The sequence below is a fragment of the Loxodonta africana genome, chromosome 1 (assembly GCF_030014295.1).
Source record: "Loxodonta africana isolate mLoxAfr1 chromosome 1, mLoxAfr1.hap2, whole genome shotgun sequence".
Taxonomy (NCBI): Eukaryota; Metazoa; Chordata; class Mammalia; order Proboscidea; family Elephantidae; genus Loxodonta; species Loxodonta africana.
In genome coordinates, this window is record NC_087342.1 from 27335069 (window position 1) to 27479247 (window position 144179).

At 43.4% G+C, this 144179-nt stretch overlaps 3 protein-coding genes and 1 long non-coding RNA gene across 7 annotated transcripts; 2 read left to right on the forward strand and 2 right to left on the reverse strand.

The window, feature by feature from the left end:
- Positions 1 to 21123: 21123 nt before the first annotated feature.
- LOC104846140 (uncharacterized) lies at positions 21124 to 27123 on the reverse strand. Of its 2 annotated transcripts, none has more exons than XR_002786505.2 (3): positions 26585 to 27123; positions 22935 to 23019; positions 21124 to 21994 (listed from the first exon to the last, which is right to left on the reverse strand). It is a non-coding gene; the product is annotated as an uncharacterized LOC104846140 (long non-coding RNA). The 2 variants fall into 2 exon arrangements; XR_775797.3 differs by having other exon boundaries at positions 22935 to 23022; positions 26585 to 27121.
- BCL6 (BCL6 transcription repressor) lies at positions 27067 to 53960 on the forward strand. 3 transcript variants are annotated; one of them, XM_003412912.4, is made up of 10 exons: positions 27067 to 27150; positions 38277 to 38315; positions 39748 to 39919; positions 41943 to 42164; positions 44306 to 45277; positions 45812 to 45996; positions 47428 to 47595; positions 48692 to 48822; positions 48956 to 49093; positions 52731 to 53960. In XM_003412912.4, exons 3-10 carry the CDS (start codon positions 39759 to 39761, stop codon positions 52872 to 52874), a joined length of 2121 nt encoding a protein of 706 aa, XP_003412960.2. In that variant the 5' UTR covers positions 27067 to 27150; positions 38277 to 38315; positions 39748 to 39758; the 3' UTR covers positions 52875 to 53960. The 3 variants fall into 3 exon arrangements, with proteins under 3 accessions (XP_003412960.2, XP_003412961.2, XP_010591140.2); XM_010592838.3 differs by lacking the exon at positions 27067 to 27150 and adding an exon at positions 34957 to 36772; XM_003412913.4 differs by lacking the exon at positions 47428 to 47595.
- Positions 53961 to 76137: 22177 nt separating this feature from the next.
- RTP2 (receptor transporter protein 2) lies at positions 76138 to 80270 on the reverse strand. The gene is made up of 2 exons (XM_003412911.3): positions 79724 to 80270; positions 76138 to 76654 (listed from the first exon to the last, which is right to left on the reverse strand). The coding sequence occupies exons 1-2, from the start codon at positions 79885 to 79887 to the stop codon at positions 76138 to 76140; spliced, it is 681 nt and encodes a 226-aa protein (XP_003412959.2). The 5' UTR covers positions 79888 to 80270.
- Positions 80271 to 96812: 16542 nt separating this feature from the next.
- Positions 96813 to 98180, forward strand: SST (somatostatin). Its single transcript, XM_003412910.3, has 2 exons — positions 96813 to 96950; positions 97837 to 98180. The coding sequence occupies exons 1-2, from the start codon at positions 96813 to 96815 to the stop codon at positions 98047 to 98049; spliced, it is 351 nt and encodes a 116-aa protein (XP_003412958.1). The 3' UTR covers positions 98050 to 98180.
- The last annotated feature ends 45999 nt before the right edge of the window (positions 98181 to 144179 follow it).

Genomic DNA, 144179 nt, shown 5'->3' on the forward strand with positions numbered 1-144179 from the left:
AACGGGACAATCATATGGTCTATTATGCTGGGAACAACAACTTGAAGAGGAATGGTGTTGCATTCATCTTCAAAAAGAACATTTCAAGGTCTATCTTGTTGTACAATGCTGCCAATGATAGGATAATATCCATATGCCTACAAGGAAGAACAGTTAATACGACTATTATTTAAGTTTACACAGCAACCACTGAGGCCAAACATGAAGAAACTGAAGATTTTTACCAACTTCTGCAGTCTGAAATCGATCAAACATGCAATCAGGATGCATTGATAATTACTGGTGATTGCAGTGTGAAAGTTGGAAACAAAGAAGGACCGGCAGTTGGAAAATATAGTCTTGGTGATAGAAACGATGCCAGAGATCACATGATAGAATTTTGCAAGACCAATGACTTCTTCATTGCAATTACCTTTTTTCACCAACATAAATGGTGACTATTTTTTTTTATACACGTGGACCTCACCAGATGGAATATACAGGAATCAAATCGACTACATCTATGGCAAGAAACAATGGAAAAGCTCATCATCATCGGTTAGAACAAGGCTGGGGCAAACTGTGGAACAGACAATCAATTGCTCATATGCAAGTTTAAGCTGAAACTGAAGAAAATTAGAAGTCGATGAGAGCCAAAGTACAACCTTTGAGTATATCGTACTTGTATTTTGAGACCATCTCAAGAATAGACTTCACACTTTGAACACTAATAACCAAAGACCAGACAAGTTTTGGAATGACATCAAGGATATCGTACACGACAAAAGCAGGAGGTCATTAAACAGACACGGAAAGAAAGAAAAGACCAAAATGGACGTCAGAAGAGACTCTGAATGTCGAGTAGCTAAAGCAAAAGGAAGAAATGATGAAGTAAAAGAACTGGACAGAAGATTTCAAAGGGTGGCTCTAGAACACAAAGTACAGTATTCTAATGACATGTGCAAACAGTTGGAGATAGAAAACCATAAGGAAAGAACAAGCTCAGCATTTCTAAAGCTGAAAGAACTGAAGAAAAAATTCAAGCCTCAAGTTGCAATAGTGAATGTTTCCATGTGGAAAATATTAAACGACGCAGGAAACATCAAAAGAAGATGGAAGGAATACACAGAGTCATTATACCAAAAAGAATTGGTCGATGTTCAACCATTTCAGGAGATAGCATATGATCAGGAACTGATGGTGCTGAAGGAAGAAGTCCAAGCTGCACTGAAGGCATTGGTGAAAAACAAGGCTCCAGGAATTGACTGAATATCAATTGAGATGTTCCAGCAAACGGATGCAGCACTGGAAGTGCTCACTTGGTCTACGCCAAGAAATTTGGAAGACAGCTACCTGGCCAACAGACTGGAAGAGATCCATGTTTATGCCCATCTCAGAGAAAGGTGAGCCAACTGAATGCAGAAATTATAGAACAATATCATTAATATCACACTCAAGTAAAATTCTGCTGAAGATCATTCAAAAGCAACTGCAACATTATATCAACAGGGAACTGCCAGAAATTCAAACTGGATTCGGAAGAGAACTTGGAACCAGGGATATCATTGTTGATGGCAGATGGATCCTGGCTAAAAACAGAGAATACCAGAAAGATGTTTACCTGTGTTTTATTGACTATGCAAAGCATTTGACTGTGTTGATCATAGCAAATTATGGATAACATTACGAAGAATGGGAATTCCAGAACACTTAATTGTGCTCATGAGGAACCTATACACAGATGAAGAGGCAATCATTTGAACAGAACAAAGGAATACTGCATGGTTTAAAGTCAGGAAAGGTATGCCAGGGTTGTATCCTTTTACCATACCTATTCAATCTGTATTAAAAAAAAGTATGCTGAGCAAATAATCTGAGAAAATGGACTCTATGAAGTCTCAGGGGTTCCACCAGTCTCTGTCAGACTAGTAATTCTGGTCTTATGAGTTTGAATTTTGTTCTACACTTCTCTCCCACCCGCTCTGTCCATGACCTACTATTGTGGCCCCAGTCAGAGCAGTTGGTAGTGGTAGCCAGGCACCATCTAGTTCATCTGGTCTCAGGCTAGTGAAGTCCAGTTCATCTGGTCTCAGGCTAGTGAAGTCCGTGGTTCATGTGGCCCATTAGTCCTGTAGATTGCTTTGGGTAGTATTGTCATCTTCACAATGTTAGGTCTTCCTATCCATGAGCATGGTATATTTCCCCATTTAGGCAAGTCTCTTTTGGTTTCTTTCAGCAGTAGTTCTTTTTTTTTTTTTTTTTTTATGTTCCTAATTAGGTTTATTCCCCTGAGCCGGGTCTTGTTTTTGTTGGGAGTTTTTTTTTTTTTTTTAATGATCTCTTCAATTTCTTCTTTTCTTCTGGGTCTGTTTAGATTTCCAGTTCGGTTTGTGTTAGTTTAGGTAGGTAGTGTGTTTCTAGAAATTTGTCCATTTCTTCTAAGTTTTCAAATTTGTTGGAGTACAATTTTTCATAATATTCTGTTATGATCTTTTTTTTTAATCTCAGTTGGATCTGTTGTAATATCATCCATCTCATTTATTTTGATTATTTGCACATAGTCATTCTTTTCCTTTGTAATTTGGCCAATAAAATCAATTTTATTGATTTTCTCAAAGAGCCAACTTTTAGTCTTGTTGATTCTTTCTATTGTTTTTCTATTTCATTCATTTCTGTCCTAATCTTTGTTATTTCGTTTTTTTCCTGGTGCCTGTGGGCTTTTACAGCTCCTTTTCTATTTGCTTGAGTTGATTTTGGTCCTTTCTTTTTTTTTTTGATGTGTGTGTTTACTGCTATGAATTCTCCTCTAAGCACTGCTTTTGCTGTGTTCCACAGGTTTTGGTATGTGTGTTTTCATTCTCAGTTTAGTCTAGGAATTTTTTTTATTTCATTTTTAATTTCTTTTATTACCTTAGTGGTTTTTCAGTAAGGTGTTATTCAGTTTCCATGTATTTGATTTTTTTTTCCCCTGTTCTTCCTGTTGTTCATTTCTAGTTTTATATTGTTGTGGTCAGAGAAGATGCTTTGTATTTTTTTGATGTTTTTGAATTTACTGAGGCTTACTTTGTGGCCTAAGATATGGTATATTCTGAAGAACGGTCCACGTATATTGGAGAAGAATGTATACTGTGCTGCTCTTGGGTGGAATGTTCTGTGTATGTCTATGAGGTCAAGTTAGTTAATTGTGTTGTTTAGATCTTCTTTATCTTTGTTTAATTTCTTTCTACTTGTTCTGTCCTTCAACAAAAGTGGCATGTTAAAGTCTCCTACTATTATTGTGAAACTGTCAATTTCTCTTTTCTATGCTGTTGGAGTTTGTTTTATATATTTTGGAGCTCTGTCACTGGATGCATAGATATTTATTAGGGTTATGTCTTCTTGGTGGATTGTTCCTTTAATCATTATATAATGCCCCTCCTTGTCTCTTAGGATGAATTTTGACTTAAAGTCTACTTTTTCAGAGATTAATGTTGTCACTTCTGCTCTGTTTAGGTTATTGCTGGCTGATGTATTTTTTTCCATCCTTTGATTTTTAACCTATTTATGTCTTTGTGTCTAAGGTGTGTCTCTTATAGGCAACATATTGATGGGTCATTATTTTTTTTTAAATCCATTCTGCCACTCTCTGGTGATTATTGATAGGGATGAATTTACTGTTGTAATTTTGTTATGCTTTTTGTCATAGTGTTACCGTTTTCTTTGTTCTGCTTAATTTTCTGTGCTGAGTTCTTTTTGTTTATGTATTTTCATTTCCTTCGTTATTGTTGATTTTGTGTTTACAGAGTCCTTATGGTTTTCTTCTTTATTTTGGTGAGTAGGTTTATTAACTTTCTTGGTAATTACTCTGATATTTACCTTTATCTTCCTAAATTTAAAACAGCCTGTCATTTTCTGATATCACCATGACTTCCTCCCTGTATGGAAATTCTGCATAAAAAAATAGACACCATTTATTCCCCCTTTTTGTTTTGAGCCTGTTGTCACTTACATACTGACATCTCTGGTTCCCTATTTTTTGCTCTGTAGCTTTATTTTACTTTTGAGATTTCTCTATCTGGGTTGGCATCTTTGTGATGCTGTCTTGTGACTTACTCTCAGGTTGTTGTCTGATGTCATTGATTCTCTATCCAAAGGACTCCTTTAATATTGCTTGTAAGGATGGTCTAGTTGTTACAAATTTCCTTAATTTCTGTTTATCTGATAATGTCCTATTTTTGCCATCATATTTGAGTGACAATTTTGCTGGGTGTATGATTCTTGTTGGCAATTCTTTTCTTTCAGGGTTTTCTACATGTCATGTCATTGCCTTCTTGCCTACATGGTTTCTGCTGAGAAATCAGAGTTTAGCCTTACTGGAGTCCTTTTGTAGGTGATATTTCATTTTTCCTGAACTGCTCTCAGAATTCTCTCTTTATCTTTGAACTTGGAAAATTTGATTATTATATGCCTTGGTAACTTTCTTTTGGGATCTATCCTGTATGGGATTTGTTGAGCATCTTAGATGGAAATCTTTTTGTCTTTCATAATACTAGGGAAGCTTTCTTCAAACAGATCTTCAGAAATTCTCTGTGTGCTTTTTTTTTTTTTTTTTTTGTCTCTGACTGTTCTGGGATTCCAGTCACATGTAAATTATTCCTCTTCATAGTGTCCCACATAACTCTTAGGCTTTTTTCTTCTTCTTCTTCTTCTTTTTCATTCTTTTTTCTGATTGTTCCTAGAAAAAATTGATATCAAGAGACTTGTCATCTATTTCACTCATGCTTTCTTCCATTGTTTCAATTCTGTTTATATGTCCTTTAATTATCTACTTCTGATATTTTATTCTTAATCTTCTGGATTTCTAGTTGCTGTTTTTGTGTGATTTCTAATCGTCTATTTAATCTGTCACTTCGTTCTTGTATTGCTTTTCTGGATTCTTCTAGGGTTCTGTCTGTGTTTTTCTCGATCTCTCTGAGGACCCCATATATAAGCCTTTTGAATTCCTTGTTAGGCAGTTCCATTACCATCTCTTCCTCAGGAAGGTTTTCTGCCCTTTACTTTGGTCACTTGGTTGAGCCGTCTTGTCTTGTTTCTTTGTATGATTTGATATTGCCTGCTGTCTCTGAGGCATAAAGGTGTTATTTTATTTATTTGTGTTTTTTTTGTTTTGTTTTGACATATCAGAATGGGTACTCTCTCCAGTGGGAGAGGGGCAGGTGGATGGCTGCAGTCACACAGGCTCTCTCGCCAGTGGGGGAGGGGTGGGACAGGCAACTGGGTCCATGCAGGTGCTTTCTTCAGCTTGGGAGTAGTGAGGCAAGCAACCAGGGATCATATAGGTGGTCTCTCCAGTGGGGGAGGTGTGGGAGACCAGGGGTCATGCAGGCACTCAGTCTGGCAAGGGAGGGGGTAGGCATACTGCTGGGGGCTGTGCAGGTGCTCTCTCCAGTGGGGAGGGTCAAGGTGGTCAGCTGGGGAGAGGCACAGGCTGTTTCTCCGACCAGGGAGGAGTGACGCAGGTGGCCGAGAGGTGTGCAGGCACTCTCTCAGGCAGGGGAGGAGTGGAGTGGGTGGCCAGGATAGGGGAGAGAAAAAGAAAAAAACAAACAAAAAAGGGGGTGGGGCTGGTCTATCCCACTGTGTTCGCCACCTGCCCTGTTGGTCACTGGAGAGTCTCCCTGTCTCTGGGTCTTAACTTCCTCCCTGCTCTGTGTATGCCAAGATCCCTGAAGCTCTTGTCCTCCTTCCTGTACTTTCTCTCCTTAGCTCCAGCTCATGCCCTGTGTACCTTGCTTCATCCCAGGTATGTCTTTGCAGTTTCTCTGTCTCCTATGATGTTGTCTTCATATGTTGCCTTTGTCTCAAAACAGCCCTGCTATGCCGAACCAGCTGGCAGGGCACCTCCACTCCATATCTCTCCCTGTTTGGTGCTGTCATTTAGTTCCTTTCTCCAAATGGTGTTTGATCTAATTCTATACCCTTTCATTTGATGCTCAGGGTTCCAGAGTTGTCATCTGTATCTGTTACAATTTATTTCTTGGGTCTTTGCTATGGAGGGATGGCATGGTGCATCTGACTAGGCCGCCATCTTGAATAAAATCTTACCTTTCTTTCTTGTCGTCTCTTTTAAATGTTGCCATTTCAGGCTGAGGTCATGACTTTCTCACTAAGAGCTCTCATCAAATCCAGAAGGCAACGGGACTGAACAGAGAGTCTTCAGTACCTGGTTCCCAGACTAAGCATGCACAAACAAAGCTGATACTTGGGAATCCAGCCCTCAATGCCTGAGGCTGTGGGGCTGGCTGTGAATTTTAACTGGCTCCAGCCTGATTGTCTTTTTTTGGCGTTTGACATACTTGTCACTGGATTCTGGTAAAGCCAGTCTCCTTCTCTAGCACTGATTTCCATCCTCCCCCCTCCGCCCACCCACCCCACGGAAGTCCTAGAACTGTGGCCCAGGCAGTAGGTACACACTGAGCTGCTGATGTCACTGACTTCAGTGCAGTCCATCGAGTATTTTAGGAATGGCACTGAATCGCTGGCCAGCCTTGAGTGCAACATACGCTTTATTCCCAGCCGTTTCCAGCTAGATCCACAAAGCACAGTTTCCCCTAATTCTGAATAATGCAATTAAGTTTTTGGAAACTGAACCAGGCTTTCATATTTAAATGTTGACTTTCAACTCCCAGGAAAGGTTGGCCAAATGCTGGAGTAACTAGATGATTCTGGCAAAGACATTAATTGGGATTTTCCATTTCAGAGAAGCTGTATGGGCTAATACACAGGTAATAATCCATCCTTGGGGGTTCCCATGGACCAAAGAGTAGGCGCAGCCTGAAACTGAAATCAATATGCCTCATAGGGAATCACTAGCATTCTTTAAAAAAATGTCAAATAGAGGCAAAATTGAACTGTTTCTACTTTTGAAACACATCACCTACCTCTCAGGGCTATTGTGAGGATGAAACTAGATGGCATATGAAAAGGCTAGCAGAGGGTCTTGCTCAGAGGAGTGTGCAATGAGTGTATTTCAGTTGTTAGTACTATGATGAGGGAAAAGGCACTTGCCTGAAGTCAAACGACACGATATTGAACCTCACTCTGCAGCTAACTAGCCTAAATGGTGCCTGCCCCCTTCTGGGTACCAATGTCCTCATCTTTCAAATTGGAATAATAATCCCTACCTACTTCACAGGGTCACAATGAACAGCAAATTAAAGAATGGCTGAGAAAGTTTTTTGCAAACTAGAAAGCTTTCTGGGTAGAATAAAACATCATTAGTTGTTTGCCCAATCTCTGTCATTGTTTGTTTGTTTTTTAATAACTAATTTTTTGTTGCTGGAAATGTACACAGCAAAACTTACACCAATTCAACAATTTCTACATGTACAATTCAGTGACATTGATTATATCCTTCAAATTGTGCAACTGTTCTCAGCCTCTTTTCCAAGTTATTCCCCCACCCTTAACATAGACTCACTGCCCCTAAGTTTCTTCTCTAAACTTTCAAGTTGCTATTGTCAAATTGATCCCATATAGGTAGTTCTTTAAAAGAGCACAATGCTCAAGGTAGCATGTATCATTTTTTAACTCTTCTTTCTATCTGAAATGACGTCCTTCCCAGCACAACCTCTCCTACCCTGCCTAATGAAGTTCTACCCCACATTCATAAAGCAGTAGAGTGTAATGTTAACAGCAAAAACTTTAAAGCCAGATTAACCAACGAACCAACAAACCAGTTGCCATCAAGTTAGGTTCAAATCCTAGCTCTGTTAGCTGTTTGACCTTGGGTAATTTACCTAACCTTTCTTTGTTTTAGGTTTCTGTCTATAACATTGGAATAACAACAACACCTATTTTATCAGGTTGTGGTGAGGATTAAATAAGTTAATAAATGTAAAGTACAAAGAACAGTACATATCAAGTACCATATAAATGTTAGCTCTTATTATTTCAAGTATATGCTTATTGTTTTGGTGACTATTATTTCAAATACATGTTTGTTACTTGATATCATTTTCTTTTTATGTTCAAACCCCACCCCTCCAAGAAACTTTCCTAGGTTATGTTAGTCAGAAGCAATCATGTGTCCATATGCAACCAGTGTATGTTGGTTGTAGGTCAGTAATAGCTCTTGTCATTACTTGTGTGTCTGTTTATATCTCTTTCCAACATGGCTGCAGAGACCCTGAGTGACAGAGACTTCCCCTTTTATCTCTGTAGACATTGTCAGTGAACATTAAATATTTGTTGGATTGAAGGTATGCAAATCTATGCACATGAATAAACCTAAGTACGCTGGACAGTGGCTAATAAAGTTCTCTACATAATAACTGCATTCGAAAGAGTAGCTAATAACGTTCTCTACATAATAACTGTACTCTAAAGACTAAACAAAATTGCCACCGTTAGCACCATACTTGACACAATTGGATATGTTGAGTAAATGTGTTTGAGTGGAAAGATGGAAAGATAAAGAAAGGTGTATAAAATCTAATTAAAGGTCCCAGTCTATTCAGTTCCTCTCATTCAAAACATGTATTAGATGGGTAAGTTACTTTTCTTAGATGCTAGATTAAGATACCAAGGAGAAGAAAAAAGAGCTCCTGGCCTTCAGGCACTAACATTCAAGAGGATAGAGAGCCTTATTACTAAATAATTACGAGGGGACATGGGTGTGAAGCTGAGGAGGGTGGAGCTGCACAAGAATGGCCTCCAACAGCTCAGTAATCACTCTAAGACTTGGGCCTCCTTGGTATCAAATTGCCCAGGTGAATACAGGTGGGATACCTGCACCTTCTTTTCTAAAAGTAAGGAACCAGGGAGAATATTCCAAGTTGCCTAATAAAGAGGGGAGCAAGTAAGATATGAGGGTGTGGTGGTTTACATACAGCAGAGAAGAATATAAAGTAAGAGAGGTGACACCAGGAGCCACATCTATAGAATTATATCTCACACAGAGGACTTATCAGTCTCAGCCATTCTGATGTCAAATGTCGAAAAAATATTCTAAAATATAAAAAGTACTAACCCAGGAAAACGGAGACCTGGGTCAGAGACCCAGTCTCCCACCAACTCTACTTCCATTAATGACCTCAATTCTTCAGGTCCCAATTTCACTATCAGTTGAGAAATGAGTTTGTACTAGGGCATTTCAAAGGACCATTCCACATTTAATGTTTTACAATTCTATTTTCTAACACCTGGCCTGATACAAAAGTCAATTCTTCATCCTACCTTCAAATACTACCTCTATTTTGATGAATACCAATTTCTCTCTCCAAACCAGACAGCTCTTTTGAATTCAGGTCTTGGATCTCTAACTGCCTGCCTACTTTGATATCCACCTCAGAGACATCTCAAACTTACCGTGTTCAAACTGACCTCTCGATTGCTAACAATTGTGCCCTTTACCCCCAAGATTCCCCTTTGCAATGTTTCTAACTCAGTAAATGGAAATACATCCATCCAGGTGCTCAAACTAGGAACTTGGATTCATTCTTGATACCTCTCTCTCCTTCATCACCTTCTTCCTTCTCAATCCAATCTATCTTTAAATCCTGCCAATTATACTTCCAAAGTACAGCCATGTGCTGCATAATGTTCATTAGAGCAATGTCTGACTGCATATATGTCCACGTGTGCCATAAAGTAATAATACAGTTCAGAAATCCCAATTGGAGAATGGGACGGAGCAGACGCAACCAGACGTGAACACAACAGCTTCCTGATGGCTATTTAGTACACTACAGCATCCCATGTAGCTTTGCTAAGTACAGGCAGTTCTCGGGTTACAAACGTCTGACTTATGTATGACCCGTAGTTATGAACCTATTATATTAAAAATGTTAGGTACATACAATGGTACATAATAACAAACAGGTGCTACTTTGTGACACACATCAAAACATTATTACTGTATTATTATATTAAAATGTTTCTTTAATGTTTTTATGCACAGAAAGATACACTATATCCTATATATGAACACAAATATTTGACTAACTGACATTAAACACAAACTGTACCTAACTGTTCTGATTCACATATAAATTTGACTTAAAGATAGGATTAGGAATGGAACTCATTCGTAATCTGGAGACTGGTAGTATATAATACATATTTGCACAATGTCCAATTCACATAACATCATATTTCACAGGACATATCATGGACGTTAATCGACTCGTGGCTATATGTCTCAAACTTTTCCACATCTCCTCACTTACACCACCATCTCCCTAGTTTAAGCTACCACCAGATCTCCTACAACGGTCTCTTAAAGAATTTGCTATTGCCCCTTTCCAATTTATCATCCACAGGTGATTTTCTTTCCTTTCCTCCTCTTTGTCTTTGATTTTTTTTTTTACAGCTTTATTGAGGTGTAATTCACATACCATACAATTTACCCACTTAAAGTGTACAATTCAATGATTTTTAGTATATTCACAGAGGTATGTACGCAACCCTTACCACAGTCCATTTTATGACATTTTCATCACCTCAAAAATAAACCCCTGTCCTTTAGCTACCATCCCCCTATCTTCCCATCCCACCAGCCCTAAGCAACCGTTACTCTGTCTCTATCTATAGATTTGCCCATTCTGGACATTTCATATAAATGGAATCATACACTTTGTGATCTTTTGTGTCTAGCTTCTTTCACTTAGCGTAGTGTTTTCAAAGTGCATCCATGTTGTAGCATGTATCAGTATATCATACATTTCCATGGACAATTATTATTCCATTATATAGACATAACACATTTTGTTTACCCATTCATCAGTTGATGAACGCTTCGGTTGTTTCCAACTTTTGGCTATTGTAAATAGTCATGCTATGAACTGGGGTGGTTTTCTTAAAACTTAAATCTGACCATGTCACTGTTCTACCTAAAAACTTTCAATGACTCTTTCTGCACTTAGAATAAACTCTGAATTCCTGACCATAGTCTAGAAAGGCCTCCTTGATCCCTGACTAACTCTTGAACTTCATCTTCTGCCACCCTCACTCTCTGTGTTCACACAATGCTGGCCTCTTTCACGTCTTTGAACCTCATTTAGGCCATGGTTTTATCTCTCTAGGGTTGTTTGACTTGTGTTCTCTCTGCTTGGCACAATTCCCCCTTATTCTTGGTCTGGCTAACCCATTCTTCTTTTTAAGATTTCATCTTAATGTCTGCTTCACAAAGAACCTTGTACACTTAGGTAAATCATGTCATTCCCCTGTCTCATAAGATCTTACTTATTTCCTGTAGCTCAGTTATTCTAAGTTATAATATACACTTATTTGTCAATTTACTTGTGTAATGCTTGTCTCCTCAACTAGAGTATAAGCTCCCCAGGAACAAAGCTGTATTGTACTTTGCATATGCAAAGTCTGGTCAAGTGCTTAAGTATAGAGCAGATAGGTCATAATTGGTAGCTAAATTTATGACTTCTGTGACTGCACAGTGATAAGACCTGGAAAGATGAACACGTGTGTTTATTCCATGGTAAAAGAAGTGCAATGAAATAGGTGATAAAATAAGGATATACAGCTGACTTTGTCCTGCTTCTCCCCTTTTTTGGCCCATAATCTCTAGACTCTTACAGTACACCTCCATTCTCTTACTGAACCTCCCCAGTTTTGACTTGAAAAGTGAGGTGTCTTGGCATTATGTTTCCATTGTTTTGCTCCCCCCGATGCATTTAGTGTTGTGCAGGAATATGGCTTCTACAAATATGGTCAGGTAAGAGATGTTGGGAACAGGAGGGTGTGAAAGGGAGAAAAAGGGAACCATACGGGGAGGTGTCTGCCCTTGATCATCCTGGACATGACCCAGGGTTCCTGGTTCCAGTCCCAGTTCACCCACTTTGGACTACATTTAAGGTTTCAGTTTTTATGCCACATAAGTCCTGTATTCTCTCCCTACCACCTCTGTGGTTGTTGTTGTGTGCCAGAATCCCAAAATAAAGGAGATATCAATCATAGGCCTGGTGCTGGCAAAACCGGCAAGTATGAGCAGGTTCCTGATTCTAGGAATTCTCTGTTGCTGCCATCAGCTACCACTCTTGGCCCCTTTGGAGGTTCTTAGGCACCTATTCTTCTTGAGTCCACTGAGTATTTCATTCCATTTAGGTATCTATATTTATAGACCACAGGAAGCAGGGTATGGGCTTTTGAGTAGCTTTTTAACTCTAACAAAAGTCTGTTGCTTCATCTGCTTGCTTGTTGTATGTTATTGTTCGCCATTTTGTCATCTGATGTGATTTTCCTGTGCGTTGTAAATCCTGCCTTTATGATGTTAATGAGGTGGGATTAGTGACAGTTATGTTAATAAGGCAGGACTCAATCTACAAGATTAGGTTGCATTTTAAATCAACCTCTTTTGATTACTACATTACTACAGTGAAGCCCTTACTCTGCAGAATTCATATCCGTATTTTCTTCCTTCCTCCTTATCAAGACCAACTTCCCAATGATTCCTGCTTATATTCACCTTGACATCATGGGGTCCATTCTGCATTTGTTGCAGAGATAGGAGAGATAGATTAGGGATTCTTTTAGTAGGATGGAGTTGGCCAGGGACCTTACTGTCATATAAGCCTTTAGTGGCAAGTTATCCTAACTCCTTGTTTTGGTAACTGTCTAGTGGTGCTTGCTGTAACAGAAATACTTCAAGTGGATGGTTTTAACAGAGAAAAATTTATTCTCTCACAGCCTAAGAGGCTAGAAGTCTGAATTCAGGGTGCCAGCTCTATGGAAAGTCTTTCTCTCTCTGTTGGCTCTGGGGGAAGGTCCCTGTCATTAATCTGCCCCTGTTGAGGAGCTTCTCAGAACAGGGACCCCAGGTCCAAAGGACGCACTACTCTCCTGGCTCTTGTTTCTTGGTGGTGTGAGGTCCCCGTGTCTCCCTGCTCACTTCTTTCTTTTATATCTCAAAAGAGGTTGATTTAAAATGCAACCTAATCTTGTAGATTGAGTCCTGCCTTATTAACATAACTGTCGCTAATCCCACCTCATTAACATCATAAAGGTAGGATTTACAACACATAGGAAAATCACATCAGATGACAAAATGGTGAACAATAACATAATAATGGGCATAATAGACTCACCAAGTTTACACATGTTCTTGGAGGACACAACTCAATCCATAACAGTAACTCACCTAGCAATTCAATTGCTAATTGAATCTTTGAAAAAAAAAAAAAAATAGAGATATCCCCTTGTTGAACCTAGAAAACAATCCTGATAATTTTTTGCTTTCCTTTTATCTTTTTCTCAGACTGAAGTTAGTTCAAAACAACTGATTTTTTCCATTTGGGCGTAGGGGAAGACTGGGGAGGGGCTAAGGTAGAAAGAGGAGGAAGAAAGAGGAAGAAGGTACCAAAAAGGAGGATCTAATACTGGATTTCAGTTCCCACTACTGGGAAATGGTTCATTTCCAATTCTGCATTTCAAGAACAAAAAGACTTTCTGACAATCTTTTTTATTCTCTTTGGATCGCTATGAATCTTTAGCAGTGACTTATGTCTTCCTGTACTTCAAGGGTTAAAAGATTTTGGGAAGTGAAATAACCATATTTATGGATGATCACAAAGTCAGGTTAAACCAAAAAAAAAAAAATTGTAGAGTCGATTTGGACTCATAGCCACCCTATAGGACAGAGTAGAACTTCCCCATAGAGTTTCCAAGGAGCACCTGGCGGATTCGAACTGCCGACCCTTTGGTTAGCAGTTGCAGCACTTAACCACTACGCCACCAGGGTTTCCGAAGTTAGGTTAGGGTACTTCAAATACATTTTTCCCAGATGTAATCTGAGTCTCAGAATCTGTTACCTAATAACTTGATGTGATACCTAAATGTGATCATTCATTCATTGAACTTTCAACAAACATTTTGAACTACACCTTACACTTTTCAAAGGACTTTCAATCTCCATTGTCCTTGATTCTCGTAACAATTTGTGATGTAGGTCCTTAACGGAAATCACCATTTTAGAGAACAAGAAACTGAGACCCACAGAAGTTAGTCAGTTGTGGAGCTTTAACTGGAAGCCAGATTCTCAACTTTTACATCTAATTCTTTCGGTTCTACCTGACCTTAATTTAATCAATATTTTCTAAGTAAGCACTATGTGTTGGACACAATTCTAAGAAGACAAAAATGACCATCATTATCATCATCATCCAATCTTTGCAATGTTGTTGTTGTTAGATACCGTCGAGTCGGTTCCGACTCATAGCAACCCTATACACAACAGAACGAAACACTGCCCGGTCCTGAGCCACCCTTAAAATCACTGTTATAAAAAAACCCTTAAAACCCTTAAAATCGCTGTTATGCGTGAGCTTATTGTTGCAGCCACTGTGTCAATCCACCTTGTTGAGGGTCTTCCTCTTTTCCACTGACCCGGTACTCTGCCAAGCATGATGTGCTTCTCCAAGGACTGAGCCCTCCTGACAACATGTCCAAAGTATGTAAGACACAGTCTCGCCATCCTTGCTTCTAAGGAGCATTCAGGTTGTACTTCTCCCAAGACAGATTTGTTCGTTCTTCTGGCAGTCCACGGTATATTCAATATTCTTCACCAACACCACATTTCAAAGGCGTCAGTTCTTCTTCGGTCTTCCTTATTCATTGTCCAGCTTTGAAATATGCCTCCCCAAATTACAGTCTTTATTAATGTCATTATTAATCTTTTTCTGTCCCATTTTCTTTTGAGCATTTTGCTGGCATCTTAGTGACAGTGCTTCCAAAGGGTAAGGCTGGTCTTAACAACTTGATGTTTAAACGCTAAAAGCTGCTGGACTTCCAATTCATTGTAAGAGTGCTAAAATCTTGTCTAGTGGTATTATGCATGGGCCATTTTATCCAGGCTTCCTTGCCTGTCCACAGAAGGGAAGTGGTTATAACTCTCGGCAGATAGGGCCAACCCTGAGGCATTGGTGAGCATTGGTGACTAGGGTGCTGGGGGAATTGTACTGGATGCAGGGCTGGCACCTAGAGATATCACCTGACAGTTTATTACCCAAAGGGCTGGAGTACCCAAAGGGTTGGGGTGAACTTGGGCTTGGTTGAGCCAGCATCAAGATCTATGCCCAGTTCCTGTTAGGTATGCCGTTAGGTTCTGCTGCTCAGGTTGTGGGTATTACTTGAGGCTGTGTGCTTTGGAGTATCATGATGCTGGGTGATATCTTTGTTCATGGTAGAACCTGATGAATAGTAAGCAGAAAGATATCAAAATCAGGGTCCAGGGTCTCCAGGGAGGAGGCTGGAAAGAGCTAGACTTAGGACTGGAGACCAAGACGGAGCTCTAATATCACTGGAGGAATAGGCATGCTTAGCAGCTGTCCTAGTCATCTAGTGCTGCTATGACAGAAATAGCTTAAGTGGACAGGTTTAACAAAGAGAAGCTTATTCTCTCACAGTCCGCTAGCCTAGAAGTCCAAATTCAGGGCACTGGCTCTAGGAGAAGGCTTTCTCTCTCTGTTGGCTCTGAAGGAAGTTCTTGTAATGCAGTAGCCTTCCCTCGGTCTGGGAGCATCTCAGAGCAGGAACTTAGGTCCAAAGGACGCACTGTGCTCCTGCCGCTCCTTTCTTGGTGGTATGAAGTCCCCATGTCTCTCTGCTCACTTCTCTCTTTTATATCTCAGGAGAGATTGGCTTAAGACACTATCTAATCTTGTAGATCTCATGAATATAACTACTAACTACCGCTATTCCATCTTATTACACCATAGTGATAGGATTTACAACACATAAGGAAATCACATCAGATAATAAAATGGTAAACAATCATACAATACTGGGAATCATGACCTAGCCAAGTTGACAGATATTATGGGGGGATACGATTCAATCCATGACAGCAGCTGAGCTCTGGTCTACAGGCTGAGCCAACCTGGTGATGGTGGTGGTGAAGAAAGGTGAGGCTCTGTGTGTGCTTCAGGCTCTGTGGGTCTTCCTGCATGGGGTATTGGGTATTACTGGATGGTACATTGAGGTGGCTGGTGCTGGCAAATATTGGCAAGTATAAGTAGGTTCCCAATTCTAGGAGTTCTCTCTTGCTGCCATCACCAACCTCCCTTGGTCCGTTTGGAGGTGCTTATGTACCTATTCCTATCGAGTCCACTGGGTATTTTATTCCATTTGGTATCTCTACTTGCTCTACTCAAGACTAGATGAAAAACTCCAAGAGGCTGAATCTGCACAGTTAGGGAGTCAATGGCTCCCACTGATCCGGGAGTAGGGGGCTGGAGGCAGCATCTGAGAAGAAGCCATAGAGTTTTACTAGGCTCAGAACAAGGACATTTGTGTACCAGTTCTGGCTCAGGGGCTATTTTTTACATGACCTAAGGCAAGCTTCAGAACCTTTCTGGTTCTGGGCTTTTGTCTCCTCATTAGACTGTGAGCCTCCCAGATTCAGGGTCCCATGGTTTATTCATAATTGCTTCCCTAGCATCTGGCACAATGTCTTCCCTACAAGGGCAGTCAATGAAATGTGTGTTGTTTGGGTGAGTCAATGAGTGAGCGAATAGAATGAGGTAAGCATGAGGAATTACATCAGTGGTTTAAGGGAAGTGGGACTTATCAGAGCCATGGTCTTTACCCTCACCTCAATAGATTCTGACGCCCACCCCCATGCCCTTCTTTGAGAACCAGTGAAGCAAGTAATGGCATAGCTTTCAAAGTTCCTAACAGCTTTGTGGTTCTCTGATGAAAACCGTTGATATAGTTCATTTGTTTATTTTTTCCTCAGCACTTACTTAGCCATTCACATTATATGAATCAAAAACGTATCAGTTAAAGGATCAGAAGTATCCTGAAGAAGGTCTGTCTACCAAGAGAGCTCATGCATGCCCTCACAGAGTCAGCCTAGTAACCAGGAAACCCTTTGACATTTGCAAACGCTATTAAACAACAAACAAGATAATCGCATTAACACTAAGGGGGCGGGAGATAGATCAAAGACCTACAGGATCATCTTAATCTCGTTATGATCAATGTGCTCAGAATGGGTGGTGTTTTGTTAGAGTGGAGACAAAGCGTCTTCTAGAGTGAAGGGTCTTCTCTTGAAATGAGCGGGCAGGTCTCAGTTTTGCTGCAGACCCTAAAGGTGTAGGTGGCTCCAACTTTAAGAAAAATCCGTGTTCACAACGGAATTAGGGGATTAATTGTGTACATTAAAAAAGACTTTGCTTAGGGTTTTTCATGTCTTGAGTGTGTTTGTGAAAGAGATAGAAAGGAAGAAAGAGAAAAAAAAGAGGAAAGAAAGAAATCAAACTAATATGTGAACAAATCAAACTAATATATAAAAATATTATTTTTAAACATAGCTGTGAATATACTACGTATTCATATATAAAACATATATATGTGCATATGCTACATCTTTTTTTCTTTACATGTTAATATAGCAAGTATTTTCTAATTTTTTAAAATTAGTCGTATTATAATTTACCTAACTGATCTTCCCCTAACACCCACCCAGGCATGACAGGACATGTAGATTGTTGGAATTTTTTGTTGTTGGATATAATGCTAAAAAATCAGGGTTCATATATTCACTCAAAGGTTTTTGTTTTTTTTCCCTGTATGCTGAATTATGACTTGAGGGCAGATTCCTTGAAATGGAATTACTAGGTCAAAGGGCATGACTCTGTTATGATTCTTGATACATGTGACCAAAGAGATCTTTGAGAGTGTCATGCCAATCAGCTCTCTAGTATGAAAGGACTTAGTCTCATTGCATTTCTCCAAGAATTATTTAAGGTCAGCTTCTGTGGTGAATATAAGTATTGGTTCAAAGATCTTCCAGCTACTTGGCAGAGAGGATGATAGATGTGGGAAAAGGTGGAGGAGTGAGGGAAGGGACATTTAATACTCGCGTACAGCATTAGAACTAGAAGCCATTGACAAATGATTGGTTAGAAATTAATGAGGCATTTCTGAAACAATAATACAAATAAATGGGATAGCAGTCCTTGTTTTACTAAAGCAGAAACTGTAGCAAAATAAATGACTCAGGATGGACCGGTTGATGGGAAGCAACTCTACCACCAATTGTGGGGTGGTCTTTTGCAAGCCATTTCCCTCTCTGGACCTTTCTCAACTGTACTACTGATGGATTGAAAGGTGTGGAGGGAGGCTTTCAGAATTTAGATTGTGGGGTTATATCCAGATAATGAACACAAACTCATAGAGTTAAGAGGTCCTGTTCGTGGTTCTGCTCTAGAAACCCAGCATTCCAACCGTGGTGAGCTCAACAGTTCTATTGGGACTTGTGCAATAAAACAGCAGGTATTCCTGGGGCTTCTCTACCCTCATAGACAAATGCCCAATTTCTGTATGTTCTATACGGACTGATGGCAAGATCTTTTTTCCACATTGAGTTTCTACAGTAATGTGTTGAACGAGCGGATTGACGATGAGTCTCTTTATCACCATGATGACAATGGTCTTTTGTGTATCTCTAGTCTTCTCCTGGAAACCCTGGTGGCATAGCAGTTAAGAGCTACAGCTGCTAACCAGAAGGTCACAGTTCGAATCCACCAGGCATTCCATGGAAACCCTGTGGGGGCAGTTCTACTCTGTCCTGTAGGGTCACTATGAATAGGAATCAACTTGATGGCAGTGGGTTGTCTTCTCCTGACAGCTCTTTATCCAAATGGTGGCACCAGATATTAGCTAAATTGCTTTTAATTTAGTAAACTCAAAGAATAAATGCAGCTTCTGCCATTTCCCTGACTCTATTAGGGCAGGACTGAGTTGGAAACAGGATCTCCCAGATTTCAGGAGGCCTAGGTCCCTTTCATTTTTGGAGGTTTCTGGTGTTGGAAAAAATTAAGATATGCATATATGTATGTATAATTTTTATAACAATTATATATATGCATATAATTTAAGAATAATTATATATACTATCATTCAGATGGAAACCCTGGTGGCTTAGTGGTTAAGTACTATGGCTGCTAACCAAGAGGTCGGCAGTTCAGATCCACCAGGCACTCCCTGGAAACTCTATGGGGCAGTTCTACTCTGTCCTACAGGGTCGCTATGAGTTGGAATTGACTCGACGGCAACAGGTTTGGTTTTTGGCTTTTTAATCATACATATATATATAATTTTAGAATAATTTCAGATATACATAAAAATTGTAACTGTAGTACAGAGAGAATTCTCATATGCCACTAACCCAGTTTCCCTTATTAGTAGCCTTACATCAGTACGGTACATTTATAAAAATTAATGAAACAATATTGATGTATTATTATTAACTACAGTCTATATAGTTCTTTTAGATTTTCTTATTTTCCCTAATGTCCTTTTTCTGTCCTAGGACCCCACCCAGCATACTACATTATATTTAGTTGCCATGTCTCCTTAGGGCATCTTGGATGTGACTATTTCTCACACTTTCCTAGTTTTTAAGGACCTTGACAGTTTTGAGGAGTACTGGCCAAGTATTTTGTAGGAGGCTGCTGTATTGGAATTTGCCTGGTATTTTTCTCATGATTAGAGTGGGGTTATGGGGGGAAGATCACAGAGGTACAGTGACATTTCATCACATCCTATCAAGGGTACATGCTATCAACATGATTTATAAGTATTGATGTTAATCTCAATCACCTGCCTGAGTTAGTGTTGGGTTTCTCCACTGTAATTATTTTTTCCCCTTTTTTCCATACTATAAGGAGCCCTGGTGGTGCAGTGGTTAAATGCTCGCTTGCTTCTCTTTCCATTTATCTCTTGTAACATAAAAGGTGGTGCAGGCCACACCCCAGGGAAACTGCCTTTATATTGGATCAGGGATGTGACCTTAGTAAGGCTGTTACAATCCCACCATAATCCTCTTTAACATAATCTAATATTGCCTCATTAACCACAGGTGGAGGTTAGAATTTACAACACATAGGAAAATTACAATCACGAAATGGAGAACAACCACACTATACTGGGAATCACGGCCTAACCAAGTTGACACATATTTTTGGGGGGCATAATTCAATCCATGAAACCATTTAATTGTACTATTCATAAGACATCCTTTGTTGTCCCCGTGGCCATCCAGTCTGTAACAACTCATAGTGAGCTATCCTGTGGGAGAGAATAGAACTGCCCCACAGGGTTTCTAGGGCTGGAATCTTTACGGAAGCCGACTGTCATATCTTTCTCCTGTGGAGCAGCTGATGGGGTTGAACCACTAGAAGCCAAGCACTTAACCACTGCACCACTAGGGCTCCTTCATAAAACATAGATTTATTAATAAGATTAAATCACAATACCCTATGAGCCTGTGGACCTACACTGGAACTCACATGTAAAATTAGTGTGTGATGGTCGTCTTCTTTCAATCCTGTCAGTGTGCCTGTGGACTGATGTATATATCCTTAAAAAACAACAACAACAACAAAAAACCCGTTGTTGTCGATTCTGACTCGTAGTGACCCTATCGAACAGGGTAGAACCGCCTCTTAGGGTTTCCAGGGAGCACCCGGTGGATTCGAACTGCCGACTTGGTTAGCAGCCGTAGGTCTTAACCACTACACCACCAGGGTTTCCATATGTATCTTTAGTAGAGATAATGTCAGAAGTCTAAATCTGAGGCCTTCTCTGAATGAGGCCATAACAAATGGATCTTTCCCAGGGCTGCCCACCCCAACCCTCTTTCCATGATAAGCTGCAGAGAACGCATAGTGGACTTAGAACCACAGCATCAGAGTACGTGGCAGATGCATTCTCTCTGGGCCTCAGTTTCCAGGTACATAAAAGCAGGAGTGTTGGATTGGATAATTGTTACGGACCCTCCCAGTTCTAGCATACTATAACTTTACTTGATTTTACATTGAGGGAATACGGCTCCACCTATCTTTCTATGCAAGGCCTCAACATTCCAGAAAGTCAAAGCCCGTGGAGAGGTGATGGTGGCAGTGGGGAGACCACTGCTGACAAAGAGGAGCCGTGTTATTATTTCCTGAGGATGCCAAGATATATCATTTTGTCTTGACCATCAGGCCTGAGAAAATGTAGAACTTTCTTTTTTAAAAGAATGAAGATCAAAAAAGTGTAGGAAATATTGATGGAAAGTATTCTTTCATTGCTTTCAAGTTTGTTCTGGTAGAGCAAGGCTTTTTTTTTTTTTGTAGGAGCAAACTTCTCATTTGTTATTTCCTCTGACTTCAAGTAACTACCTATAATACAGTGATTGTGGAACCATCTCTAAGTTTCTTACCAGGAATCTCTCTCTAGGTTTTTTTTTTTCTTTCTTTCTTTGTGAGTGTTATGACATATTTTTCACATCCACATGGGGCCTAGTGGCTTAAAGCCTGCCTAGCATACAAGTGTCATCTCCTTCCTATCATTGACTGGGACGGTTTCCAAACAGGAAAAAAAAGAAACAACTATAGGGCAGAGAAACACTTGGGAACTGTCACATCCGATTATGCATGCTAGAGATCAAAGGTACAAGGTCTTAGAACCTGTCTCCTCCAACTCTAACACCGAAAATTTTCAATTGGCTTTTGGACTCACTCAGCATGATCCCAGACTTTGGTCTATAACTGGTTAAAAATTGATAGAAGTGAGGATTCCAGGGCAGCGGCTTTACTTACAAGTTTACATTTTAACCCCTTCCCTCACTCCGGCCACACATACACACAAGGCTTCTTTCCAAGCTCCCCCCACCTTCGAGTTAGGTAAATATGCATTAGGTAAAAAGGTACAGACTATAGAGCAGGTAGATATCCTGAGAATCATCTGGGTTATTTTTTTCACACAGTTGAGGAAATCAAGTCCTGACTAGGTCAAGGTCCCATAAGGAGTCCGAGGCAGGGCTGTAATTAGAAACCGCGGTTTTCTTGGCAACAAATCCAGTTTTTTTTTTTTCCCCCTTCTCCCTTACACGGTGCCCCGTGGAGTTACGTTTGCGTGTGCGTCTCCGCATGTACACGTTCCATAGACACTGACACGCAGGAAGCATGCACCCAGCATCTGTATTCTGACCTCGGGAACAGTTTCATGACTCGAATTTCAGGCAGCTGAAAGGTTTCTGCGGGTGGAGGTTGAAATAAATAAGAAAAGCCACTGAGGAGATGTGAATGGAAAAGTACCGAGAGCCCCCCCTCCCCCCCCCCCCCGCACATTCTTCCTCTCTCCAGCCTTTGCTGCCATCACGCCAGCTCCAGATAGGCTTCTGCGTGGTCAGGTGTGCAGAGGGCGGCGTGGAGAGGGAAGAAAAAATAATGCAGGCACAACACGCCAATCAAGTTTTTCCACTTTTAGCCTTAGGTAGTAAAGACAGCTAAACGCAGCAGTCAGGCCTTCGGGCGGGCGGGTGGGCCAGCCACCCTGAGTTTACAAACACTCAAGTACTTCTCTCAGCATTCTCTGTCAAGTCCAGCTGCTGCTTTCCCTCATACTAAAGGTTTCACAGGAAGTGAAAACCCTGCTATTCTGCTGTTCAAAACAGTGATCGAATGCAATCAACAAATGATGACGCCACTCCCCCAATCATCTCGTTATTTGATGCTCCCAAGATTTATTTCCATTTTAAATCAGCGAGAAAAGTGTAGAAAATCAGTGTTGCTTGGGAGGAGTGGGGGAGACTCTCCAGGCTGAAAGGGCTTCTAAAGAAAAAAAAAAGTCTCAAAATAATACAGGCTTTCAGCCACCTATGGATCGAAATGATACGTTGACACTTCTTCGGGACGTAGTGGCTGAAAATTATCTTCTATTTTTTTTTTTTTTAAGTCTCAAAACTTTCTGCTCAGTGTTTCGAAAACATGTCAAAAAAAAGTCTTCCCTTCTCCAAGGATAATACAAGGAACTTGTTCACAATAGTTCTAAATGATGGATTTGAGATAATACAACTACCTAAAACTTTACATGTCAGGTAGATAACATCACCCATATTCACCAAAAGTAGTGTCAAGTACTGCAAAGCGGGTGACAAACACAACTAAACCCCAATGACAAGCAAAATCAGATACCCATCATGACTTGCTTGGAGTTTGTTCTGAGACCCAGTTCAGAGTTTACACAGAGCTCCACGCAGTCTTGCTTTCTTCCTCAATTCTGCTGGAAAACAAGATACCCACCTTCAAACCTCTAAGAAGGCATGGGACCATACCATTAAATCTCACAGATCCATTTTCAGCTGTGTTCCTGCGGTCACACACACCACTTGTGAAAGGCTAGCCTGTCCTCTTAAAAGAGGGGAGCCTGGAGGAGTTGAGTGATTGATTGGCAAGGTTCCTTCCAGTTCTAAAATCGATAATCTGGTGATGTGATAGCTGAAAGGCCTACCATGGTACCAGAAGCTCCTGACGGGTGAAACCAACTTCCTGTTTTGAGCCCCCTTGGAAAGAGGACAGGACAGTGTTTATTCCAAGGACAGGTTCCTTTTCGGCTATGACTGAATCGTGGGGAAGATTTTGGGAGGGGAACTGGATATGAAATCTGCTCTTTCCTTAAATAGATGTAATATTAGGATCAGGCTATTTTATTTTGTAATAAAGCTTATATTTACCCAGCAGCTGTGATCAGGGACCCACTAATGTTGCAAGAAGGCTGGGCTGGTCATCTATTCTGAGTATTAACAGCCAGTAACTATTAAATCATGGGACTAGTGGATATACAGTCCTCCCAAATCTGCAGGAATCAATCATAAAATGACCCCAAACCTGGAATAACTCTTCAGAGCTTCTTAAGGATGATTTAAAAGATTTTGAGTATATTCAAGCCAGTCCTTTCTTTAATCCTATAAAATAGCATTGCTGGAGTGAAGGAGGACCACAATTAATGTCAACTAGCTACTGATGGGGAGAGAAAAAGAGTGAGAGAAGGAAGGATATTCTGGGAGAAATTCAATTGTCCTAAAATTTGGTAGCAGCCTTGATGGCACAGTGGTTAAGAGCTGGTTAATCAAAAGGTCAGCAGTTTGAATCCATTAGCTGCTCCTTGGAAACCCTATGGGGCAGTTCTACTCTGGAGTACAGGTCTCTGAGTCAAAGTCAACTTGAAGGCAATGGGTTCGGTTGTTTTTTTTTGTTTGTTTTTAATTTGTTAAGGCTACTTTCTTAGGAATTGAAAAAAGGTTGAGAGGTAGATATAGTTTTCCTTACATTCATTTAGTGGAGAGAAACGGACCCACCTAAAAGTAAGTCTCATATCTTTAGAATATTTCCAATAATTCCCTTTTTGTCCCCTAAAGGGCTCCTTCTGTTCTGATCAATTTCTTTCAATGTAAACACATTGATTTGGCAAAAAACAGTAGTAGAAATGAGAGACTTTGGCCCTTAGTCCTGGAAATAATGTGCTGAGATGGTCTGAGGTCCCTGGTGGTGGGGTTATTCATCTCTAAACCAGGCCTGGTGGGCTCTCACGCTCCAGGAGCTCTCTGCAGGGAACTCAGAGGGCTGAGGTAGAAAGGGTGAATTTCTTCCCAGCCCCCACCTAGGCTGGCTGTACTGTGAGTGGAAGACGATTTCCCTTTGCTCGGCAGCGCCCCCATGGGGCTCCGACTGGAGTGGCAAAGGGGAAGCAGGAGGAACAGGCTGTGTGTGTGCCTGCGCGGGGGGGGGGGGGGGGGGGGAGGAGATACTATGGCAGCTTTGACAACAACAGTGACCAAAAAATCACAGAAGAAAACACATTATAGGACCAGTTATAGGTCAGAGTCAAACAATTCACTTTCCAAACCATATGGATACACCTGAGAAAACCTAAAGTTCTTATTGCTCACATAAAAGAGAAAACACACACACACACATATCAATACACAACGGAAATCATTTCAGCAAAAAACCAGGGTGTCAGGCTGAACCTCTTGGGATTCACTTACAATTCTTTGAAAGTGAGGGGGAAGGGGACACTCCTGAAAAATCAGATAGCCGGCCTTCTGGCAAAATGGATCCCAGCATGACAATACCACCAGTCTTTGGGGGGTAAAATAAATGTTCATTTCAACAATAGTGGCAGGATTAGGCCTATGTATATTTTCCCAAAATCCTTCACCAGACAGGCTTTTCTGCAGAGGCTGCAGTAATCCATCTGTCAATAAGTATTACAATATTCAGATTTCACAGTGACAGACACTTAGGCGTATTTCCTAAGCTCCGGCCCTTGGCGGAAAATAATCAACCCCTTTGGATCGCCCCTGGTTCTCAAACTGGAAACACAGCCTTTTAAACAAGGGGCTGCACCAATAAAAGCATTTTCAGAAAGAGGTCTCAACTTCTTATGGGACTGTCATGAAACAGAGCCCAAATATTCCAGAAAAGAGCCAGTTGTCTGTCATAACTCTGTGCACTCCTCCATTACAACCCCAAATTTGGGGTTGGGGGAGGTCGATTATTTTAGGAGATATCTTTATTGGAAATTAACTTGAGCACAAATTTTGTGGAATCTTTCAGAACTCATTTGTAATTGAATGAGTCGCCTGAAGGACTCCCATAGCCAAGTCTCAGAACAGCCTGACCTTTGAAAGCTGCTTCTGGTCCAAACATTTTGGGTTAATTCTTGAGGAATCTGAAATATTATTTTCCCCTCACACCCTTCTTTTAAAAGAGAGACATAAAAGAAACAAGAGTCTCCCTCATTCAGGGATGAGTAGGAGGGGAAAAAACCCCAACCAACATTTAAATAGGGAAACTGGCAGATCTGAACAAACAAACCAGGGCCCACAGTGAAATGATTCTGCACTACATTTGCCTTTAAAAAGGAAAGAAGACAGAAAGGTCTCCCCTCTATTCCCCTTCCCCCAACTCAGCTAGAAAGCTAAGACGGTGCTGCGGGGCTAAGCGTTGTAGTTGTAGCCCAGTCCGTTCTAAATACACGCAGTATCTGTGATACGGGCACCACAGGCCTTTAGAATTCCCTCCAGCTGATCTCTTAAACACAAACGAAGAGATTTTTTACAACGACCTTGAAACGGGGGGGGGGGGGGGCGAAGCATGGACTCAAAACCTTAAGAAAAGGCAAAACACAAACATCTACTGGGCTCACATAATTTTGTAGAACACACGCGTACACACACTCAAATACACGTTTCTTGCAATAAGAAATATCCTAAGAGTCAATAATAACAGAAGGAGTAAACCCACCACTTGCTGTCCTGGACAGAAACAAACCAAAACAAATCCTTTGAATATTTTTTTCAAGGGCAGAAGAGCCTCCTTTCAGTAAAAGTCCAAGGGGAAAAAGAAAACTGCACCCACCCCTAAAAAAAAAAAGTGGGGGTTGGGATTGTTACATATGATTGAAAAAAACTGAAGCTTCTTTCAATACTATCAGTATTGAACTAACATATCTTCTTTAAGACGCTTCAGAGATTAGACAGGGAAAAAACGCAAAACAATCCAACGGACGCCGGATCCTATGATTTACATAACACCAGAAACTTGCAAAAGGAAGAATCAGAAGCAAAAATCCGAAAATCATGAAAAGACAACAAGAAGAAATCCCAGGTCACCACACCAAAGGGGGGGGGGGAACTACCCCAGATAAAAATACAGCAAATGAACCCACCGAAAACTGGCAAATATTTTGCTCGTGGAACTTAATATTCTAGCTGTAAAGAGCTGTTTATTGTCCGCCCCCCCTTACTCGCCTCTCTAGACCTACTATATAAATAACGTACTTTTTCCAGTGGTTCAAACCTCTTGTCTCCTTTTGTGCATTTAGCTCGAGGAGCTGATGGAGAAGAGGTTGAATTTGTGGGCAAGAGAGGAGGAATTAGCCCCAGACCCCGGGAAAGCAAAGCGCACTCCCCCTTCTTATGTCACCGAATAGCAAATTAGTTCTCAGAATTCCAGAGGCCGAGCTTCGCTACAGCAAAGATGCCGACGTCACAGAGGAGGGGCCCACGTGACGGTGGCGGAGCAGGCTGTACCATTATTCCAAGCTTGGGGAGGGAGGGCCAGTTTCTGGCCCCTCTAGCCTTGAAAAGAAACCTCCAAATTTGAGACACCTAGCTTATGAGGACCTCGAAATATACTGAAGTATAGGAAAACATTGTGGCTTTGAGGCCGTTTTAGGGGACAGAGCCGGCAAAAATCCCGGCGAGCTGACACCGAGTCCTCCCCTGCCACTCAGCAGTGGTAAAGTCCGCAGCTCAAATTCCGAGAATTGAGCTCTGTTGATTCTTAGAACTGGGGTTCTTAGAAGTGGTGATGCAAGAAGTTTCTAGGAAAGGCCGGACACCAGGTGATTATTGCTGTTGCTGTCGCCGCTGCTGCTGCTGCTGCTGCCGCCGCCGCTGCTGTTGCCGCTGGTGCCGCTGCCGCCGCCGCTGCTCATGATCATTATTTTACCTTTTAATTCTTTTTTTTTTCCTGCTCTTGCCAATTGCTTTGGCTCCAAGTTTCCTATGTGTATCTATTGATATAAATGTATATATTTATTTATTCTAGCTGTCAGGTGTTAAAATAAATGCCGAAGATTAGTCCCACGTCTCTCCCACTCTAGGATATAGATTTTTATATATTTATTATTTTGGGGGGTGGTTGTTGTTGTCTTTGAGTGAATCGGCCGGTTTGGGGAGGCTTTTGCCACCCTCCCTTGTGTTGTTTTGGTTTTTGAAAAGGAGGTGGAGGAGAGGAAGGAGGGGAATTAGGGGACGGCCGGAGGAGAGAGGACGAGACAGGGTTTGGGGGGTGATTCGGGAAAGTCTGGGAGCTGTCTAGCCCCAGACGGCGGAGAGGACGCGCGCTCGCGCTCTAGCTCTTTCTGCTGCTGCTTGCGTACGGCTTGTGATCTCGCTGGATTCGTGCGGCTGTCTTTTTTTTTTTTTCCTTTCCCTCTTTTCTCGCTTGCAAACTGCCTTTCCTGCTCCCTCGCTCCTTCCTTCCCTTCACTCCCTCCCTCCTCCCTTCCCTCGCCGCTCCTTCCTTCCCTCTTCTGTCCTTCTTGGTAACTCCGGGAGGCGAGGAGGGAGGCTGTCCGCTCGCTCGCCCCGCTGGCTCCCTTCCACCAGCCTCAGTCCTTTAGAATCTCTGCCTCTGAGCCGAGATTTGGGAGGAAAAATGCAAGCGAACTCCTCGGGTTTTTTTTGTTGTTGTTGTTAAGAACCTAGACAAAGTCTCGTGGCTACTATTTGCTTTCAGAGCTCTGCTCTACCTAACGAGGGACGAGTGTTTTGGTGCCCCGGTCCCCAGTGTTTTGGAGAGGTTTTAGCTTGCATGGGGGCGGAGATGTTGAACACTTAGAAAATTATTCTTTCTTGGTTGCAGTCGCGGGAGTCGGGAACCCCCGCGTGCTCCCTCTCCCCATCCTGAGAACGGCTGATGGCGGGACTGGGATATTGGGGGGTGGGGGGGGCGGCTTGTGGAAAGGGGTGCGCATTTGCACCTGCGGTGCCGATCAGCCTGTGGGGACTTAGAGAGCCTTGACAGGACAGCCCAGCCGAGCGGGAAGGTGGCGGGATTTCTGGCGGTTGCGGTGTTTGTATTTTGGGCGCTGCGTGACTCGGTGTTGGCTCCCTATGGCTGTTTTCTGCCTTTTCCTAAATTTTATTGTATTTTTTTCCCCCTGGTGCAAGGTCTGTAAAAAGGCAGTTGCGGGCCTGAGGGTAGTCAACGCTGGGCTTCAGATTCCCGAGCTTCTTACACTGGACGACCGGTGAAACAAACAGCCCCAGCCCGGGTTCCTTACGTGGAAGACCGGGGAGCAGAGAAGGGCACTGTGGAGCCCAGACTGGGGGATCGGGCGCGGGAGGAAGGGACGCGGGCGCGAACCGGAGATCTTTGTGAGTGATTTTGCAAAATGGATTGCGAGGTTGGTTGGATTTGCAACCTGTGGCTCTCCTCGAGGGAGTAGGAATGGGGAAGGCAGCGGCGGCGGCAGCCCGGGGCGGGAGTGGGTAGGGAGTTGGAGCCTCGGAAGTCGGCTGCGCTCGAAGGCAGCGGGAGCGAGGGGCCACCCGCTGCCGGATGTAGTGGATGGAGTGACCGTGGCCAGTGTCTTGAGAACTGTGAATTGCGTTGCTTTTATGATACCTTGTTATTGAAACCCTGGCGAAAAATGGAACTAGTGTTGCAGTAATGAGTTTTAAAGCTCCCCCGTAGAAAATAAGAACAGAGCCCAATCGATAATAAGAAAGAAAAAAGACCCTCTCTACTGTGCCCCTTCCTGAAATGGTTAGGACATGGTGTGTTGTGGCGATGTGAGGGTGGGGGTGGGGTAGGGGACAGTCCTGACGGCAGAGCCGGGGAGGGGTGATCCCAAACCCGGTGCTGAAAGCCCAGAGCTGTTGCTTGGTCCCTGACCGCCCCCGAAAGGCCATCATTCCCCCCCTAGGAAACTGATTGAATTTTTTTTACGGATTTTTAAAAATCAGTTTATGGTTTCCAAAAGAAAAATCTTTTAACGCTTTTCTTTTTTTTTTTTAAGTGTCAGTAGATGCATTTTCTACTATCCGGAAAAAAAAAAAAAAAAAAAGTGGGGCAGGAGAGAGGGAACCAGGGAAAGGGCTGTGTAGAAATACAGTTTGTGGCTCTGAGCCATGCCCGGGCTTCCTCTACGGAGATTGCCAGTTTCCCTTTTTCTTTGTAAGGTGTGTGTGTGGTTTTAATAAATAACTTAAAAAAATAAGAGGGGGGCCGGAAAGATCTATCAGGAGACAGGTATCTATTTTGCTCACTATTTACTACCAAGAGCCCTTGGCACTGGAACAAAACCTCATAAACCTGCAGCCCAAGTTGAAGTTCATCTGGCCCTAGTCCACACGCTATTCCTGGAGGTAGCAAACATGAGTTTAAAGGAGCAAGGTGAAGTCACATTCTAGCCTTTAAAAAAGTTTTTTTTTTTTTAAGAAGAAAAGGTATTTGTTTTGGGGGGAGGGGAGAGAGAGAGGGAGAAACACAGGGCATTCCCTTGCTAAAATGACAGAAGTTGAATCTTCAGGCCAAAATAGGAACCTGTAGATGGGAAATATCCCCCCCCCCCAAGTTTATAAATAGAAGTTTCTAATATCCTATTTGGAAAACTTTCCAATACTGCAGGTCCAAGCCTTGGCTGATTTTTAGATTTTTTTGTTGATAGTCGTGATAAGGCCAGATGCTATTTGTGAAGACTGGGTGGTTTGAAGGAGCAGAGACAGCCAGAAGAAATGGAAATTCTCCAATTGGCTATTTCCCCTCCTGCTCAGTTTTGAGGGGTTTTGCCCTATCATTTCTTGAAAAGACTCTCCGGGTTACCCTGGGTTTGATGGACTGGGATAGGACTCTGAACTCTTAGACTGTCGTTTGCTGAAGCCTTGAAGAGTTCCAGCTATTGATTGAGTAAAGAGTAGTCTTGACTAGATGTCAAAACCTTTCCTTCCCCCTGTCCCCTGACACACGCACAATCAACTTTGTTGTGAAAAACTTAAGAGAGTCAGAGGCGGTAGAGAAGCAGCGCCACCCCTCGGTGGGCGAAACTCTATCTGGTAAAGTCAAATATTTGAAAAATATTGTGAGATGACCTGATGAGACATTTTTTGGGGAGACATTTTTTGGGGAGGAGGGGCTTTAAGGAAAGGATTTTCTAGCTGATCTCTCAAATGGGAAGGAAAGAAGTTACTTTCCAACTAGGATGGTGTATGTCATACATAGGCAACGTGGTTCGAGTCATCTTACGGGGGAGGGGGGCAGGCAAGGGATGCCTGGTTGCCTTTAAGCAGGCGCTTTCTCCAAGCGAAGGTAGACCTCCTTCCCCTTCGACTTAACTTCTCAGGGCACCTGAATACCTCTGCCTGTCTGATGCTGAGATCGGAGGAATGTTTTAGTGTAAAAAAAAAAAAAAAAAAAAAAGTGGCTGCAAAGCTTCGTTTTAGCGGTGGTAGTGGTGTTTGTGGGGGGGGGGTGGAGAGGGTCTGGGGGAGTTTGGCAGATGGCGTGGGTTAGTGTTAGGCTGGTTTGTAGCTGGCTTTGGTGTCTTCTGGGAGTCCAAGTTGTGTGCCGCGTGCTGGTTTCCTGCACTGCGCAACAAGTGGGGCCGCCGCGAACCCAGCGAGGGTGCAGTGGGGTGGCAGAGCTGGCGGTTTCCCTTCGCGCCACTGGAAGCCAGGAACGGCTGCTCCCGACTCTCCCCGCCTCCCAAACCGAGACCAGTAGCCCCACCAAAAGACCCACACTTGTGCCTCGAGCCCCCGGCTTTGCTGAGCACAGTGAACCTGGGTGGTGCCTGGCCCCCAGGGCCGCTTTCTTCGTAGTGCGCGGGGATCAGGGGTTTATTTCCGACTCTATTTGCTGGCAGGCTAGTGTTGGCAGGAATCTCTGCTAATATTTCGAGTGCTCTTCTGCTTTTTGAAGACAAGTGCACCCTTTCTTTCCCTTCCCAATACTTCCAGACTTTTGGGCTGGAAAGATCAATGTATGAACGCAGTTCCAGATACCGCGCTGTGATTGCTAGCGGCGTGAGCAACGGGAAGAACGGAATCACATCCACTAAATTAAAAGTTTTCCAGCTTTGACTACGGAGGAACCTCCCCCCACCCCCCGCCTCCAGACAAAAAAGAGGGAGCCGGGTGGATAGCTGTGGTCTCGCTCACGGTGATTCTTGGAAGGGCTGAGTCCGCCACCTAGCGGTGGATTGTGGCCCAGTTCCTCGCTTTGGGCTGTGGGCCAACCTCGGGTCCTAGAGTATCCTGGCTGGTCGTTAAGGAAGCAATAAGTTAGATGCTAGGACTGGCAGAAGGAGGGCACCCTCCAGTAGGGATGCCATCCTACCTCTGAAGTTTTGCAAAACAGCTGCAAATTAGGAAGGCCTCGGATGCTCGCTCAGTCCGCGATTCCTTAGAGGTGTGTATCTGTCTCCACTAAGAGAGCCGTAATACAACCTGCTTTGAATACTGTATCTCCCTGTCGCTGTGGCCCTGCTACGGGGGAAGTCGTTAGTGGAAGGATGCCATCTAGGAGTTCAGAGGCTCCAGGACTTCCAACACCTTTTACAGTTGAGGAAAGAAGCCTGACGAAGGGGCCTGCAATGGAGAGTTAGCGGCGTAACCAACCGGATCATATTTTAAGCTTCCGAATTCCAGGTCAGCGATTTAAAGTCAAAGGAGAGTTTATCTCAGCTCCTTTGAAGTATCTAAGAGAAAGGTGAAGCAGACAGAGCCATGTTTTGACCTCCTTGGTCACCCTAGGGGCTGGATTGCCAGCGCACGTTGGAAAGGTTCCCAGCAGTCTTGGAGGAATTTGTTTATAAGTATGGACTAAGACTTTTGGTAACGGACTTTAAAAAGCTACTGTAGCGCAGGGGGTGGGGGAGGGGAGCATCCCAGAGCTCAAGGGTGTGCGTTTACGTTGGGAGGTGGCTAAGGCCTAGTCCCTAGACCTGCACCGGCTCGCTTCCTTGCAACCTGGGCTCACAGTTGAACCCCCAAATGACTCTCCCCCTCCTTCCATCTTTGCTTAGCGGCCTGCCTACTGGAAGTGGCTAAAGGCCTGGCGAGAGACCACGTGTGTGTGTGTACTGTATGGCTAGGCAGATTGTAATCCTTGCAGAGTTTGTGCCACACTAGCTTCTTAGCAAAGTTTTCTTTCCCTGAGCGCGTGACATAAGATGGCAAACGCGCGTCTGGCGAGCTGGCGGCCCCTAGCGGCGGCTGGCGCGCTCCAACCGCGGGCGACGCAGCCGTCTTCACCACCCAGGTCCGTGGAGATCGAGTTCAGCCTCTCCCACTGCAGGAGCGATCGGGGGCCGTGTCGGAGAAACGCGCCTCTGTTCTGGTTGGAAACGAATCTGGGGACGTGTTTGAAGCGCGGTCAAGTTTGACTCATCGCTTTCCAAGGACAGTTAGTGCCTTCCATCTTCATTAACGTGAATAAAGACCTTGGCTAACTTCTGTCCAGATCGGATTTTTAAAGGCATTGTTAGCTTGGGAGATCATGCCTCTCTCCTCCCCCGCCAGCCTTTTTGTGAAGGCCGAGCCCAGTCCAGCCAGGCTAACCCAGAGATCTCGGCCTGCAGACGTGGTTTGCTGGCATTGTCTGCGGCCCTTCTGGAAGGCTGTCGCGAGCCTGGCGCATGGGGAGCGTCCCTTCTGCAGATCCTCTTCAGATCTTGATGATAAAACACATCCCTCTATTTTATTGCATTTCCTAGAAGCTTGCAGGCTTAGAACAGCGCTGTTGGCAGGAAACGTGATAGAAACGAAAGTCAGGACATAATGTCCCCAAACACCTCGGTCACCCAGAGCGGCTGCTGCGGCCACCGCGTTATCAAATTCGCTTTCATCTACTGCCGTCTCCCCACCCTCCCGGCCCCCAGCCAAGAGCGCGAACAGTGTTCCTCCCCCTCCCCCCCCAGCCGCCCCAGAACAAAAACTACCCGCCGGTTTGACCCCCCACACCCACCCCCCAGTTCTAGAACCCGGGCGGCGAGAGCTGAGCGGCTCGTTTGCTGAGACGCCGCGGGAGCACGAGAGTGCTCTGGAAGGAGCCTTGTGCGGGTTTCACTGCGGCAGCTCCAGCCTTATTAAAATTCCTCCTCCCGGCCCCTAAGTAGTGCTTTACACTTTCAAATTCTCCCTTGGATATTTCAGCGAGTTATTAGATTACCAATAATCCTACAGCCGGCTGGGACCGGGCGGGGGGTGGATGGAGGAAGGAGCTTTCCAAATCGGGAGAATAGGTCCAAACTAGGTCAATGGGAAGGAGGGGAGTGGTGAGGAGAATCGGGCGGGGGGGGGGGTGGTGGGGGGGTGGTGGTGTCGGCTTCAAGCCTTGGTGGAGGGCTCTCTCTAGTGTCAGCCAGCGGTAAAAACATGACCAGGCTCGAGCTCCTGGAACAACTGACTCCTAGATTTCCAATAAATGCATTTACTTAATTTTAACTTCCCTTTCCAGATTCTCACCCCCGTCCCGTATTAAATTCCAGCCTGCGCCTCTACCTTTATTACACTGGCCGAAGGCGGCGAGGAAGCCTCAAAGTAGGATTTTAATAAGGCCAAAGAGGCCCAGTCTTCCGGAGCAGACCCCGACCCGGCCCAAAACGGCTGCGGGGCGCAGTGTGACACCAGCCGCCAGTTTTAGGATCAGAGTGCGCTCTTCCAGTTTGGGTCTTTTGCGGTCCCCTACCCCGCGAAAGCGCCTTCAGAAGCCCACTCCTGAGACTAATTAGGAGGAGGGCTCCCAGTGGTTTTAATTCGGTGGAAGGCCACGGGGAGGCGGGGCAACCTTGGAGCGCGCCAGTGTGCGCGCTGGGGTGGGCGCCCCGGCTTCGGCAGCTTCCAAACCACGTCTCTACGGTTTCGGAGAAATCGGATTCGGAAATCCCAAAACCGGGCCAGGTTCGGCCTGGCATCTCCTATTCTAAAGATCTTGGGCGGAAATCGAGCCGAGCTGGGTTCGCCTTCTTGCCAACGTAGGCGGAAGGGGCTTTCGGTTTAGTTTCCCTCCAGGTCGGCTGGGATGCGTAGGATGGAGACCCTTGACCTAGGGTCTTTATCGTGTTGATTTTCACACCTCTCCTAACCAGCCCCCCTTAAAAAAAAAAAAAAAAAGCAAGCAAAACGAAAAAAAAAAAAAAAATGACGCACCAGGCAAACAAACGTCGGAATTGGGCAACTTAAAGTCATGAAATGAGCCTCGGATTGGACCCGGACTCTTGGGTTCTACCCCCGGCTCTGCTATTAACTTGTCTGGCTTTCATATTTACATAATTGTGGTGCCGCAGGGGTTGGGTTAGGTGAACTCTGCAAGGCCTGGAGCTGGCGCGGACAAGGGATTTAGGGGAAAGGGTGCAGTATTCCCTGCGTGCCTCCCCCGCACCTCCCTCCCTCGGTGAATCCCCGTCGGCCCGCGCCGAGCACGCAGCGATCCTGGCGGCCGTCGGGGACCGGCAGCTTCCTGGAAAGTTACTTCTGGTTGGAGCCGGCGATAGGCAGGGAGTGTTCTGTGAAATCCGCTGAGCCGAGATCGACTGCGTTCCGGGAATGAGAGGGCTGTTCCATTCCCCTCGCTGCCCCCTGCCTTGACGGCGTAACAGGAAAAAAAAAAAAAAAATAGGCACACACACAATGTTAGCTACTGAGGTGCATGAAAAGTATTTGAATCTAAGCAAATTAAGGGCTACCACTACGGTCGTTCCCCCGGGCCTCCGCCGGGCCAGCGGGGGCTTGGAGGTGGATGGGCAGCGGTGCCCGCCGAACGCCCGGGTGTGGGCTGTCCCTGGCCGACAGGTACTGGGTCTGGGGGTGGGCGAATGTGCGCCGGCCTTGTCCCGGAACGCAGGGCTCCTGTTTGTGCTCTTATGTATAAGCGAGAGAACGGGGCTTCCTGGTGCCAGCAGAGTAGAAAAGAGGGAGGAGGAAAAGGATGGGGTCTTTGGTATTGGCTCGCTCTTTCTTAACCTCGCCTCTCTCTTTCTTCTTCTCTCCTGTCTCTTTCCCTCTCGCTTCTTCTGTCTTCTCTTCCTCCCTCTCCCTCTTGCTGTTGTTTTTGAGTCCCCCTTTTTTCTTCTCCAGTGCGAAGCTCCTGTAAAGGATTTGCCTTCTCCTCAAGGTGTCTACTTTAAAATACGCGGGGAAAGCGGCAAAGGAGAGTAAGGGTGTGGGCGTGGAGAAGATAACCTTTAACTCTTGCTTTGTAGTTACTGGAAACCTTGGTGGCGTAGTGGTTAAGAGTTTGGCTGTTAACCAAAAGATCAGCAGTTCGAATCCAGCAGCTGCTCCTTGGTAAACCCTATGGGGCCGTTCTGTTCTGGCTAATAGGATTGCTATGAGTCACAATTGGCTTGGTAGCAACGGATATAATTTTGGTAGTTACTGCTGCGGGGGGAGGGTAGGGAGAAGAAGGAAGAGGGCCCTCCAGGTCTGGGCTTGAGTTGTTAGTTTCTGGTTGATGGTCCTGCCCTCTTGGTGGTGTTTTGTGTGTGGAATGCATCTTGCATGTGGCATTGGTGGTATGGCCAGAGCTAGAAGACCGGGTTTGTCCAGGACTTTGCAAGGGAGTAGCTTTGCAATCTTGGGCAAGGTTTATCTCCTGGAGCCTCAGTGTCCTCTCTGGTAAAGCCAATGGTTGTGAGGATCAAATACAATAATGGATGGGAAGAAAGGGCTGTATGGCCCATAAAAAAAACAAAACTAAACTAAAACAAATACTGGTGCTCCTTCCATCCGTACTGTATCTAGACGGATGGCAAGGTTACCTCAACCACCTTAACCCACCCCGTCACCACTTGTGAGGGCTGTTAGATTAAAAGGGAGTGGACTGAATAAGGACCTGGGTATCAGTGTGTATAGCATTGTTTTTGGCCTGGCCAGGACAGGCCAGACAGAGGCTTAAGGTAAAAAGTGCCCAGCCCAGGGCCTGGCCCATAGTGGACACAGGGGCGTTGTTTTGTTTGTTTGTTTCGATCTGTATCTGGAGTGAGTCACTGCCACTTGTCAATGTGAAATGGCAAATCTGGGCTTCCTGTGGTTGGAAATCCACAAGTGAGCTGGTGGTTGGAGCTGATCAAAGGACAGCCCAGGTGTTCTAGAAGTGTTTGGGAATCCCTTTCATGATGGAGAGGAGACAATTTATGGATAGATCTCACACGTGCCTTCAGCATTCTTTTTCGAAGGAGGCAATCGTTAAATTTTGAATAGGACCAGTTATAGTCCATCTTATCTCTCTTTAGCCATCTTGAGTTAGGACCTGGAAGAGGAGGAGATAGGTCCTTTCAGCTTTTTATGTCCTCTCCCTTTCCCTGGTTTCCTTCTCCCTGACCCCCCCTTCACTCACATGCATACACTAACCTTGAAGCTGATGAGATTGGGTGACTGGCACTTGAGACCACAGAGAAATGTCAGAGTGTTTGGTTACAGACTCGAGGAAAGCTCTCATTTTAGAGTGCTCATTTGGTAAGACTCAGCTGCCTGGAATGGAGCAAAGTGTTTGTGTGGGAGAAGGAACTTAAAAATGAGATTCACCTACATTAGGGTGCAGTCCTTCGTGTTTTTCAGCACGTAGGCTAATTTGGAGAGGGGGCAGGAATTTAAACCAGAAGACCTGGGGCTGGGCCGCCAACCATCTACGTGGCCCAACGTGACCTCACTGGCTTCAGTTCCTTTACTAGAAAAGTGGCTGTAAAGGGCTATGCGTTTAAAGAAGGGGAAGAAGGAGTTCAAATACTGTGTTGCTTTGCAGCCCACATACCATCATAAATGAGAGTCTTACACCGTTGCTTTTAATTATTTTGCTTTAGAGAGATCAATTCGAAGAGGGTACCTATTTCTTTAAATCTTCTTCCAAGTTGCCTGCTCTCTAGCCAGTTTTCAGCTAAACCACGCAGTTAAATCTTTCACCAGCAGGGGGAGACACAAACTTAGACGTTCTAGATGCCTCGGAAACCCTGGTGGCTTAGTAGTTCAGAGCTACGGCTGCTAACTAAAAGGACAGCAATTCGAATCCACTAGGCGCTCCTTGGAAACTGTGAGGCAGTTCTACTCTGTCCTGTAGGGTTGCTTGGAGTCAGAATCGACTCGATGGCAACAGGTTTGTTTTTGTTCATCTTAAACCCAGAACCCTAGTGGTGTAGTGGTTAAGAGCTAGGGCTGCCAACAAAAGGTCGGCAGTTCGAATCCACCAGCGACTCCCTGAAAGCCCTATGGGACAGCCCTACTTTGCCCTGTAGGGTTACTATGAGTTGGAATTGACTCCGTGGCAATGGGTTTGGATTTTATTTTTGGTCTTAAACTCAGGAGGGGAACGGAAGGGAATGGAGAAGAAACTTTGAAAAAGGCAAAACTTCTCAAGGACAGTTTGTCCAGGTTGTATTCTGTAGATTCCATATTCAGTCTTAAGTATTTCACACAGTCAGGAAATACTGTCTAACTTTGTTTTGAGCAAACCACTTGAACTGCTGAGTCTCAGTTTCGTCACCGGTGAAACAGGCATAATACTGACCTTGTTGGCCTTGCAGAATCATTCTAAAACTTGAAAGATAATATTTTAGCAGGTTTTAAAAAGTGTCCAGTGTTTTTAGGAACCACAGGGTCATTCTCATTAATATCGAAAGAACCACTTTTCTTATTTTTTCTTTCCCATAAACTCAAGTGGCCTTTGGATTGTGTAATATTTTTAGTGGGAGAAAGGAAATACGTGTGTTTCTGTATGTGACATTAACATATACAGTTGTGTACCCAATACTCAGGGGGCAAACTATTATGGCATAACTTCTGGTGCCTGTTGTTTCCGTAAGAGCAGAGCTGGAAAATGTCTGCTCGCGTGTGGTAAAACCGCACCAGCTGGCAGGCTGCAGCTATCAAAGCAGAACTAAATATGTGTGTCCTAAAAATAAGACTATAGTGGACAATCTTACATTCATTCAATCAATGTCTGTTTGCTCTCCTCTCTTCCCTGCAGGTTTTAAGCAAAATTTTGGACCGTGAATCAAGGTACTGGGTAAGTAAATTGAATTATATGTTTTAAAATTTTTGTGGACAAACTTTCTTTCGAATTTGCCAGTGTGTGGGTTTTGGTGAACTCATCACCATTCATTAGGTGAGACAGAGGATAACCCCGTCTTGTATACCTCCACCAGACTATCTGTTGGATAGTCATTCATGCCGCTACTCATTTATTGGCTCAAAACTAGTTTAGCTGCCTACTAAGCACCAGTAATGGGCTTGAAAGTGCTTGAAATACAAAGGGAAACAACTGTGAGGCCCAATAGAGGAAAGAGGTCATGTGGTGGCTGTGATAATGAGATGAGATGCTGATGACAATAGCTCCTGCTTTTAAGAACCTATTTTGGGTCAGGCACTGGCATGGGTTGTGTTCTCTAGAGAACAAAACTGGTGAGGTAGGTTTATCTCAAAGAAATGGCTCATGTGGTTGTGGAGGCTGAAAAGTCCCAAAGTCCGTGGGTCAGGTGTGTGGTGGAGGCTTCTCCTGACTCATGTGGCTACAGGCCAGATAGCAGGTCGCTGGTCCACAGGGCTTCGGAAGCTGGCAAATCCCAGAGTTGGCAGATCAGACAATAAGCTGCTGGTTCAGCTCCCAAGGACCGGAGGTCAGATGATAACGAACCAGAAACAAGATCCAGAGCAAGCAATCGAGCTTTGCCAGAATGTCCATGTGTGTGTGTATGTATATATATATATATATATATTTATTGAGTGTAGGCCATACCCCCAAGGAAACTCCCCTCACAACTGATTGACTGATCACATCAGATCACACTGTGGATGTGATTACATTATATTACTTATAAACTTATTACTTATGGAGATCACAAAATGGAGGATAAACATATCAGATCACAAAGTGGAGGATATTTACATCGGATCATGAAATGGAGGGTAATTACGTAATACTGAGAATCATGGCTTAGCCAGTTGTCACATAACATCAACCATGACTCGCACATATCTCTAATTTTTGCAGCCATGTAAGTATTACTACTCCCATTTTACAGATGGGAAACCAAGGCCTAGAAACAGGAAACAACCTGTTCCAAGTCACACACTTGGCAAATGGCAAAGCTAGCCTGTTTAACCTTCAAAGCATGGCTTCTCTCCCTTGCAACACACTGCACCTTAGCACTTGACACAGTATTTGGTATTTGGTAAAAATACCCAAAAAACATTTATCCTGTTTCTTTTCCCCCTAAAGGGCTTTCTATCCCAACTTGGGTAAAGATTGTTCTCCCCGTTTTACGGATGTAAAGAGCAAGACCCAGAGATGGGTCACGAATTATTCAGAAACCAAACATAGAGACCTGAGTTTGCATCTCATGCCTCAGCAGGCTGAGCCACCTGTCTGGTGTAGCTGGCAAGCAGGAAACAGATTCTGGAGAACTAATGGAATTTTGCCCTCTCCCTTTTTTTTTCAGGTGAAGACAAAATGGCCTCGCCGGCGGACAGTTGTATCCAGTTCACCCGCCATGCCAGTGATGTTCTTCTCAACCTTAACCGCCTCCGGAGCCGTGACATCTTGACTGATGTTGTCATTGTGGTGAGCCGTGAGCAGTTCAGAGCCCATAAGACAGTCCTGATGGCCTGCAGGTGAGGGGTCTGGAAGGGAAGAGTGGATGAATAAAACGGGGTCGGTGCAGCCAGCAAGGTGGAACATGAGGGTCTCTTGCTGTGTTTGGGATCATCTCTCATTTGTCCCCAGGTCTCCGGCACATGGCCTGACGGTGTAGGTTTCCAGGAAGTGAATAAATAAATGCACTTTTAGAAAAGAAAAAGTTTCTGCTTTGTGGGCATTATGGGGGAAGAAATCACTGACTGCTCTGGGAAAGGATGTGTTTGGAGCAAATGCGGAAAATAATTTCAGTTAACCCATGAAACGAGGAAGAGTGAGGGAGTCTTTGTTTTAAGCAAATTAGTTTGAAATCTTTTGGCTCTATTATACTGTAACTGTATTTATTGTTTACTTGTAACTGTACTTCCATGGGTGTTTCAGGGTATATGTAAGTGTTCATGAGAGTAAGCCAGCTAATTCTTCATATTTGTCAAGTGTGTCAAGTTTTCACGATAATTTTACATTATATCATCTCTCTTAATTGTCATAATAGCATTCTGGGTTATATGGATGATGCTTTTACTTCCATTTTGTAGATGCAAAAGGAAGACATAGATAGGTGAGATGATGTAGAATCATAGATAGGTGAGATGATGTAGAATCAGGGATCTCTGTTGCTAGTGCAAGCCTGATTTAACATCTACTACAAGTACTTTTTTTTTTTTTTTTTAGTGGCGAGAACAGAGTTTCCTATAGATATAAAAATAATAGATAATGCTTATTGAGTGCTTACTGTATGCCAGGCATCATTCTATACCCTTTCCATTTTCATTCTTATACCAACTCTGTGAGGTAGGTACTATTGTCCCCCCGCCACCCCCCTACTTTACAGATGAAGAAACCAAGGCACAGAGAAGTATCTTACCCAAGGTTATATAGCAAGTGAGTGGTGGAGCTAGGATTCAAACCCAGGAATTCTGGCTCACTTCTGGTGACTCACTCAAAGTAGCGTCAAGACAACAGCCCAGAATTCTGGCCTCCACTTGAATATTCTTTTCACCACCAGACAAGATGGTACCTGGAGGCATGGCTTGAGGTTTGACTTGGGTCTTCTAAGAGTAATTGACCTTCTAATAGTCTGTGGACTTTTAGAGAAACAGCAGATTATAGATGTAGGCATATTTTTATTTACTTATCATCCATACCCAGACTGACTTTAAAAAAATACAATAGAATTTTTTTTTTTAAGGATAAGGTGATGAAACAAGAGGGGAAATGCTTATCCTGAAGATACAGACTAAGAAGAGTTACTGCAAATGAGTGCTAAATTTAACTCTGGTAATATATGCGGGTGGAGTCCTGGTGGTGCAACTGTTAAGCATTCAGCTGGTAACCAAAAGGTTGGCAGTTTGAACCCACCCAGTGGCTCTATGGGAGAAAGACCTGGCAGTCTGCTTCCGTAAAGATTATAGCCAAGAAAACCCTATGGAGCAGTTCTGCTCTGTCGCGTGGGGACACTATGAGTTGAAATCACTCGATGGCACCCAACAACAACGACAATGCATGCAGTTAAGACTAACAGGAAAACAGCAATTTTGAGAAAAATCACTTAACCTTTCTGGTCTTAGTTGTCCCGTTTGTAAAAGGGGGCAAATAATAGGACTACCTTGCAAGGTTATGAAGAACACATGATAATAAATACAAAGTGCTTAATGACTTTCTGGCATTTAGTAAGCTCTCTATAAATGGCAGCTATTGTTAATTGCGGAGGAAACCCTGGTGGCGTAGTGGTTAAGTGCTACAGCTGCTAGCCAAGGGGTTGGAAGTTCGAATCCACCAGGCACTCCTTGGAAACTCTATGGGGCAGTTCTACTCTGTTCTATAGGGTCGCTATGAGTCGGAACCGACTCGACGGCACTGGGTTTGGTTTTGGGTTTATTGTTAATTGCCATGGAAATTCTGGAGCTAGGCCCAGGGAAGAGGGGCAGGTCGTTGATGTTGAATATAACGGCCCACAGATTTTTGATGTCTGCTCAAGCGAGGCATTCGTTTGTTTTACAGTGGCCTCTTCTACAGCATCTTCACAGACCAGTTGAAATGCAACCTTAGTGTGATCAACCTGGATCCTGAGATCAACCCTGAGGGGTTCTGCATCCTCTTGGACTTCATGTACACATCTCGGCTTAATCTACGGGAGGGCAACATCATGGCTGTGATGGCCACGGCCATGTACCTGCAGATGGAACATGTGGTGGACACTTGCCGAAAGTTTATCAAGGCCAGGTGAGCTTGGAAGCCTTGGAGCCAGAAGGGGTGGTCTCTGCAGAAACCATTGATATCTGCCATGGGTACAGAAAACATAGTTCTCCATGATCTGCCCAACCCACTTTTCCACCGTTGTTCACGCTTCTCCCCCTCTTGCTTTCACTGCAGCCAGACTTGACTCCACACTGCCACCCAGGTGCTCCTCTTCCTTTCTCCCACTCACGTGATATGCCCTTTCTTCTCACTCTTCTGCATAGCCCAGCTCTTTCAGGAAGCATTTTTGATTACCACTCTTCCTCCCTCAGCTTTCCTCTGTGTCCCAAAGCTTTTTGCCCTTTTTTTTTTTCAGACCTTCCTTCTATTTTAACTATTTGCATATATGTTTTAGTTCTCCTTTAGACTTCTATTGTAACTATTTACATATGGGCCTTAGTTCCGTTACCAGACTGTGGGCTGCTCAGGGTTATCGGGGCTGCCTTACCCATCATATATTACATGGCTCCTACTGGAGAGGTTGTTTGTTGAATTGTGTTCATTGGGTCTAACTCCCTGCCTGAGGGCTGTGAGACATGACCATCACTTAAAAGTGAGGAACCTGAGCTCCAGAGAAGGGAAGAGTTTTGCCTAAGTAGGAGAAGAAGGGCTTCACCTCTCTAATCACCTCTCTAGGACTCTTTAATTCAACTGCTCCAGGGGGCTGGATTCCCTTCTCAAACAGAAGGAGTTTCCAGTATCTGTTTGAACATCTCCAGGGGCCAAGAACTCACTGTTCCCAGAGTCACCCCATCTACCTTGTACAGTCAGAAAGCTCACCTTTATGGTGAGTTGAAATCTGCCTTCTTTAACTTTCACTCATTGATTCTGGCTCTGTTAACTGGGCTCCTGTGGAGCTGGCCTATTTTTTCGCCCACATAATGTTCCTTCAAGTGTATGCATCCAGAGCTCTTTGTCTCCTGTGGGTGATAATGGTGGCAAGATCATCACTGCTTTCATTTAAGAATGCCTTCTGTGGTTCAGGCCTTGTGCTCGGAGCAGCTAAATAACTTGCTTTGGGTCACAGCTGCTGAGTGGCACAGCTGGGCTTGGCAAGCAGGTCTGGCTGCTCCGGGCCCCGGCTTCTCACACTGCCCTAAGCTGCCTGTTCTCTGAAGTGAGATTCCCAGCAACTCCAGTCAGCATACGGAGCAAGTCCTCGCCCCATCCTCATTGCTCTTTGATAGAGCACCAGTTTGTCTATGACCATCTGAAAGTGGTACTATATACATTCTTGGTGCTGGTACTATATACATTCTTATCTTCCAGAGCCTGAGTTTCTACTTCTGTAAAATGGAAACATAAATGCCTGCCTTTCTCTTCCTTGTAGGATTATGCATGGGCACCATGAGATAAGGGCTCTGAAAGCTTTGTGTGAACTATAACATCATAAGAATATATGTTGCTGTTAGGTGCCATCGAGCCGATTCCGACTCGTAGTGACCCTGTGTACAACAGAACGAAGCAATGCCCAGTCCTGCGCCATCCTCACAATTGTTGCTGTGTTTGAGCCCATTGTTGTAGCCACTGTCAATCCATCTCGTTGAGGGTCTTCCTGTTTTTCGCTGACCCCCTACTTTACCAAGCATGAGGACCTTCTCCAGGGAATGGTCCCTCCTGATAACATGTCCAAAGTACGTGAGACAAAGCCTTGCCATCTTCGCTTCTCAGGAGCATTCTGGCTGTACTTCTTCCAAGACAGATTTGTTCATTCTTCTGGCAGTCCATAGTGTGTTCAGTATTCTTCACCAACACCACAATTCAAAGACTGTGATTCTTCTTCCATCTTTCTTATTCATTGTCCAGCTTTCATATGCATATGAGGCAATTGAAAACACCATGGGTCGGGTCAGGCATAAGAATATATATATGTCTTAAAAAGGCAAGATTGTGTCTAACCAGGCACAGATTGTGTGGATAACTCACTTTGCTTCTCTGGGTCTCAGTTTCCCATCTGTGAGTTAGGTTGCTAAACTTTACCATGAATGCCTGGTAATTGTAAACATTTCCCCACTCCAGAGCCACATCCCCTTTGTCTAGCTGACCCAGCACAGATGACATACGACAGTATCATCTGTTTAACAGCACTAATTTGGGGTCATCATCTTCTCCTCTTGCTCCCACAGTGAAGCAGAGATGGTTCCTGCCATTAAGCCTCCCCGTGAGGACTTCCTTAGCAGCCGGATGCTGATGCCCCAAGATATCATGGCCTATCGAGGTCGTGAGGTGGTGGACAACAATTTGTCACTGAGGAATGCCCCTGGGTGTGAGAGCAGAGCCTTTGCCCCCAGTCTGTACAGTGGCCTGTCCACCCCACCAGCCTCCTATCCCATGTACAGCCACCTCCCGGTCAGCAGCTTCCTCTTCTCCGACGAGGAGCTGCGAGATGCCCGCATGCCCATGGCCAACCCCTTCCCTAAGGAGCGGGCCCTGCCCTGTGACAGTGCCAGGCCAGTTCCCAGCGAGTACAGCCGGCCGGCCATGGAGATGTCCCTCAATGTGTGCCATAGCAACATCTACTCGCCCAAGGAGGCAGTTCCTGAGGACACACGGAGTGACATGCACTACAGTGTGGCTGAGGGCCCCAAGCCTGCTGCCCCCTCGGCCCGGAACCCCCCGTACTTCCCGTGTGACAAGGCCAGCAAGGAGGAAGAGAGGCCCTCCTCAGAGGACGAGATTGCCCTGCATTTCGAGCCCCCCAATGCGCCCCTGAACCGGAAGGGTCTGGTGAGTCCGCAGAGCCCACAGAAGTCTGACTGCCAGCCCAACTCGCCCACAGAGTCCTGCAGCAGCAAGAATGCCTGCATCCTTCAGACCTCTGGCTCCCCTCCAGCCAAGAGCCCCACTGACCCCAAAGCCTGCAACTGGAAGAAATACAAGTTCATTGTGCTCAACAGCCTGAACCAGAATGCCAAACCCGAGGGCCCTGAGCAGGGGGAGCTGGGCCGCCTTTCCCCTCGAGCCTACACTGCACCCCCTGCTTGCCAGCCACCCATGGAGCCCGACAGCCTTGACCTCCAGTCTCCCACCAAGCTCAGCATTGGCGGGGAGGACTCCACCATCCCACAGGCCAGCCGGCTCAATAACATTGTCAACAGGTAATTTCAGAGGCATCCTAGTCCCAGGTTCAGAGTCACCTGGGTAGGACTCTGGGGTCATTTCTCCTTCCTACCCCTTCAGGTGCAGGGGCCGTGTTCTTCCCCTGCTTGAAATGCCGAGCATAGGAGCAAAACCCATGGCCATCAAGTCAATTCTGACTCATAGCGACCCTATAGAAAAGAGTAGAACTGCCGAATTAGGTTTCCAAGGAGCGCCTGGTGGATTCCAACTGCTGACCTTTTGGTTAGCACCCGTAGCTGTTAACGACTATGCCACCAGGGTTTCCATCTGAGCATAGGAGAGGTGTGGAATCAGTGCTTGGTGACTGGATTAGCTTAAGTCAGGAAGTCGACGCTTGAGTGTATTTTTTAACAAGAGAGGTGATTCCCCTTTGTGGTAGGACAGCCTTCCGTGAATCCCAAAGGCAACTCTTGTCTTAGTGTGGTGGAGGATCCTCATACTTCCCTTGGATTGAGTGAGGATGTGGGTCACCCTGGTCCAGGTGCTAAGGTTCTTGTTACCTCTACCCACAGGTCCCTGACCGGCTCCCCCCGAAGCAGCAGCGATAGCCACTCACCGCTGTACACGCACCCGCCCAAGTGTACCTCCTGCGGCTCTCAGTCCCCGCAGCATGCGGAGATGTGCCTCCACACCGCCGGCCCCACATTCCCAGAGGAGCTGGGGGAGACCCAGTCTGAGTACTCGGATTCCAGCTGTGGTGAGTCCTTTGGCTGTCCTTCAGTTGCCAGGAAGAAGGAAGCTTCCTGCCTCTGGTCTACAGGCTTGGAGTTGCCATTTTATTGATGCTGTTGTCTCTGGTTGGGAGAAGCCCCCCACTGGAAGTCTGCCCATGGGCACTTATAATCACAGCCAGTCACTCTGTTCTTGACTTTTTAGGGAGCAGGGTCTACCAAAGCAAGGGATGGGGTGTTGGGGTTAGTCTGGAATCATCAGGACTGAGCAAACAGCCTTTCAGCTCCATTCCAGCAGAGGTGGTTTGCAGAGCTGACTATGGCTCCCCGAGCTTTCTGGCTCCCTGCGCTCCAGAACTACTGGAGCTGATCTGTGTGCATTATTTCCCCCGTGTTGGACTGTGGTAGATGTTCTAGGGAGAAGCCTCTGACCTTATCCATACTGCATCCCCTACGGGTCCTAGCAAGTACCTATCATGGAGTTGGCATTCAGTAGATGCCGGCTGAATTAAATTAGCTGAGCGGGATCATTAAATTTGAAGTCTCTGGGAGTCTGTGATTTTACCAGATAATAAAGTGGAACTGTACACTCAGCTTTGGCTGTGAAACTATAGCCCAGTGATCCCTAATCAGGGTTAAACTACAACAGCATGGCCTTTTCAGATGGTTATAACAGAAGGAAAAAAAAAATTAGTTGCTTACATTGTGAGGCTTGGCACAGGCCTTGGACCTATATAGTTGAGAGAGCTGGGACTGTCCCCTCCTGTCCCCCTGGCCATTCACCTTTGCTCTGCGCTCCAAGTTCCTTCTCCCTGAGCCTCTGTTTCCACTTTCGCCGTTGTCTTTGCCCCCCTTCCCCCCTAAGCTGACAGAAGCACTTGGGAGACATGACATCCAGAGAGGCGCAGAGACAACCACAGACTGCCCCCATTGTCAATAATTCTTCCCTCATTGACCTCCAAGTATAATTGAACTTGATTTATGCCTCACATTCCTGTAATGCTTTGTGTTTCATTGTGTGTTATCCATATGCCCTTGTGAGGTTGGGGCTTATTACTGTGATTTTGGAGATAGATAGAGACACAAAGGGAGGGTCAGAGAGAGATGAAGAGTCTTGCCTGAGGGCTTCTGTGTGTGAATGTCAATAAAACTATCAACCAATTAGAAAAGTCAGCCCTCAGAGCTCTTGAGCGAGGACGGAAAAGCTCTGCTGAGCCTTCCTCATGCCGGTGCAGCAGTACGGGTACTGTTGGTTTGAGCTTCCCTTCTGTGCCTGTCTTCTTTCTCTTCCATGGCTGAGACTCTAAATGCTAAGAAAAGTAAAATCCCCCAGGTCCTTTGCTCTGGGCCCCCACATGTTGGGTGGGCAGGGGGCTTGGAGCCCTTCAGTTTGGCCTTGGTGCCCTCCTCCTTCCCCCCGTATGCTGACTTCGGTGTCCCTCTCCTGTCCCTGACAGAGAATGGGGCCTTCTTCTGCAATGAGTGTGACTGCCGCTTCTCTGAGGAGGCCTCGCTCAAGAGGCACACCCTGCAGACCCACAGTGACAAACCCTACAAGTGTGACCGCTGCCAGGCCTCCTTCCGCTACAAGGGCAACCTTGCCAGCCACAAGACCGTCCATACGGGTATGGCCCTGCCCTACCCCACCTACGCTGTCCAGGATTATTGGGGTGGGACAGGGAGAGGATCCTGGAGACAGCTGTGTGGGTTCTTGGTCCTTGTCCTGGCCTGAGTGAGGGGTATCATCCCGTCTTGTCCTTGCTTAGTGACTGGTTCTCCTCCTGTATCCTTTGTCTTTTCTCTGAGATATCTGTCCTGCTTCTCTGCCTTTGCTTGGGTCAGAAGTACATTTCCCATTGTACAGGTGAGGAAACTGAGGCTGATAAAGGCAAAGTGGTTTAGGTTTTCATAGCTTCAGAAAAAATTAAAGGCCTCTTGATTTCCCCTAAGGACTTGCTCTTGTCAACTCACATTCGTTTATCGGGCAGTTTCTCATAACCTGATTGTTCTCCAAAGTTTACTCTCTCTCAGTACTTTAAATACTCTTTTATCCCAAAAACTTTCCATGAGGGAAGGCTTTCAGTCCTTCTATTGGTTTCTTCCAGCTGAGAATCTCCTCAAAGTCAGGCCCCACCCCTCTTGCAAATAGAATCCAGCTGTAGTTGCCACAAGCAGGAAAAGTGTGTTTGTTCTAAAAGAAAGAAACTGGAGCAGACTGATTGTATCTCCCTGATGTGTGGGTTGATTATTGAATCAGTCTTATCCAAGAGAACAGCTAGAACAGCCTTCCTAGACCATCAACATTAGCTCCTCAAGTTCCAGAGAGGGGAAACTGAGGCCCAGAGGAGGAGAGTGACTTGTCCAAATCCCCCAACCAGATCATCATAATGACAAAGCTGGTTCCAACTCCAGGCTTCCTGGAACCCCTCTTCCTTCCTGCCCCAATCCCGGCATTGTTACCCGTGTCACGTGCCACTGCTTGCTTCTTGACCCTGGTCTCCTGCAAGACGTGCGTGCGTGTGTGTGTGTGTGTGTGTGTGTGTGTGTGTGTGAAAGGGACAGTGGACCAGGTGGCAGGTCTGGATTCTCTGACATCATCTAAGGGCAAGGAAGGTGGAAGCAGCCCCATGGAGGAGCTTTGAAATCCAGGGGCCAGCGACTGTGGAAACCTTCCCATTGAATATGGCTTTTCTCTCCTTTTTCTGTTTCTCTTGGCAATAGGTGAGAAGCCCTATCGTTGCAACATCTGTGGGGCCCAGTTCAACCGGCCAGCCAACCTGAAAACCCATACTCGAATTCACTCTGGAGAGAAGCCCTACAAATGCGAAACCTGTGGAGCCAGATTTGTACAGGTGAGCAGGGTTGGCATGGCGTAACAAATGCCCTCAGCCTGTGTGTCCTGATGCGGCGGGAGGGGGGAGGGGGTACCAGGAAGCTCTGCAGCCCAGCCCAACAGAGCCTCTCACACTTTGCTTCTGCATCCAGGTGGCCCATCTCCGTGCCCATGTGCTTATCCACACTGGCGAGAAGCCCTATCCCTGTGAAATCTGTGGCACTCGTTTCCGGCACCTCCAGACTCTGAAGAGCCACCTGCGAATTCACACGGGGGAGAAACCTTACCATGTACGTGAGCCTCTTGGGGCACTGGCTGGCCTGGGAGGGGTGGGGAGATGAATGGTGGGATGGCAGAAGTGTTTGCTCCAGCCTCAAGCACATAGTGGGATGACCACTGAACTAACGGTTGGAAGACGTGGATCTAGGCCTGACTGTCAAAGACACCCTGCTTGAACTTGGCCTGGGCCTGTTTGCACATCTTTAAAATGGAGGTATTGGGCTACGTGATCTGAGCCTTAGGAAGAAAGGTCTGGACAATGGATACATAGATTCTAGAGTCATTCATTTATTCCACAGATACTTATTGCAAACCTACAACATGCCCCTACTGGCCTAGATGTACATTTAAAAAGGGCTAAGGTGTTTGAGAAGGAGCCGTTAAAGAAGTAGGAAGAGAACTAGAATGTAGTATTATGAGAAAAAGATATTTCAAGGTGGAGGAGGTGGCCAGCTGTGTAGCACATTGCCAAGAATGTTGTTGTGTATGCCATTGAGTCAATTCCAACTCCTGGCCACCCGATATGACAGAGTAGATTTGCCCCATAGGGTTTCCAAGGAGTGGCTGGTGGATTCGAACTGCCGACCTTTTGGTTAGCAGCTGTAGCTCCTAACCACTGCACCACCAGGGCTCCATTGCCATGAATAGGCCACTGCAGTTGTATTGTTCTAGAGCAGGGCCTGGTGGTGCAATGATTAAGAGCTCGTCTGCTAACCAAAAGGTCGGTAATTCGAATCTACCAGCCACTCCTTGGAAACTCTATAGGGCAGTTCTAGTCTGTCATATGTAGGCTCGCTGTGAGTTGGAATTGACTCAATGGCAGTGGGTTTGGTTTTTTTTTAGAGCAGGGCTTGGTGAACTATGGCCTAGAGGCCAATTTTTATATGGTCTGTGAGCTAAAAACTTTTATTTTTAAATGGTTGAAAAACTCAAAAGAAGAATAATATTTTGTGACATGTGCAGATTATAGGAAAACCAGATTTCTGAGTCCATAAATAAAATTTTTATTAGACTACAGCCACACTCACTTGTTTATGTCTCTGGCTGCATTCACGCTGCAAGGGCGAAGTTGAGTAGTTGTGATCAATAACGTATGGTTCACAAAGCCTATTATTTACTGTCTAGTCCTTCACAGAAAAAGCTTGCCAACCTCTGCTTTAGAGGGGAAAGATATTGGCCGGGCAGCTGAGATTTTTGAGTCTATATTCTGACTCTGACAACAACCCTTTTTGGATCCTTGGGCAAGCCCTTTCCTGTACGGGCCCTAAGCCTCCTGCCCCCGTGGCCCATCTCTTTTTTTCTAAAATGACGGGGTTGCTCTGGATGAGCAGTTTTCAAACTCTTTCAATCATAGAGGTTCTGCAACCCTGTAGGACCGTTCTGGACTGGGACTAGAGCCTCTTTTACCTTTCAGATTTCCACACGAGTTTTCATCTGAGTCGTGTGGCCTGCAAGTGTGAATCACTGTTAAAGGTGATGCCCTGGCCTCTGGTTTGACTTTAATGCATCCAGGTGGTGATGGGCACAAGAGCTGGAAACTGTCAGTGAACAGTTAACCCATATCACAAGTATTAACCCGCAAAATGTGGTGGTTTTCATTCACTCATTTATCAAGCCTTGAGTGAATATCTTCTTACTTGTAGTTTCTTCTTGGGCAGATTAGTTATCTTCTCAGCACCTTAATTTCCTTATCTGCAAAATAAGCTTGATAGTACGTCAAGTAATTCATTACAGTGTCCAGAAGAGTAATTGGGACATGGTAAGCGCACAATAAATTACTCGATGTTATTATTATTTGCTAGAATTTTAGATGCATAGGATATCAGAATTGAAAGAGACTGTCAAAATACATTGACTCAGCCCCTGACAGAAGGGGGAGCCAAGGCACAGAGAGAGAAACGACTTGCTGAGGACCCACAGCAGTAGGAAGCTTAGATATGGTGGACCCCGTGTCTCATTTCCAGCCAGGGCTCTTTCTACCCACTGTCCTACCCACTTTACTTATTTTTTATAAATCAATTTCTGCTGTTAAAACATATTCTGTCTATAAGGATTTTTTAAAAAAACTTTTTATTCTAAAATAGTTTTAGATTTATAGAAAAGTTGCAAAGATAATACAGAAAGTTCCTATATACTACCTTGCCTAGTTTCCCATATTGTTAATGTCTTACATTAGTATGATACATTTTCCACAACTTATGAACCAATCCTGATACATTATTATCAATTCAAGCCTATCCTTTATTTGGATTTCCTTAGTTTTTAACCTAATGTCCTTGTTTGTCCCAGGATCTCATCCAGGTTACCACCTTACATTTAGTTATCAATTTTACTTTTAAGTAACTTTTTGCACTAAAATTATTAGCATCCATTCATTAATCAGAGCAAGACTCATAGCAACTCTATAGGACAAAGTAGAACTACCCCATAGAGTTTCTGAGGAGTGCCTGGTGGATTTGAACTGCTGACCTTTGGGTTAGCAGCCGTAGCTCTAACTACTATACCACCAGGGTTTCCAAGAAAGAATATAACTGCATTAAAAAAAAAAAAATGTATCCCAGAATCGAGAATTTCCATTGATCTAGTCTGTTTGTCCAGATGTGTCCAGATGCTTGTATGATTGCCTAAAAGGTATATTCTGCTAGGCACTAGGAGGATTGTAAAGTTGAGTAGGAAGTAGTCATTGCCCTCCAAGAGTTCCCCACTTGACGAGGGCGCTAAAGCACAAGAATGGCTATGTGGCAGGAGACTCAAAGGAACGGTGCGTTATTTTCATCCTGGAAAGTTTCAGGAAAAACCTTATTAATTAAGGGAACTAAAAATTAAAAAAAAATTTTTTTTTTTTTTTTTTTTTTATATAGAGTCTCTATGAGTCGGAATTGACTCGACGGCACTGGGTTTGGTTTTTTGGTTTTTATACCTGAGCTGCATTTTTGGACAAGATTTGGGCTTGTGAAATTTAGGCAGGGGAAGGCATATCAAGAAGGGGAAAAGCATTGAGCAACATTTTAGAAATCAGGGAAGGGACATTTGTATAACATGGATGTTCCAGTCCACCCAGAGGTGCCTCGGAAGAAAGACCTGGTGATCTACTTGCAAAAAATCAGCCGTTGAAAACCCTTTGGGGAGTTTGCCCTTCAGCCAAAGATTGGACAGGCCCATAAAACACAACGAGACTAGAGGGGTGCACCAGCCGGGGGGCAAGGACTAGAAGGCAGGAGGGGACAGGAGAGCTGGTCATAGGGAACCCAAGGTTGAGAAGGGAGAGTGCTGACATGTCATGGGGTTGTTAACCAGTGTCATAAAACAATGTGTGTACTAACTGTTTAATGAGGAGGTAGTTTGTTCTGTAAACCTTCATCTAAAGTACAATTAAAAAAAAAAAAGGTTAAAAAAAATAAAACCCTGTGGAGCACTGCTGAACTCTGGCACACATGGGGTCGCCATGAGTCAAGAGGCAACTCAATGGCAACTGGTTTTATTTACCTGTCCCTTAGCAGAAGCCAGGGTTCATCTGGGTTCTTGGCCTTTGAGAGGGAACGGCTGCCCCAGTCCCTCCTAGGGAGAATCGCCTTCTCTGAGTCTTTGAGCAATGCCAAGCTTCTTAGGTTGATGACAGCTAACCATTTGCCTTTGGTTTTCCCCCAGTGTGAGAAGTGTAACCTGCATTTCCGTCATAAAAGCCAGCTGCGTCTTCACTTGCGTCAGAAGCATGGCGCCATCACCAACACCAAGGTGCAGTACCGCGTGTCCGCCACTGACCTGCCTCCGGAGCTCCCCAAAGCCTGCTGAAGCATGGAGTGTTGATGCTTTCCTCTTGAGCCCCTTCTCAGAATCTACCCAAAGGATACTGTAACACTTTACAATGTTCATCCCATGACGTAGTGCCTCTTTCATCCACTAGTGCAAATCATAGCTGGGGGGAGGGGGAGGGCCGGGGTAGGGGCAGGAGGGGCTGGGAGCAAAGATAGCTCCCCTTCCCCCATTGCCGTAAAACATTAAGAAAATAATATTGCTTCTTCTCCTATGTGTAAGGCAAACCATGTCAGCAAAAAGCAAACTGATTTTCTCTATCAAAGTGGGGGAGTATGCAAGAGTTCTGACTTGACCTAGTCTGCAAAATGAGGAATGTATATGTTTGTGGGAACAGATTTTTTTTTTTTTGTATGTAAATGTGCATTCTTTTAAAAGACGAGACTTCAGTATGTTATCAAAGAGAGGGCTTTAATTTTTTTAACCAAAGGTGAAGGAATATATGGCAGAGTTGTAAATATATAAATATATATATATATAAAATAAATATATATAAACCTAAAAAAAAGATATATTAAAAATATAAAGTTGCGTTAAAGGCTCGATTTTGTATCTGCAGGCAGACACGGATCTGAGAATCTTTATTGAGAAAGAGCACTTAAGAGAATATTTTAAGTATTGCATCTGTATAAGTAAGAAAATATTTTGTCTAAAATGCCTCAGTGTATTTGTATTTTTTTGCAAGTGAAGGTTTACAATTTACAAAGTGTGTATGAAAAAGAAAAAGAACAACAACAAAAAAAGCTCCAGAAGGAAAAAAAATGTGTAATTTTGTTCTAGTTTTCAGTTTGTATATACCTGTACAACGTGTCCTCATGGTGCCTTTTTTCATGGAAGTTTTCGATGATGGATGAACGCACGCCATCCCTTTTTGAAGTGTAGGCAGACACAGGAACTTGAAGTTGTCACTGACTAAGCTCTCTTTGGGAACGTTTGTCTCATCACATCCTTCGTCATGCTTGTGTTATAACTACTCCGGAGACAGGGTTTGGCTGCGTCTAAACTGCATTACTGCGTTGTAAAATATAGCTGTACAAATACAAGAATAAAATATTGAAAAGTCAAGTTGGCTTCTTCCAGAGGTCTTGTGTTTGAGTCAAGATTTGCGTGGGTGGGTGGATGGTTCCCTTGGGGGTCCCTGGGTAGTGTAAATGGTTAACGCACTCAGCTGCTAACAGAAAGGTTGGAAGCTGGAGTCTACCCAGAGGCCCCTCAGAAGAAATGCCTTGCAATCCACTTCTGAAAGATCACAGCCATTGAAAACCCTATGGAGCACAGTTCTATTCTGACACACATAGGGTCACCATGAGTTACGATCGATTCCATGGCAACTGGCTTTTTGGTAAGGTTCTCTCGGCTCTTAACCTAGACACACATAGGGTCGCCATGAGTCACAACTGACTCGACAGCAACTGACTTTTTGGTATGGTTCTCTCAGCAATTAACCCAATGGGAGGAGCTCACAGAGAGGGCTCTTTGGACCTCATCCTTCTGCAATTACTGTTGTAAGGACTATTGCAACAGGAAGAATGCACAACAGAAGGAAACACTGCCCGGTCTTTCGCCATCCCTGTGTCAGCTGAGGCTTGGACTGTAGTGGTCTGCAGGGTTTTCATTGGCTGATTTTCTGAATTGGCTGAGGATTGAACCTGGGTCTCCTACATGGCGGGTGAGAATTCTACCACCGAGCAACCACTGACCCACCACCTCTGCCTTTTGTATCTTGAGCCGTCTACTTCTCCCGCTAGGGCCCATTCCCAACCTGTAGAAGAGAGGATTGGCTTAACCAGATCATTTATGATTTCATAATTCAGACATAAATTCAATCTCATTGACTTTGGCACTAAGCTTTCACTGACCTCAAAAACCCCAAGGATGAAGTTTTGGTTGACGGGAGTTAAGAATGCTGAGGACAACTGTGGTTCTGGCCATTGGCCCTAGGGAGGAAGTCGGCCCCCCTTCCTCTTTTCCTGTTCCTGGGTGGCAGGGGGCGGGGCGTGAAGTCGAGCCTTTTCCTTGACTGGCAGACAGACCCCTGGCTGGCCGGTGGCGGGCCTTGGCAGTGCCTCTGGAGCAGGCTCTGAGCACGTGCTGGGAAGCCTACGGGAGCTGACCACCCAAAGCCCCAGGGACAGCGTCTGAAAGTCACACCGCCCTCTGCCAGCTGCATGGCTTTTCAGCTCAGATTTCCTTTGAAAATGACTTTAAAGGATCTGCCAGCTCGAGGCCTCAACTCACCCTTCTCTTTGAAAAGGGAGAAAATGATCCCTTGCTCTCATGGAAACTTGGCTGAAGAACTTACAAAACAGATGGGTTCAGGAATGCCAATTCGCAGGCCCCAGGGGGGCTGGCTGCTGGGCCCTTTGCTCCCCAAGAACCCCAGAGTTTGCTTACCTATCATTACTGTTTCTTGACGGCACTGGGCTGGGTTTACTGTTTAATAGAGAGAATAGGGTGGGGGGAGGGGAGGGGAGGGGACAGGGAGACAGGGTGGGTGGCATTCAAATAAAAGGGAAGATCAAAGAGTGAGCAACTACAGCCAACTGAGGATCAATAATAAGTAAAAAGAAAAGTCTCTTAACAGATAGGGCAAAGGGAATACAGAATTTTTTATTACAAAAGAAAAACTTTCTGGAGATGCGTATCTTATAAAAGAGACGGTGTGTGTTGCTCTTTATACTGTGAGATTTTTAGAGGAAAGGTTTTGGAGGACCAAGTGGATGGGGATAGGGGAGTCAGTCCAGAGAGGCTGGGAGTTTAGAATCAAATAGAGTTATTTAGGAAGTTGGAAAGGACAGGACGGTAGAGGTGACCTAGTTCTAATCCCTCATCCAACCCATGGAGGGTCTGGAGCACAAGGGGTGAAAAAACTTGTCTGATGTCACCCAGCTCACCGGGGTGGAGAGAGGAGAGCAAGGCTCCTGCTCCTTACCCCTGCTCCAAGGGAAGGAAAACCAGATAAAAATGTTCCCATTTTAGAGACGAGAAAACTGAGACAGGGTCACAGCTGTGAAGGTGGTCGACTAGTCTGAGTTCACAAAACTTGTTGATTGCACTTCAATTTGTTCGGTTCAAGCATTAAGCCTCAGATTTCTTAGGAGAGACCGGCTATTCCCTTTGGAATCTGGGTTCGCACTCTCTCTGTGTCACTCATAGTAAAAATTTTATTAGACAGTGAAAATAATCTTACATTTGTGTGGAACCTAAGATTTTTGAAGTACTTTTGTGTCAGTGATCACATTCGATTCTCACAGCCACCCCTCAGGGCAGAGGTTACTCTCCACATTTTACATGAGATGAGGGTCACAGGGTTTGGAAACCATGAGTCTATCTCAGAAATTCCAGGATAGTGGTAGTGCCGCAGGAGTTCCAAAGGAACCAGGGACCTGTAATAACATGTCCAATTGTACCGGCCCACAGAATTTTCTTGGAGAAACTGCTTTGGGTCAGACCTTCAGCAATCATATTCTATATCACGTACCCTACCTCTCCGGTCACTGATTTGTCCAGGGATTTGTATTGGACCCAAGGGCAAGCAATCCACAGGTAGCCTATTATGGTGTATGAAACCCTGCCTAAATAGGGAGATGGTAATGAGAGTCGGGTCACTAATATTCTATATCCTGGGAATTTGACAGTGAAATGCCAGTACAGTGTTTCTCAATCTTCAGTCGTCTGCGATTCACCTTCACAATTTTTGCTGTATATTTACTTACTGGAAACCCTGGTGGCGTAGCGGTTAAGTGCTATGGCTGGTAACCAAAGAGTCGGCAGTTCGAATCCGCCAGGCGCTCCTTGGAAACCCTACGGGGCAGTTCTACTCTGTCCTAGAGGGTCGCTATGAGTCGGAATCGACTCGACAGCAATGGGTTTGTTTTGGTTTTTGGTTTCATTTACTTACTATTTTTCTGTAAGTCAACTCACTTTCAGATATGTGTTTTTACCAAATATATATTAAAATAAATACTTAGCATTCAGAATAAAAATGCTCCTTCATGTATCTTCTAAAAGTTGTCTCATGTTCTACCAGAGACATGCTTTGGAAAGCCCTAAGAGAATTAGAACAGAGAAGAGAAGCAGAGCGAGGTAGAGAGAAGAAGACTCATGAAGCATAGCTGGATTGCATTAATGGTGGAGCACCAGGCGAGATTCCAGAGGAAACATGGAGACTTCCAGTACCAGCACCAGGTTCCATGAAGTTTGTCATTATTGGGAGTTCCTGGTCCTAGATTTTTAGGCAATCTCATCCCTCTTGTAGCCACTTTATAATAGAGTCCCTTCCTTCACCCCTACACCACCTGCCATTATTTGGACTGGTCTGTTTCCTGGATCCAAAAAAGCATAACTTATGCATATACCCAGGTCTTTGGCTTCTGGGATGTCTGCCATTAGGAAGGCCCTTAAAAGCTCTTTGGTCCACGTTTCTCAACAGCAAAGTTTGAGAAATGCTGTGATCCCTCCAAGGTGACACACAAAAAGTGGCCTGCCCAAAACACTGTAACCAGTTGGAAAGACAGTGTTGTTCCAGGTTCCCAAAGCAGCAACATGAGTCTTTCAAAGGCACACAGGAGCCCACACTTGCCAAGGGTGTGGTGCCCAGCATAGGCAATACAGTATCCAGGGCCATGTACCTTCTTCACCAAGGAAGGAGGAAACTTCAGTGATCACTGGGAGGGGCCTCGTAGAATGGCAAGCACTGAGGCAGAAGGGGACCCAGTGAGGTTTGAAACCCTGGGGTATTAAATTGTTCCCATCAAGTCCTTGGGGTTTAGCTCCCTTGTGAAATGAGTCTGACTCATTTAACCCCAAACAGCTGGCTTCTTGGCACATCAAGCTTATGGGAAGGTTTCTCCTTCCCTTTTGCACCCCAAAGCAAGCAGGTTGGTTAAATAACAAACATGTACGGAGTCAGACTGCCATTCCTCTGTCAGTTTGTGGTGGCCTCAGTTGCTGTGATGCTGGAAGCTATCCCACCAGTATTTCAAATACCAGCAGGGTCAATCATGGTGGACAGGTTTCAGTGGAGCTTCCAGGCTAAGACAGATTAGGAAGAAGGACTTGGCAATCTACTTTTTAAAAAATTGGTCAGTGAAAACCTTATGAATATCAGTGGAACATTGACTGATATAGCTTTGGAAGATCAGCCCCTCAGGTTGGAAGGCACTCAAAATATGACTGAGAAAGAGCTTCCTCCTCAAAGTAGAGTCCACCTTAAAGACGCGGATGGAGCGAAGCTTTCCGGACCTTCATTTGCTGACGTGCCGTGACTCAAAGTGAGAAGAAACAGCTACTCTGCCAGGAATGACAAATTGAAGAGGAAAGGTGTCGCATTCATCATCAAAAAGAACATTTCAAGATCTATCATGAATTACTGCACTGTCAGTGATAGGATAATATCCATATGCCTACAAGTGAGAGGAGTTAATGTAACCATTCAAATTTGCTCACCAATTGCTAATGTTAAAAATGAAGAAATTGAAGATTTTACCAACTTCTGCAGCCTGATATTGAATAAACATACAATCAAGAGGCGTTGATAATTACTGGTGATTGGAATTCGAAAGTTGGAAACAAGAAGTTGGGAAATACGGCCTTGGTAATAGAAACAATGCTGGATATCAAGTGGCAGAATTTTGCAAGGCCAACAACTTCTTCATTGCAAATACCTTTTTGCAACAACATAAATGGCAACTGTACATGTGGACCTCACCAGATGGAATGCACAGAAATCAAATCGAATACACCTGCAGAGGGAGACAATGGAGAAGTTCAATACCATCAATCAGAACAAGGCTAGGGGCCAACTGCAGAACAGACCATTAATTGCTTATATGCAGGTTCAAGTTGAAGCTGAAGAAAATTAAAACAAGTCCATGAGAGCCAAAATAAGATCTGGAGAATATCCCACCTGAATTTGGAGGCCATCTCAAGAATAGATTTGATGCATTAAACACTAATGAATGAAGACCAGACAAGTTGTGGGATGATGTCAAGGACATCATACACAAAGAAAGCAAAAGGTCATTAAAAAGGCAGGGAAGACAGAAAAGACCAAAATGGATGTCAGAAGAGGCCCTGATACTTGCTCTTGAATGTAGAGTAGCTAAAGTGAATAGAAGAAACGATGACATAAAAGAGCTGAACAGATTTCAAAGTACAGCTCAAGAAGACAAAATAAGATATTACTTTACAACTGTAATATGCAGATGACACAACTTTGCTTGCTGAAAGTGAAGAGGACTTGAAGCACTTACTGATGAACATTGAAGACTACAGCCTTCAATGGCCTATACCTCAACATAATAAAACAAAAATCCTCACAACTGAACCAATAAGCAACATCATGACAAAAGAAGAAAAGATTGAAATTGTCAAGGATTTAATTTATTGCATCCACAATCAATGCCCACAGAAGCAGCAGTCAAGAAATCAAATGATGTATTACACTGGGAAAATCTCCTGCAAAAGATCTCTTTAAAGTGTTAAAAAAAAAACAAAGACATCACTTTGTGGACTAAGGTATGCCTGGCCCAAGCCATGGTATTTTTAATCACCTCACATGCATGCAAAGCTGAACAATGAATAAGGAAGGCTGAAGAAGAATTGATATCTTTGGATTATGCTGTTGATGAAGAATATTGAATATACCATGAGCTGCCAGAATAACAAACAAATCTGTCCTGAAAGAGGTACAGTCAGAATGCTCCTTAGAAGCAAGGATGGTGAGACTCCGTCTCATATACTTTGGACCTGTTATCAGGAGAGACCAGTCCCTGGAGAAGGACATCATGCTTTGTAAAGTAGAGGGTCAGCAAAAAAGAGGAAGACCCTCGATGAGATGGATTGACACGGTGGCTGCACCAATGAGCTCAAACATAGCAATGATTGTGAAGATAGATGGTGCAGGACCAGGCAGTGTTTCGTTCTGTTGTTCATAGGGTGGCTATGAGTTGGAACTGAATTGACAGCACCTAACAACAACATGGAGTCAGAATCACAGAATATCGTATCAGGAGGGACCTTAGAGATGAAGGAACTGTAGAGACTCCATCTATAGACAAGGAAACCAAGGCTCAGAGAGGAAATGTGACTGCCTAAGCTAGCACCAAGGTTCTTACCAGAGAGAGATCTCCTGACTCTCGTTAGGTTTGTAACGTGGCCCCAGCATTAAAAGGCATTTGCAATTGAATTGGGAAAACAATTAAGTTGGACAAATATGGAGGAGGAATTATTAAGAAACTCCAAGAGATCTAAAATCGTGGCTAATAAATGAAGTTCCTAAGGATTCAGGGACCCTGCACAGGATGATGCTCAGAATGCCAAGTTGTTCTTTCAGGAAGGTACGCAGTGGACAGCCTAGCCAAACCAGTGGCCTGCGGAGAAGAGTCTCAGGGCTTCCAAATGTCTCCCACTCTTTCTGTAGAGCTGCAGTGCCTCCTTCTGTCTGGACAGAGCTGTCCTCCCTGATATCACCCACCATCTCTAGGGTGCTCATGGGAGGAGGGATGGTGGAATGCATTCAGAAGTGGCACTGTCCTCACCGTTTGTTGGCACTTTCTCCTGGTTGCTGAATGCCAAGGGAGTTGAGGCTGGGAAGGCCTTATTGGTGTCAGGGGGAGCCCTGGTGGCACAGTGGTTAAGAGCTCATCTGCTAACCAAAAAGTCAGCAGTTTGAATCCACCAGCTACTCTTTGGAAACCCTGTGGGGCAGTTCGACTCTGTCCTATAGGGTCAATATGAGTTGGAATTGACTCAACAGCAATGGGTTATTGGTGTCAGGTGCAAGGCTGTACACATATGGCCTCAGTCACCCTCACAACAACCAACTGAACAACCCACCTGACAGGGGAAACTGCACCTCTGCTTCTCTTCCCATTCTAAGTCTTTTAGGATACTCCAAAGCATGCCTCTGGTGGAACATGGAACATGTGAATGAATATTTTTATTTTGAAGGTGAAGTAGTTAACTTATATTTGGGGAACATGCCTACTGAAAAAAGTGTGTTGATTTAAAGAAAAATAGTAAATAGGTAAATATTCAAGGTATATTGCTGTAGTGTAAAGGTGGATCACAAAAGTAAAGAGATGCCAAGAGGCCACGCCACTTAGCTGAGGTCACACAGTGCGTTTCCTCTTCCCTTTCCAACAGGTTTTGTCTGTTAGATCTTTGGTGGGTCTCACCCTGAAAGAGCACTAGAGGACCAAATTATTATGCTCAGTGTGACAGCACGCTTTGGTTAGGCAGATGGTAGAGAAACATCGATCCAGGTGGGTCTCCATGGCATAGGAACCACCAAGAACTTGTGTACCAGACCATTCCAGGCTTGGTGTAAAAACCCCTTAACAACAACTGGAGACTTTTAGAGTGAATTGTATGTTTAAAAATCATGGAGTGTTTGAACTTATCCTTGTGATCATCTAATCTAGCAGTTTTTTGTTTTGTTTTCTTTTACCACTGGGAGGTTTTAAAAATGCTGCTGTCTGTGCCCCAGGTGATTCTAATGTGCAGCCAGGGCTGAGAACCCTTAATCTAATCCAATCCACTCATCATACAGAACAAGGAAGCCAAGTGATAGTAAGCAGAGAAATTCTGTAAGGACTAGGATAAAAACAAACAAACAAACCCAAAAAAACAAACCAAACCTGTTGCCCTTGAGTTGATTCCAACTCACAGTGACCCTAAAGGACAGAGTAGAACTGCCCCACAGGGTTTCAAAGGAGCACCTGGTGGATTTGAACTGCTGACCTCTTGGTTAGCAGTGGTAGCACTTAACCTCTACGCCACCAGGATTCCTGGGGCTAGGATAAAAAACCCACCCCTCCAAATATTTAGGCCAGTGTTCTTCTCTCTAAAAGCAGAGCTTTACACATCCACGCTTTTCTATTTCCAGGAACCCTAGCACAGCCCCTAAATGATTGCCTTCTTCAAATAGCTGATGAAAGGAATTAAACTTCTTTGATGTGACCCTAGCGGGACGAAACTTGGACCAATAAGTGGGAATTACAAGAAGGCAGAACTCAGCTCAGTAGGATGAAGGATTTCCTAGCAGACATCTAAGGGTGGAATGGGCTTTGGGTAGGCTGGAAAACTCATCACTGGAGTTGATTAAGAGGAAGGTGCATGAGGGGTTGGCAGGGACGTTGAATTAAGGGGAAGGGCAGAGCTAAATGATCTCTAAGGTCCCTTTCAACCTTGAGTTTCTATAAGATCTTATCTCATTTAGAGACTGCTTTGATCATAGGAGGAGATCATGGTCCCCTGCTATGAGTCTCAAGAAAAAAAGAGTATAATCAAAGGGGTCTGGGGCCATTTTTCTTAGGCTTGGACAGTTCCCTTACCCCTGAGCTGAGCTGTGTTCCTGGAATGGGCTGTGTCCATCTGCCTTTTTCCAGCACAGCCTGGCTTAGGGTTCCATAGACATCATTTCCCGTTGTGGGATTGTACCTCATCTCCCACTGTATCTACCTGGGGCACCCGGTACTCTAGCCACGAGGGGAAACTCACTATTCCCCAGGGATTCCAGGATTCAGTGTCTTTGCATATTCACCTCTTCCCTTTCGCCCTTCCCACTCTTTCAAGGCCAGTCATTTGTGAATCCCCTGAGGCTGGAAAGCCTTGAGCACCGGTATAGGTTTGTTGAGTGATGGGCTGAGTGTGTGAGTGATTAACGATTCCAATTGGTTTAACGACTCTAACACCTGGATTTTATGAGGCAATTCTACTAGTGCAGTCTAGCCAATAACCACTAGGTGGCAGAGTAGACCAAGCAGCGAAGTTTGCAGACGCTGCTTTTTTGTGTGTGTGTGTGGGCTCCTGGGAAGTTGTTGTTGTGTGCTCTGGAGTCAATTCCAACTCATAGTGACCCTATAGCGCGGAGTAGAACTGCCCCATAGGGGTTCCTAGGCTGGGAGCAAATCGCCAGGTCTTTTTTCCCCCGCGGAGCTGCTGGTGGGTTCAAATTACCAACCTTTTTATTAGTGGAATCGACTCGATGGTACTGGGGTTGAGCTCTTTAACCACTGTGCCACCAGGTTCTGGGACTAGTGTTATTTATTTATTTTTCTAGTTTATGCCTTAGTAACTGTTGCCTTCTTGTGACCATCTCCCCTCAACAGAGCCACCTAACAGAGTTGGCTGGCAGTCTACAGAATGATGTGATTTGAGATTCCTTAGACCTGAAATATGTTCAGAGACCCAGCTGGGTGCACAGATTTCAGCTCTGAGTCATTCCTTTGAGTTTCAGGCACCCAGTTCTCCTTGGAAATGAGGGGTTTGTATCTCAATTCTCAGGCAAAAGAAGGGAATCCCAAAGAGAACTTACACAATGGCAACAACAAAAAGTATATCTAACTCTGCAGATCATAGGGGGCCTTCATATCCAAGGACACACTTAATTCCCACCACATTCTTGCCTGTTAAGGAAGAAAAATAATCCCATTTGGCAGAGGAAGAAACTGAGGTTCGGAGAAGACAGTCTAAGGATCCACGGCTAGAGAGTGGCAGGGCTGGAAATGGACTGTCTTCTGTGATCAGAAAATTTCTGTGTCTTTGGCTCAGAAAATAATTGTGTGTCTCCCCACTTGGTGGATGAATTAACAGAAGGGTGCCTCTATCTTTGTGTGCCCTTTCCAGCCTTTCCAGCTGCACAGCACAGCCTAAGAAGGGAATTTAGGATTTCAGAACTGGAATTCACTTTACACCCAAATCCCCAATTCTATGTGTAGACAGAGAGACATCGGCACCCACATCACAGTGTTACCCTGTACCTAGGCTGTAGCCTGGGTATACCTGAGCCCCTCACTTCAATGCTGAGGGCATTGCTTTCCTGGTCATACTCAGTGGGCCTGAGTAGTCATGGGGGCAGGGAGATTGTACAAAACCTGCCGGCCTGGGCCCACGCCACAGTGAGGTCCGGGGCAAACAGCTCTGGCTTTGGAGGCTCTGCTGCTGACCAGCTACTGGCCATGTTCAGGAAACATCTCTCTGGGCCTCAGCTGCTGACTACAAATTAAAAGACTGGACAGGGCGATCTCCAAGGCCTCTTCTGGACACCAGGACACTGATCTTTTCAGCCTAAATTATGGGGAGACCGAGAGGGGTAGTCCTGGGAATATAAGCTACAGGTAGTCCCCGATTTATGAGGGTCTTTTTTTTTTTAATATATCTTATCATTAGTAATATGTACTATATGAAAGTTTGTACCACATGACTTGCTGATGTTACTATTCTTATGCCAACCCCCAAAGACAAATAAAGGTTGGATTTATAAAGATACTGATAATAACAAAAAAACAAAACCAATCCTGTTGCTGGCCAGTCGACTCAGACTCAGAGTGACCCCATAGGATAGTAGGACTGCCCCACAGGGTTTCCAAGGAACGTCTGGTGGATTTGAACTGCTGACCTTTTGGTTAGCAGCCAAGCTCTTAGCCAGGGCTCCACTGATAATAAAATGCGATAATGAAAACTTAAAAAAAAAGAAGAGGTATTTGACTTACATCAGAACAGATTTATGGAGTCCTCTAAGCGAAACCCCTTTGTAGCTCATTGAGAGCACAGAGTTCTAATTGCCAGAGGCTAGCTTTTTGTCATCTGTGGTTCCTATCTTTTGTTTCCTACATCCCCACAGAGAAGAATCCTTAGGCCAACATTCAAATCGTAGAGGATTCACTCCGCCTGACGTTTTTACAATTCAAAAGAGGCTTTGAAGTGGCACTAGTCATCAAAAGCTTTGACTTTACAGTCCACAAATGGCTCCTTCTTCATTTATATTTTAATAATTTGTAACTTTCAGAGGCACACTTGTTCTTTGTAAAATAGCATTTATTGTTGTCCATTTCAAAATTAATACAGGTTAAATGCAGAAAAACTTGGAAAACAACTATAGTAACAATTAACAAGCATAATAATAGTAAATAATGTTTATTGAGCACCCACTGTGTGCCAGAGACTTTTTTAAAAGTTTCTAAATTTTTAAATAATTATAGATTCACAAGAAGTTGCAAAAACAGTACAGAGAGATCCTGTACCCTTCACTTACTTTCCCCGATGGAAACGTCTGATGTAAGTAGAGTCCAGCATCAAAACCAAGAAGTTGACGTTGGTACGTATCACAGACCTTACTCGCCATTCACCTGTGTGTGCAGAGGTTCCTGGGTGGTATAAACGATTTGTGCTCGTCTATTTTTTTTTATTAACCTGAAGGTTGGTGGCTCAAACCCACCCAACAGCACCGTGGAAGAAAGGCCTGGTGATCTGCTTTCCTAAAGATTACAGCCAAGAAAACCCTATGAAGCAGTTCTACTCTGCACATGTGGGGCTGCCATGGTTGGAACTGTCTCAACGGAACAAGTTCATGTGTGTGTATAGTCTATGCAATGTTATCACGTGAGGATTTGTGTAACCACTACTACAATCAAGGATACAGGACTGTGCCATCACCACAAAGATTTCTTATGCTACCCATTTGTAGCCAACCCCTTCTGCTCCCCCCAGTCCCTAACTCCTGGCAACCACTAACCTTCTCTCCATCTCTACAATTTTGTCATTTGAGGAATATTTTATAAACGGAATATGATAATAATAATATAATGGAATAGCAATACAAAACCACCTTTATTGAGCACTTAGTACATGCCAGGAGCTATTTTAAGTGCAGTACGAGAATTTCCTTACTCGATCCTCTCAACAACCCAATGCAATAGGCTTCATTATTATCCCCACTTTACTGATGTGCAGACTGAGGTAATCAACCAATTTTGTGCAACCCCTGAGAGCTGAGATTAAAACTCAGACATGGCAACAGAGTCTGAGTTTTTTTTTTTTTAGTATATATATATACTAGGAAACTCCTTGGAAACTAGGGTCACCATGAGTCGGAATCGACTTGATGGCACTGGGTTGGCAATGGGTTATATACTAGGAAACCCTGGTGGCATAGTGGTTAAGAGCTATGGCTGCTAACCAAAGTGTTGGCAGTTTGAATCTGCTAGGTGCTCCTTGAAAACTCTATGGGGCAGTTCTACTCTGTCCTGTAGGGTTGCTATGAGTCGGAAACGACTCGATGGCACTGGGTTGCGTTTTTGTGTATATTATACTATCTAAATAGATTCTGTATAAGTTAAAAATAATAATAAATATAGAAAAGTAAAATAAAGAATCACCAGTAGGTAAAACTGATAATTCTGGTATATGTCCTCCCTCTTTGCCGTGAATATTATTTATGTAGATATATTTTTTCCTTAAAAAAAGGTGAGAGTGATTCTATTCTTTTATCTTGATTTTTAAATTTGTCCTACTTTTGTAATAACTCATGGGCTTTTTGATTTTTAAAAGTAATTTACTCACTGTAAAAAACTCAAAGAATATAAAAATATGTTAGCTCATAAATGAAAGTTCTACCTTCTCTTCACCCCACCTCTCCTTGCCCTTCGTTCTTTTTGATCGAGTTATTGTTGTTAAAAATTTAGAATTTGTTTATAATATATAAATTATATTTGGTTAAAAAACGGGTCAAAATATTTTATAATAGCTATAACTTTAAAAGGTGCCCTGGTGGTACAGTGGTTACGAGCTCAGGCTGCTAACCAAAATGTCGGCGGTTCAAATCCACCAGCCACTCCTCAGAAACCCCATGGGGCAGTTCTACTCTGTCCTGTAGGGTTGCTATGAGTTGGAATTGACTTGACGGTAACGAGTTTGAGTTTTTTGTTTTTAATAATTTTAAAATGTTGTGTAACATTGATATCCTTCCAACTCGATACCTAACGGTTGATGAGACAGATTTGAACCTCGTTTGCGGACCTGTGTTAGCTGATGGGTGCTCAGTGCTCCTGTCTGAAGCAGTGTTAAAATCTCACCATCGCCAGCTCATTGTGGCTCACGTGTTCTACTGCAAAGGCAGTCACTTGGAAGTTATGAAAATGCTGTCTCTGCGTAAAAGGAAAAAAAAATTATCAAAAGAGATTAGATTTTATTAGAAGCTGAAAAAGTAGTTAACTTGTATGTGAGGACACATAGGCAATCCATGGTTCTCTCTTTTCAGCGAAAGTCAGAAAGCCTTTGCAAACCTTTCTGTGTATGTGATTTGGGGATTCTTGGAAGTCTAGGCAAATATTCTCTGGCAATGCCAAGGGTCTATTCTGTTGACATAAAGCTCTCTCTGTTGGCAGTCAGGAGATGTAGGTTCTTGCTTCAAACTTGTAATCACCCTGGATAAATCACTTTCGTTGCCTGAGCTTTAATTTTCTATTTGCAAATTTCACAGGTGCTGACCTCTCTAAAGCTCTACTCACTGCTAGAATTCTGGGTGTCCAAAGGCACTGTTATGGGTTGAATTGTGACCCCTTCAAAACACGTGTTGGAATCCTAACCCGGTGTATGTGATCCTGTTTGGAAATAGGGTTGCCTTTTATGTTAAGGCCATAGCAGTGCAAGGTGTGCCCTAAATCTACTCACTTCTGAGTCATAAAAAGAGCAGATTAGAGCAAATGCACTGGCTCGGAGGAAGACAGATGCCATGTGAGGATTGCCAAGGCACCAAGGGATGCCTGGGGCTCTCGACAAGGAAGGAATCCACATGGAAAAAAATGAATATTGTCTTTAATTAATATTTGCATAGTGCCTAGTTCAAAATATACTGAAAACAAAACAAAAAAACCCAAACCCATTGCTGTCGAGTCAATTCCAACTCATAGCAACCCCCTAGGACAGAACAGAGGTGCCCCATAGGGTTTCCAAGGAGTGGCTTGTGGATTCGAACTGCAGACCTTTTGGTGAGCAGCTGAGCTCTTAACCACTGTACCACAAGGGCTCCAAGGTATGGTTAGGTCTCTCTTTTCTAGCACAGGACTTAACAGATCAAACTTCCCTACCCATCATGACCCTTCAAGTCAGCCCCTATGCCTAATTATTTTTATGGTCCTGGAATTTAGGAGAAGCCAGGAACAAAATAGAGCAGAGTAGATGTAATTTAAAGGAGCCTTGGTGGCCCAACAGTTGGTGCTGGGTTGCTATCCAAAAGGTTGGCAGTTCGAATCCACCAGTGGCTCTGTGGGGAAAAAACCTGGTAATCTGCTCCCGTAAAGATTACAGCCTAGAAAACCCCATAGGGCAGTTCTACTCTGTCACACAGCGTCACCATGTGTCGAAATTGGCTTGACTTGGCACCTAACAATAACAACAACAACGAAGGTGTAATTTGGGTTAATGAGTGAAAGCTGAAGGAATACAGCTAGGTAACTATGGGCTACATTCCTTGTATCCAGGAGTGATACCGATTGCCTGCTGTCTTCTTCATCAGGTCTTTTGCAAACACCTGCCAACCAGTAATCAGTGCCAGCCACATTTGCTTACTCGATGGGGAAAGTCAGCGCAAAGATACAGAAGAGGCTTATAGAGCACAGCCTTCTTGAAACAACCACAATTCAGATGTAGTTACAGAATACATACAGAAACAAAAAAATATATATGCAGAAAAAAAAAGAAGTATCTCTTGGCAGGTCACACATAACATGCTGGAGAATAAATATTCATTCCACAATACAGAGACAATGGTACCTGAACACTGGGTTAATCTCACCCGAAGTGTCTACAAGTGTTCTCTTCTAAATGCCTTGTCCACTGATCTAGCAGGCAATCTTTGAATATTTCCCAGACATCTCTGTTTCCAGGTTTCTAAAAATCCAACTCTCCTCTCTGTCTCTGGGTATTGGTCTGAAGTCCAGCTGTCATCCAGATATTCGTGGGCGTCTCTGCCCTCTGGGCAAAATGCTGTGATCCTTGCCCAGTATCTGAGCTGAGTCTCAATATGTGTTATGTAGCTCAAACAGCCTTCATCTAATTCTTCATTTTTGGGAGGCTGGGCTCCCATACCAAATTTAAACTAACCAACTCACTAGCCTTATGAAACTGGGAATCTTATTACACCTTGGTTTCCTCTCCATAAATGTGGACAATTATAGTACCTTTCTCATAGGTTGTTATTAAGAGAAAATTAGACATAGCTGGCGTAAGTCTGCACTTTCTTCCCTTCTAGCTTGGGGATATCACAGTACAAGAAACAGGCACAGGGTTGTTCTTAGGTGGGAGGGGATGGAAGTTTGCTGTAGGGAAATTTGGGTCCATTCCGCCAGTCAACTATTCTGATTAAGCAGTTACTTTGTGCCAGGAGGAGGGCATGGTAGTGCATGGTTAAGATGCATAGCTGCCAGCTGAAAGATTAGAGGTTCAAGAACACCCAGAGGTGCCTTGGAAGAAAGGCCTGGCAATCTACTTCTGAAAAATCAGCCATTGAAGCCCTGTGGAACACAGCTTTGCTCTGACACACATGAGGTTGCCATGAGTCAGAGTCAACTCAACAGCAACTAGTTTTATGCCAGGTACTGGGGATGGAAAGATGAAAAACAACTGCCAGTGATGGGCAGACACACATGCAAACAAGCAATGAAGATACAATATGAAAGTGTGGTAGCAGAGTGTCTTAGTCATCTAGCGCTGCCATAACAGAAATACCACAAGTGGATGGCTTTAACAAAGAGAAATTTATTTTCTCACAGTCTAGTAGGTTACAAGTCCAAATTCAGGGCATTCGCTCCAGGGGAAGGTTTCCTCTGTCATCTCTGGAGGAAGGTCCTTGCCGTCAATCTTCCCCTGGTCAAGGAGCTTCTCAGGTGCAGATACCCCGGGTCTGAAGGACGCGATCTGCTCCTGGTGCTGCTTTCTTGGTGGTATGAGGTCCCCAACTCTCTGCTTGCTTCCCTTTCATCTCTTGAGAGATAAAAGTGGTGCTGGCCACACCCCAGGGAAACTCCCTTTACATTGGATCAGGGAGGTGACCTGAGTAAGGGTGGTGTTACAATCTCACCCTGATCCTCTTTAACCACAGACAGAGATTATGATTTATGATACGTAGGAAAATCACAAAATGGAGGACAACCACACATGGCCTAACCAAGTTGACATATATTTTTGGGGGACACAATTCAATCCATTACACAAAGTTTCCCCCAACATGGCGAGAGCCTAATGCTGCCTGGGGCTATGAGAGAAGGCTTCTCAGGGGACTGAATGCTCACACACGCTGAGACTGTAGGAGCCCCTTTTGAAAAGTAGGTGAGGAAGGCGTTTCTGGCGAGTGAACATCAGAGATGATTGGCTTGGTCCAAGAGGCAGGCTAGCACAGTGATTGAGAGCTCAAATTCTGGGGTCAGCAAGGTTTTGGATTTCAATTTCAGCACTGCGATTGACTAACCAGGTCACCAGGAACCGGTTCCTTTAACCTCTCTAAGTCTGAGCCATAAAATGGAGATAATAGTAGTACCTGCCTCAAAGGGTTGTTTTCAGAATTGAGAGGATGCACACAAAGCACCTGGCACAGCGCCTCGCAGGCGGTAAACAACGATAATAGCCAACCTTTACTGAGCTCCTTCTCAGTGAAGTTATGTGTTATTACTATCTGGGAAATGAGATATACCTTGTTAATGAGACTAAATTTGATTCGTTAGCAGGAGGGAGCCCTGGAAGAGTTTAAGCGGGAGAAGGAGATGATCATACCAGTTTATTAGAAACCTGGCCTGGGACAGAGGCAGAGTGGAGGATAGATTGTAGGGAGATGCTCCAGGCACAGAGATCATTAAGGAAGCTACCGAGGCAAGAGACACCAAAAGACTGAGTTCAGGCAGCAGTAACTAGGAAAAAAGGAAAGGAGAACAACCCTGGAGGTACTTGGGAGGAGCAATCAACAGGACATGGGGACCGATGAGTGTGGCATGGGGCAGGGCAATAAGCGAGCCTCAGGGGTAACTTCAGTTTTCTGAAAAGTAGAGCAAGTTTGGAAAGTGTCTTAGTCTCCTTGTGCTGCTGTGACAAAAAGACCACAAGTGGGCAGTTTTAAAGAAGAATAATTTATTTTCTCACAGTTCAGGAAGCTAGGCGTCTGAATTCAGGGCTCTAGGGAAAAGCTCTCTCTGTGGCTCTGGGGGAAGGTCCTTGTCTCCTGTTCTTCCTGAGTTCCTTGGTGATCCTCAGATGATGTCTATCTTATCTTCCCCCATTTGTGCTTGCTCCTGTGTCTCATCTGCTGTTTTTACAACTTAGACAGGATTAGGTTGGGGACACCTTCTATAATGATATGGCCTCATTAATATAACAAAGAAAGTCCTATTCCCAGATGGGATCACATTCAAAGGTATAAACCCAAACAAACAAACTCTACCTGGTCTAGTCGATTCAGTTAGCAACCCTATAGGAGAGAGAAGAACTGGCCCATAGGGTTTCCAAGGAGCAGCTGGTAGATTTGAACTGCTGACCTTTTGGTTAGCAGCTGTAGCTCTTAACCACTGTGCCACCAGGGCTGCTTGACTCATAGTGACCCTATAGGACAGAGTACAACTGCCCCATAAGGTTTCCAAGGAGCTCGTGGTGGATTTAAACTGCTGACCTTTTGGTTAGCAGCTGTAGCTCTTAACCACTATGCTACCAGGGTTTCCCTCCAAAGGTACAAGGGTTAGAATTCCAAGACATATTGGGAGGTGGGTCAGAGCCACAATTCAGTCCATAACAGAAGGCAAAATAATTTGGTTAAATGATTTGTAATGAAAATAATTTCATTCAAATACTCCAAAATACTTTGGTCCGAAACACCAAAAGGAAGGTGGGCTTGCTGAGGAGAGCTTTTAAGGGGAGTTTCTAGTGGAGCTCTGGAGGTGCAGTAGTTCAGACATACGGCTGCTCACCAAAAGATCAGCATTTTGAATCCGCCAGCTTGGAAACCCCATGAGGCGGTTCTACTCTATCCTATAGGGTCACCATTGGTAAGAATTGACTTGAAGGAAATGGGTTTGGTTTTTTTGGAGGGGTTTCTGAGTCTGGAGCTCAGTGGAAATGCTTAGAGGAGCTATAAAGACCTGGGAATTTATATACAGAAGAAAATTTAATTCAAGCATAGGCATGTTACTCACGGAAAACAAGCAGAGTGAGAAGAGAATCAATGGGAACACCAGCGTATGAAGGGTGGGTGGAAGTCCCACAAAGAGTGTCACGGCAAGGAGAACACAGAACTAGGAGAATGAGGAACAAGGCTGCCATAGAAGCCGAGGCGGGTATTCAAAGAGGAGGTGTAATAGGCAGCAGAGAGGCCAATTGAGGTACACACAGAAAAGCAGCCACTGGTTGGGAAACCAGGGAGGGCTGGCAGTTCTAGGGACAAGGAAACAAGACCTCTATGGTTTAAGGAGTAAATAAGAGGTGGAGGTAAATGTAGCTTACCCCTTTGAGAAACTTGGCTTTGAAAGAATAAAAACATACACAGTAGTAGTTAAAACAGGAATGTGGGGTCAGATAAGGGTCATTGTAGTTAAATATGAAAAGACAGTAGATATTTATATAAATGAGCTGAGAAGTAGAATAGATTCATCTTCCGGAATGTTTCCCAGGCTTACCTCATTTCACCCATCGTAACCTCTTCACCTTTATTCCATTTCTGGTGGCTCTCCATTCCTCAGCTCCCAGTCCTCACCTCAGATGCCCCAGCTTTACTGACCTGATCGTGCCCCTAGACGCAATCTTGGCAGTTCACTCTTAGCCCAGAAAACCACAGTTTCAGTAAGAGCAGCTTCTGGCACCGCTTCATCCCCGTCCTGTCCCTTCACAACCTCTTGGGTATGCAAGGAAGGGGGAAGACAGCCCTCTGGAGACCACTTGTTTCCCCGGGCTCCTGACTGTCATCTTCCCAGAAGTCACCATGTGTCTGCAGTTGAGCAACAGCCCCCACGGAGCAGATCCTCTGTAAAGGCCCAGCCGGGCACCACCTGTAGCTGACAGAAGTGAACACAGAGACTCACATGCCCCGCTAGTTCACGATCGCTCCAGCCCAATGCTTTTCCTGTACCTCCGCTGCTGCTCACAAACTAAGAAAGACAGAGATAAGGCTTCCAGGTTGCCCTGCTCTTTGCTCCTGTATGTCCACAGGGGAATCTGGACAAGCCATTAGAAGCTCCTTGCCAAAGGTGAAGAAGACAGAAAGTTGGGAGGGACGTAGTGCCCAGAATAGCCCATCCATCTGGGAACACCTAGCCCTGAACCTCACCTTTAGTTCTCAGGCTCCAGCTTGGGGCAGAGGCTTCAAAGGTGGGATATAGAAGGGTGTGAAGATCAGGGTACTGTTGGGGGTGTGAAGAGGAAAGCTCTGTTCCCTATTCCAGACAATAATCGATACAGGTCTTTAGGCCTCAGCCCATGAGTCAAACTGCCCAGCTAAGTCATAGCTATGCCTGAGGAAGTGGGTGCAGCAAATGCAGTCACCTGATTAAGGTGATCTCATTGACTGTGCAAAAAGAAGAGGTGCTGGGAGATAGGTGCTGCTTGGTCTCCACTGCTCACGCTTCCCCTTGCTCATCACCTCCCCTGAACAGAGACACACAGTCACCTGGAAAATCCACATTCACAGATGTGTCTCATCTGTCCCTTCTCTCACTATCTCCAGGAACCAGACAACCATAGAATCTGCCACGACATATTTTCATAGGTGAAGGCAGAGGACTATCTCCCTAGTGGTGTAGTGGTTAAGAGCTACGGCTGCTAACCAAAAGGCCGGGAGTTCGAATCCACCAGGCGCTCCTTGGAAATCCTATGGGGCAGTTCTACTCTGTCCTATTATAGGGTCGCTATGAGTCAGAAAAAAAAAAAAAAAAAATTTTTTTTTTTTTATGAGTCAGAGTAGACGCAACAGCAATGGTTTGTTATTTATTACCACGCAGAAGTACTGGTGCTAACACACACACACAGAGCCATCATCTTGCAATGAATTTCAGCAGGTCCTCCAGTTGCTGTTTGGAGGTGCAGGTACTCTCTATGAAAAAGAAAAGTCTGAAGTCCTGCCTCTGCTGAGATTCCTGCAGTCTGTTTTCAACAGTTAAGTTCTTGGCTGGCTGGGACTCCTCTCTGATGTCAGAGCATCATAAAAACCAAGTCTCCCAGGGCATGGATTGCCTTTTCCAGATCAGGAAGAGCGTTGCCTAATAAAGGGCTTTTCTTCCAGAAGCATCCTGCGAGGTTCAGTATGCCTGGAGCTTTGATTACATGCTATAGGGTACCAAAGAAATTCACAGAGGAAGTACTAGCATGACCTTGTCCATCTGAAGAAAGTCAGGCCCAGCCCAAGACTCCAAGAGGAAGGGGGACATGTAGAGGGCATGGTGTCTATGCAGCCATTACTCCAATCTTGTTCTCCCTCTTCCTGGTTCTACCAATCCCACTTGGCAACCCACCTTGGTTCCCAACACTTCTCTTAACCTCCCTTTCCCTTGGCAACCCATCTTGGACACACTCTTCCATATCATCCTGGCACTTCCTTCAGGACATAACTGTGGCAGGTATGGTATCAGAACTTTATGAAGAAGCTGTAAGTAATTGGCACCCCGCCCCTATGATCTACTTCCTATTCCAGGACCAGTTGATCAAACTGACTTTCCATCTCCCCCCAGGAGATAAGTTTGGGCCACACTGGGACCCAGAGATTCCAATCAACTGACAGCCAGGAACACAGAGGTTGCATATTTATTTTTGTATCTCTACCACACCCCCATCCTACCCCACATGTCCCTGTTCCTGTCCCCAGAAGGCTTCGTGCTGCACCTTTGGACTTGTACCCACCTATTACTTTTGAGTCCACATGCATTTAAATGGGAATTTCAAGCTCTAGACCAGTGTTTTCCTGGTTTGTACTGATGGAAATGTTCTGTATCTGCACTGTGCAATAAGGTAGTGAAAGAAGCCCTCCATCAGCCCAACGGCCATGCTTCTCCCCATTCCTCCCTCTGCTGGTGTCCTTGGGCTTTGAGACAAAACACGGCCCACCCTAATCCTTGATATTCTGCCCAGATAGGCAACAGAATTAGGAAGGTAAAGCTCCAGCTGGCATCTATGTGTCTGACTGTAAAGGCCCTAAACCTCGTTGGGTTGTCAGACCGGAAAATCTGCAACTATGTCTGGCTTTGTGGGTCCTGTGAGCCCTGTAGTATAAAATCAGGTGGGTATGGAACTTTGAGGTCACTCTCCTATGATGCAATGTGGAGCATGCACAGAGAGGTCTCCATCCCATCTGGACAGCCTTCCAAGCCCAGGGGGACTGGTTTACCATGAATCTGTTCCTGTTGTTTGCTGTTTGCTTTCTGTGAGTAATAAAGGGCTTTCCCTTGATCAGCACTCTGTGTCTAATGTGCAATTCAGTTGAACTGGATGGACACAGCACCTGTGGTGGGATTACTGCTACTGGTTGGGGTCCTCATCCTAACAGTCTTGTGGCTGCTTGAGATTTTGGGAATGCCTTTGGGTCAAACTGTGTGGGCAGTGTAGGTAGTCACTAGTCACATGTGGCTGTGGAGTACATGAAATGCACCAGAGGAATTGAGCTTCTAAAGTTTAAGTTCATTTACATTTAAATAGCCACATATGGCTAGTGGCTACCATATAGGAGAGCGCAGTGCTAGACAATTCCTGCCATCTGAGCCGAGTGGACCCTAGCACCAGAGTAAAAACTGAGCATCTAAGAATGGTGAGAGCAGACTCTAGAGAAGAGAGTTGTATCTTCACAGGGGCTCGGAACCAGTTTAAGACATCTCTATGCATTGGGTGGGACAACCGCCCTCTCCAAAGGACACCATGGCAGGATGGTCAGAGGCAGCTGAAGATGGCCTTGAGAGTGAGACAGGGGTAAGACAGGGTTTAATGAGGTCTTAATGGGGTGTGGGAAACCCTGGTGGCATAGTGGTTAAGACCTATAGCTGCTAACCAAAAGGTCGGCAGTTCGAATCCACCAGACACTCCTTGGAAACCCTATGGGGCAGTTCTACTGTGTCCTTTAGGGTCACTATGAATTGGAATTGACTCGACAACAAGGGTTTTTAATGGGGTGTGGGATACGGAAATGAAGCAAAAGGAGGGGTAGAGATGGAGGTGGAGAAAGAAAACTCCCTGAGTTTAGTACTAACACCAAACCTGGCGAGTTCTAAAAGCTCTGTTAAACCCTTCTCCCCTTCCCTCCATTACTGTAACATCTGACAGAAAGACCATTAAACATCTCCTAGTGCAAACCTGTCATTCTACAGAAGATTAAACTGAGGCCCAAAGAGGTGGCTGGGTTGTTTCAGGATTACATACAGAATTAGGAGGAGAGTCAGGGCCAGTGTCATGTCTTCTCCACCCCCAACCCCATGTACCCTCCCTTCCACCCCAAGCAGCCCCACTAGAAGAAGGCAGAGGTGGGAAAGGAGAACTGCAGGTAGACGATGAGCACACAGATTAAGGCCCAGAAGAGACACCAGCGAAGGGAGAAGAAGTTGTAGCCAGAGCCCTCCGGGGCCCTCAGCTTGGAGGCACCGGAGAAGGTGTAGGTGGTGGCCTCCTCCTCCAGCAGCTTCTCGCTGGGCTTCCAGTGAACGATGCCCTCCTGGCAGGCCTCGCAGAACTCGCTGCGGTGCTGCCCGCTATCTGGACGGCTGGCCACGTGGATGCGGTACTGGCCGCCGTCCTCTTCGTAGCAGAGCTCGCGCAGGCTGGTGATGAGGTTGTCCACCAGGCCCTCGATGTTCTCCTCCAGCATGCTCGACTCGTCCAGCCGAGCCGAGCCACACTCGTAGCACAGCTGCTTGAAGACGCGCATGCGCACCGAGCCCATCCGCCGGGCGCGGTCCAGGTGCATGTGGAAGAGGATGACCACGTGGGCAGACTGCCAGGTGTGCCAGCACCAAGTGCAGTGGAACCTACGGGGAAGGGGAGAAGGAAGGACAGAGAAGGTGGGCCCCCCCACAAACACCCCACCCTGGGTGAGCGGGTGAATGGGGGAGAAGAAGGGCTGAGACTTGTGCCTGGAAGTGGAGGCGGAGTGTTTATAGCCCCCTGGGCTTATTAGCTCATCGGCTCCCGCCTCCCCCTGTTGAGAGCCCCTGGGACCAAAGCGAGATCCTCAGGAGCCTGGCTCCAGACCCTTCTGGTACCTAGCAGCGCTCTGTCCACCCGAGCCTGCCTCCTCTGTGCCCTCCAGGAGTCTCAAACCCAAAAACCAAACCCGCTCCCATGAAGTCGATTCCGACTCATAGCGACCCCATAGGGTTTCCAAGGCCATAAATCTCTAGAGAAACAGACTGCCACATCTTTCTCCGGCGGAGCCAATGGTTTCCAACGGACGACATTTGAGTTGGAAGTTGAGTGCTTTAACCACTGCACCATCAGGGCTCCTTTCCCAGAGGTCTGAGCACCCTCCAATAGAATGCACTCAGGCTTGCGCCTGGATGCTGTATCTTCTCCCTGGGAAATGCAGGGTGATGGTCTCCATCTAATAAGGTCCTTCCCGTTGAGATTTCTGTGGCTCTGACTAAAGGATGCTGTGCACTGTCTCACCTGTGTATGCTGCCTGCTCTGGGAGAAGAGATGCCTCTGATGTGCCAAGCACAGACTCTGGCACACTGTGGGCTCTGAGTAAATCACCAAGAATGACTGGATGGATGGTGCCCCTGCCTGATGAGGTCTACCAAGCGTGGTCCCTGCATCTTCACAGAGCACACCCCCCGTCTCTTGATATGTTAGCCCTAGATCCCATGCCAGCCCTGCAGCAGAACCTATAAAAGTAAACCTGGTCCCTGCTCCCCTTCCCTCATAGGTACGCACACACATACATACATGCATACACAGGGACAGTTTTGCCTAACCTGGGCCCCCAAATGCTCCTGCCTGAGGAAATATTGAGGGAGGAGGCCTGAGATCATTCCTGAGCCTGAGGTCACCCAGCACCTGCACACCTCCAGTAACTGAGCATCATTACCTTCCACCCCTGAGGTACCTTCTTCCAGGCCCCATTACACAGGCTTCACAGAGAGTGGTGTGTCACTGGCTGAGTCTGCCCTCATTGTGGGCCCTCTCTGGGCCTAGTTTATGGTCGTCTTAAAGGACCTCTATTGAGGAACTCAATTTAATTCAATAGACAGCATTCAGATCCTACTGTTTGCCAAGAGCCACATGGCCCAATCTGTGGGACAGAAGTCAAGCTAACCCAGCCGTGACCCCTGGAGCCTACAGACAAGATGAGCACAGAACAATGCGCAGCGCAGCTAAAGGCCTGCTTGGAAGGGCAGAGTAGCTTGGCTGTTCCTGGGCCAGAGGTGGACTACGCCCCCCACTCACGCTGGGTCAGAGTTGCTGGGTGCCAGGGTTAATGCATCCCAAGACCTAAAGGAAGAGTGAGCCTGTGCCCAGGATGAACACTAGTGCGGCGGTTCTCCAGCCCTGCCTGGAGCTACATATCAGCAGCCAGGAATAGGACCAGCTGAGCCCTGAGATAGGAGAACCAGGAGCTCTTTGAGCTCAGCCCCTAAACCCCTGGGCCCCATGCACCCAAGTTGCAGCCCTCTACACCCCTCCTACCATCCAGCCTAGGAGCTTCATGTTTTCAGTCTGTTCCGAATATGTTTCCTGTCCCTCAAGCCAGACCCCCAGATCTTAAACCCAAGAATATCATAGCCGGAGATGGGGAGAGGGAGCGTTAGAATCATCTAGTCAGCCCTTCATTTTACTGAGAGGAAACTGAGGGACAGAGTGAGTAAGAGAGCTGCCATATACACACAGCTAATTAGAAGCGAAGCCAGGGCCCAGGATGTAATGGATGCCCAATAGATGTTTCTGGAATTGATTGGAATTTAATTGAGCCAACTCCACCCTCTGCTTCGCCACCTTCCCGAAGTCAGGTTCACTCTAATATTTGCAGATCTTCGGGCAAGAGTACAAATGTAAGCTCCCCACCCACAGTCTGCCTTCTTTTCTTCCCACCTTCAGCATCATCCTGTATCATGAGGGGCATCACACACGTACATGTGTGGGCCACCTGGTTCAGGGTGCAAGCTCTGTTCACCCTCTGGCCATCCCGGGGGCCCAGGAATACAATCTGTCCTAGCATTGATGGACTCAAGGAAGAAGGCTGCTCAGACCCAGAAAATAGGTTTGAGGCAGTTTGAGAGGGAATTCTGTGGTCCCAGTCCCAAATCATGGTCTAGAAGAGGGAGAGGCTTGTGGGCGTCCAATGGACATGTCCCCTTGGCCTCAAGGACTCTCCACTCAATAGGAGGCCTGCAGCCCCTCTAATGTGTGGGGCCCTGGGCAGGAGCTCTGACTGCCTAAGAGCAGTCCTGCACAAAGTGGTCTTTCCATCAGAGACACATTGATAATAGAGCTGGGAAGGACTTGACTGATCATCAAAAGGCAACCTCCTCCTATGCAGATGTGAAAACAGACCCAGAGAGGGAAGAAGACTTGCCCAGGTTCACAGAGCGAGTTAGCTATAAAGCAAGTCTTTTGCATATAACAGGTAGTCAATAACTGTTTCTGCATTCAAATCCAATTGGATTAAATTGGACTGAGCAGACCCAGGACCTCTTGACTCCAAGGTAAAAGGTTCCCCCAGTGGGACTCAGATTCTCCTTTCATAGGTTCCAACCACTCTTTAAAATATTATGAAAATCAGAGAACATTTAATATGCTGTGTTATTGCAGGGCCATTAAAGATATTATAGTTCTTCATTTCACATGGAAAACCAAGACCAAAATATGGTACATAACATGTCCAGGGTCACCCAGGGAGTCAGTGGTACAGCTGGGATTAGAATCAAGGCCTCTGTGAGCCACCTGGCGGTTCTTCCTCTGCACCCCCAACTAAGCTGACACATGAGTGAGGCTGACCCCAGGACTGGGCTCCACATACCTCTCTGCTGCCCCTTGGAAGGTGCCCCCAGGGCTGTGACCCAGAGGCTGCCTGTAGGTCCCCTTCTCACTGGGTCTCTCACCTGCCTGAGGCATGTTGCTCCAGATACTGCTTCCAGCCAGGGTCTGGTTCATTGGGCTTGAGGTTGGGGTCTATGATGAGCTCCCAGCTGTCAGCTGGCTTTGCCACCTCCATCTTCTCATAGAAGACTTTCTTCCACTCACAAGTGGTCAAGCTGGTACACATGGTCTTGGCTGGCAGGGGTGGAAGCTGGAGCTCCTCCTGAGCGAGAACACAGAAAGAGCCTGGGTAGATGCCGGACTCAATCTCCACGGTCTGGAAATCTTCATCAACAGGACTGGGAGGAAACAGGATCTAGCTCTCTCCTTTGTTGTCCTGGAAGCTGTAACCATGGCAGCCAGGCAAAGTGCCAAGAGCCAGGGCTGGGGAGTAGGGGAGCCCCAAGAGAGGTTCCTGGACTCTGAGCTGGGCTCTTGGGGCACGGCTGGGTAGTAACGTTTGATTAAGTGAAGCAAGCCGGTGGGAAGTTCAGCCCCAGATTGTGTTCAATCAGGCCTCCAGAGGTCTCCAGGAGGCAAGGACTATTCCATGGTCCTGCTTCGCCCTACTCTTCCTCCACATGTTCTCCACATCTGTGTGTTGCAGTAGCTACAACACCGTAGGGAGCCAAAGACAAACAAGGAACAGGGAAATGCACAGGCTGCTGCTCCCGCACCCCCAATGTGCTGTGGTCATCATTTACTATTTGCCAAGCGATAGCTGCTATACCTGGTGCTGGCCAAGGCAGTAGTCCAGACCAAGGAGACCGAGGTTTACCCAACTTCTAACTGGCTCATCCGAGATTCAGATCCAGGCCTTTGGAAACCAAACTCATTTTTTGCTTTATTGCAATACATATTGAGGTCCTAATGCTTAAGGACTGAGAGAGAAGTTCTCAGTCCAGTTGATGAGAGAGAATGTAACTGAGCATGCCATAAAAAGCATAATAATAACAGTTCAGATTCATAGAGTCATAGAATTGTCAGAGCACAACCCTTTGTTTTCAGTTCCTGGCCCCAGCCATGCTAAGGCTGCTGATGGAGGAGCAAGTTTGTTCTGAGCTGCAGGCTCCTGCTGCCTGAGCTACCGCTGAAGGAGGCCAGGTAAGAGGGTATCCACAGGTCCCTAATGCCCAATTTTAAATACCTAAGAGACTTGGAAGGAAACTTAACTATAAATTTGCATAATGCAGGTGAAAGCACAATCGCCTGAAGAAAGGCACCTTTGGGCAGGGAAAAGACCAAGAGATGTGGCTGTTTCCACCAGTTCTGCCACAACTTCTGAGTGGTCTTTAGTGGAATCATTTCCCACAGGGGACTTCGGTCTTCTTACCTGCACAATGGGAGGCTGTGCCCTCCAGCTATAATCATTTTTTGATTCTTTGAGTTGGTAATCTGGATCCCTGGAGGTCTAGAAGCACAAAGAGTGAGTTGCAGCAGAATTGAAAAGGGTTGCTGGCAACCGGAAGAGTAGTTTTTGGTGATGAGCTTCAGATTTGGCAGTTGCCTCCAAGGTAGTTTTCACACAGAGTGAAGTTAGAGAACAATACCATTGGATCCCCTCTTGGAATGGGGAAGAGTTCCTCCATTAGCTTTCTACTGAAGACCCCAGAAAGGATGGAAATATGTCTTATAGCTGTTGACCAATAACTCTAGACAGGACTCTTTAATTTTTAAAATCTGATTACATTATTGAACTCACAATTTCTTAACCCACATCTCTCGACATTGAATTAAGGCAGCTGAGATTCAGAAATGGGAAATTACGTGGTCAGGCCTCAGGACCATGCTCCTTGCTCCTTACACCTCACGGGGGCTCTCTTGGGAGTTTGCTCCCACCCCAGGTGAGGGGGTGTTATGGATTGGATTGTGCCCCCCCCCAAAATGGGTTGTAACTTCTAAACCCCTATAACTGTAGGATGTAATCCCGTTGGAGAATCAGACTTTCTTTGTTATGTTAATGAGACCATATCAGCATAAAGTGTTTTAAGCCAACCACCTCTGAGATATAAAAACAGCAGATTAGGCACAGAGAAGAAAGCTCAAACAGAGGGGAAGATACACGCCACATGAACGTTGACAAAGAACCGAGAAACAGAAGCTGAAAAGAGACAAGGACCTTCCTCCAGAGATGACAGAGAAACCCTTTCCCTAGAGCTGGCACCCTGAATTCAGACTTCTAGTCTCCTAAACTGTGAGAAAATAAATTTATGTTTGTTAAAACCACCATTTATGGTATTCTGTTATAGCAGCACTAACAAACTAGATAACTAAGACAAATGGGGATCCAGGAATCCCCAGGAATTGAAGGGAGTGGAGAAAAGCTTATGGCCTGGCTTAGAGCCACGTGCCAGGAGTGACACCCCCCCACAAGAAATATGGTGCCATTGTTCCTGGAACAAATGGTGTTGAAGGAAAAACAAAAAGATAGAGGGTGAGAATTATCAGTGTTTATCTGGTTTTTTTAAAAATAATTTTTATTGTGCTTTAAGTGAAAGTTTACAAATCAAATCAGTCTCTCACACAAAAACTTATATATACCTTACTACATACTCCCATTTACTCTCCCCTGAATGAGTCAGCCTGCTCCCTCCTTCCAGTCTCTCCTTTTGTGACAATTTTGCCAGTTTCTAATCCCCTCTACCCTCCCATCTCCCCTCCAGACAGGAGATGCCAACATAGTCTAAAGTGTCTACCTGATGCAAGTAGCTCACTCCTCATCAGCATCTCTCTCCAACCCATTGTCCAGTCCAATCCCTGTCTGATGAGTTGGCTTCAAGAATGGTTCCTGTTCTGAGCCAGCAGAAGGTTTGGGAACCATGATCACCGGGGTTCTTCTAGTCTTAGTCAGACCATTAAGTCTGGTCTTTTTATGAGAATTTGGGATCTGCATCCCACTGTTCACCTGCTCCCTCAGGGGTTCTCTGTTGTGTTCCCTGTCAGGGCAGTCATCAGTTGTGGCCAGGCACCATCTAGTTCTTCTGGTCTCAGGATGATGTAGTCTCTAGTTCATGTAGCCCTTTCTGTCTCTTGGGCTCGTAATTACCTTGTGACCTTGGTGTTCTTCATTCTCCTTTGATCCAGGTGGGTTGAGACTCATTGATGCATCTTAGATGGCCGCTTGCTAGCGTTTAAGACCCCAGACGCCACACTTCAAAGTGGGATGCAGAATGTTTTCTTAATAGAATTTATTTTGCCAATTGACTTAGATGTCCCCTGAAGCCATAGTCCCCAAACCCCTGCCCCTGCTTTGTTGACTTTTGAAGCATTCAGTTTATTCAGGAAACTTCTTTGCTTAGTCCAGTTGTGCTGACCTCCCCTGTATTGAGTATTGTCCTTCCCTTCACCTAAAGTAGTTCTTATCTACTATCTAATCAGTATTTATCTGTTTTTAACTCAAATGATGCAATCCCCTTAGGCCTAGTATCAGACTTCATTTAGAATGGGAGCTTTCCAAGCAAAGACCAAAATAATCCGTCTTTCCATACAACCACGCTGTTCTATCTCAAGAAAATACTTGTTTGTAATATAATCCATGAGCACAATCTCTACCTCGATTTTCTGCTGAATTGCCCTTGGTTGTTCCAAAATCCACGATTTAAGTACTCATTCACGGATATATAAATGTTCTCAACTGTGGGCCATGCTACAAGTGGTCGTCACATTATATGTTGCTGCCATGTTTTTAATCTAGGTAATACTTTTCAAAATAAAGAAATGTGATTAAATCTGCCTGTGCACCTGTATTCTGCAAACAAAATGGACAAAAGAGGGGAGGGAAAAAGAACCCCTCCCTCCCCAAATTATTAATTATTTATTAGTAAATACTCTTGTAAAATATTCAAATGTTGCTTATCATACTAGCAGAAGGAACCAAACTGTGGAGCCTAAAATGACAAGGTAATGAAGAGTTCAGGAGGTGCGTAGATCAAGGGGGCTTTGAAGGCTATACACGCTTCTACCCCAGAAATTTCAATATGTGGTCTTGAGGGAAGATGGGTATTTCCCTTCTACTCGCCCGATCCCAGGTAGAATCTCTGCCATTGCCAACTGTTGTTACTGATGGGAATGTTTTCCCATGTGCATCTTAGGGTCAAAAAATAAAATTATGTAAAACTGAGTTAGAGGTTTGTGATATTTCTTTACCAGAAATAAATCAAGGGGGAAAAGCCAGCTGTGTCTTACCTTCCCCATCTCTCTGCAATTCAAAGAACCATAGGAGGTGCTACAGGGCCAATCCACGTTCCCGGGGAAATGCTAGGAATGGCTGGGAGGCTTCTCAGGGCAACCTTTGAGGGGAGAGGAGACTGGGAGGGTGTCCTCTAAGTCTCAAGGGAATTCACATGATCAGGAGAGCTGTTGGCTCAAGCAGTGGAGAAGGCAAAACAAGATTTCAGGCTGCCGTTTTATATGTCAGCAGCAACCGGAATGACACAGGCAGGTAACACTCTATTCCTGTTGGAGCTCAAGCAAGGCGCCTTGCCTCCCAGGCAGCCCCAGTGCTCTGGAGTCTGTATTAAGGGTGGTCAAAAGGACTTTTTTCATATACCTGCCACACTGTACCATCGCGTTCCCTCCACTAGACTGTCTTAGCCATCTTTGTGTTTTCTCCAACGTTTAACACATTTTCAATCACATAGTAGGTGCTCAGTGAAATCTTATCTAGAAGATTATTTTTCTGGCTACTATAATCTTCACCCAGTGATTTTTACCTGGGGGAAAAAAAATAAAGTCCGAATCCTCAGGAAAGTTACCAAATTTTTAAATAGAATTCTGACTTTCTGGTAGAAGCACGTTGCCTCAGACCCACCTTGAAGCAGGTTCCCCCAACATACCAGGCATGTCAGCCACTGTTTTAAGAAGTGTTAAGGACCATAATCTAGATGTTAGGGCTACATACCAGTTTTGAGATGTCCAAGAAACCAGGAAACAGACGCTGAAGAGACAAAGACATTTCCCCAGAGCCAACACAGAGAGAAAGCCTCCCCCTAGAGCCAACATCCTGAATTTGGATTTCTAGCCTCCTAAATTGTGAGAAGGAGCCCTGATGGCACAGTGGTTAAGAGCTCGGGCTGCCAATCAAAAGGTCGGCAGTTTGAATCCACCAGCTGCTCACTGGAAACCCTACGTGGCAGTTCTACTCTGTCCTATAAAGTTCACTATGAGTCAGAATCCACTCAACACCAATGGGTTTTGGTTAAACTATGAGAAAATAAATTTCTGTTTGTTAAAGCCATCCACTTGTAGTATTTCAGCTATAGCAGCACTAGGTAACTAAGACATATATTCTAACAAAATAAAAATTAAAAACAAAACCAAATAAAAACCTTCTAACCAATCATCCAAACAGCCTATCAGGCTCTACAAGATCTGGCTTCCATCTGGAAACAGGTCAAAATACAACACCAAATTCATATATAGCTGCAGTTTCTACATAGGAGGTCAGATCATCCTTCCAAGAGGCTTTATACGATGCAAGAAATAGCAGAAGCTGCAATGCAGTTCTTGAGGCACTAGCAACAGGGCAAGGAAACAGCAGAGAATTTCTTGACCTTAAATACCAGTTTGGTGGGAAATCCTAATAAACCTCAATTATAATAAAAGTTAATTATACAGTACTTATGAATATGAGCAGTTCTAAGTGCTTTACATATATGAATTCATTAAATCACAGAAGAACTTGATGAGGTAAATACTATAATTACTATCCCCACTTTATATGTGAGGAAACTGAGGCACAGAGAGGTTACATAATTTGCGTGAAGTCACATGGTTAATAAGTGACAGCTCCAGGATTTGAACCAAGCACTTGGGCTCACAGATTATATGCTTTTACCCTCTAAACGTTCCCCCAGACCCATTTATCATTGGTCTGGAAGTAGAATAAGGTTGATTCTACAGGCAATAGGCATTGTTGTCATTTGGGATTACATTTGGGATAATGCTAAGGTAGGCAAGGATTAAGTCTAATGTTTTGTTTTTTTTTTTTCTAAAACTAATTGTCCTGATCTGGCATCAAAAACTTAAGTGCCTTCTATATTCCACATATATAAAACACCTTCAACCTAAGTCCAATTTAGATGACATTCCAGTTCAGTATTTTCCAAAGTACAGGATTTGTACCGCTGATGCTGGGTAAGATTATTAAGTTCTATGTACAAATGCCATTAAATAGTAGTGATTGATGCATGTGGTGAGAAAGCTTATTCCTTTTCAGTTATCTTTCAATCATTTTGTTTGATTTTCCTCAAAAGGAAAAATTCAGTTTGGCCCTACCGCCTCCTTAGTGCTTGCTAATTCATTTTAACATAGAGGAGACCTTTGTTTCTGGCAGTGTAGTAGATTTGGTACCCTGAGCAAACTCTCAATGAAAACACCTGAATAGGCTGTATACAAATATTTTAAAAATATTTTTAAATGCATCACTGACTTAGCAAGAAAGTAACAAATGTGTAAAGGCCCGAAATAAAGGAAATTGGTAGTTCTGAGAGGTAAGCAAATTCTGAAGTCACCTTTATGGAGACATGAAAACAGGGCTGACCTAACTCTGATGACCTTGATGGTTTTGCTTTGCTGGCTCTGAGGTGTGCAGGGACTGGAAGGTAATGGGAGTCTAATGAAGATTCTGCTTAAAAGTGAGACCCTAAAATGCTCCATTTTCAGTGTAAGGGTTCATGAAGAATAGACCTGTTATTCAGAAAGGGAGAAAAGTCGAAGCGTCTTTTTCTGCCTTGGTGCTTGGTGAAAGGGTAAAAAAGTTCTCTGAGAACACATTATAAAAAGTCAATTCTAAAGTTATATTTGACCCTAATTCATGTGCAGTCTAAAAACCCTTAAGTACAAAGTTTAATTTAAAATGGTCCCTAACCAAAAAAAAAAGAAAAGAAAAGAAAAACCTGTTGCTGCCAAGTTGATTCCAACTGATAGAGATCCTATAGGACAGAGTAGAACTGCCCCATAGTGTTTCCAAGGATCAGTTGGTGGATTCGAGTTGCCGAGCCTTTTCGTTAGCAGCCAAGCTCTTAACTACTGTGCTCCCAGAGCCTAATGCAAATTTTCTCTAGAGAAAAACAAACAACATCTCCAAGAATTTCCAAAAATAAAGTTCCAAGGAAAATTACAAAAAGAGAGACAGAACTTGGTACCATGAGTGGGAGGCAGAAGAAACAAAACTGCAAAATTGACCTGTGGAGACTATAGGTTGGAATTATCAGTTTCAGAATACAAAATTACTATTTTAATATATTTAAAGAAGTGAATCTTGAAAACGCAAATAAGGAACAGGAAGCTATAAAAATTGATGCAGCTCTGAAAAAAAATCAAATCAATAGACTCTTAGAAATTAAAAATATTATAATTATGATTAAAAAAGCTCAATGGATAGATTAAACAGTTACAAAAGTTATTACTGACCTGGAAGATGAATCCAAATAAACCATGCAAGATGTAGCACAGATACAAAATAATTGTCTTGGTTCCTAGTGCTGCCATAACACGAACACCACGAGTGGGTGGCTCCAAAGAATGAGAATTTTCTTTTTCACAGTTCAGGAGGCTAGAAATCCAAACTCAGGGTATGGCTCTAGGAGTAGTTCCTTCCTTATTGGTAGCCCTATGAGGTCCTTGGTGTTCCTTGGTGTCTGACTTCTCCCTGTGTGATGTCTCTGTTTCTATTCTGCTCTTTTTTTTTTTTTTTTAACTCAGCAGTGATTAAGTTTAGGACCCACCCTACACTGCTCTGATCTCATAAATGTAACAAAAAACTTTACTTCCAATGGGATCACATTTATAGGTATCATTACCACCACTCCAGTTGTTGGATTCCGACTCATGGCAACCATGAATATCAGAATAGGACTGTGTTCCATAGCATTTTTAGTGGCTGATTTTTTGGAAGTATATGGGTCAGCCTTTTTTTTTTGAGTTACCTTTTGGTGGACTTGAACCACTAATCTTTCAGTTAGAGTTAGCAGTCAAGCATATTGACTTTTGTATCACCCAGGACTCCATTTACAGGTAAGGAGTTAGGTTTTCAACACATGTTTTAGGGGGAACGCATTAATCTGTAACAGTAATGAAACATCTGAAAAAGAACTTAAGAGGTATATAAAACAGAATAAGAAAGTTGAAAAATATCTAATAGAAAATCCAGAAAGAGAAAATAAAGAGAATGGGAATTACGTAACCTTTGAAAATATAAGGAAACCCTGGTGGCACAGTGGTTAAGAGCATTGTGACTGATTTTGGATCCGTTTTTGTTATTGTGTGCTGTTGAGTTGATTCCAACTCATAGAGACCCTATAGGACAGAGCAGAAGTGCCGCATAGGGCTTCCTAGGCTGTAATCTTTATGAGAGCAGATCGTCAGGTCTTTTTTCCCTTGGGGTGCCTTAGCGGGTTTGAACTCCCACCAGGGCTTCTGGTTGTATCTAGAGAGTGTATTTTTCATAGTGCTGTAAAACCCGTTGCCTTCAAGTCAATTTTGACTCATAGCAACCCTATAAGACAGTGTAGAACTGCCCCATATGGTTTCTTAGGCTATAATCTTTACAGAAGCAGGGTGCTACATCTTTCTCCTGCACAGTGGCTGGGGGTTAGAGGGGCTGACCTTTCGATTAGCAGCCAAGTGCTTAATCACTGCTCCACGAGGGCTCCTGTCCCATAATGCTATAGGAAGGAATAAACCCCCCAAATCTTTGCATATGTATATTGTTAGCTTTCATATAAACATCCACGTGCTGATTCATACTGTGGCATTGGATAAATTATTTCATTCTTGTGGGCTTTTGTTACCACATCCAACCCACCGTTTCCACTGTCACCCTAAGCCTGATCTCCTTTCGACTACTGATATACAGGAAAATTGAGGAATCCCTGGGAAAACAATTCCAACATGTCCACATTTGGGATTTAGCTGATTGAGGTAGAAATGCCAGAAGGGACTGAGGGTAAACTGGGATGTTGCAACAGGAGTCAACTTTTAAGAAGAGACTCTACAGCTCTTTAGTAGAATCTACTTTATGGGGAGAAAGTACCTGGCAGGATGAGCCTGACTTTGAAAGGGTTTGAAGTCTGGGAGGTGGTGGTGGGGGACGGGAGGAGAGAGTGGTCTCAGGTACAGAGTATAACTGTGACCCGAGTCCAACTCTGTTGGGTCCCTTTGCAGCTTGCAGAAAGCAGGGATTTGGTTAATGTATTAGTGTCTCAGGACTGCTGTGACAAATTACCACAAAGTGGGTGGCTGAAAAAGACAACAGTGTATTCTCTGACAGTTCTGGAGGGCAGAGGTCTGAAACCAAGGTATTTTAGCATGGTAGGGCCATGCTTCCTTCAGAAGCACAGAAAAATCCTTCCTTGCTTTTCCAGCTTCTGGTAGCTCCAGGCATTCATTGCCTTGTGGTTGCATAACTCCAGTCTCTGGCCTTCACATGGACTTCTTCTCTCAGCTGTGTCTTTTCTTCATTCTCTTACAAATACTTTTTTTTTTTTGGTCCATCTTTTTTTATTGTATTTTATTTAAAAAATTTTTTTATTGTGCTTTAAGTGAAAGTTTACAAATCAAGTCAGTCTTTCATATGAAAATTTATACACACCTTGCTATATACTCCTAATTGCCCTCCCCTTAATGAGGCAACACCCTCTTTCCCTGGACTCTATTTTTGTGTCCATTCAGCCAGCTTCTGACCCCCTCCACCCTCTCATCTCACCTTCAGACAGGAGATGCCAACATTATCTCTTGTGTCTACTTCATCTGAGAAGCTCATTCTTCACCAGTATCTTTTCTATCCCATAGTCCAGTCCAATCCCTGTCTGAAGAGTTGGCTTTGGGAATGGCTCCTGTCTTGGGCTAACAGAAGGTCTGGGAACCATAACCTCTGGGGTCCTTCTAGTCTCAGTCAGACCATTAAGTCTGGTCTCTTTACGAGGATTTGGGATCTGCATCCCACTGCTCTCCTGTTCCCTCAGGGGTTCTCTGTTGTGTTCCCTGTCAGGGCTGTCATTGGTTGTAGCCGGGCACCATCTAGCTCTTCTGGTCTCAGGCTGACGCAGTCTCTGGTTTATGTGGCCCTTTCTGTCTCTTGAGCTCGTAATTACCTTGTGTCTTTGGTGTTCTTCATTCTCCTTTGCTCCAGGTGGGTTGAGACCAACTGATGCATCTTAGATGGCTGCTTGCTAGCATTTAAGACCCCAGAAACCACCCTCCAAAGTGGGAGGCAGAAAGTTTTCTTAATAGATTTTATTATGCCAATTGACTTAGATGTCCCCTGAAAACATGGTCTCCAACACCCCCCCATCGCCCGCTACGGTGGCCTTCAAAGCGTTCAGTTTATTCAGGAAACTTCTTTGCTTTTAGTTTAGTCCAGTTGTGCTGACCTCGCCTGTCTTGTGCGTTGTCCTTCCCTTCACCCAAAATAATGCCTATCCATTATCTAACCAGTGAAAAACTTATTGTACCTTAGATGAAGGTTTACAGAACAAACTAGTTTCTCATTAAACTGTTAGTACACATATTGTTTTATGACATTGGTTAACAACCCCATAACATGTCAACACTTTCCCTTCTCAACCTTCAGTTCCGTATTACCAGCTTTCCTGTTCCCTCCTGGCTTCTAGTCCTTGCCCCTGGGCTGGTGTGCCCCTTTAGTCTTGTTTACTTACAAGAACTCTTGTTGGTGGATTTATGGTCCACTCAGATAATCCCAAATAATCTCATCTTGAAAACCTTAATTACATCTGTGATGTCATATTCTCAAGTTCCAGGGCTTAGGACATGGACATATCTCTTTGAGGGGAGGAGGCGTGATTCAACCCACTCCAGTTAGTAAGTACTGCTGGTCTTAACGGCCAAAGGTCTAAGCAACTCTGCGGTGGGACTCCTCCAAAAAAGACAGAAGGCAAAGAAGGAAGCTGTTTCTACCTGGAGAGGAGAGGTGAGCACTAGAAGCCCAAGGAAGCAGGCAATGTTGCCCGGAGCCCTACTAGGGTTTAGAAGAAGTGGGGAGAGCAATAGCCTAGGAGTGCGTAGGGTCCAGGCAGAGTGCTGTAGAGGAAGGCAGTGATCCAAGGCAGTGAGCTTCTAGTCAGGGTTTGGGGTTCAGTGGTGGGTCACACCGTTCATTTAGCTAGTCATAACGAGCATTAAAGAGAAAAGGAAGTAGAAAAGAGTAGATATCAGCATTTCTGGCAAATAACAAAGGCAAATATTGTTTTGAGAAACGTGTGTGGGATTGGGTGTGCGTGTACGCTGGGTTATGAAATAAAACGTATTGCGTATGTAATTTGCAGCCAAAAAGCCTGAAAGCCAATGGTCTAAGGGATCCCGGTGTGGCACCTTAGAGCAGCATAGAAAAAGCAGTGGCCCAAGGGAGTGTCCTGGGACTTGGGCACAGCGTTGACAGTGACCTGGGGCGAGGGAGAGCTAGCCAGGTAGAGCAGCAATGGCGTGAACAGCCACAAGAGGGAGCACTCAACACATGCGAGGCCTCCTTTGGGGACACCCTCTATCACCAACGGCTTAGGCATGACTTTGTAAAGGGAGTGAGGTCCCATAATATGGGTGGAAGAAGGACATTAGGCCAGTAGACTTTGGGATAACTACATCGATTGTAAGCACAGATTTTGGCGGAGGGGGCGCGGGGGTCTTTGGGATTACATGTAAGGAGAGGGTTTGTATTAAGACTACAGTGTTCAGAATCCGTATCACCTTTTGTCCTATAAAACTTTGGGGCAGAATTCCATAAATGAAGCAGAATTGGTGCAACACGTGCCTATTCCTGACTTGGCAGACCCTGAGATGTGTGTGCAGGGAGCCCCAGACCTCATCTGGGAAGCTTATATTGAATAGCACTGGTTAGAAGCTGTTTGCAGTCTCTTCTAGTGCTAATTCCTTGATTCTATGGCTCAGCCAAAAATCTAGGCAGTATACTAGATCAGAACTTATTGCATTTCTAGTTATTGTCTCTGAATTCCCAAAGTCTGGTTCAAAGTGTTCAATCGTCGAATCTTTGAAGTAGGGTTGTTTTTTTTTAAATGTGTGTGTTTTTATCTTTGCAACTCTAGCGCCGAGCACAGTGATCTCTGAATATTGGGTGCCTTTAAAAAGTTGGTGGAATAAATGAAGGAATGAAGAAAATTCTACCTTAAAAATTTTAGATGCAGTTGTCTTGGACCAGTTAAGCCAGCAGAGGGCAGGAGAGCCCAGTTTAACTGCACTATCCTCTCCTATATGTGGAAACAGTTCTCACGCAGAACCATGGGGATGAGAAGCTGATCCAGTAGTTTATAGGATTAGGGAATGCACAACCAGAAAAGGATAGAGACACCAAAGCTTGAAGGCCCGACTTACAGGGTCTCCAAATACCTGCACATCAATTCCCAAAGGTTTCTCCATAGCAGAATGCCCTTCTCAGGATAGAAGGTTTTGCTTTAGGTAGAAGGAGTTGGGTTGGGTGGGGGTACATAGAGAACAGGACAGGAGCTACCAATCTTAAAACATGGTTTCAATCACTTGGATAGAAGGGATTCAAGGAATTTCACAGTGCACTTGGTACCATGGGAAGAATATAGACCTAAGAGAATTGAAGGTCCTGACTCTGAAACTAGTTACCTGGCTTTGAGAGAGACCCTTCCCGTCTCTGGGCTTTGGTTTTCCCACATGGAAATGGAGAAGTAGGACCAGATGGTTTTTAAGGCCCTGGTCTGTGAGGGGGTATATTTTTGGCCCCAATCCTGCCCCTGCCATCAACTCTGGGCATAATATCAGGAAAGACAATCGAGCGGGTACTTGGCCCCAGCAAGGCAAAGCTAAGCTCATTGTATCCTGGTGTTCCCAAGTCAAAGATGGAAAAGAAGGAAAAGGAAGTTGAGCAAGAGAAGAGGGTGGCAGCCAGAAGAACAAAAAGAAAGATGGGAGAGGAGATGAACAAGGACAAGTGTAAAGAGGGAAATGAGATGAGAAAAGGAGGAAGATAGGGGAAGGGAAAGGGAAAAGGGAAGAGAGAGAAGGAATAGAGAAGGGTGAGATCAAAGGCAAGAGAGAGGCTGTGAGCAGTGGTTTGTGATTCTGTAGTTTTCTAGGGTGGTGGCACCCTGGTTGCATACTAGAATTATGTTCTTAAAAGATGCAGATATCTGAGCCCAGCCCAGACTTGTGAATCAGAATCTGCTTAGGCGGGATCCAGGCATCTATGCTTTTAAAAGGTTCTCAGGCAATCCTGATGTGAAGGTTGGCTTAAGAACCACCAGTCTAGGGTAGTAGTCATAATTTTTAGTATGGGCAGATTGGAGTTGTTGCATGGAAACTTTCACTCTCCATGGGGCATTTCTTATTTACATGGCTCCTACCACCATCTTTCAAAGTGGTAGTCTCAGGATCGCCCTGAAGAGGAACTTCACCATCTGTTCTGTACTGTTGCAGGGAACAAGGCCATTGATTCTGACCTTATCTCTCAGACTCAGGGATGGAAGAGCCTGTCTGCAATAGCTCCCCCGCTGCTGATGGGACCTCTAGGCAGGCACGTGGAAGACCTCAGACTTAACTGCTTGTTTTTAGGAGAAAAATAGATACAAGAGAACCAAGAAATACTCCCTGGATGGCACATTGGGGCAGAACACTACTCAATTTCATGTTATTGGAAAGTCTGAGCAGAAGTCACAGATCAATAACTCAGAAACTTCTGGAGAGGATAATTGACTCACAAAAGAGAAAGGACATGTGGGAGGAGAATTAAGAGCAGAGTTTCCTTACCTACCCCTACTGAGGAAATGCTGGAGTAGCAGCAACACAATAGCTATATAACCTGGAGCTGCCATTCCAGTGTCTGGTCAACGGTGATTCAACTGTGAAACATAATATGCAGGCAAATTAGCACTTTTATCCACTTCTATTATATGCAAGGGACATAAACCCACTTAACTGATTGATGACTTTCCAGTAGGTATGAAGGCAGTTACGTTTTCAATGACTATGTTTACACATTCATATGACAACCCCAGTTTATTCTTAGCATATAGGAACAATTATATTGAGCAGTGTTTAAGATTTTTTTCCTTGCTGAAGCTTAGAGATGACTAAGGAATTGGCAGATATATGTTACTGAAACTATCAGCTTCTTAGAGTTGGGGTCAAGTGATACAGTCCTCAGTTACCTGAGGCGTACAATGCTTGTCCTACCTACAGAACACACAGAGACCTCCCATATAAGGAGAGAGAAGCTTGTCTTCAACTCAGCCAGCCTGTACTCAACTGCTCCATGACTGACATTATTATGGTCTCTGTGGAGGATACAAACATGACTAAGACAGGATTTCTGCCCTCAGTGATCCTCCAGGCTTATAGATGAGATATAAGGACCCCCAAGGAACAGAAATATAAAATGATCTGTAAGGGTCTCTCCTAGGGGCACAAAAGACACATTCTGGGGCACAGGAAATGTCCATACTGGTTCTAAATGAGAAAAAAAAATTGAAAAACTTCCTAGAGTAAGCTTTATGATATTAACAGTTAGAAATAGGTCAAAGGTATTCTAGGTGGAGGAAACAACATAAACATAAAAGTAGGTACAGAAAGGAAGAATGTGTATAGGGAAGAGCAGGTGGTTGGAAGAAATGGGAGGCATGGGAGATGAGGAGTGATACAGACTGGGACTGATGAGGTAAGTTAGTGTCTGAGGAAACATGCCTTTAAGACTGACTGATGTGTTTACACTTGACTCAGTTGACATTGGGGAGTCATTGGAAGATTTTGAGCTGGAGAGCAACAGGATAGAAACCAAGTAGAAGACTGCTGTAAGAGACCGGGCCTGAGATGTCACCTCCCATTCCTCCCCTTGGAAAACACTAACCTCATTTGCTTCATTCACAAACCCATTTATGCTTCATTTTCTACAACAACCATTTTGGGCCAGGTTTTGTGCAAGTTTGGTAGAAAAGTCTGGTTCCTGTTCCACCAATAGCTCTAGGGGCAAGAGTTGGAGGCACTTTCAGCTGAAATTGAGCCCACTGAAAACCTCTGGAGGGCTGCAAATTCTCCCTCTGGTGCTCCATCGTGGTGGAGATGCTGTAGAAGAAAAGGTCCTTATGCGGTTCTCACCCAAGGGCTCTTGCCCTTGGGCAAGAAGAGTCTACATGCTCACCACAATCTACCCCCATTCCCAATAACACACCCCACCAAAGCTGACATTTCCTGGGTGAGTTGCTTGCTCCAAATTGATCTCCCAACTCTACTTAAATTAAAACCTACCTTTAGCTAGGTCTAGATATAGAAAAAAATTCAACAAATGAATCCACACTAATGTGTTAACAGTTACCAAGTCTTAACGTGCTATGTCTCTAAGAAGAAATACATAGAAGAGAAGTAATTATTTTCTAATGGAGGAATTTCAGCATCTATAGGCTGCCTTCTTGTGAAAGAGATCTTTCTGGACCTTGAAATTACACAACGCACTTCCTAAGTTGGTCCTTTCCCCATAAATAGGCAAAATAACGATCACATATTTTCTGGATATTCCTGGCCTTTCACAGATTCAGATTGAGGGTCGCTGATCTAAAACTCTCCCTTTTGGCAGGAATCTGTTAGAAAACTCAAAGCTGAGTGGAGAGGACCCTGGCTTTGGGATGTAGAGCTCTGGCTCTTGTCTCAGCTGTGCTATATATGACCCAGAGCAATTCACTGCACATTTCTAGGGCTCCGTGACCCCAACTCTGTGGTTCATTAGATGATTTCTGAGATTGCTTTCCAGCTCCAAATTTCAAGGCAATAAAATGAAGTGAATTTCATTTTTTTTTTTTTTTTGGTCATTGTGGAAAGTCAGTGTCTTAGTTATCTACTGCTGCTATAACAGAAATACCACAAACGGATGGCTTTAACAAACAGAAGTTTATTCTCTCACAGTTTAAGAGCCTAGAAGTCCGAATTCAGGGCTCTGGCTCCAGGGGAAGGCTTTCTTTCTCTGTCAGCTCTGGGGGAAGGTTCTTGTCATCAATCTTTCTCTGGTCTAGGAGCTTCTCAGTGCAGGGATCCTGGGTCCAAAAGATGGGCTTACTCCCAGCTCTTCTTTCATGGTGGTATGAAGTCCTTCTCCTCTCTGCTTGATTCTCTTTTATATCTCAAAAGAGATTGACTCAACATAAAACCTAATCCTGTAGAATGAGTCCTGCCTCATTAACATAACTGCCTCAAATGCTGCTCATTAACATCATAGAGGTAGGATTTACAACACATAGGAAAATCACATCAGATCACAAAATGGTGGATAATCACGCAATACTGGGAATCACGGACTAGCCAAGTTGACACACATTTTTGGAGGACACAGTTCAATTCCAGTCAGGAAGACCAGAAGTCTCTCAGTCGCTGAGAAAGAGAAAGAGAAAGTGAGTCAAAAGTACCTTTTCCCTCATTATAGAGAAAAATGGAGATTCTTTTAGAGCCCTATTACAGCTTCACCTCCAAGACTTACATAGATAACAGAGGAAGCAGAGATGGTTCAGTCCTTCCTAACCTCCATGTTGCACTCTTAGCTTTAAAGGAGTGATTCTGAGCCTCCCCTTGGCACACACGTAAGCTTTTGCATTCATTTGTTCCCCTAAAATGTTTGAGTATAAAGATAGGTGGAGTCGCCTGGGTACTTTTGTGTGCATGCAGCTATGTTTAACAGTGTGTTTATCTTTGCAAAGGCTGTGTGTGAGCCTCAGTGTTAAGTGTATACATGTGCGTGTTTGTGTGAGTGAAATTATAAAATGCGTATGTGCATAGCATTGAGTGAATATAAAAGATTGTTTGGAGAACACAGCTTGTGTGGAATCGTGTGTGCCTGTGCGGATTTTTTTTTCTAATTTTTACTTTTTTAATAAGCAACTTTGGATCGTGTCGCCTCCCCTCACTTCTGTGATTGATTTCGCGAGGCTAATGGTGCGTAAAAGCCCTGGTGAGATCTGGGGGCGTCTCCTAGCCTGACGTCAGAGAGAGAGTTTAAAAAGGCGGCAGGCAGCCTGTGGTGCGCACACAGGCGGCTTCGGAGTCGCGAGGTGCAGAGCCGTCGCTGCTGCCCGCAGATCCGCGCCTGGAGTTTGAGGAACCACCCTCTCGCTCGGCTTCCCCAGCGCGGCGAAGATGCTGTCCTGCCGCCTCCAGTGCGCGCTGGCCGCGCTTTCCATCGTCCTGGCCCTGGGCGGTGTCACCGGAGCGCCCTCGGACCCCAGACTCCGCCAGTTTCTGCAGAAGTCCCTCGCTGCTGCCGCTGGGAAGCAGGTAAGGAGGCTCCCTCGACGTCTTCTTTCCCCTCTCCTGGATCCCCCAGTCCTCTCTTAGCCTTGTCCCAGCTCCCTTGGTTTGGATTTGAGAGATACCCTGCCCTCCTGAGGAGTTTCGGTGCTTTTTTGGATCCCTTAGTCCCCAAAGCTCTCAGGAAAACTTTCAAAACCCAGAATCCTCGCTCCCACCCCCTCTTTTTTTTTTTTTTTTTCTGATCAGCGCAGTCAGTCATGGTTCAGGTAGGTTCTTTGGTATTCAAAAAAATTCCAAGACCGGTAGTTGTCTGATCCTGAAGGGTTGATGGGAGCCATCCCTGGTGCTGAACACAGGAGGCGCTGACCCAGGTGCTGAAAGCGGGGACGTCTGAAGCTGCTATTTTCTTAAGCAGCACTCCCCTCCTATCCAGCGGTGCTGAGGGTAGGGGCACGCTACAGATGGAACACAGAACGTTTGTGATTATAAAATGTCTTGTTCCCCACAGGTGACTTAGTAAAACGGTAAGAACAATTCCATTTTTTAATTCCTGATCTAGAAAGTAAGTTAAGCAAGCTGTTGGCACAGGCTTTATCTTTGTAAAAGTGCTTTAACAATCTGTAGCTATTTCTCTGTGTGTGTTAAGTCTACAAAGGCAGAAAATTGTAAAGACACTTGAGTTCTTGAAGCCTTTTTGTGTAAACTGTTGGTTATAGGATCTACACTTTTTTAAAATATCTTCGTCTGGTTTTGAGCATGACAAAGACTGTACAGCCATGAAAACCCGGGTTTGGGGTGGGCTGAATCTGCTTTCCCAGACTAGGTTCTCCATTTCTTCCCCATCATCACTTTCAATATCATTACCATCCTCATCCCCCTTCCCTCCTCTTTCTCTCTTCACCCCATACAGGAGCTGGCCAAGTACTTCTTGGCAGAACTGCTGTCTGAACCCAACCAGACGGAGAATGATGCCCTGGAACCTGAAGACCTGTCCCAGGCTGCTGAGCAGGATGAAATGAGGCTGGAGCTGCAGAGATCTGCTAACTCAAATCCAGCCATGGCACCCCGAGAACGTAAAGCTGGCTGCAAGAATTTCTTCTGGAAGACCTTCACATCCTGTTAGTTTTATTAATTGTATCTATCAGACCTCTGATCCCTCTCCTCCAAACCCTGTCTTTCTTCCCTGGTCCCCCAAATCCTCAGCAAGATCCTTGCATTAAACATGGAAGACTGTAAATATAAAATAAAATTATGGTGAAATTATGGAAAACAAGAATTTGGTTTCTTATTGAGTAAGTCTTTCTGTTCAGTAACACATAATTAACATGAGCTGTGAATTCACGTGGTTATTTGAGATATGCCCTTCCAATCTCAGGCACATACTATTTACAATTTCCTTTTTCAATAAGAATTACATTTTAAATGGCATCTCTTACAGTTTGGGTCATTTCAAACTAAAATAATTTCAAATAACTCTAGGTATTTTACATTTAATCCAACGATAATCATTGAAAGGGGATTCCACAAACACCAGTTGCATATTAAATACATTTTAAATTATACTTTGGATTGTTGAAATACGTATTAGTTTTATGGCTAGGCAGGCTGAAACATCCACCTATCCACCAGGCTGGTATATAAAATATATGAAAAAAAATTTTTTTTTATGAGATATGAAAAATGGGAGATGAAAATGATTTAAAAGTTGGGGGACAGAAACTGGCTTGAATAGTTAAAATAAAGTTTGGAGCCTTTAAAATTTGTTTTTAGTTGGTGAACATTTACCTAGAGAAAACCAGTGCTTTTACATCATCTATGACAATCTTCTTTGTAAGTGAGCAAGGTTAAATACATCTGATTTAAAAATAAACTTCTAAAGAGTTTTTATCAGAAGGAAATACCACTTTAATTATAACGTTAGAGCATGACAGTACCATGGGTTTCAAGAAATATGTATGTTGGCTCCCCTCATGAATGCTGCACTGTTGAAGGTATTGAAGTTCAATCTCACGATCACAGAATTACTAAATGAGACCTCTCAGAAGGTCATTTTGATTATATTAAAACAGGAGTCAAATAAAGATGCAAAGAATAATAAAAATATTCAATAAATGCGTTATTATTAGTGTTATAACAACTTACTAAAAGGTACAGCTCAAGACCGAGGTAAAGACATGGCTAATTTAACTCACGGAGCCCTGAAATAGATGTCTTTCGGGAGGTGTGTTTCAACTGCGCTTCTGCATAGCTGTTGGAATAACAAACCAAATATATAGACATAGAAAAACATAGACTCAACATAAATCCCCATAGCAGGGGCTTACTGATGGTGGCATACAAACATCTAAGAGCAACTTCATACTTTGTAGAAAATATTTGTGTTAGATAATATGCACTTTTAATATGAACTCAGCTTAGTGGAAGTTAATTCCTGAACAGCTGAACAAACAAGAGAAAATTCAAGCCACTTTACTAATCTCTGTGAAAACATAACATCCTTTGAGGCTCTGGTGCATCTTTTATTTACAAGACTTTTAGGGGGAATTAATGCGTGTCCACTTAGGGGACCTGTCTGTAATAAATGCCTTGTGTACATCTGGTTGCCAACCAGCTCAGTGGACTAATAGAATCACATTAGCATGATTAAAGCACAGAAGAGAACACAACTTAATTGTTTTTTGAGCAGTGCATAGAGTGTATAAGTGCCCGGGGATTTTAAGCTTTTAGTATCATCTTTGGCTGTTAGCCCCCAATAGTAGAATGGAAATAATTGACCAGGATCTTGTGCCAACATATATATTTATTCTTTATTTAAAGGTTAAATTAAATGGAATATTTTATCAGGGTTCATCATCTTTCAGGCTCAGTTTTCCCACCTTCAGTAAGCAGAGGGTTGTACTAGAAAGGGCACTAACAGCCCTTCCAGATGTGATTGGTATTTTGTGCTTTGACATGGGCAAGGACTCTAAAGGAGTGCTAAATTTTGGCCGCTTAAAAAATATAGAGAGCATAGCCTTTTTTTTTTTTTTAATATATGGAGGTCTTATTTTTTACTTCATATTTAGTTTGTTTGAGTTCCTCCTAAGTTTGATTCATTTAAAGAGTCTAGCATTCAAGCCTGTTTATTAGCTAGTCACAATGTAACTTTCAAATTCCATTTCTGTTTCTCCCCACCACTATCAGAAGCTTCAGCAATGATGAACAACCTGCTATTTCTTTTACTGGGAGAGCTTGGGCATGGTACTTATCTTTCCTGGGCGTCAGTTTCCCCATGTGTATATAGGCATACTAATAGAACCAGCCACTTAGGGTTTTAAGGGTTCCCTGAGACCATGCATTCACAGCTCTTTACACATGATAAACAGTTGGTAAATGTTACATGTTATAACTGATGTTCATTTTGTTCTTACATGTGCTGTGCCATCCAGCCTCTCTTCCTTTACTTTTTTGTTGTTGTTGTTGTCATTTCCACTGGTGCAAATCGAAGCCAGGCTTCGTGTTTCTTGTTCCACAAAATCCTTGATTTTTGCTCTCAATTGAAATGTTTCCCTATCTTCCATGGGGCTTACTTTTACTTTCTAGCAATCATTAGAGTTGTATGAGTCTATGTAACAGAGTGAGCATGTGTATACTTCCCAAGAATAGATACATGTTTGATTCTTAATGTGGTCCGCTCAGTACCTCACACAATGCCTTGTACATAGTAGGTTCTCTGAGTTCATTGAAAGAATGAATAAATGAACCATGAGTTTACAGTTTCGAGGGAAGCAAATCTCAATTTACTAGGTGACAACTTTCCTCCTTCACATTTTACACAGCACGAGGAAACTACATTAGTGGCTATTTTGTGTGATGGTGTCGTGACACCATAAAGTGTACCACATGATTTTAGTAACCATTGTATGATTTTAGTAACCATTGAGCCATATGATTAACAGATGCCCTCATTCTGGTAGTCTCTATCAGTCCAGTTTTATTTCACCATTTTACAAAGACCTCAATTAAAAAAAAAAAAGCAAAACAAACAAAAACAAAAACCATTGCCATCAAGTTGATGCTGACTCATAGCAACTTTACAGGATGGAGTAGAAATGCCCACTTGGTGAATCTGAACTGCTGACCTTTTGGTTAGCAGCCATAACTCTTAACCACTACACCACCAGGGCTCCAAGTCCTCAGTAGAATCTACTTAATTGTCCACTAAACTTGGGGCTCCCAGTTATAGGGATCTGGATTCACTAAAACTTTTATTCTATTTCCTTATTTTGAGATCACGCAGATACATCCTTAACCCAAATTCAGGATCCACATTCTTGGTCTTGGCTTAAACAATTCTCAATATACAATTCTCCTTCACAGTAACATAAATCATACCTTTAACGCTGAGTATCAAACGTGGAGGGGGGCTCAGAGATCATCCTGTTCTCGCCAACCATTTTCCTGGACTCCGACATACAGGGAGGTTAAGTTGTGCCCAAGGTAAGACAGTAAGTAGGTGTAGAGTCTGACGCAGGTTCCCGCTCTCCTACCGCAGGGTTATGTTGGTTATTCTACTTCGATGCCCCTCAAGGAAGTGCCCTTCTAGATAATTGATGTGCTTCTTCAGTCTGAAGTGAATACTAATTAAGTCTCTTGAATTTCTTCATCTTCCACTGAACAAGGTCTGCTTCTGAGAGAGAACAAGACTGTTTTGAAACAAAGTATCTTCCCGTGGTCATTGAAAGACTTTAGGAAGAAATGGTAAAGGGATTAACATGGAAAAAACAAACAAAACAAAACTCAAAGAAGATGATTTTTCACTACATCAGACCCAGGAAGCAAAGAATGATTCTAGCTTAGCGTGGAGACAAAAGGGCTGCCCCAACAAGCAGATGGATTTTTCTAGTATGAAGATGGAGAGATGGTCTTCAAAGAAGTAGTGACCCTCATCCTCAGGACTAGAGGGAAAACACCTGGATGAAATACTTTTGGTTCTTCAGTAAGTAAGAAGGAGTTCAGTTTAACATTACTTAATGTGTGCCTCAGTGTCAGAGACTTGTTGGAAACTGGGAGACAGAGTTTGCCTGATAAGGTTCCTGCTTTTGGGGAGCTGGATCTAGTAGGGAAGATGGACTCATAAGCATGTTTCTTAAAAAATGGCCAAATGCTTTAACAGAGGTTAGCACAGAGTGCTAGGAAAGAAGATGGTGTCAGCAAATCCTTCTCTCTCTCTCTGTCTCTTTTTTTCCCTAAATGATTCTCCTTTTTAGTTTTTAATTATGATTCAAAAGTCTGAGTGTTTTTGTTCTGAATGGAATGAATGAGTTGTTGGTATAATGATATAGTATACACTTTCACAACATAATCTAGGGTAGCTGAACAAGTGATAATATTCTTATTTTATATATGAAAAGGCTGAGAATCAGAGAGATTAAGTAACTCGTCCAAGTTGTCACTAGTGCTCGAGTATTAGCTGAAAGGTTGGCCTTTTGAACCCACCCAGAGGTGTTTTGGAAGACAGTCCTGGCAGTCTGCTTCTGAAAGATCACAGCCTTGAAAACCCTCCCTAAGTTCCACTCTGCACACATGGGCCGCCATGAGTTGGAATTGAGTCAATGGCAACTAACAACAACAGAGTTGGAATCAGGTCATCTGGTCTCCAATCCAGTGCTCTTTCCACTGTATTTTAGAGGAATGAGGGGTGTTAAAGAGGAATTGTAACTCGACAGACACAGAAGAGAAGATCAGCTCCAGATCAGCTTAACTTTGCTCTTCAACATCTAATATGAGCGGTGTTACTACCCTATTACTGTTAGAGGAGAAAGGGATTTAGGCTCTGGGATTGGGATTTGATTTTGTGACTTTATTAGGGCATATTTTCAAAGAAACTGTTATCTTTCTTTTCACATGTTCAGCATCCTGGCTTTAGTTTTGCTAAATAAGTGAATGAATGATGAGTAGAGGAATAAACATATGTATATATATGTACATACATGCATGCATAAAATAACCTCAGGTTTTTGACCATTACTTTTCCCACCCAATTCCACAGACTACTGGCATTTTTTAAGTTGAAACAGTTCTAAATCTATTGTCACAGTCTTTAGTGTACAGGCTGTGGAATCCACTTCCCTTGTGATTGGGCAGTGGGCACATTTTCCTCCTTCTGACCTTGTAGGTATATCTTGAGAAGAGTTGGCCTGAAGCTGAGATTTGGGGGCCTTGGAATTTTCACTGAAATTTATAAATGAAGTCAACTTTTACACAGTCAGTTTTTATGTCACTAAGGTTGATGTACTTCACAGGTATCAGGTGAAATATTCTAGGCCACATAAGGAGCCATCTCATTCCTATTATCTTCACATGTCTCTGGAAAATGATACATTAAGATGGTCAAATTGCTATCCAGATGTTAAATGGTACCATTAAAATAAACAGCGTTTCAAAGAAATTCAGGGCATTTAAAGTACTTTTTTTTTTTCCAAATAGTTAAGAAAGATAATGAATTCCCAGTTAATTGCTGCTTAAAGTCTACCTTTCTTGTATAAAAAAGTTATAAAAGTACCTTTTCAGTTCCCTTACTTTTCCATCTGCACTCTCCCACTCACTTCCCAAACACAAGGATGGAAGACAATAACTTTACTAGGCTTTTCACCACCCTCTTCTTTGTCATTATTTTATTTGCTATTGTACACGGATTAGTATGATGTACTCATGGGTAAGACCTCTACTACAGTTCCCCAGCCTTCATGAAGTCTTCTGTAGCTAGCTACCTGTCTCCTAGGCTCTTCCTCGCATCTGAATTATCAAAACACTTATTTCTGGATCTCTTATTAGTCATTGCAGTGGACTTCTGATGTTGCTGCTGCTTACCTTCTTTCTCTTCACCTTTCTTCCCTCCTTCTCCTTCTTCCTCTTTTTCCCAGTTTTCTTCTCTGATACCCATTTCACTCTTTGACAGAAGCATACTGATTTACTTTTGGCAAACCTCTGGGCATTCTCAACCATGTGGTTGAAATAGAATTGACTCTACTTCCAGTCCAGGATTGATACACAAATGGCTTAAGCCAATTAGTATATTGTATCCCTTAGTCATGGAGCTTGGTTCCTGGTTAGGCACAGGACCAATCATAACAAATCTTAGGACTGCTGGGCAGCTCTTTCTTGTTGATTGAGCGTGAGATGGCATGCAGTTTTGAGAGCTTTTGTCAACCACGTTGAGACTACTACCAGTGCAGTCTGAAGACCCGTGCTGCAGAAGGCAGAGGGGAGAGATGGGAGGAAACTGGATCTTTGATGGTCTCATTGAACTACAATATTAAGCAGCCTATCAAAAAAAAAAAAAAGATTTTACTTCTGTACTTTTCATATATATGATCCAACAAATTCTCTTTATTTTTAAACAGTAGCTTGGGTAAGATTGTCCACTACTTGCAAACAAAAGCTTTCTTCAACACATGCTTAGTGCTACCTTGTACTGATAGTTTTGTATGTATGTGTGCATGTGTACAAGTGTGCATTTATGACTTTGTCTTTGCTTATGTATCTGTACCTATTTATATATTTGTGCCTCTCCTACACTTCCAATGAACATGAAAGTTCTGAGAGGAAAAAAGACTAGACTTTTGATCTTTTTGAAGTCCCTGTATGTGACTTGCACATACCAGCTGCTTTACAATGTTGTTGATAACAAAGAAGATAATTCCTTATACTTGTTCAATGCTTTCCAATTTACTAAAGTGTTCCACAATTTTTATCTCATTGAATCTTCCCGCATTAAAAAAAAATTCATAAAAAGTATTAGAGCAGTAATTAGACCTCCATTTTTTTTTTTTTTTAAGATGAAGAAGCTGATGGTCAAGGTATTTAAGTAGTGTTTCCAAAGTCCCAGGTAGCTGAAATGGAAGAATTTAAAATGAAGCCCAGCTCTTCTGAAGAATTAGCCCTTTAAAAATTTATGAACAGTTATCATTTCCCTACTTGAATGTTCTCCAGGCTAAATTTCATCAGCCCCTTTAACATTTCTTGTATAGCATGGATTTAATTTCTCCTCACCATCTTGGAAGCTCTGTCCAAGCACTGCTAAAGTTTGTCTACATTTTCTTAAGGTGTGATCTCCAAAACAGGATGAAATAGCACAGCTGGAGGCTAACTAGCCCAGAGAAGAAGAACCTCCTTCCCCTCCTAGATCAGAGGCTCCCCCATTAATCCAGCAAAATGAATGACCACATGCATTACTCAAAGTTCCGCTCACTGGAAGGATTTCCCTTCACCCTGCCCTTCGGGGCCATTCTGGAGTGGTGCTGTAAGGCTGCAGCTCTGCCCTTTTGGGTGGGTGCCAGCATATTGTGCAAAACCATCTAGAAACTGGTCCCAATTTTTTTTTTTCCTCAGCCAACTGGTCATAGGGACCCCCTTCATGAGGTTGTAGATGTGGGTTGAAATGGAGAAAGCAATGTAGTAGAAGTAGGGGCTATGGGGATGTGGGTAACTTGCCGTATAAACCAGTTGAGCTCATTTAACATTGTATTTCTCGTACTTTGATATAAAAGTCCAAGTACCCAATCCCATACATATCTCCCAGGTTTCTGTCAAAGTGAATTAGCAAATCGTACAATTCTTCTGATGTGTATGACACTTTTCTCAAGTATCACACTTTGTATGTTACCACCTTGGGGCTGTTGGGATTCAAGCCTGGTTATAGGTCTAGAAACTAGGAGTGGTGGGAGTGGATTCTGAGCCACCTTGGATAGGAGGTGGCATTATCATTTCTCCAAGAAAGGGGAGACTTACCTCCTCAGGATAGAAGGTTTGCTTCCATTAGAAAAGGAGGCTTGATAGAATTTAGGGATTCAAGGTTGCCATCTTGTCAAAGTCTGACCACATGTGCTCATCCCAATTTTTAGGGTCCTGCTCCTTTCTAGGAACCCTGGTGGTGGAGTGGTTAAGAGCTTGGCTGCTAACCAAAAGGTCAACAGTTTGAATCCACCAGCCACTCCTTGGAAACCCTATGGGGCAGTTCTACTGTCTCCTATAGGATTGCTATGAGTCAGATTTGACTTAATGGCAATGGGTTTGGATTTTTTTTTTTTTTACTCCATTCTCAACAATGCCCTAAATTATAACATAAGAGACCCTGAGGGGTTGTGAATTCCATTTTTATTTTAATTTAGAAGTCTGCAGTACTAGAGCTCAGTTTTGATTTTCAGAAATCCCAATCCCATGACTTAGGAGACAAGAGTTTCCTTTAGGGCAATGGGAGAAGCTTTCTGGTCCTTATCTGCACAATGAACTGGGAAATTAAAGCCCTGAACTCATATTTTCTGTTCCCAATCTGTCCAGTGCAACTATTTGATTGTACTCCTTATTTTCACGAAAATGTTTTATGGTAACAGGCACTTGGTCACCCTTCTATAGACCCTTGATTACAGGTATCTGGAGATGAAAATTTAAGTAACTGTTATGCCATAGATGACAAGTGTTCCCTTTACCACAGAGTTATTAATGTCTGTAAAGATAATCAAATTAGAGAGCCAATTCTAGATAACCCAGACTCAATTCAGAGAATCCGTCCTTAAGATTCCTATGGAATGACCTCTGGTACAAATTTCTGTATCCATTGATATTTGATTAAGGTAGCAGAACCACTGTAAATGGTATGAAATAAGGAACTTTAAGAATAGGAGTTCAACCTTACACAGCTGTGGAGCTGGTGAGGGAGTCTATTGGAGGCTGCTGCCTCTGGTTCCATAGTTGGTCTGAAGTCACTGTAGGTGAGCAGGGATGACAGTAGAGAAAAAAAGCTGACTGTGGAGTGGGGGAGAGTGAGAACAACCTAGAATCTGTAAGGACAAACAGCATCCCTTAAGGAACTTTCATCTGTCTCTCATTGCCTCCAACCTTAACTGTGTAAGAGACTTGCCGAAGCAGCTGATGTCCTTCAACACAGAGCTGCATACATGCTTGTATCACAAGTCAGGGAAGATAAAGGAGACCTGGTGAGAGCTGGAAGAGCTGTGATCCTAACTGCTGTTCAAGGCCAAAGAAGGTAAGCCAGGAGATCAATGACACTATGTGCAAATTGCAGGGGTGTCTGGCATCTTATACCAACCTTCATTTTCACCTTTCAAATATCATGCAAATATTTCTTATGACAAATCTTAACCTGAACCCATACAAGGCAAGGAATTCTGGGACACGTAGTTCCAGGTTAGCTAGTCATATCTAGTAAGAAGTATTAGCAAACACTCTCATCAATGTAGGAAAATCAGCCAGAGTGTACATTTAAAACACTTTTTCATTTACTGACGAGCTCTTTTATATGTAATTAAAAATGGCCTTATTTGGGAAAAATAATATCAATGAGGCTAAAAATTTGTGTTTTTCCTAATTGTCCTTCTCTTCAGTAGGTATCAGTTATTTGTGGCACATAAACTACTTACATGGTCTGAGATAGCTGTTCTCAGAAAACAAGATCCTCTACAAGCTGTCCCTTCAACTGTTCACCAAGTGAATTCAATTCTGTGACGTAGGAGGTACTGCAGAATACAGTAATGAAGAAACATGGTAGAAGAACAAAAATAATTAAAGTCCACTCATAAGGCCATTAAAGGCAACAGAGGAATTAGAGCATCTAAGCACAGGGAAAGAAAAATACATGATGAGATTATATTTGGAAAGATAGGGAGGTACAGATAAAATGAAGAAATAGTCTCTCTTAAGTAGATTTTTGCAATGTTCCAGGCACTGTGCATTATTAAGTCTAATTTGCAGCAGCACCACTGAGTAACACTGAGTTTCATTACCTTGGTTATTTTGACAGATGAACCTAAAGGCTTGCTTTATTGGAATGCGATGTTCTCTGCTGCCAGGGATTGTTTCATACCTAGACAAATTCACCTCTGTGATGTATCAATATGTGCAAAAAACACCTTTACAATTATTTTTGACTGTATAAATGTTTATCATTATTTGCAAGTTTTTACAAGCTTGTATTTGTTATCTACTCATCCCAGTCTCTTCCCATGCTCATCTGCTACATAACCTGTTGCTGTTGAGTTGATTCCTACTCATAGTGACTCTACAGGACAGAGTAGGACTGCTCCATAGGGTTTCCAAGGAGCAGCTTTTGGTTAGCAGCCAGTCTCTTAAGCACTGTGCCACCAGGGTTGCAATCAGCTACATACCAAGACTGAAATTGCCTTTGGCATGTCTAATATTTCCTTCCTTTATTTAAAAATAGGGACAGTCCCCAGTACAACTAGATGGTGCCTGGCTACCACCCCTGACTGCTCTGACAGAGATCACAATAGAGGGTCCCCAACAGAGATGGAGAACACTGTAGAACAAAATTCTAACTCACAAAAAAGGACCAGACTTGCTTGTCTAACAGAGACTGGAGAAACCCTGAGAGTATGGCCCCCACACATCCTTTTGACTCAATACTGAAGTCACTCCTTCAGCCAAAGATTAGACAGGCCCATAAAACAAACAATAATAAACATAGCTCAACCATGTGAGACTAAATGGGCACACCAACCCAGGGGCAAGGATGAGAAGGCAGGAGGGGACAGGAAAGCTAAATGAATGGAAACGGAGATCCCAAAGTTGAGAAGGGAAAAATGTTGACACATCATGGGGTTGGCAACCAACGTCACAAAACAACATGTACATTAGTTGTTTAATGAGAAAATAATTTATTCTGTAAACCTTCGTCTAAAACACGATAAAAAAAATTTTTAAATGGGGCAATCATTCTTGCCTACCAACCACAGAAGGCTATTATGAGGCTCAATATTAATAAGGCATTTTGTAAAGATAATGAAAATATTTAGCAAATAAGGTCTCCAGCTGGTTATGAAACTTTGTGAACTTGAACTTTATTTAATTCTTTTATTCTCTTCTATCCTCAAGCTCAGGGATTTTTTGTTTTTACAGTTAAGGTGGCTTCTAGCTGGAAGGAAGGAAGGAAGGAAGGAAGGAAGGAAGGAAGGAAGGAAGGAAGGAAGGAAGGAAGGAAGGAAGGAAGGAAGGAAGGAAGGAAGGAAGGAAGGAAGGAAGGAAGGAAGGAAGGAAGGAAGGAATGGAAAAAGAAAAAAATCTAAGAAAAAATAGTTGATGCATGTGATACAGCACTAAATCAAAAGACTCAGCCTTCAAGGTGCTCACATTCTGGTGGAGAATATAAACTCATTGCCCTGGAGGTGATTCCAACACATAGCAACACTACATAAATAAATAATAGTATTTATATATAGGACTGTGTAAAACTCCCCCGTAGGGTTTCCAAGGAGTGGCTGGTGGAATCGAACTGCAAACCTTTTGGTTAGCAACCAAGCTCTTAACCATCTCTCCACTGCTGCATACATACGTGTGTGTGCACACAAAAACTGGATCTTTTTTCTAGCCTTAGCTCTGCCTTTTTATAGCCGTATAACTTTAGTAAATACCTCTGAGCCACAGGCTTTTTGTCTGAAAAAAAAAAAAAATAAGATTGCTGTGTGGATTAAATGAGTTAGTCTATTTCAGCAATTTAGCAAAGGGCAGGATTTTAATAGTTATTTGTTCCCTTATAGTGCGCTGTAGTTTCCAGAATTATTTCAGATGTTTCTTTATTTAATACAAACAACATCTCTGTGAGGACTTTGTTTTCTAGGTAGGTGATGAAACTGAAATTCCCAGAGAGGTTAAATGCTTCATTTAGGGTCATACAGTCAGCAAGAGGTGGAATCAATTCTAAATGCCAACAGAGCACACTGTTTTTCCCACAATCAGAATCTCTTATACGCGTACAGCGTATTTATACAGTGCTTTACAGTTTCCAAAACATTTCATATGCATTCCTTTTTTCCTTACAATAACAAGGTAAGGTGTGTGGGTCAGGCTTTGATAGTCCTCACAGTTACACAATGCAATTAAGATGCAAATTGCCAGAAAGTTCTTTAAGCAGCCTGGTAAGGTGCATACTTTGGGGTATATTTTCATACAACTGATGGTAGAGGAGTGGGGACATGAAGAACTCAAGAGTCCATGTAGCTCCATCCACACAGACTTTGTGGGCACTGGGTTCCCCACAGCAAGTCTTACTCTGGATTTTACACTCAGCGCTTACCCTTAGCTTTAGCCTGGGGCTTCCTTGGACATCATCCTTTGTCAGAGTAATCTTGAGAAAGGTAACCAGTAGTAAACAGACAACTTCTCATCAGGAGCTCCCACCGGGGCATCTCAATGGCACAGCATCTTCACTTGATGCCATCTCCAAATTAATTTGCCCATCCTTTTTAGACAATGATGATTCTGTTAGATCAAAGCCTCCGCAAGTTCTAGGGACAGTTATAACCTGAAGAATCAAGGGCTGTAACTTTCAAAGAGATTTCTCTAAGAAATCTTCACTTGTAGCTTCTGGCCTTCAGAAAGATAAGATAGTATCTTATTTTAGAAATGATTTTACTGATGTCTGTAGAGATTTGGAGCCTTGGCAGTGCAGTGGTTAAGAGCTACAGATGCTAACCAAAAGGTCGGCAGTTTGAATCCACCAACTGCTCCTTGAAAACCCTGTGGGGCAGTTCTACTCTGTCCTATAGGGTCACTATGAGTCGGAATCTACTTGATGGCAGTGGGTTTGGTTTTTTGGTTGGTATATCTTTCTCCATTCTTTAAATTAAAAAAAAAAAAAAAGCTTTATTGAGACGTAATTTACAAATTATAAAATTCAGCTTTTTTTGTTGTTAGATGCCTTTGAGTTCGTTCTGACTAATAGCTATTCAACGCGTAAGGGAATGTAGCATTGCCTGGTCTTACCTCATCTCCACCGTTGTTGTTATGTTTGAGCCCATTCTTGTAGCTACTGTGTCAATCCATCTCGTTGAGGATCTTCCTCTTTTTCTCTGGCCCTCTACTTTACCAAGCATGATGTCCTTCTCCAGGGACTGATCTCTCCTGAGAACATGTCATACATTCCATGTTCCAATTATTAATGGATGTTTGCAGCTGGTCCTTCTCATTTTGAGTCAAGCCACATCAGCAAATGAAGGTCCCCAAAGCTTTACTCCATCCTTACCGTTAAGGTCGACTCAACACAAACTTGACTGAGCTCTTCATCAGTCATATTTTGAGTTCCTTCCAACCTGAGGGACTCATCTTCTGGCACTGTATCAGAAAATTTAATAGTTTTTAGTATACACACAAAGTTGTGCAACCATCACTATTATATAATTTGAGAACAATTTCAGCACTCTAATACTATCTTGATTACTGTAACTTTGTAGTAAGTTTTGAAATTAGGAAGTATTTCCTCTGACTTTGTTCTTTTCCAAGAAGTTTTGGCTACTCAGTCACTTGCATACCCATATGAATTTTAGGATCAGCTTTTCAATTTCTGCAAAAATAAAAAAGGTCATCTTTTACTTTTAATTCACCTAAGTGCATTTACTTGGAGCTCTGGTGGCACAGTGGTTAAAAACTCAGCTGTTAACCAGAAGGTTGACAGTTCAAACCCACCAGCCACTCTGTGAGATAAAGACATGATGGTCTGCTTCGGCAAAGATTTACGGCTACGGAAACTCTCTGGGGTAGTTTTACTCTGTCCCATGGGATGGCTGTGAGTTGAAATTGACTCAATGGCAGTGAGTTTAAGTACGTTTAAAATATGTCTCTTTTAGAAACATGGGTTTTTTTTTTTTTTTTAATCCACAATCTCTGTCTTTTAGTTGTTGCATTTAGATCATTCACATTTAAAGTGATTAGTGATATGGCTGGATTGGCTTTAGCATTTTTGTACCATTTTCTACTTTCTGCATTTGTTCTTTATTTTTTCCTTGCCTTCTCTGGTTTTAATTAAACATTTTATATGATTCCAGCTTATTTCCTCTGTTAGTGTATGGATTATATATTTTTAAAAAATTTAATGATTGTCCTTGAGTTTATTATACATATACATATACATATATATATGCCTAGAGGAGGATTTCCTTTCTGCCAACTGGGGTAAGATTTCAAAATTGAACTCTGGCAAAGTCCCTTTTACTAGAAGTAAGCTTTTTACAGAGAATGCTCTGGGCATACTTTACAATGATTACTCTTCTTCTCTCTCTTTCAGAGCCAGACAGAAGTCTTTCTTGAGTCCTCACCTTGAAAACCTGATGGGGTTCTTGGGTGGAAAACCCACACATGTAGGGGGAGCTCCTCCGAGTTTCTCACTCTCAGGTTAGACGAGACAGCCTCCAACAATTCATCAAAATTAGCATTTAATGTTCCTTTTGCTCCAGGTAAGCAGATCTTAGTTGTGTCTCTCTGAATGTGCCTGTCCCTCCAGATTTCAGGTGGCAGTTTGCTTTGCAACCTCAGTTCTCTGATGGATCCAAGAAAACTCATTATTTATCAATTATCTATCTTACAATTGTTCTTTCAATTTTTCTTGTTGTAAGGATGGCAGTGATGACTTCCAAACTCTTTATATGTCAGAGGTGAAACCAGAAGTCCCTGTCTCCTAGAAATTTTAAAATAGAAATAAAAAAAAATTACCCTTTGATCTTCAAATCAGTGCTATAAACACACCATAGATATTTATACTTTGCATAATCTGCCCTTCCAATATGTTCCCACTACCTCTTACATGGAAACCCTGGTGGTATAGTGGTTAAGTGCTACTGCTGCTAACCAGAAGGTCAGCAGTTTGAATCCACCAGGCTCTCCTTACAAACTCTATGGGAGAGTTCTACTCTGTCCTATAAGGTCGCCGTGAGTCGGAATCCAGGTTGCCGTGAGTCGAAATCCATCTACTTATCCACCTACTTCATAGCATTTGTCTTACTGTGTGGTAGGCACCTATATAGATTTCATCTTCTCTCTAGACTGTAATCTCTGTGACGGAAAAGATTATGTCTTATTCATCCTTATAGCCCAGCAACTAGTAGCCTTGCATAGAGTAACTACTCAATAAATGAATGAATCAGTGAAGTCATCTTAAAAGCCAGCTTAACTCCCAGCTCCAGAAACAAGGAAAGAATAGCCTAATAATCAGTCACGACTGAATGGGAAGTCTCGAATCTCCTTGATGGTCTTAACATTTCTGAGGAAAGAACATTTGTACTAGGTAGCTGTTCGGTATGAAATTAAAAGAAAACCCAAGAATAAGGGGTTCTCACAGTGTCTTTAGTTTTACCTTGGATACAGAGTCCTCTCTACTTGTATCAGTTTAGGCTACTTGGTGCCTCACAGGGTGATGGGTACAGTATATTGTAACTTGATGCTACTGGACACCACAATTCTACAACACACTCTTGTTGCTCTGAATCTACACCTATTAGGCAACCTTCACTCCCTAACACTCCCTAAAGAGACTGGTCAGGAAGAGAACATGATTCTCAGAGAGACACACTGGTTGATATGCCCTAGTGTAATGGTAAAATTTTCTCATTGTTGAATGAATACATCTGGCATTATAAGTTTGGTCAGTAAGGTTTGCTTCTAGCAAACTCATCGTCTCTAGGTACAACGAAAAAAGTAATTTTGGGGCTCTGGCTTGAGAGTTAGATCCTGCTGGGTATGAGTTTTTGCTGAAGCTCTCCTTGAGCAGCTGCTTACAGCCCTAGGTAATATTTTGTTTGCTTTTCTAAAAATGTCACATCATTTCCATTAATGTATTGCTTATTACGTATTGCTGTTTAGTGGCTCAACATACTCATACCCATACTGAAGAATATGTGTGTGGGTGTAGTTTTATTATAGTGAGCTTCTTCAATGTATAAATATTTATTGAAAATCTGTTTTCTAAGTGGGTGGAGGCTACAAAGATTAATAAGCTAAAATCTCTGTTCTTAGACAGTTTGAAGTTTGAATACATGTTCACTAGTAACTATACCTAAAACATTGGTTCTCGAAGTGTAGTCTCTGGGTCCATAGCATTACAATCACCTGGGAACTCATTAGAAATGCAAATTCTAGGGCCCAAGGTAGCCCTACTGAATCAGAAATTCTGGGGGGTGAGCCCAACAATCTGTATTTTAACAAGCCCTTCAGGAGATTCTGATGTACACTAAATTTTGAGAACCATTGTTCTAAGACAATAAGGAAAAGTAAGAGGTGTGGGTGTGTTAGGAAGTTCACTATGGAAAAGATGATATTCAAATTTTTAATATTTACATTTTGCTTCAGATATTTTATTCAATAAATTCACAAATAAGTTTGAAGTCTCTTTTTATCTCCTACCTGCTTATGTTCTCAGTTCTTTCTCCTACTTTCGAGGCAGGCACTATCATGAATCCAGTAAGTATTCCTTCTGACTATGGTTTTATTCTTTAAGTATGTATGTATGCAATCATAAGTAACGTAGTGTATTGTTTGGTGCTTTTGCAATTTTTATGAAGAGTTGCCTATGTTGTATTTTGAGTCTATCCATTTATATATATTTGTTCAGTCATCTTAATATGCTGCATAGTATTTCATCATACATCACATGTTTATCCATTCCTTTATTGATGAACATTTGGGTTGTTTCAAATTTGCAAAGAAGGAAAGTGATCCTATTGATTTTTTTAGATATTTCTTAGCCCTGTAAGATTGGGTGATTTTTCTTTACCAAATAAAAGAGTTAAAATCTAAATAACTGCTGGTTTCATAATCTTTTTTACTTAGCCATAGAAATTGCTTTCTTCAAGGCAACTTTTGCATTATAACTTGCTTCATTTGAAAAATCTATATATATATAACTAAGCACATCTACTTATTGTTCCTCTGTAGTGCTCATCCCAGCAAGATTTGGCTTTACTGAAATTGCTTCTTTGGAAATTGTCTATAAAGAGAATACTTTGAATCTCAGCAGGTGTTTCTAAACTCCCTTGATTCTAGTTAGTATAAGTTCCCACCAAAGAGTTATGGGGGAGGCAGGGAGCTGACAAATCAGACATTTATTTTTAAAAGCTGAAATCTGATATTTCGTTCTGAATTTGGAAGGAGCTGGCTCAAGAGACTAAAAAAAAAAAAAAAAAACTGGATGTTAACTATCAGTACAAGAATGGATATCTACCTGTAAAAATCGTAGCATGGCGTCGGACCTCACCTGGCTTCCGGAGTGTGAAGGAGACTGATCATCAACGTCAGCCCAAGGCTGATTCCTGTGAGGTGGAGGTCAGACATGCCTCCTCTCTCCAACCTTTTAACCAATTCTGACACCAGCCATCCCTTTCATGGCACTCTGTACCTATCTGCTGGGTTTCATAATTCATTGCAGTGACCACACAGAACTCACAGACAATACTCACAATTATGGGATTTATTAAGGAAGTAACAGGTTGCAATTCAGGACCAGGAATGACTCAGGATACAGTTCTTCAGCCAGGACAGCTTTTCAGCTGTAGAGGCAAGGCTCTCCCTTGGTCCCCTGGGCCCCTGAGCTCCTCAACTGGCCTCTGCCCTGCTTGGGCCAGTATTACAAAGCTCTTTAGCTCTGCCAACAAGTGCCTGGAGACACCCCACTCCACCAGGAAGCCTCCTACCTGAAGGCTTTCAGCTCTCTTGCTCATTTAGTTAGCATGTCCACTGTAACCGCCTTGTTCTGTGGGCTGGGAAACCTACCACGCTATCTTGCATCAGTTTCCTGGTTCTGCTGCCACCATTTCTCTGTTGCTGCTTCTCACTGTCTTGTGCTGTCTCTGGTGTTACAGCTCTCCCTCTCTGCCTCCTGGGTGTAGCAGGATCTCAGATCTGGGACTCCGGGTTCAAAGGGCACTCCACTCTTTGCCTCCTCATTTTAAGCCTAGAGAGATGGCAAATCTGACCAATCCTCTTTTTAGGGTTCCATATGCCTTATTTGCAAGGTCCCACCCCCACAAGGGTGCTGTGCTCCTTATTTGCATTATCAGCAAGTTGTCCAGACTCCTTGGTGGGCTACAAGCACCTTATTTGCCTAGTCCCACCCAATCATTTTGTACAAGTCACAAGACCATGGTGAGAAAGGCCATATAAAAGGAATTCATTGAACCCCACTACCTGAGTGGATCCAGCTGCAAGAAAACAAATTGTTCACTGGGGGCTAAACCATGGGCCATTATAGCCTGAGGTTATTTAAATTGCTACAGGTCTCCTTAGGAAAGTCACTTGTATCTTATGAATATTATTACTGTAACAGCCCTTACCACCTCCAAAGTGTTCCCAAATGTCTTTCTGATCATTGCCTGAGAGATGTCCCAGAACCATTAATAGCTGAGACCTAGAAGAGAGAATCGTAGCATGTCCAGACAATGTGCTAACCCATCATTCGACACTTGAACCTCTTCTTAAGGCTGTGAGCTAATCCATCACTCAATACTTGAACCTGTTCTACTATATCCCTATCCAGCCTCAGCTAAAATGGCTCTCGTGATGGGGACTCATTGCCTCTGGAGGCATTCTGGGACTAAACAGAACAAGTCTAATCACTCTTTGAAAAAAAGTCTTTCAACTATGTGAAGACAGCTTCCATACCTTGGCCCCCCCCCACCTGTGTGCTCTCTTCTCCCTCCTAGCTACCCATAGTTTTTCCATTTTTTCCTGCATGTTGATGCCTTCCAGTTCTGTCATTCATCTCTGCACATGTTTGAGTTTGATTTATGTTGTTTTTTTCTCTCTCTCTCACTTTTTCTTTTTGAGAGTAAGTAAGCATTCTGAAGGTCTAGGAAAGAAGGATTTTAACCATAGGGTTAAAACATCAATTTTTTTTTTCATTTGCTGATGAACTCTTCCTTGTGGTACATTGACTATACTGAACGCTGTTATTGCTAGCTGCTGTCTAGTCAGCTCTGACTTATGATGAACCCATGTACAGCAGAATGAACCACTGCCTGGTTCTGCACCATCTTCGTGATTCTTGCTATGCTCAAGTTCATTGTTGTGGCCACTGTGTATTTTGAGAGCCTTCCAACCTAGGGTGCTCATCTTCTAGCACTATATTGAACAATATTCTGTTGTGATCCATAGGGTTTTCATTAAGTAATTTTTGGAGGTAGAGTATCAGTCCTTTCTTCCTAGTCTGTCTTAGTTGGGAAGCTCCCTTGTTCACCATGGGTGGCCCTGCTGGTATTTGAAGTAGTGGTGGCTTAGCTTCCAGGATCATAGCAACACACGAACCACCACAGTACGACGAAATGACAGATGGATGGTGGCTACATCAATTAGCTTGGTTGAAATGAAAGCTACTCTGGATTGGTTTTTGAGTCCATTATTGTCACCAAAGCGTAGGAAGACACTGGGACTTTTTTTTTTTTTTTTTTTAATAGATGAGAAAAACGAGATATGGGGAGGAAAAGTATTTTTCTGAATGTTACATTCAGTGCTAAAACCAAGTTCTCCTGATTGTCACCAGTGCTCATTGTACTATCTTTCCAAAGACATTTGCAGAAATCAGTCAGATATAAGTTAGTTGTAGCACTTAAGACAATTTAGTGCTCGGTGAGGTAGGGATAAGAAGGCCATAGTAAAAACTTACGTCAAATTAAAATATAGTTAGTAGAGCTGGGTAAATGGACTTCCTCATTCTGGCTTGGCTTAATTTTAACTGTGTTGTCACACAGTCCTTAAGGAGGACTATTCAACAAAATCTTCTTTGTATATATTTAACTAAAAAAAAGGTATCGAATGCCAAATAACTGAGCTAGACCCATTGCCTTTGAGTCAATTCCAATTCATTGCTAGCCAATAGGACAAAGTGGCATTGCCTTACAGAGTTTCCAAGGAGCATCTGGTGGATTCAAACTGCCAACCTTTTGGTTAGCATCCATAGCTCTTAACCACTACACCTCCAAGGTTTCCAACCGAGCTGGGGGTGTGGATATTGAGATATAGCCGTCAATCTTTATGAGCCCATTCTAGCAGGGGGAGAGTGCTATGACCACTCAAAGCTATAATTCAGGGCTGAATGTAGGAAGTTCTACTGGTGAAGTACAAACCAATTGCTAGAGAAGAATAACCAAGAGAAAAGATTTGTTCTTATTCAGGGATATCAGAGGAGTTGAGCTTTTAATAGATGGTGGCGGGATGTCACGGATTGAACTGTGTCCCCCCAAACTATCTGTCAATGTAGCTGAGCCATGATTCTCAGTATTGTGTGATTGTCCACCATTTTATGTGATTTTCCTATATGTTGTAACTCCTATCACTATGATGTAATAAGATGGATTAGCAGCAGTTATATTGACTAGGTCTACAGTATTAGATAGAGTCTTAAGCAAATCTCTTTTGAAATATAAAAGAGAGAAGGGAGCAGAGACATGTGGGAACCTCATAACACCAAGAAAGCAGTGCAGGGAGCAGAGCGCATCCTTTGGACCTGAGGTTCTTGAGCTGAGATGCTCCCAGACCACGGGAAGACTGATGCATCACAAGGACCTTCCTTCAGAACTGACAGAGAGAGAAAGCCTTCCTCTGGAGCCAGTGCATTGAATTTGAACCTGTAGCCTACTGGACTATGAGAAAATAAAATTCTCTTTGTTAAAGTCATCCACTTGTGGTATTTCTGTTATAGCTGCACTAGATAACTAAGACAAGGGAAAAGACATGTGAAAGCTATTTCAAGTCTAGGGGACATTCAGCAGAAAAGCCAGAGGTAGGAAAATGCAAGGTGTGCTTGGAGAATAATGAGAAGGCAGTTCTAAGGTGTATTACTTCTATTCTGGAATCTTCCTTTGTGCTGCTGTTTGTTCATCTTTTTTTTTTTGGCAGGGGGTGGCGGTTTGATGCAAGAGACAAGTCTTTCCCTAAGGTGGTTGGAGGATGCATGAATTCTCCCTGGAATTGACCTGTGAACATTTTTCGATTTCTTTCATAAACTAAAAAGCATTTGCAGGGGTCAAAACAAAGAGATTTTTGCTATACCCTGTAACCCCAGAAGAAAAACGGAATGTTGAAGTAGCCTGTCAAAATGTTTGTGGCAATTCAACCTCAAAGTGACTTCAAATAAAAGACAGACAGCCAGTTGGAAGGCTGACCCATTAGCATTTAGCCCTTTATATGTGTAAATTGCTAGCTATTTCAGTATTTTTCTTCTTGTTGTTTTCATCTGATTTTCATTTGAAGTACATGAGAATATCCATGCTAAATTCAAAATTCAAGATAAAGCACTAAACAGAAATTTACAGCTGAGGGGATGGATCTATGGGGATCATCTAGTGATTATAGTGTAAAGCTTTTGATTTATACACAAAGACTATAAACCAAAAGCCAGTTGCCACTGAGTTGATTCCAACTCACAGTGACCCCATGTGTCTCAGAGCAGAACTGTGCTCCGTAGGGCATTCGATGGCTGATTCTTCAGAAGAAGATCACCAGGATTTTCTCCCAAGAAGCCTCAGAGTGGACTTGAAACCTCGAACCTTTCCATTAGCAACTCAGCACGTTGGCCATTTGCACCACCCAGGGATCCGATGAGGAATTTAGCTTTCTTTAAAAAAAAAGCCCATCTAATAATTGTGTAGACCTTAATAGTTTACAGAGCACTTCACAAATATCATTTCACTCATTCAAGTAAATATATGGGGTGTCTACTACATGGGAGGCTCTCCGCTAACATTGACTATGTAAAGATGTTGTTGTGTGTCATTGAGTTGATTCCAACTCATAACTACCTTATAGGACGGAGTGGGACTACCCTATAGTGTTTCTTAGGCTGTAATCTTTACCAGGGCAGATCGCCAGGTCTTCTCTCCCATGGAGCAGCTGGTGAGTTCCAACCGCTGACCTTTAGGTTAACAGCCCAATGCTTAACCATTGTGCTACCAACACCCCTTACGTAAAGATGAATACGACATAGTTCCTGTGAGGTTCATGCTCTTATGGGGAAAACTGTCTTATAAACAAAGTTATGACCAAGTGTGATAGCAAATACAGTGGCCACTTGGAAGTAAGACTAAATAAATTAGTCTACAGGAGAGGGTATAACAGAGAACTTCACAGAGGAAGCAATGCTTGAGCTGGGTCCTGAAGGACAAATAGAAATTCATAAGATGAAAAGAAGCAAAGCAGGTGCTAAGCTTCTAAGGTCTCACCCTGTGAGAGAGGCCACATGGATATTATCTTCATTTCCCAGGAGCAAACTGAAATATCCACCACCAGTCTGTGAGTTTTTCATACTATGGTGGCTTGTGTGTTGCTATGATGATGGAATCTACTCCACTGCTATTTCAAATACCAGCAGGGTCACTCGTGATGGACAGGTTTCAGTGGAGATTCCAGACTAAGGCAGACTAGGAAGAAAGGCCTGGCAATCTATGTCCAAAAACTAGCCAGTGAAAACGTTATGGATTACAACGGAACATTGTCCAATACAGTGCTGGAAGATGAGCTCCTGGGTTGCAAGACAGTATACAATAGACACAGCAATAGACTCAAAGCATACCAATGATCATGAAGATGAGCAACGTTTTGTTCTATTATACGTAAGGTTGCCATGAGTTGGAGCAGACTCAAGGGCAACTAACAACAGCAAACTGAAACTGGGAGACTCAGATGACTCATGCAAGGTCGAAGAGCTGATTAGTGTCAAAGGTAAGATAAGAACTGGGATTTTTTGAATCTCGATTCAAATACAGAACACCACGATAGCACCCAGCTGGCAGAGATTTTCTGGAGCAGCCACCAGGCTCTGCTGAGGAGCAGATATGGGAGCTGAGGGCAATCTGAGCTGAAGAGACTGTTCCATGTTGAATTGCATCCTTCAGCTGCCAGCCCAGAGCCACTGAGCAGACAGAGGAAGGAGCACTGGCCTCTCAGGTGGAGGACCAGCCCAGCATCCCAGCTCACCCTTTTAACTGACCTGTGACTTTAGCTGGGCTGAGCCTCAGTTTCCTCATCTGTCAAACTGGGGAGAAGTTAAAATGTATGTTCTCTTAGCTCTAATTTTATGATTCTTCTTTATGGTACAGTTTACTGGGTCTTTCCTTCATTACAGAAGGAAAATATCCTCATAAACTTTCAATTCTGCTTCTCATCATCAAAGTGAGAGGGTGATGAGAGGCACTGAGAAAGAACCAGAGACCTTTGTTTTTATAGACACAGATAACCACAATTTTACCAGCTTATTTATTATTTTTTTTATAAAACCATGGGCTGGATATGATGGGAGATGGAAGAGCCAGGTAAGGACGCAGAGACCCGTGGAGTGTGAAGATGAAAAACAAATCAACTGGAGCGATGACAGTAAAAAAAGAAAGAAAAAAGACACTACACTAATTAAAAATAGCTGAAGCCCTGGAGATACATTTAAAAGCAATCACATTGGATTGTTCAAATTAAGAACAACAAAGAAATGGCTATGCAGACTTGCTCCATATTCTGAGTGCCTTTTTTTTTTTTTTAATAAACTGATGGTAGAAAAAATCTTTGCCTTTTGCAAATTCTGCCTTTGTTGCAGAAAGAGAAAACTAGAGGAATTTCACATTATTTTCCTCTAGTCTTTGGGTGTAGGAAGGAAAGGAGAATGAAATTAAATCCACTCAAAACGTTCTCCTTCTGGGTGCTAAAGCTGCTGGCATCATTTATCCCAACCCCAGCACTTATATAATCTGGGTGCTGTGGGAGCCCTTGGAAGTCATTAAATAAAAAAAAAAAGAAGACATCAAATAATAGAAAAAGGAGGCAATTAAAATGCTGGACCCAATAAACTAGTCAGAAGACTTGATTTAAATGTAATCCCAGAACCCAGACTATTGGACATTAAGAAGTGAGGGCATTCAACTGGGAGGGATAAAGGGAATTGAAAGAATACCCTGAGGAGTGGGCAGGGGACCATGGCTCTTTTGTGACCGTGTAGTCTTCACATAGGGGAGGAATAGGCATCACAGACCCATGGATTCTAGTAATCCTAAGCCTTAGAGGGCAAATGGGCAGAGTGAACACAAAGGGCATAGATCTGAAATGTGTAGATCCCACTGGGGCAGGATATTTTAAGTAAGGGAAAATCATTCAACCGGGGGAGGGGGGATAAGACTGAGGGGTTTGCTTGCTTTCTGTCTTTCTGTTTATTTCTGGTCTGACCTGTGTGGGGTAGTGGTGGGGGTCTCTGGGTGTCTTGTGGCTGAGGGTCTCTACTGGAAGCTTGCACCAGCTCAGACAAGTGGGTCCTGTGTGTGCTGCTGGTACAGGCTCCAGGACCCCAGGTTCATGCCCATCCTAACCAAGACAGGGCCTGAAGGTACCCAGGAAAGCATGGGACCCTCCAAACTTCTTCTAGTGGATCATCTTCATGGCTCCAGTGCTGAGGCAGTGCCCACATATTTCAGGATCTCAGGAGTCTCTGGATCCCCCACATCATCTCCTGATGGCCCTGCATGTGCTGTTGCTTGTGCTGGGGACACAGCCTCAACATTGGGCACATGAGTTGAGGGTTTGGCATGTTACTGCCCCAAGCTTTCTCTTTTCTACTCTTTCTGGGGCAAGCTCAGAAGAAAAACAGGCCAGAAATACACAGTAGGATTAAAAAAAAGCCACACTCATTGCTACTGAGTCAATTCCGACTCAATAGTGACCATGTAGGACAGAGTAGAACTGCCCTATACAGTTTCCAAGACTATAATCCTGATGGAAGCAGATTGCCAAGTCTTTCTCCTGCAGAGTGGCTAGTGGGTTTGAACTACTGACCTTTTGGTTAGCAGCAGAGTGCTTAACAATTGTGCCACCAGGACTCCTTACAATAGGATTAGGATGCAGTTTAAAAGTCAGGTTTGGGCTTTCTAGGAGGGGGACAGGGCCATCAGAGTGTAAACCTGCTCATTGCCGTAGTCCAAGGAATATGTCTGCCTGGATCCCCGTAAGAGTCTCATCCTCCTGTTGGAATAACTTTTAGAGATGCTATAGGAAAGAGGGTCTGCTGGCTTCCTAACCTTGAGTTATATTACAAAGCCCTCATATTAATTTTACTCTGGAAGACATCAGATCCATCCCCCTTTCCTAATTTCTAGGCTCCTCCACCCACTTCATTATGTGACAAGGGTAAGAGCACTTGTGATAGGCTGAATAATGTGCCCCTTCCTTCCCCCCGAGATATCCAGGTCCTAATCCCTGGAACCTGTGAATGTTAGTTTGCAGATGTGATTAAGTTAAGAATCTTGAGATGGGAAGATTATCTTGGATTATCTGGATGGGTCCTAAATGTAATCATAAGTGTCCTTATACAAGAGAGGCAGAGAAAGATTTGACACAAAGACAAGGCAATGGGTCATCGAAGCAAGAAGCTAAGTGGTTGACTTTGAAGATGGAAGAAGGGACCACGAGCCAAAAAATGGCAAGAAAGCAGCTCTAGAAGGTGGAGAAGGAAAGGAAATGGATTCTCCCCTGGATCCTCCATAAAGAACCAGCCCTATTGACTACCTTGATTTCGGGCCATTGAAGCTGATTTCAGATTTGACTTTCAGGACACAAAGAGAATCAACGTGTGTTGTTGTAAGCCACCACTTTTGTAGTAATTTATTACAGAGGTCTTAGGGAACTAATACAGGCTACTCCGGCCACCAAACAAAAAAAAACAACCCTGATGCCGTCAAGTATATTCTGACTCATAACAACCCTAGAGGACAGAGTAATACTGCCCTCGTAGAGTTTCCAAGGAATGGCTGGTAGATTCAAATTGCTGACCTTTTGGTTAGCAGTCAAGCTTTTAATCAGTGGGCCACCAGGGCTCCAACTCTGGCCATGATGGTGTTTTATTAGGCACAAGGATGGATGGCAAAATAGATCTATTTAGCCCTGAGAGTTAAGCACACAGACTCTGTTCTGTTGCTTCTTTGTTCCTGTTTTAACATATACCAAGCACAAAATTTCTCTTTGTTTAAACACAGGTCAACATTTTCCCTGACATCCATCCCAGTTTGATTTGGGATGAACTTAGTTGAAGTAATACCCTGAAGCATTTCAGAGATACTAGATTTATGATTGTCAATAAAGGCATCAAGGACTAGACTGTTCATTTTATTCTTTCCCAACGAATATGAAGAAACAAAAGGTTCCTGGGTGGTGCAAAGGGCTTGCTCTCAATTACTAACCTAAATGTTGGTGGTTTGAACCTACCCAGCAGCATCATGGAAGAAAGGCCTGGCAAACTGCTTCTATAGAGATTATGGCCAAGAAAACCTACTCTGTCACACACACAGGGTTGCCATGAGTCAGAACTGACTTGATGGCAATGGGTTTGGTTTTGTTTTGGTATGAAGAAACATCGGAAAAACTGGAAAACTGTCAACTTGCAGGGATGTTGAGGATTCTGCTGATGTCCTCTTTTGTGGGACACACATACCCAGAGTTGATCATAAGGTTCCTTAAATCCAGTGGCTTCACAAGACGATTGATGGCCACACACTGTGTAAATCTTTTTTCCTTCTGCACACTCCTCTTATTCTCTGAGCCCACTTGCAGACCTCATGCTCCTATGGCTGGTGGTGTCTCTGCTGGGTAGGACCCTCAGCCTTGGAGGTCAGGAAGGGTCCAGTACAGAGAACTAGGGATGGGTTCTAGCATTGACTTTAAGGGATGTGTTCTAAAGTTTCTTTGTCATCAGGGACAATTGCCACCAAGGAAAGAAGGTGAGGATTTAAGGGAAGAACAAATTCCAGGTAAGAAACAAGCCTGCATTGTGTGTTCCCCGTGACTAGGGTGGGGAATGGGTCTAGCTGAACCAGTCTAAACATCTGTGGGAGTTTCAAGCTCTTGCTGGGAGCTGAGATCTTGGCAGTGGACCTTCCATTAAGCGTTTCTGAGTCAGGGGAGGAAGAGACTCCTTCTCCCAGCCTCTAGGAAATACTGGGAGGCTGCAGGCTCAACTTGGGCTTCTGGTCTTTGGAAAGGCAGCCTATCCCAGTTTGGAGCCAAGGTGCTTGCCTGGAACTTGAGGGGTCCTAGAACTGGAGTTTTTTGGAGCTAGTCTCTCTCACATGAGGCACCCAGAGTATGTCATTTCTGTACCCTGTGAAGTTAGTGGTCTTGGGAGACAGAAGTCATAGTTGAAAGTCTCGAGGAGACCACTAAGCTGGGCCTCAATGTTGTAAAGGGGACCAGTCTAGACTTTCATGATCTTTGGACTCACAGTTTGGATCCTAGCTCTGCAACTTACTAGATATATGAACTTGGGCAAGTTAATCAACCCCTTTTGGAGTTAATTTCTTTATATGTAGAATGTGACTAACAATGGCATTTGCTTTACAGGATTGTTGTGAGAATGAGTGATCAAGTCTGGTAAGTGACTGGTCTGGCAATTATTTGTGACTCATCAATGGTAAGTCACTTTTTTTTTTTTTTTTAAGATACTATAAGAATGAGATAACTAGGCTAGCTCTGATCACACGCTTGAGTTAGAGGTTCTGAAGGAAAAGCCCACATCCTGGAAACATCTCTTGAAAGCCTGTTATGTGTCAGAAGATTGTGTCCCAAACCACCATTTTCTGATACTCCTTCAGCGGTAAGTCTGTGGAGAATCTTAGTAAAGGGTCTCGGTATCCTAAGGTGCTGGCCTGGGAAGTGCATTGCACTAGCACCTTTGGTCTCTGATCAACCATGGAGTCTCCACTCCCCAGAGGGAAAGGACTCAGGCCAATGGTGACGGCCTCATAAGCCCAAAGGGGCAGTGGGAGAAACAAATGTCACAGTGAAGAGGATGAGGCTTCCAGGAAGAATCTAGGTACATACTTTGAAAAATATACTAAGTTAAACTGCTAATTATTGGTTATTGCAGAAGCATTAGGAAGTACAGGTAAGCAAAAAAGAATAAAGTATAAAAGTTACCTGTGACCCTATCTCCAAAGATAATGAGCATTCATACCTTTGTTTTTATTTTTTAAGATTTTTTTCTTTGTGCATAATGGAAGCAAGGTCTTGTCAGTTATGTGTAGAGGTGGATTCGGGGGTGGTAGGCTGGACTAGTGGAGGCACTGGTCAAGGTAGTACTGGGGGAAAGCTTACTAGGACTAAGTTGGTGTGCTGGTGCTAGATAACCTGTCACAGAAATCGGGGGATGCTCTATTCATCCTGGATTAGAGGGTGGGATTAAGGCCCTGGCATTAAGTTCAGCATATATACACAAGCATAGACGTAGACAAAGTCTAGACTGTTACTTAGGAGGGATGCTAAAAAGAAATCAGGAGGTGGGGCCAAGATGGGGGAGTAATCAGACACTTCCTATGGTCCCTCTTACAACAAAGACTCAAAAAAAACAAGTGAATCGATTATATATGACAGGCTAGGAGCCCTGAACATCAAAGGCAAAGGTGGGGAATCAGGCTGAGTGGCAGGAGGAGGGAGAAATGGTTCAGAAGCAGTGAGGAGTTGCCAGACCTGACCCTGTGGGAACCGGCACCTCACAAGCCAATTCCACTGGCACAAGTGTGGCGAGGCAAGCAGTGGTGCTTGAGACACATTTTCCACATCGGGGAGAATGAGTGGCAGAGAGTCTGCTCAACCCACCAGAACACGTGAGAAGTGATCCTCAATGGGCAAAAGGTAAGTACCTGCATTTAACCTACCTCATGGATCCAAAAATACCCCTTCAGGAAAAACCTCTCTCCCACTTACCTGCTCCCTTCCCACTGTGCACTTGGTCCTAGCTGGCTGCATTCCCTGGGCTGGAAGAAGGACCCTGCACTCACTCTGATACATTCTCCTGATCTTGGAGAGGGAACAAATTAACAAACAGGTAAAAAATAATCTGCCGGCTCCCCTAACCTGGGAACTCAGGGCAGAAACAGCTCCTTTGCAAAGGCACAGGCATAAGGGGTCCACAGACTTTGAATGCCTTTCACCCTGAATAGGCCTGTGTGGGCCCATTTCAACACTGTAGACCCTCATTAGCACAGTACAACAGTGTATATACCTGAAGCCTAACTTCAACTGTTTCAGCTACAAGGTAGAGAGGCAGGTTCATGACATTTGACACCACTCTGCCTATTAAGCGGGGTCCTCACCTACTCACATCAGAGGCCTGAGGACTGGTGGCTTCACCCACAACACCTAGCCACCCACGACAAGAGTCCAAGAATAAGTGGTGCCTCCCAGTCCTTATAGCCAACAGCATTGGATGTCTATAGTCTGGCTGCAAAACCCACCCACCTACATGCTTTAGGGAACAATGGCATGCTTTCCTCATAGACATTTAGGGGCAGTTGTCAGGCCCCTGCCTAGCTCAGCTGAGACCCCTCTACAGCAGCCAGATACCTGTGCCTACACCTAATCACCTCTTCTTGTCTAGCACTGTAGGTGAGAGCCTGCACTACACACTTGGTTACTAACCTAGACACCTGAGCTGAATCCACACAAGAAAATTGAAGGGACTCCTGGGCTCACATACTTAATAACAGCTTTAACCACCTGGTGACAGGATGTTACAGCTTCGAAGTTGCCAACAATCAAACTAGCTCACTTTAGCAGCCTATTTGGGCATATCAAAACAAAACAAAATAAGAAGCTAGGACACAGTAAGCAAACATAAAATAAATAAATACAATAACTTATTGATGGCTCAAAGACAACAGTCAATACCAAATCACATAAGGAGGCAAACCATGATGGCTTCAGCAAGCTCCCAAAACAAAGAAACAAGAAATCTTCCAGATAAAGATAAATTCTTGGAATTACAGGAGGTAGAATACAAAAGGTTAATACACAGAACTCTTCAAGATAACAGGAAGGAGATCAGGCAAAATGCAGAACAAGCCAAGCAGCACACAGACAAAGCATTAGAGGAACTTAAGCAGATTAAACAAGAGCATAATGGCAAATTTAATAGGCTGCAAGAATCCATAGAGAGACAGCAAACAGAAACTCAGAAGATTAACAATAAAATTTCAGAATTAGACAATTCACTAGAAAGTCATAAGAGCAGAATTGAGGCAATGGAAGTCAGAATTAGTGAGACTGAAGACAAAGCACTTGGCACCAACATATTTGAGGAAAAAATCAGATAAAAGAATTAAAAAACATGAAGAAACCCTAAGAATTATGTGGGACTCTATCAAGAGGAATAAACTACAAGTTGATTGGAGTACCAGAATGGGGGGAATAACAGAAAATACAGAGAGAATTGTTGGAGATTCATTGGCAGAAAACCTCCCTGGTGTAGTGAAAGGTGAGAAGATATCTATCCAAGATGCTTATTGAACCCCACACAAGGTAGACCCCAAAAGAAAGTCACCAAGACATATTACAACCAAACTTGCCAAAACCAAAGATAAAGAGAGAATTTTAAGAACAGCTAGGGATAAACAAAAAGTCACCTACAAAAGAGAGTCAGTAAGACTAAGCTTGGACTACTCAGCAGAAACTATGCAGGCAAGAAGGCAATGGGATAACATACATAAAGCCTTGAAGGAAAAAAATTACCTGCCAAGAATTATATATTCAGCAAAACTGTCTCTCAATTATGATGGTGAAATTAGGAGATTTCCAGACAAACAGAATTTTAGGGAATTTGCAAAAACCAAACCAAAATTACAAGAAATTCTGAAGGGGGTCCTCCAGTTAGAAAGTCAATAACATCAGATAACAACTCAAAACTAGAACACAGGATAGAGCAATCAGATATCAACCGAGATAGGGAAATCACAAAAATAAATCAAAGCTAAAACACTCAAAACAGAGATATCATTATGTAAAAGATGACAATACTAAAACCAAAAAAAAGGGACTAAAAAATGTAGTCAAGATCTTTCATGTGGAGAGGAAGTCAAGGCGATATAAAGAAATAAAAGGTTGGTTTAAACTTAGAAAAATAGGGGTAAATATTAAGGTAATCACAAAGAAAACTAACAATCCTACACATCAAAATAAAAAACAAGAAAAACGTAAAGACTAAGCAAATACAAAATCAACAACAATGAAAAAGAAGAAAAGGAAATATATAAAGAAAAACGACTCAGCACAGAAAATTAATGGAACGAAGAAATTGTAGACAACACACACACAAAAATGACATAAAAATGATAGCACTAAACTCATACCAAAACTAAACCCACTGCCGTCGAGTCAATTCAGACTCATAGCAACCCTATAGGACAGAGTAGAGCTGCTCCATAGAGTTTCCAAGGAGCACCTGGTGGATTTGAACTGCCGACCTGTTGGTTAGCAGCCGTGGCACTTAACCACTTCACCACCAAGGTTTCCACTAAACTCATACCTATCAATAATTATGCTGAATAAAAATGGACTAAACGCACCAAAAAAGAAATAGAGAGTGACTGAGTGGATAAAAAAAGATCGTTTATATGCTGCCTACAAGAGACACATCTTAGACTTAAAGACACAAATAAACTAAAACTCAAAGGATGGAAAAAAATATATCAAGCAAACAACCCAAAAAGAGCAGGAGTGGAAATACTAATTCCTGACAATATAGACTTTAATGTAAAATCTACCACAAAGGATAAGGAAGGACACTATATAATGATTAAAGGGTCGATACATCAGGAGGACACAACCATAATAAATATTTAGGTACCCAATGACAGGGTTCCAATATACATAAAACAAACTCTAACAGCATTGAGAAGAGAGGTAGACAGTTCCACTACAATAGCAAGAGACTTCAACGCACCACTTTCAGTGAAGGACAGAACATCCAGGACTAAGCCCAATAAAGACACTGAAGATCTAAATGCCACAATCAACCAACTTGACCTCGTAGACATATACAGAACACTCCACCCAACAACAGCCAAGTATACTTTCTTTTCCACTGCGCATGGAACATTCTCCAGAATAGACCACATATTAGGACAAGGCTTAACAGAATCCAAAACATTGAACTATTACAAAGCATCTTTTCTGACCATAAAGCCATAAAAGTAGAGCTCAGTAACGGAAAAAGCAAGGGAAAAAAATCAAACATATGGAAACTGAACAACATCTTGCTAAAAAACTTTTGGGTTATAGAAGAAAATAAGGATACCACATACCCAGTGTGGTGGATAGAATAAAGAAATTTTTAGAATCAAATGAGAATGAAAACACATCCTACCAGACCTTTGGGACAGCAAAAACAGTGCTCGGAGGTCAATTTACAGCAATAAATGCATACATCCAAAAAGAAGAAAGGGCCCAAATCAAAGAATTAACCTACAACTCGAACAAATAGAAACAGAAGAGCAAAAGAAGTCCTCAGGCAGCAGAAGAAAGAAAATAATTAAAATTAGAGCAGAATTAAATGAAATAGAGAATAGAAAAACAATCAAAAGAGTTAACAAGACCAAAAGCTTGTTCTCTGAAAAGATCAAAAATATTGATAAACCATTGGCCAAACTGACAAAAGAAAAAACAGAGAAGAAGCAAATAACCTGAATAGGGAATGGGTAATATCACAACAGACCCAACTGAAATTAAAAGAATCATAGCAGAATACTATGAAAAATTGTACTCTAACAAATTTGAAAACCTAGAGGAAATGGACAAATTTCTAGCAACACACTACCTACCTAAACTAACACAAACAGAAGTAGAACAACTAAATAAAACTATAACAAAAGAAGACATTGAAAAGGTAATCAAAAAACTCTCAACATAAAAAAACCCTGGCCCTGATGGCTTCACTGGAGAATTCTACCAAACTTTCAGAAAAGAGTTAACACCACTAATACTAAAGGTATTTCAGAGCATAGAAAAGGATGGACTACTCCCAAACTCATCCTATGAAGCCAGCATAAGCCTGTTACAAAACCAGGTAAAGACATCACGAAAAAAAAAAAAAAAGAAAGAAAATTACAGGCCAACATCCCTCATGAACTTAGATGCAAAATCCTCAACAAAATTCTAGCCAATAGAATTCAACAACATATCAAAAAAATAAGTCACCACGACCAAGTGGGATTCATACTAGGTATGCAGGGATGGTTCAACATTAGAGAAACAATCAGTGTAATCCACCACACAAATAAAACAAAAGACAAGAACCACATGATCTTATCAATTTATGCACAGAATGCATTCGACAAAGTCCAACACTCATTCATGGTAAAAACTCTCAGCAAAATAGAAATAGAAAGGAAATTTGTCAACATAATAAGGGGCATTTATACAAAGCCAACAGCTAACATCATCTTAAATGGAAAGAGTCTGAAAGCATTCCCCTTGAGAACAGGAACCAGACGAAGATGCCCTTTACCACCACTTTTATTCAACATTGTGCTGGAGGTCCTAGCCAGAGCAATTAGGCTAGAAAAAGAAATAAAGCGCATCCAAACTGGTGAAGAAGAAGTATCTCTATTTGCAGATGATCTGATCTTATACACAGAAAGCCCTAAAGAATCCACAAGAAAACTACTGGAACTAATAGACGATTTCAGCAAAGTACCAGGATACAAGACAAACATACAAAAATCAGTTGGATACCTCTACACCAACAAAGAGAACATCGAAGGAAATCACCAAATCAATACCATTTACAAGAGCCCCCATGAAGATAAAATACTTAGGAATAAATCTAACCAGAGACATAAAAGACCTATACAAAGAAAACTACGAGACACTACTGCAAGAAACTAAAAGAGGCCTACATATAAGTGGAAAAACATACCTTGCTCATGGATAGGAAGACTCAACATTGTGAAAATGTCTATTCTACCCAAAGCGATCTACAGATACAATGCGATCCTAATCCAAATTCCAATGGCATTTTTTAATGAGATGGAGAAACAAATTACCAACTTCATATGGAGAGGAAAGAGGCCCCAGATAAGTAAAGCGTTACTGAAAAAGAAGAACAAAGTGGGATGCCTCACGCTACTTGATTTTAGAACCTATTTTACCACCACAGTAGTCAAAATAGCCTGGTACTGGTACAACAACAGATACATAGACCAATGGGACAGAATTGAGAGTCCAGACATAAATTCATCCACTTGTGAGCAGCTGATATTTGACAAAGGCCCAAAGTCCATTAAACGGGGAAGACAGCCTCTTTAACAAATGATACTGGCATAACTGGATATCCAACTGCAAAAAAATGAAACAAGACCCATACCTCACACCATGCACAAAAACTAACTCAAAATGGGTCAAAGACCTAAATATAGAACCTAATACGATAAAGATCATGGTAGAAAAAATAGGGGCAACTCTAGGAGTCCTTATACATGGCATAATCAGCATATAAAACATTACTAACAACGCACAAACACCAGAAGAGACAAGAATTATTTTAGCTGAAGGAAAGGACAACGCACAATACAGGGGAAGTCAGCACAACTGGACTAATCCAAAAGCTAAGAAGTTTCTTGAATACAACCAAACACTTTGAGGGACAGAGTAGCAGGGGTGGGGGTCTGGGGACCATGGTTTCAGGGGATATCTAGGTCAACTGGCATAACAAAGTATATTAAGAAAATGTTCTGCATCCCACTTTGGTGAGTGGTGCCTGGTGTCTTAAACAGTACTATGTGGCCATGTGAGATGCATCAATTTGTCTCAATCGACCTGGAGCAAAGGAGAGTGAAGAACACCAAAAACATAAGGAAAATATGAGCCCAAGGGAAAGAAACCACCACAAAACCAGAGACTCCATCAGCTTGAGACCAGAAGAGCTCGATGGTGCCCAACTACCACCAATGACTGCCCTGACAGGGAACACAACAGAGAACCCCTGATAGAACAGGAGAAGAGTGTGATGCAGACTTCAAATTCTAGCAAAAAGACCAGACTTAATGGTCTGACTGATACTGGAGGGACCGCAGAGGTCATGGCCCCCAGGCTCTCTGTTAACCCAAAACTAAAACCATTCTTGAAGCCAGCTTTTCAGACAAAGATTAGACTGAACTATAAGATTTAAAATGATATCGGTGCGGAGCATGTTTAGCTCAAGTAGACACATGAGACTATGCTGGCAGCTCCTGTCTGGAGGCGAGATAAGAAGGCAGAGGGGGCCAGGAGGTGGTTGAATGGAAACAGGAAATACAGGGTGGAGAGAAGGAGTGTGCTGCCACTTTGTGGGGAGAGCAACTAGGGTCATATAACAATGTGTGTTTAAGTTTTTATATGAGAAATTGAATTATAAATTTTCACTTAAAGCAGAATTAAAAAAAAAAAAAAAGGAAATCAGTTGATGGCAGGACTCAATGACCTTTGTGATTCTCAAACCCTGAACATCTATTAGTTTATTAAATGAATTGGAGGTAGAAGGTTCCATCTTGCTCAGGAACCACTTCCCTTTAGTAGTCATGTATATTTATAATGATGAGTCAAATGAAGCTCCAAAATACACCAAAAAGAAGCAAAAGTTCCAGAGGGCAAAATGGACTTCACGCCCACAGCTTCCATTAAAGTTAATGAGAAGTTAATAAAGTCAATAGAAGTGGCATAGTAGAAGTCTTGAGAAACTTGGGGAATAGAAGGGCTCAAAATGGGATTGGCTGAACACTAATTCAAACAACTCAACTTCACATGGAGTGGGGAGAATCAAGGACAGTGAGAGATTGTGGTAATGCTTTGCAAAACACTCCAATTCTGGCTGCAGCAACATTGCCTCTTAACTTGAAGTGTTTGTCCAAATGAACCATTTTATTAAAAAAAGAGTGGCTTGCGCTACTTAATAGCTTCACTATCAAGTCATGAAGGCCCTGAAAAGGTGATCTTGCCATGAATTTGTTCCCATCCTGTCTGTAGAAATGTACTATGCCTGACCTCTGTCTCTACCTCTGCTTTTTATACTTTTAACCCTTTACCATTATTTTTGCTTTGAGATTCTTTCTTGTCATGTTATTTGAATCCTATTTAATAAATAAATAAATGACGGACTGAAACGGTGGGGATGGTGTGTGAGAGGTGTGGACAGAAGCAGAAAGTGAGGCAGCTCAGCTCTTGACAAAATCGTGGAGTCCTAGAACACCAAAGCTGGATGAGTTTTTGGGAATGCAGTCCAGAGAAGGAGAGGGGGTTGCCTGAGGCCTTATGAGGAATAGTGAGAGGAAGAACAGAGATTTCATCTCCTGTCCTTTACTGCCATGTTGGTGTATTCTTTCTACGTGGTGGCTGATGATCAGATTCTGTCTCCTAGTGGTGACCTGTAGCTTCCCTATACCTTGTAGCCCTGTTGATTGCTTCCTGGCCCCACTCACTGTTGTGAACTTAACTAGGTCCATTCAAACTCTGTCGCCCACCCATCCTCATATCCACTTCTCTTCTTATTTGGTTCTACAAATTAATTTAATAGCACCCTGTGTTACTGTTCCCTACATACAACACCCTCCTCATCTCTTCTGTAAAGCATCCCTCATTCTCCCAGCTGGAAAGTTTCTTCATTCCCTCTGAACCTTCATAACCCTTTTTACGTCCCTCTCTAAGGCTCTAAGGTCTTCAAAATTGTACCAGTCAAAATGCTCATTAGAAGCAAGGATGGCAAGACTTCGTCTCACTTACTTTGGACATGTTATCAGGAGGGACAAGTCCTTGGACAAATACATCATGTTTGCTAAAGTAGTAGTTGTTGTTAGGTGTCATCGAGTTAGTTCCAACTCACAGTGACCTCATGTACAACAGAACGAAACACTATCTGGTCCTGTGCCATTCTTACAATTATTATTATGCTTGAGCCCATTGTTGCAGCCACTGTGTCAATCCATCTGATTAAGGGTCTTCCTCTTTTTCGCTGACCCTCTACCAAGCATGATGTCCTTCTCCAGGGACTGATCCCTTCTGATGACATGACCAAAGTATGTGAGATGTAGTGTCTCCATCCTTGCTTCTAAGAAGCATTCTGGCTGAACTTCCTCCAAGACAGATTTTTTGTTCTTTTGGCAGTTCATGGTATATTCAACATTCTTCACTAACACTACAATTCAAAGGCATCAATTCTTCTTCAGTCTTCCTTATTCATTGTTCAGTTTTCACATGCATGCAAGGTGATTGAAAACAACATAGTAAAGTAGAGGGCCAGTGAAAAAGAAGACTGTCACTGATGAGATGGACTGACACAGCGGCTGCAACAATGGGCTCAAGCATAAAAATGATTGTGAGGATGGTGCAGGACCAGGCAGTGTTTTGTTCTGTTGCACGCGGTGTTGCTATGAGTTGGAACTGACTCAACAGCATCTAACAAATTGTACCAGTTATATGTACAAATGTCTTAATGCACATGCTGATGTAGTTCCTGAGGGGAGGGCTCAAGTCTGAGTCATTTGTGTATCCCCCATGGCAGGGCTGGCATAATGCTCATAGCGACAACAAATACTAATAACGCACTTACTACATGTCAGAAATTCTTCTAAGCATTTTACATTGATTAATCCTTTTAACCTCACAACAACCAAGAGGTCATTTAAAAAAAATTATTTCCATTTTAAAGGTGAGGAAACTGAGGCATAGAAGGGTTAGGTATATTGTTTAAGGCCACCCACCTCGTAATAATGCTAGAATTCAAACCAAAGAACCTGGGTCCAGAGTCCAACTCTTAATCACTACTAAGACTACCCTACATGTATTTGTTGAAATACCTATATTTATGTCTGTCTGTAGCTATTTATATCTAACTACACCTTCATCGATATATCTCTACCTACTTATTTATCTATCTACCTACCTACCTTTCTGTCCATCCGTCCGTCCCTCCGTATGTCCATCCATCCACATATCCATCTATCGATCTATAAACTACAGTGGTGTTAATGGGTGATATTCGCTGAGAACATTACTTATAATTAAAGCTTGAATTTTTACTATGAAGTAAAGCAGTGAATATTGTGGGTTGTTAAAGCAGTAGAAAAATAATAGTCCAGGGACTAAAATGGAGTCTTTCTCTCCAAATCATCTCACCTAACACACGGCCTTGATTTTCTGGGGACCGAAAGTGAAAGCAGTACTTTATTTTTAATTGTCTCTAAACGTCTCTGGCTTTCCTGTTTACCTTGGGAGGCTCAAGAATAAACACTGAAAGGTGCAGGCACATGCAGGCTATAATCAGGCTGTGTCTTCACATGAATAAATGTTAACATTATTGGATTTTCCTGTTGCTCCCATCAAGATAGGTACCTGGAGCTTTAACAATTAATCAAATTAGGACCTAAAAATCATTTCCCTTTTAGGAAGTTTGTTTCTATTAGCTATCAATTAACACTGATGACTTCAGCTCCCTTCTCAGCGTGTTTCAAAAAATGGGAAACAGAAGAGAGCCACAGAGTGTTAATGGAGCCATAACACACATTGCCTAATGAAGCATGAAGGCCTTGTTTACTCTGAACACTGTAATTATTTAAAAGCTTTTAAAACCCAATGTCAAACCTTGACTCTCACCTACTTCTTTCTGACAACTGAAGTGACGCACTTAATGTTTAGCTTGACTTGATGGAGGTAAGCTGGAAATAAATAGCTAATTATACATTTCCATTTGCCAAGTTCTTTCATTGCCATGAAAGGCTTTCGTCCATCTGGGTTCTGTCAATGAGATGCTTCATGACAGCTTCCGGGCTGTATTTCCTGAGGTAAGGTCTTGCACGCGGTGCCCTACATAGGTTACCCTGTGAATCTATACAACCTCCCTATGAATCACGGAACAGGCAAATGGGGCCCAGATGTGCCTGAGGGCTCACAGGGATCAGAATCCAGACCTCTTGCCTTTTGAGCCAGCCAAAGCACAGTGTGTGTGTGTGCATGGGCCCTGGTGTCAGACTCTATTCAAATCTTAGCTCCACTGCTTACTGTCTGTGTGGCCTTAGGAAAGTTACTCCACCTTTCTGTGACTCAGTTTCCTCATGCATAAAATGGGAGTGATGATAATGATGGAATTTATCTCACAGAGCTGTTGCTCGGATTAAAAGGTCTGCCTGCGAAATGTTTGGAACGGCACTTGGCACCAGCTAAGAACTCAGCAAATGTTAAACTAACCTAATAACCTAACTCTTTCCATTGTATTATGGGGTGTGCCTGGACGAGGTCAGAGGCCAAACACTGGCTGAGTAGAAAGGTAGGGGGAACTAGGAATTGGAACATTTATCATCCAGGTTGGTTCTGAGGTTACCTTGCTAGCTGGTGCCTGTGAGCAAATTTCTCCTCCCTTCTGGGCTTTAGATACTTCATCTGTAAAGTGGGAGTTGAATTCTTCCTGCCTGCCTGGTTCTCAGGCCTGCTGTGAAGATTGAAGTCTATACTCTGACGTAAAGTCTATACTCTGCCTGGTGCTGGGCTGTAAGGGAGTCTAATTGCAAGTGCTGTCCTGTATACTCTAGGAGGCACAAAGCCATATAAGACTATTCCCTGTCCTCAAATGGCTTGCCAGCAGATGAAGCACCCAGACAGACATATAAGTAACAATTATTTTTGTTGTTGCGTACCGTTGAGTCAATGATGGCCCATAGCAACCCTATAGGACAGAGTAGAACTGCCCCATAAGGTTACCAAGGCTGTAATCCTTACAGAAGCAGACTTTCACATCCTTCTCCCATGGAATGGCTGGGGGGTTCGAACATCTGACCTCTCGGTTAGCAGCCAAGCACTTAACTGCTGCACCACCAATAAAAAAACAGAACAAAACCCATTCCCGTAGACTCTATTCCGACTCATAGCGACCCCAATAGGACAGAGTAGAACGGCCCCGTAGAGTTTCCAAGGAGCACCTGGTGGATTCAAACTGCTGACCTTTTGGTTAGCAGCCATAATACTTAACCACTACATCACCAGGGTTTCCACACCACCAATAGTACCAGGTAAAAATGTCCAAAGAGCCAAGGAAGCAGGAAGGAGGGGCCGAGTCATTCTCAGTGAGATAATCAGGCTGCAGTTTCCTGAAGGAGGTTACTGTGGAGTTAGACCTCAAGGGATGAATGAGATCTAAGCAGGTGTAAAGAGACGGCACGTCGGCCGGGCGGCGGGGAGGGAAACGGTGTAAACAAGGCATAGAGTTGGGGATGTCCAGGGCATGCATGTTTGAGAGGTGGTGAGTTGTACAGTGTGGTTCAAACACAGGGGCTGTCTAGGAGGGAAGTAACAGCCAAGTGGAAAAGATACAGCTTCAGTTGGAATTGCAGCGCCACCACTTGCTGTGAGATACTTGCCCTTCTCGGTCTCAGTCTCATTCTCCACATCTGTAAAATGGGAATAATAATCATAGCTGACTCACATTTGAAAGGATTGAAGAAATTATGGATGTGAACAACTTAGAGCAGTGCCTGGCACATAGGTGATGAAAAGATACTACTACCTAGTATTGCTTATCACCAGGAGATAAGAGGTAAAGGTAGATTTGGACCGATTTGTGTAGGACTTGGTATATTCAAGTTAGGAATGTGGACTTTGTACTATGGGTGATGGGGAGCCGCAGAAAACTCATCAGTGATATGATTTGTGCTATGAGGCACAGTAGTTTTTCTCCAAACCAGAAGCCTAGAAGACCACCAAGCGTGAGGGCTCATGTCCATAAGTGAGTTGGCCTCAGAGTAGCTTGTCACAGTTATATAGTAACCCCACATTGTGAGATGGGGATGGAAGGCATCGCTTCCATTTTATGTGAGGAAATGAAAACCTAGAGAATCCAAGTGATTTGTTGCAAATCATAAAGTCCATTAATAGCAGAGCTAGGATTAAACCAAAAACCAAACCTGTTGCTGTTGAGTCGATTCTGACTCATAGCGACCCTATAGGACAGAGTAGAACTGCCCCATAGGGTTTCCAAGGAGCAGCTGGTGGATTCCAACTGCAGATCTTTTGGTGAGCAGCAGTAGCTCTTACCCACTATGCCACCAGGGTTCCATGAGCTGGGATTAGAACCCAGGTATTCAGGCTCCTGGCCCAGTGTGCTGTAACAGATGAGTCCTTGATATAGGATATTTGGGGGAGCAGGGGTAGCCCCAGTATGCAGATAGGAACTTCTGTACCTCTTGATTAATGTCTGAAATGAGCTACACCCAAACATTTGATCCCTGTTAAAATGCAAATTTCAGTATGTATTGTGAAGGGCACACTCATTTTAGCCATTTAGAAGCCAATGTCAATGTTAGGTCAGACAGCAGGTTTGAATACTCAGGGGCATGGAAAGAGTCTGAAGACTCTGTTGCGCTACAGGGTGTGAAGTGGCCTATGGGGAGGGCAGACTTGGAGAGACACAGTCAGGTGTGTCAAATTTGCTCAGTCACCTGTACTTTGTAAGCCTCTTCTATGTCTCCTCACCTTCCTATTGTCTCCGGGACAACAGGTTCTGTTCACAGGCCTCTGAATTAGTGCTCCTTCTGTCCTCCTTCTACCACAGGACATTAGATTCAACCTCTCCTGGCAGGCCACCTTCTGGAGGGTCTTAGAGGTCTAACTTGGTCAGTGCCTAGCACCCAAGGGAAGGGCTGAGGGTAAAGGAAAGATCTGGCACTGAACATTTTCTACAGACAGATTCCTTCTGCGGCGTCATCTTCCACCCTGAAATAGAGCTCAGGGAAGCTGGGAAGCACAGCAGTGCTCTGGGGGTACTGATAACCACAGACTTATGTACCGTCATGCACCTGGCCAAAGGGATGTGGGCAGTGAGTTCTGCACTGTTATGGTGATGTTCTGGACCCTGGAAACCTGTTGGAATAATGAGATCCCACCAGGCTATGTTTCTCTCTCGTAAACAAGTGCTCAGGAACATCACCAAGATGAGGAGGTTTATACAACACCTTTCTGACAAGGTCCTCAGGAGCTCTCTTCAGAATGTGCACTCAAATTCACAGGGCTTAATTCAACTGGGGAGATGAATATGATAACCTTTCAAAAAAGTTTTATTTTGCCTGAATTGTATAACTCATTTCCTCCAGCTGAAACTAAGAGCTGACTATTAGAATTCTTGGCTATATGTTATTACCCAGAATGAATTCTGAGATTTAATTTTAAAGATCTTATCTTGCTGCCTGCCCTTTCTGCACAGTCTGGGTTATGACCCTTCCTTCAAGTAAAACCCATGATTCCACATTGTTTCCAAGGTGGAATCCAAATGCCAAGTTCCTTTATTAACTGCTCTCAATCCATCTCTTCAGCCACCTCTCTTACCCATTCCCTCATTATGACCTGAAGTTCCACTTCCACTTACTCAATCACACTACCCCAAACCCACAGGGATCTATTCCATCTCTTTGTGTTTCTCACATGCTTTTCTACCTGGAAAGCCCTTTGCCAACATTGGCTACCTATGGATGGCTTCAAGGTGTGAGTTATCTTCCCCTTACAAATTACTTAGTACTCTGGGGCAGTTCTACTCTGTCCTATAGGGTCACCATGAGTCGGAATCAACTCGACGGCACTGGGTTTGGTTTGTTTTTTTTTTTAATAGAATTAAGAAAACCCTGGTGGTGTAGTAGTTAAGAGCTACAGCTCTTAACCAAAAAGTCGGTGGTTCAAATCCCCCAGGCGCTCCTTGGAAACTCTATGTCCTATAAGGTCACTATGAGTTGGAATCAACTCGGCAGCACTGGGTTTGGTTTTTTTGGTTTTTTAATGAATTAAATCAGTTAATTAAAGGCCACCTCTTTTTTGAAGCCTTCCCAGATCACTGCCTCAATTACAATTATGTCCTCAATACTCCCAAAGACTGTGGCTTGCATTTAGGTTATTGGCTTTATTTTACTCATTCATTTATTCAGCCAGTCAATATCTACTTTCTCAAGAGCTACTGTATTTATGGCCCTGGGTTGGGCCCTGTGCGGTGATAGGGAGATGAGCATTATGAGAGGCAGGGAAAATGCCAAGAGAGGAGAGTGTAGTAATACAATAGTTAATTGTGCATGTGTCTTCTTTTTCCCTAGTAGACCATGTATTTGTGGGACGCAGAGTGGTATAATGGAAAAGTGCCTGGGCATTGGAGTCAGAAAGGCCAGGGTTTCATTCATACTAGCTGACTGTAGAAGTGAATTCTATTTTCTCTTCTGTTGTTGTTAGTTACCATCAGGTTGGCTCCAACTCATGGCAACCTTACGTACGACATAATGAAATGTTACCCAGTCCTGTGCTTTCTTAATGATTGTTGGTATTTTTGAGTCCATTGTTGTTGTTCTGTAAATGGGGATAATGATATCTTCTTCTCAGAGTATGTTGTGAAACTGAACTGAAAAATAAATAGAATGTGCTTAGCTCATGGTACAAGCACAATCAATGAACTTCCTTCCCCAAGTTTGCTAAACAGTGAATATTTGAGTAATCAGAATTATAGTCTAGAGAAGAAGAATTAGATGTTGTCTGTGTACCTGAAATTAGTATGGTAAATGTCTGCTTACAATAAGAGCAAGCAAAGGCAAGGAAATGATCACGTAGAAAATTTTCTTACTGTACTTACTGGCTTATTCTTGGTCATTATTATTCTTACAATCTAAAATTTGGTGGCCTGCCAGTATTTACTAACCTACCATGTGCCTAAGGTGGGTGTAGATAAAAACAAATAAGTAAAATTGACATTGTCTGGAATGAAGAATTATTGACCCAGAGAAGCAGATTCTGGGGATAGAAGGTCATCGGAGTTCTAAGTTAAAGAAAAGAAGCTGTGTATGGATTGGAAGAAAATAGTTAAAGATAAAAGGTAATAAAACCTTTAAGATTAAAAATATAACAAAACCTTTAGCCTTAGTTCCTTGAACTTCAACATTTCAAGGTGGTACGTATAAGCAGGAAGCCCATCACAAAGTGGAACAACTTCCTTTACCCAGTTAAGATGGAGAAGTGACATTCTAGCTTCCATCCTAGAGCTTATTATGTTGTTGTTGTTAGGTGCTGTTGAGTCGATTCTAACTCATAGCGACCATATAGGACAGAGTTGAATTGCCCCATAGGGTTTCCAAATTGCTGCTGGTGGATTTGAACTGCTGACCTTTTGGTTAGCAAACAAACTCTTAACCACTACACCATCGGGCTAGCCAATGTAAATTACTGTATCCTCTTTCCTGATGGACTTTGAGGCAGAGGGCAATATTTCGTTCACTTCTATTCTGTGGACCTTTCCTTGAACCACGGGAGGAAGAGAAGGGGTGAAAGAGTAGAGAAGAATGGGGAGGTAACTAAGGGAAAGTGGAGAGAAACAGGGGGAGTTTCTCTCTATTCTTCTTTTTACCAGATCATAACAGCTGCTTTATCTATAGTTAATTTAATTTGCACTGTTAAATTTGAAGGTAATTTGCATACATTTGCATAGCTATTATCTCAATGCTTCTCAAACATAAAGGGGTATAAAAGTCACCCTGAGTCCAGGAATCTGCGGTTTAAACAAGCTCTCCAGATAATCCTGGAGGTGGTGGTTCCTGAATCATACCTTGAGACCACTGCATTACTTCATTAGCTCATTCCTTCACTTATTCACTCAATGAGTACTTATCAAGGACCTTCTATGTGCCTGGCACTGTGGTAGAATCTGGGAACAGAGAGACGGAGAGACGGACAGGTTGGATACAGTCTCCATTTTCGTAGAGCTTATAACGGAGTAGGGAGTCCGTGTGAATGCCTTCCGAGATAGCTAGAAGAGTAAACCCATTTTACTGATGAGGAAACCAAGACCCAGAGAAGTACTCTTCCTACTCTGATTCAAGACCTTTCTGAACACAAACAAAACAGAACAATCATAAACATGTAAGCATAAAATATACTTAAAGAACCTGCTTCCTCTGTTTGAGTTCCAGCCATTTCCCTTTGAAGAAAGGACATGGGTGGGCAGAGGGCTCTTGATTGTTCTCATAAAAAGTGCTGTGACTGTGATTCTCATCACACCACCTGGCCCTTAGATAGATGGTTTCAAGATATGGGGCATTAGTTATCTTCCCTTTACAGATTCTTTGTGGTTAAGAGCATGGAGTTGAGATCCAGATTCTAGCCCAGGTGACCTGGCTCTACCTCTTACTAATTACGTGATTGTGAGCAGATCACCTAAACCCCATGAGGTGGTTTCCTCATCTGTAAAATGGAGATCAAAATAGTATCTGTCTAATAGGATTAAATCGGTTAATTCAAGTAAAGTATTAAACGCAGAGTGTGATATTTACTAAGTGTCCAATAAGTCTTAGCATTTGTTATTACTATGTCGATCTAAAAGTCTTTTCAAATACTAAGCTGCATGCCTCATCATGTCTGTGAAGCTTTCCTACACAAAATCGAGCTTAGGAGCCCATTTTTCAGGTACATTCATTTCCTCTATTCACCATGCACGTACAGGCACATGCTTTGTACCAACCATGGTGCTGGATTCTGTCCTAATGAATGTTGCCATTAGGAAGCTCACAATCTGATGGCAGAGGTAGGCACATATACAACAGATTATTCTACACAGCAGAACAAAGTCAGTGCTAAGAAAAGGCCCAACACAGTGCTGTGGAGGGATGGGAAGGCCTGGGTGGGCCAGGGGAGGTCTCACAGTGGAGTGGACATTTGAATTGGGGGTAGATGGTAGAACTGAAGAACAAAGGTAGAAAAGCAGGCAAGGAACACTCTATGCTAGTGATTGTGGGCTTTGCACTCCCGAACAAAGACTATAGGAAGTATTCAAGAAGGGCCCTAAATGATTAAAAATGTGCTTTCAGAAAATAATGCTGGTAACAGTGAGGGATGGCTTGGAATAGTGTTCAGTTTTCTAATGTCTTATTGATTGTGTCATAAAGTCAGGGGAGGTGAAAGAACACAGCATCTTTGGGAAATGACTAACAGTCTAGAGCATTGTCAAAGGTTGTGCTGCGTGCAACGACATGATAGGAGTTAAGGCTAGAAGGCTAGATTGGGACCCATAGAAGGCCAGGTTAGGAAATCAACTCCTTTTGAAGGGAGTGGAGAGCCACCGGGAGGAGGGGTGTCACTGACTCCACTCTGATGGAATTGTTCACCACACACATAAACATTTGAACAAATATACCAGTCACCAAGATACTTAGAAAATTTATTTCAGAACTTTGAGGTTGGGGCCCAAACACAGAAGGTTTTGAATTCCATGTTAAAGAGTTTGCACTTTATTCTGAAGAATGAAAGAGAAGTTTCAGAGCAAGAGGGGATTGAAGCATACTGGTGCTGTTGGTGCCCCACCCAGACTTCTTTGCCACTGGTACACCCACCCCCCAGCTGTAGTGAGTGATGGCTGGTGACAGCTCGCAGCTGTTTCACTTCTCTGAAGAATGGGAGCCTTCCCGGGGAGAGACCTCAGACCTGACTGTTTGAAATGGGGTACAAAGGGATAGACTGCTTACCTCAGGGTGTTACTAACTCTGTGAGTGATTTGCACTCCTGTGGAATTGGATTCAACTGAGCTTTTTCCTCTTGCCTTATCCTACCCCTCTCACTTCCCTCTCCTGATATCACTCTGTCAATAAACCACTGGAGTAAGAACACTATCCTCAGGCTTGGCTCTTGGGGAACTTGACCTAAGATGTG

Bases quoted from the DNA above. Each gene is read 5' to 3' on its own strand.
- BCL6 (XM_003412912.4), top strand. From the start codon at position 39,759: ATGGCCTCGCCGGCGGACAGTTGTATCCAGTTCACCCGCCATGCCAGT. The intron at 45,278-45,811 runs GTAATTTCAGAG...CTCTACCCACAG, and splicing joins CTCAATAACATTGTCAACAG to GTCCCTGACCGGCTCCCCCC. The intron at 49,094-52,730 runs GTACGTGAGCCT...GTTTTCCCCCAG, and splicing joins CGGGGGAGAAACCTTACCAT to TGTGAGAAGTGTAACCTGCA.
- RTP2 (XM_003412911.3), bottom strand. From the start codon at position 79,887: ATGTGTACCAGCTTGACCACTTGTGAGTGGAAGAAAGTCTTCTATGAG. The intron at 76,655-79,723 runs GTGAGAGACCCA...CCTTCCCCGTAG, and splicing joins GAGCAACATGCCTCAGGCAG to GTTCCACTGCACTTGGTGCT.
- SST (XM_003412910.3), top strand. From the start codon at position 96,813: ATGCTGTCCTGCCGCCTCCAGTGCGCGCTGGCCGCGCTTTCCATCGTC. The intron at 96,951-97,836 runs GTAAGGAGGCTC...CACCCCATACAG, and splicing joins CTGCTGCCGCTGGGAAGCAG to GAGCTGGCCAAGTACTTCTT.